The sequence below is a fragment of the Cibotium barometz genome, chromosome 29 (genome assembly GCF_041138505.1).
Source record: "Cibotium barometz isolate CiBa-2024 chromosome 29, ASM4113850v1, whole genome shotgun sequence".
Lineage (NCBI taxonomy): Eukaryota > Viridiplantae > Streptophyta > Polypodiopsida > Cyatheales > Cibotiaceae > Cibotium > Cibotium barometz.
This window is the reverse complement of record NC_141074.1, coordinates 52,648,955-52,793,133: the sequence shown is the minus strand read 5'-3', so window position 1 is coordinate 52,793,133 and position 144,179 is coordinate 52,648,955. Positions and strand designations below refer to the sequence as shown.

At 43.9% G+C, this 144,179-nt stretch overlaps 1 protein-coding gene across 1 annotated transcript; it reads right to left on the bottom strand.

The window, feature by feature from the left end:
- Positions 1 to 40,471: 40,471 nt before the first annotated feature.
- LOC147622352 (CBS domain-containing protein CBSX2, chloroplastic-like) lies at positions 40,472 to 102,313 on the bottom strand. Its single transcript, XM_086823456.1, has 8 exons — positions 101,938 to 102,313; positions 71,241 to 71,328; positions 71,018 to 71,082; positions 50,345 to 50,393; positions 41,763 to 41,815; positions 41,485 to 41,600; positions 41,326 to 41,383; positions 40,472 to 40,815 (listed from the first exon to the last, which is right to left on the bottom strand). The coding sequence occupies exons 1-8, from the start codon at positions 102,217 to 102,219 to the stop codon at positions 40,732 to 40,734; spliced, it is 795 nt and encodes a 264-aa protein (XP_086679582.1). The 5' UTR covers positions 102,220 to 102,313; the 3' UTR covers positions 40,472 to 40,731.
- Between the last annotated feature and the right edge of the window lie 41,866 nt (positions 102,314 to 144,179).

Sequence of the window (144,179 nt, the reverse complement as noted above, 5' to 3'; positions counted from 1 at the left end):
TGGCTTGAAGCTTGGAGACAGTGGGACCTCGAGGGTTTGCTAATTGGAGATTGCTTGGGCTGTTCACGAGACTTGGAGATCGGGTAGAAGGCGGCCATCACCGTTGGACAGCCACCTTCTATATTATTTGTAACCTCCTCTTCTTCTTTTTTTCCACCCACCCTCCCTTCAAAAGACCTTGTGAACCCTTGAGATAGCAGACTTGCTTGAGATGGCTGAGAAGCACGTGAAGATCCCTACACTCCCCACGTTCTTGGTGAACCGACAGTTGGATGGGAACAACTAGAGCATATGGAAGGTAATGATGGAGTCCGTTTTGGAGTCTTATGACTTGATTGATTTCATTGTAGGTGGTGTGCCACGGCCAGAGTTGGAAAACAGGGAGTTACTCTCTATACAGAAGGAACGGGAGGCTCAGGCACAGTTATGGAATCGTGTCAATGCCTGCGTCCGTTCTTTCATCTTCCTAAATTGCACACTACAGGTGATCAACCATATAAAGCATCTGACGTTGGCTAGAGGGATTTAGTAGCATTTGGCTTCTCTGTATAACTGGATCTCCTTGGAAGTTCAAATGCGGGTGATGAATCTTGCACAGTTGTCGATGATGCGGGAGCACATCAACAAGTTGCAGGCTCTTCAACAGGAGGTTCTTCGGGCAGGGAAAGAGATATCTTCAGAGAACATGGCCATTACGTTGTTGTCCCATTTGCCCTCTCAGTACTTAGTATTTTACTCCTCTTTGATCACTAAAATACTCCTCTAGGCAGGCTCAACATCATCACCCTCAGTAGTAACCGCCGTGAAGACTCCAGCTTTTGTGCACTTGGAGATTATGGACACCGGCGTTTCATCTTCTTCGAGCAGGGAGGCGGTTGGATTCACCGCTAGGGACACTCGGGATTGGATTCTTGATCGTGGTGCTTCTAGGCACATACTCCGTTCCGAGAGTTATTACAGGATCTTCAGAGGCACTTGATTGGTGACGAGTCCACTATCCCTATTCATAGTGAGGGTTGGTTAGAGATCGTTCCCGATGGCAGAGGGGTTGCTACCCGACTTGTCCTGGTGACTTGTCCTGGTGACCTGGTCGACTATGCATTTTTGCTGGTCGTGAACAACTTATGCTGGTCGTGAGCATATATGCTGCTGTTGGCCTGTTTTGGACTAGCTGACTAGCAACCTGGGGCCATATACATTGTACATTGCGAGATTTTTTGGTGTGTATATAGTAGAGTTACACAGCTTCTCTCTCTCTCTCTCTCTCTCTCTCTCTCTCATTTGCGTTTTTCTCTCTACAGAAGTTGTCTTCATTTCCACTGTACATTCTGACAGTCTAATGGAGCAGCATTGTAGTTCAAACCCAGAAGACCCAAAACTAGCCATACAAAGATGATTCTTGGTGGCAAGTCGAGAGGGCAGATGACATCGACTTCAATGAGAAGCCTCGAGAGGTGCAGGTGGAGCAGTTGGAGGTGCAACAAGTGGAGATGGAGGCGGAGGTGCAAGCGGAGGTCCGCGATGTTCTCTATTAATTTCTGAATACTCTCAGCCTAAAAGACAGAAACATCCAATGCAGTGTACGTTGTCAGCAATGGGCACTGTAAAAAAACTTAAAATTGCATGTGCCAACCATGAAGAACATTTGCTTAATAGGCACTATCTACGTAAGCTATTTATCCAGCTAAGAAAAAATTGAATACAAATTTACTCACAATTTCTTGTTGATTTCTACACACTCCGTCATTTGGAAGGTTGAAAATCATATACAGCATGATCTTGGCATTTAGGGCAACCCTCCATCCACAAGTGTGGCCTTCAAGTTGTAGCGCAACTTTGGTCCTAATACATCGAATGTCGCTAAAGTCGTCTTGGGTAATCGTTTCCCAGGCACTTGTAATTTTAAGTACACCCTTGCAATAGAGGTCCTTTAGAATACCTATGGGCAACCAAATGGATGAAAAAATTAACCATGCAACAAAATCACTTACTGTCTAACACAGCCATGGGTACCCACATTTGCATCTTCCAAGTAGCATTTTCTATCTTGAAGATAAAAAAGAACTAGGCTCCAATGGGCAGTCATTGAATTTGTGACGAAATGGTGAAAAGAGTATGAATTCAGCACTTACTCTTCATTGTATAGGAAAATAACGACTCGCGTATGCTCAAAATCTAGATACCGAAACTATATTAGTATGTCAAGATACGAAGAGTTGTCGGCATGAAGGTGGCCCGAAATTAGAGGTCTAGCACCCACATGCACTCTTCCGTCAAAAGTGGAAGGTCACTAACAAACAGAACTGCGCAAACAGATAGGCTAACTAGCATTAAGTTGGTAAATTGTGTAAACATAATATAATACTTACTTTAAAACAGATCAAAGGACAGCGTCATTCATTTCTGAGAATATTTATTTCGTCCGCGTGAAATGGAACCAAGCCCTGTTTTCTCTGATCATCAACCTGACCATGAAGCCGGGCCCTAGATACTCCAACGCCTCTTTGTTTCCTCGCGTTATCTCTTTACAAACCTCCATCTTCAGCTCCTGTTGTCGTGCCCCCTTTGCTGCCTCTGCCTGTGCTTGCTGCTATCTCCTCAGATCCTCCTTCTCTCTGTCGTGAGCTGATCTCTCGCCCTTTATCCGATCACTCAACCTTGTGTGCCGATCGTGAGTAAACTCTTCTACTTTTACCTCATCCCTCCTCCTTTGTGAGAGGAGGAATCTCCAGAATTTGCCTCGTCCTTTTATCGAGCATGGCCACAAGCGGCAAGAGTTGGTCGTATCTAAAGCGAACCTGGGGGAGAGAGTCCATATCTCTGGTAATCACAGTGACTCTACGAGCATGAGCAGCGAAGATGTAGCTGACCTTGATTAAAGAACTCGATAAGGAAGTCTTCCGCCGCCTCTTGCAAGCAAGCAAGGGCGGATTCCTGCCGGCGCTCCAAGGCCACCAGACTCACATATCTATCTAACAAGCCTCTCAAAAAGCACTTTGCAATCGCCATCTGCATGCACTTTTGTACTTTGCGCAACTCCTTGAGCACGCAACTGTGCTGCTCAACCCATCTTCTTCTCAACAACCTTTGCAGTTTTGAAGGCTTTGAACACTACTTTGCCGCTCGCTCTGGATTCAAATTCCGGTCAGTTCTTCTTACAGTCTTCTTTGTGGACACAGATAGCCCAAAAGTAAACATGGAAAGCAAACATGAGATTAGCCCGTGTGGGGTTTCACCACTATGCGAGAGAGGCTCCTCCAAGCGGTATGCGGAGTACCTCTTGTATTGTTGTGTGGTGAAACAAACATAACAACTTGAGCACAATGTGAAAAAGGCCCCCCCAAAGGGCATGCAAAGTCCCTCTCATGTTGTGGAGAAACAAACGGACCGGCTTGACAAGTTTCACCACAATGCGAGGGGCACCACTCAAGGGGGGTGCGGAGTCCCTTTCATGTTATGGTGAAACAAACAAACTGGCTGCGAGGGGTGTCTCTCAAGAGGGGGTGCAAAGTCCCTCTCGTGTTGTGGTGAAACAAACAGACTGGCTTGAAAAGTTTCACCATACCACAAGATTGGTCTGTGTGAGGCTTTGCGGAACGTTTTGGCGAAATAGTCGGTGAAATTGAATATAACAAAACTTAACAACACAAGTAATGGAGCACCATACAGTTGTACTTATATGTACTCGACGGCTTGAAAGGTTGCTTGAGGATAATGAACCGCTACTTATCGGTGGAGAGCGAGAGTGAAAACAGGGAGTGATAATGAAAGAGAGCGATAGTGAAAGAGAGCGATAATGAAAGAGAGTGAGAGGAAGAGTATTGCCTTTTCGAGATGGTGCACATGGAGGTATTGATGGTGTAGACACGGCTAGTGGTTACTCTCTCGACGCGTCCCTCTTGCTCTCTCGACATAGTTTTGCCATTGCATCACTCGTTCTTGTTTCAACGCGTTCCACGGTCTCTTGCCAGTTTTGGTATGCCGTTCTCAATTTGCAAAAATGTGTTATTCCTTTCACATTGTGGTGAGTTGATCTTACGAATAGTCTCTCTTGGCCGCATTGTTTTCGTGATGTGGTGAGTTGATTTCACTTGCATTGGATCGGTTCATGTTGAGATTAGCAATGCCAAATTGTTGGGGGTGAGGTGAGTTGGAGAGATTGTGAACACCCAATTTTACATTGTTGAGAGGTGAGGTGAGTTGGAGAGTTGCCAAATTGTTGGGGGTGAGTTGGTCAAAATTGGTTGGAGAGATTGTGAACACCCAATTTTACATTGAGGAGGGGTGTTGAAATATGCAATGTAAAATTGCAATGGGTTTTGATGTATGACTTTATGTTTATGTGGGAACACACCTTATGGGTAAGATGAGATATTATGTAGGATGTGATTTATGAGTCACACAAGAAGCCGTGGGATAGTAATTGCCACATGGCATGATGATGTGTAAAGAAGATTGGATCAATGTCTATCTATATTAGAAGCCTTTCATTGTATGGTTGGATATATGCAATACAGACTGTGTGTTGAGTGTGCTGCTTTGTCTCTCTCTCTCTCTCTCATGGCTTTCTTGGTGTGGGTCAACCCACCAAGAATATATGTAATAGAGACTCTGTGTTGAGTGTGCTACTCTCTCTCTCTCTCTCTCTCTCTCTCTCTCTCTCTCATGGCTTTCTTGGTGTGGTTCAATCCACCATAGTTTATGCTTAATCTATGTTGCACAACACCATGATCAATCCCATATTAGGATTTTCAACATGGTGTCAGAGCTAGGATGGGCTCTTGATCATGGCGCATATATACGTATAGTTTTCTTGTTTATTGGTTTATTTGATTGAGCATTATTTTCATTTTATCAAAAAATTTAAGCACACTCATCATTATGATTGCATTATGAGAGAGATTATGTTCTTGGTGAATTATTTGGGTCATTTAAGAGAGTACGAAGCTGCCAATGAAAATTGCAAGGAGAGATTTGCAACATGGAGTGCTACAACGGAGGTCGGAGTAGAAATTTCAGTAAGCATGGAGCCTTGTTGCATCATTAATGGAGCTACTAAGAGGAATTATCATAGAGAGTAACTTACAAAATTTACCTCAATGTTTTTGGTGTCGAGCACAAGAGAGTGCTTAGTGAAAAGATGCAGGGGAGAAGAGAGCTTAAGCTCTTGCACAACCCTAGAAGAGAACACATAAGGTGAGAGGCTGAAATTTCTTCTTCTTCTTCACACACAAAAAAAGAGGTCTACAAAGAAGATAAAGTGACTAACACACATAATAGAGTATATATAAGCGGTCCATAATGTGAACACACTAAGAGGAGTGGGTAGGTGTGGACTAGTCGGTGTAGTCCAGCTGTAGAATCTCTGGCGAAAATATATCGGTGCCAGCTACCAAACCCGCCAGTGATGTAAATGTCAAATGGTCATGCAGGCGTCTCGTGAGTGTCAGCTCACGTTGAGCTTGACATCTCAACACTCCCCCTCAAGCTCAAGTGCAGCTCATGAACTCCAAGCATATCTCAAAATTTGCGGAGCTTCTTAGCTCCCAAGTCCTTAGTGAAGATGTCAGTGCGAGCGACGTCTTGATCCTGTGTGCTGACGTAGGCCAAGTCGATGTCACCTGCTGCCAAGACTCTCTCCCTAATAAAGTGGTAATGTACCGCAATGTGTTTCGTCCACGCATGGAAAACTGGGTTCTTGGCCAACTGTATAGTGCTAAGATTGTCACAATATATGACAACCTTTCTCTCCACATACAACCCCAAATTACCAAGTAGCTTGCGTAGCCAAGCTACTTCACACACTGCCACCATAACTTCTCTTTGTACTCTGCCTCTATACTCGACAAGGCAACTGTGGGTTGCTTCTTGCTACTCCATGTCATAGCAGCACTCCCCAATAAAAATATAAATCCACTGGTAGATCTCCTATCTGAGATGCTACTTGCCCAATTTATATTTGTGTACCCATATAGCTCCAATGCTACACCTAATTTGTCCACAACTAATGTAGATCACATATTTCAATACCCTCTCTTGATCTACATACATACCTCACAGGTGTGTAGACCAAGACTCACACAAAGTGAAAAACACAAAAGTAAATTTTCCCACTGGCTATCACACTGATACAATTGTCCCAATGACAATAATGAAGATAAAATAGTACAGCTTTAGAACAAGGTGTCTGCATAGTTTGCTTCATGCTTTGTAGGTTCTTCTTTCTTGCCTTTAGCTTCATTCGCCTCATCTCTCTTCTTCTTGTAGCAGTCCTTGATGACATGGTTCTTCTTTTTGCACTAAAAACAAGATCTCACAGTCTTGAATTTTTTCTTTTGACCATCCATCAACAAAGCCAACTCGCTTGAGTGCTGAGGGTTTGTTGTATCACTGGTAGGAGAAGTAGTTGAAGTAGAGGCTTTCCTTCCTTCCAATCTTGTCTCCTTGAGAATGAATGAAGACAATATAGTGACAAGAGTTAGATTAGGTTGATTTGCAATGACACTAACACATTGCTCATATGCTGCAGGCACACTTGCAAAAGAAATATAAAAACATCCTCTTCTTCTTGAACTACCACACGAGCTCCAGAAAGCTGGTCTATCAGACACCTTATGTCATTAATGTGAGAAGCCACTGTGGTCTTCTCCTCTTTCTCCAACCTATATAATTTCTTTCTTAAGAAAAGATGAGATGCAGCGTTTACTTGACCAAAAATTTCTCTTAACCTTAGCCAAGAATCATTAGAGGTAAGGGGAGGAATTGACTTGATGTATTTGGTTATTGCTCTCCCATTTTGTAACCATATCAAGATTCCTTGCATTAGGTTTCCTCTCAGTTCCATTCACAATTCCCCAAATCTCTTTATCTGTCAAAGCCATTTGCATCTTGATGGCCCAAGTGTGATACTTAGATCCATCAAACCTATCTCCTCTTTTAAAATACCCATTTCCATTGCTCCCCATTGTTATAAAATGAGAAAACTACCCTCTCTGAACCCTTTATAGATGAGGGTTTGTATAAAATAAGATAAGGCTACTACTACTCTTCTTGCTTCACAAAGAAGACTCCCTCACACCATACAAATCCAAATTTTTACTTAAAAAACCCGTGAATCCACAAGACCTAGCTGCACTATAATAAGATGGAACTTTCTTCCCCTTAGTGACAAGGCTCTTTGACATTTTTAAGTGCTTGCTCCTAGATCTCTCTTTTGGTTTTACCACACTCGTAGATTCACATGAGGAAGCCATCTTTCCTCTCCATGAAAAGATGGGTCAAAAAAGAGTGAAGGTCCTTTTTACAAAGAAGACCTTTTTACAATGATTTTTGTTCTTCTTCCTCCTCTTTTTTTTTTCTTTGTTTGTTATTTTCTAGTCGTTCCACTCACAAAGAGTGTGAAATCATGTGCATAAAGGAAATAGACTTTACACCACACAAAGGTAGTTCCACAAAGGAATATTGACGAGGGACAATTAAGGTTTTATCAAAAAACCAAAAATAGAAGGAACAATAATAGCCTAGAGTCGACGAGCTGGCTGATTCCCTTGCAGGCATCGTTGATGTGTTGTCGCCTTGATGAAACACCCAAGATAGTAAGCAACCCACTACTACTACTTTAATACAATCACACTAGTCACCGTTTATAGCCACTACTTTTTTTTTTAATGTGAGATTTTTATTAGTACCAAGCAATGTCCTTACTTACGGATGAGAGCTGGAAGTTCACGAGACCTTACCCCAAACACACGCACGCTTCACCAATTGCTCTACGCATTGGTGGTGAGTACCTAATTTTTGTGACTTGGGTTTCACTTTGGAGTGGACATGGCGAGGGACCTATGCCACGGCCCTTGCAATCTCAGGTGTGTGAAACCAGCCTAAGCATCAAGGGCAGGGCGTGACTTGTGCTTGGTATTGCGCAGAGATATGGCCGTCGAATGCATAGAAGCAGCACCAAGCACAAGTCACAGCCATGCACAAACTCTTGTTGAAGCTGCACGTCAAGTGCTATTATTGCACATAGACTTGGCCGTCAAAATGCACAGAAGCTGAGTGGAAACTTAGCCATCAAATGCACAGACGCTGAGCGGAAACTGGCCGTCAATATGCAGGTTCAGCTGAGGGCTCACAGCGCTTGGTAGTAACTACGGCATCCCACTGTTACCTCCATCTTCTTCTCTGGCCGATTATTGTAGAGAGCTTGGTGAAGTGCCCTCTTTCAAAGAGCTCAGTCATCAAAGGTTTGTTTCTGCACTTTGTAGAGAAAAATGTGAATCTCTCTCTCTCTCTCTCTCTCTCTCTCTCTCACACACACACACACACACACACACACACACACACAAGTGAATGCCTTCCAAGGGGTGGCTCAAAATGCTAATGTAGAAGATGTTTCACAAATGGTAATCTCTTTCTCTCTAACACTAGAGTGAATCTCCCTCTTTTCTCAATTGAATGAAATCCTCTCTCTCACTCTCTCTCATGACTATCACCAGTAGTAGGAGGAAATGAGGATTGGCATTACATACATTAGCTAACCAATATGAAAGAAAACAACACTCACAATGGTATTAACCAAATAAACTTTCTTTGTAAGATTCTTCTCCAGTCTCTCAGGATGTCCAGTATCTTTCCCTGTAATCAAATCTTTCTTCAAAAATATAAAAAAATCTTGTTTTTACCTGTTTTGGCTTAGAGAGAGGAAATATTTCAGAGAAAGGTTATTCAGATTTTGGATATTTTTTGGATGAAAAAATATCTCGTTGTATAAGTTCCCCCGAAACAGAAGTTCAAAAAGATTTTCAGAAGGTGCATTAGAAATCAAGTATAATCTGTTCAAGAGGCCTTATCTTAGGGGTCAAGATTTTTTTGAAATTTTAAATTAAGATTCCTATGGATCAATAAGATTCATCCAAATGTAGGGAGGAGATAAATAGAAGAATAAAAAGAAAATCTCTCAAAAAATGAGTAAATACTCACATAAGATGAAGAGTTGACTAAGGACAAGGTTATTAGTTAAAAAGAGAGATATTTAGAAGAAATGATGCATTTTTGATCCCTCAGTATTGGAGAATTTTTCTCATGAAGGAGGTGTCGAATTCATATGTGTGGGAGAGTTTAAATAATGAGATATTTTTATCTCTCTCTCTCTCTCTCTCTCTCTCTCAATCTTGTTGATTTGTCAATGATTAAGAGGTTAGTTTTATGAACAAATAAGAATTAGTATCACTTCCCCAATGATGAGAAAATAAAGGGAAGAGTTCTGAGAGAAGCCCATGATAGCTTGATAGCTAGACATCAAGGTTTATAAAAACCTATATGTCTGTGAAGAAAAGCTTCTTTTGGCCAGGACTCAAAAAGGATGTACTTGATCATGTGCGAAAATGCTTGATGTGCCAAAGAGTCAAGGCAGAGAGAGTCAAGATGCCAGGGAAACTGCAGCCTCTAGACATTCCACAGATGAAGTGGGAATGCATCAGTATGGACTTTGTCACTGGATTACCTTCAGTGCAATCAAGTTACAACTCCATTTTTGTGGTAGTTGACACGCTGCCCATTTGATTCCAGTGAAAGAAACATACTCTGCAGTGGATGTTTTGCTAGAGTTTTCTTTAAGGAGAGGATAGTAAGTGACAGAGATCCCAAATTCACATCGAAATTATGGGCTGCGTTCTTTGAAGCAGTAGGAACTTTCTTGGATCTCAGCACAGCCTATCACCTTGAAACCGATGGCTAGACGGAAAGGGTGAATCAAGTAATTGAAGATATCCTTTAGTCATGTTGTAGCAGGGAACCCAAGAAGTGGTTAAGTCATCTGCATTTGGTCGAATTCGCTTACAATGCTTCTTATCATCGGAGCATTGGGATGAGTCCTTTCAAAGCTTTGTATAGATAAGATTGCCTTACACCATTGACTTGGTATGATCCATTGATCAGAGTCAAAATGTCCAGACAAATGCTTGATGACATGGACCAGCAGATGCAATCAATCCATAAAGATATAAAGGCAGCCCAAGACAGACAAAAGCATTATGCAAATAAAAAGAGATCTGAGAGAGAGTTCGAAGAATCAAATATGGTCTTCATTCGAGTATGACCAAAAAGAAGTTCCTTATCCTTAGGGAAGTACAAGAAGCTCTCTCTCAGATACTGTGGGCCGTATGCTGTCATAAATCTAGCCTACAAACTTCTTCTGCCTCCCCATCTCAAGGTACATGATGTATTCCATGTCAGTTTGCTTAAGAAGTATGTACCTAGCTCGAGTTACATGCTTGATGATGATGAACAATTGATCTCTTCGAGACTGAAGACCAGATGGTACTCCAACCTAAGGAAATCTATGACGTTCGGGAGAAGATTCTCAAGAGAGTAGAGTCCTTAGAGAATTCTTAGTGAAGTGGAAGTTCTTCCCTCTAGAAGACGCCACTTGGGAGAAAGAAGAAGAGTTGGCGAAGGATTACCCCCACTTTGTAAGATGAACTACTTCAATCCCTTGTAATCATTCTATGTTTCTGAAAACAAGAAAATATTATTTTTTTCTTATTTGGCCTAGTGAGATAAAAATTTCTAGAGAGGTCTAACCCCAACATGTGCCACTCAAATGGAGATTAGTTATAAGGCTATTCTCACACAAATAAACTTGCCAAAATCCCACAAACAATGACAAGCTCACCTCACAAATAACAAATAACTTCACAAAGAAGATTTACAACACATCCCACTACTTCACCCATGACTCCTACACATGAAATGAAGGCCTAGGAAAGAAGCTCTGATACCATGTTAAAAGAGTGGTTAGCAAGCATGATAAGATAAGATAATCACAAATATGAGACTCCTTGATTACAAGAGACAACACAAATTTTAACAAGGAGTATTCCCAATCTATTCACAAGAGAGCAAGCATAGAAGGCTTGTCTCTAGAATAGATAACTAGTCACACAAGAGAATGAAGCTCGCAGATAAGCTTACATAACAAGAGACAATGACGAGAGTATTTTTGCCACAAATGCTCACTTCTCTATTTCTCTCCAAAGGAATACACCACAAAGGCTACAACAAAGAAGTGTGATCCCACATAGGGTGTGGGGGTATTTATACATCAAGTCAAAGTGGGGCACCTAGAACAAGTGCGCATGCCACTTGCCTCCACAAGATCATCCTTCTCCACATATCCAAAAGGTGCCTAAGATAGCTAAGATCACCTTGGACCACTATGATTAATCATAGCATAGTTCCATAGCTTACAAAGTATTAAAAACACCCACCTAAGATAATGTGCCTACAACTAATGTAGATCACATCTTTCAATAGCAGCTTCACATCGAGGATTTAACCCTCATTAGGGTTGGTTAAGTGCAACTCTCCGACCTTGACCCTTGCATGTTGTCTCTCTTCTCTTCTCTCTACCTCTTGTGTGAAGAAAGATAGTATGTTAGGTTTAACAGATAGCTGCTATAGTAGGCAAGGATAGGAATAGTAGGCACAACCGGGGAGGGGAGATTGTTAGCCCTCTTATTGGTGAAGCAAAAGTGCAATCATCTCGAGTCATATCGGACCTGCCCTATAAATTTTTCACAAACACTCTGAAAAGTGTCGATAGTGATATTTTTTAGTCGTGTAATGTTTTTATGCATGTTTTATGTTGACATAATTGGTTGAATATAAAATGGTTGCATAATAAAATGTTTTATGTTGATGTAATTGATTAACATAAAATGGCTACCTAGCAAGTCTATTGTATCGATGGTAAATCGTGTATCTATCAGGCAGATTTTTAGAGATTGCAAGATTGATGTGAGTGTAGATGTTACTACTACTTTTGTTTGGTTCTATTTGGCCTACAGAATAAAATATTTGGTGGTGTAGGTGAAAGTTTCTGTAAAGTAACAATGTCTGGTATTCTATAACAAATGTGAACATTATGAATTTCCAAGCATGAAAGTTTAGGATGAAAAACTTCCTCATGGGAAATTGATATTGGGATTTTATTACAAGTGATAAGGAGTTCGGGCTTCCATAAAAAATCACACTCCTCTACAATAGGTACAAGCCTTTACCTTTAAGGCATGGCATGAGAGGGCTAGCAAGGTTATGTATTGTCTCTTTATTAATGTGTACGATTGGTCATATACAGGATGCAACAACACCTAAAGATTCATGGGATACCTTGGTTAAGTTGTATAGCACAAGTGCTAAGGCTAGAAAGATGTAGTGAAAGCAAGAGCTACATAATGTATAAAGGAATAACTGATGTATTAATAAAGTTCTTGCAAATGCCTTCGCCTCTATTAGAGAAGAACCAATTGATGATGAAGATTTGGCGTCAAACACTTTGGATAGGCATTGCCTAGAGAGGACTAGAATCTATTGTGAAACCAGTTTTTATGAGGAATCCATGGAGTACTATGCTTTAAAAACTGAGGAGAAAATTGACAAGAGGATTGCATCCTCCCCCACAAAATACAATATTTTTTTGGACTATGTGCCATAGGACTATTCTGATTACAACCTAAAACCAAACAAGAAGCTCAATTAGCTGACTATGGTGATGACTATGGTCAAACTATGAGCATTGGATTAATGTATGTTATAGGTGGGATAGAATTTTACCTTTACCAACAATGATTATACAAGGACAAACTCAAGCAAGTGCCTTGGAACCAATGCTCTTAGGATTGGAGAAGCATTCTTTCCTACTATATAGAGGAAATGGAAGTAGAGGAAGAAATTAGAGAGACATTATTAATCGCAATGCTCAATCGTAAAAGAAAGGCTAAATGGTGAAATAATAAGAGACTACGAACCATAGATTCCATTGGTTTCCAGTTTAAGTTTCAAGAAGATGCTATTGGTTTTTGAGTTTAAGTCTTGATGAGAAGACACTACTGCACAAGCCCAAGATCTTTCTTAAGCCTTTGATGAGGGTATGCCACCTTTAGAGCCACTTTTAGAAGGCTTAAAATCTACTCAACCTGACATTGTGGCCCCTAATCATGACAAGATGAAAGGAACCTATTGACAAGTAATTGTACACAAACAGAGGACATTAACAATTTGTTGTCCGAACCTTCAGTTCCTCACACACATTGATACAATTATGTCATAAAATCATCAGAGAACATTCAACAACATTTAAGAACCAAAGCATTCCACTCCTATGATGCCTAATTTGGGGCCTATACCTCTATACATGCGTGACATAGGAAGAAGGGTCAGAGGACAAAGAAGGGCAGTATTAACCCTAATGAGACGTGGTTGAAGAGACCAAATATAGGAGGTCTTTGAAGACCAATCCCGCAACTTGCCACAGCTAACCCCAATTGACTTATTGAGAATGGTTGGTGAGATAGGAAGGGAGTGGCTAGGGAATTGGAAACATCCCACGTACCAAGATAATTATAGATGAAGCCACATCACATTGGTAAATTGATGCAAAGATATATGGGTGCCAATCTAATACATAGAGGTCTTTGAGTCAACATGAGGACCTATAGATGAGTTAACAAAAATTCATTCTTTTTCCCTAACAATAGATGGAAAGACTCACCAATAAGGAGACCATTACCCTGAGTGTTTGAAATGCTAATTCATCTCACGATCCCACTAGGTAAACTTGATATCCTATTTTGTGAGTTCATACAAAGGAGTGGCTATTTTTGTAAAGTTTTGAATGAACCTCCTATAAAATCTCACATAACCCACAAAGGACCTAACCTCGGTGATACTTTTTGGGGAACTCATTTTCTCTATGATTTGAATCTTACTCTTCATGTAAGAATACCTTCCTGAGATACGATATGACCAAGTAATTCCCCCTTGTACACACAAAATACACATTTAAAAGGATTTAGGGATGTCCTATTTTCTTGACATCAAAGAAATATCTTCCTTAGATACCTCACATGCTTCCCTATCTTTGAGTATGCAGTGAAGCCATCCATAAAGATTTGAATGAATTTATGCAAGAAGTTTGAGAAACATTCCATCATACACCATTGGAAAGTGACTGGGGGATTGCATATGCAAAATGGCATCACATGGTACATATATGCCCCCATTTGGTGATGAATGTGGTTTTTCTCGGTCTTCTAGGGCTATGGACAATTGATTGTATCCACTATATCCATCCATGAAACTGTACATTTCATGCCCAACTACCTTGGCTAGCATAGAGTGGCAACAGTCAGTGGTAATGGAAATGGATCTTTAACCGTTTGGGCATTCAGTGTCAACACATACCTTGAGTTTTCCATTTTCTTAGGCACTACGACTACAGGAAATATCCATTCACTATACTTCTAAAAGGAACCTTGATTTGGGGATATTATCTATCTCTTCCTTCACCCTCTTAGCATAGTTGGGATTCATTCGGTAGCATTGCATTATCACCAGTCTAGCATCTACTTTTAAAGGAATCCGGTGTTAACATACCCCGAGGTGTACACCCTTGAGGTCTATGTGTTCCCAAGCAAAGATATCTTTGAAATTGTGAAACAAAGCTATCATCTCCTTCTCAAAATCTTCTAGCAAGTTGTTCACGATCATCTTTTGTGGCTCTTTCTCAGAACCCAAACTTAGTTCCCGAGTTTCTTTGTCACTTGGTACTACCCATCAGTCATTTTATTGACGTCTCTTTCCACTTTAAGTGACTCCTGAAATATCTCAAGGTATATTTTATATTGTTCTTCCTCCTGCTTTATGGTTGTTGCTACCTTGCATAAATCAATTTCTCCCACAACATAAATTTCTATTGTCCCATGGTAAATTTTTATTACCACAACACAAGGTAAATATAAATTTCTCCCATAAGGTAAATTTCTATTTCCATCATCTTTTCTTCAATGTCTTCCCCTAGCGCTTCTCTTCCTTTAACTCGGACCTTGGTGTCCTGACTTCTCTCTTTGTAATTCAGTAGAAGTGGTAATTAAGCCTCCTTATTGTTGTATTGTTAGCTAATTTTTATCCCAATCATGCATCACTTTTGCTATTTTGAGCCATGGCCTTCCTAGTAGCATCGGGTAAGAGGTACCCACATCTAACACTATGAAGGTTATGTTTAACTCCATGCTTACTAGTATTTCTTCTAGCATACCCAGGGGTTCTACCATTCTAAGATCAGCCATTCTGATTTTGAATGGTGCTTTCTTCATTTTCTTTAGTTTTAGAAACATATGAGGTTATGGTGAACTCCATGCATACTAGTACTTCTTCTAGCATACCCAGGGGTTCTACCATTCTAAGATCAGCTATTCTGATTTTGAATGGTGCTTTCTTCATTTTCTTTAGTTTCAACAACCTATGAGTTTGTCCATTGATGATGTCTACTCTAGCTTCTCTATCTATTATGGCTCCCACCATGTCTTTTCCTCTTCATCTCACTTTAATTGTGGTGGTTGCATCATCTTGTTTTAGTGTGTATTGTTGTCCCACTTAAAAAAAATTAGGATCACTTAGTAGTTCCCATTCTTTCATTATTGATACCTTTTCATTTCATAATTTCTTGCTTACCTTTCCTGGTTTGGTTTCCTTTGCCCTTAAAAGCCCCTTGTTCTCACAAAGTAGTCTAGGTAACTTGGAGCCATTTTGATTAGCTCCTTAGAGTAATGGGTGAGCTTAAGCTTTTTGAACTAGTCCCATACTTCCTCATTTCTACTTGGCCCTCCTCCATCCTAATTTTGTGTTAGTGGTTCCACCTCCATTTCTTGTGTCTCTGTTCCCCTCGTGTCCATTTCTTCTCCTTTTTCCTTATCTGAAGAACTTTCTTTTTCTGATGGACTTTCACACTACTTCGTTGCATAATCTGATTGTTTTCATTGCTCTAAGCTTTGGGTGTCATTTCTTAGCTTGTGTTCTTGGTATGCTTGCTTGAGGATTGTGTGGGTGAGTGATGGTGTGTAGTTGACTTGTGTGTTTAATGTGACAGCAAGGTATTGGACCACTCGGGGTGCTTAGTTTAAGTGTTTCTCTCTCCTTACTTGTGATCCTCCATCTCCATATTTTTGTTAAGGTAATTCAAGAGCTGGTGTTTGCTTCCCAATTCTTGATTTCTTTTGGTTTCTCTCGATGTGAGTTTTTAACTTCCCCATTTCCCTTCCTTATACTTTCCTCTTGGAACTCCTTTGGTTCCTCCCTCTTTCCTTTACTATGGTTTTTCTTATTTGTCTTTTATATTTGTTGCTTCTCAAATCCTTTAAGTTGGTTGTCAGGCTTTGCTCGATTCTTGTTTGTTGAGATGTTAAGCTCAACATGAGCTGACACTCATGAGGCGCCTGCATGACCGTTCGACATTTATATCACTGGCGGGTTTGGTAGCTGGCACCGACATATCTTCGCAAGAGATTTTATAGCTGGACTACACCGACTACTCCACATCTACTCACTCTCTTAGCGTGTTCACATTATGGACCGCTTGTATATACTCTATTATGTGTGTTAGTCACTTTATCTTCTTTGTAGACCTCTTTTGTTGTGTGAAGAAGAAGAAGAATTTTCAGCCTCTCACCTTTTATGCTCTCTTCTAAGGCTTGTGTGAGTGTGTGTGTGTGCTTGGAAGAGCTCAAGCTCTCTTCTCCCTGCATATTTTCATAGTATTAGAGCCTGGTTCATGCTAAGGGCTGAGTGGCACAGGAAGCGGTACGAGGGTAAGAGCTTCATCTACTCTTCCCCCTTTGTGCTGGCTACTACACCCTTGTTGGGAGCTCTTCGGGAGGCACCAGCAAACGAACTCCGATAGAGGAGCTTTCTTTGCGGGAGGAAAGCTATAGGGCAACTATACTATCCTATTGGACAAAGTATTTTGGGCCGAAAACACGTTTTAGGCACGTCTGGACCTCCGTTTTTCACTTCGCATGCGTTCACAAGCACTATACGGGTAAGTTTTGATTCTCTACGTAGAACTCTATTTTTGGAACTGCAGGAAGGGCAATTGGTTGTGCAAACACTGTGTGTGCTACAAAAAGGTCTCAAAGTTACCATTGGGTGTATGTATGCAAAGTAAAGTCACTGGTTGTGACAGTTTGGGGGTGCAGTATAGTACCACTGCAAAGAATACAACAGTTTATGCAGGTCAAGCAAGAGTGCTCTTACTAGTAAATTTATGCTGTAGAAAAGATGTCAAATGATGGAATAAACCAGATTGTTGCAGAGAAGCTTGACAAGAATAACTTCCATGCTTGGAGGTTTAGATTGACCAATTTCTTGATGGGAAAAGGTTACTGGGACTACATTGAAGGTGAACATGAGGAGGCACCGGAGATACCGGAGATTAATCCAACTACCTGCAAATATGAAGGAGTTTACGGATTGGAATCAAGGAGCAAGGAAAGTCACGTATTGGCTTTCTATCAGTATACAAGACACTATGATTGGGCATATACAGGATGCCAAGTCACCTAAGGAGTCATGGGACACCTTGGTGAAGCTGTATGAAACCAACACGAAGGCACGAAAGATTTAGTTGAAGAATGAGCTTCATACTGTGGAGAAGAAGAATACGTCTATGAATGATTATGCTTTGAAGATCAAGGGCATTGTGGAATCCCTTGCATCGATTGGTGTTTCTGTTGATGATGATGATAAGGTGGAAGTGTGTCTTCATGGTCTCGGGCCACAATACAAGGCATTCAAGACGTCTATCTGGACTCGGGAGAACATTCTCAGCTTCACAGATTTGGTGTCAATGATGATCATTGAAGAGACGAACTTGGGTAAAGATCAACAATCTTCACAAAACAGAAACAATTCAGACAACAAGCCTTCTACACAAGTGCAGGTAGAGGATGAGGTAGAGGTTGTGGACGTGGCCAAGGTGGTGGCCAAACAAGTAATCAAAATTATGATCAATAGCAACAATAGTCCTAGGATTCACAACATGCAGGTGGAAGAGGCCAGTTTAGAGACAGGGGGAGTCAACGAGGTCGTGGTAATTGGCAAAGGTAGCATAATGATACATGAGGCTATTTTTACTGTGGTAAACCTGGGCATGTGTGCAGGTAGATTGCTATAAGAAGCAGAGTGACATGTCAAATGAAAAAGTGCAGCAAAACAACTATGCATCCTCTAGCAGAAATAATGAGGATAATCAGAGGTTGTTTGTTAGGCAACATGTGGTTAATGCTGTGTCTGGAAATGATGTAACAGCATGTAAAGATGATGTATGGTATGTTGATTCAGGTGCTTTGAACCACATGACAAGTCATGGTGGGTGGTTCAAGGAAATGAAGAGTCTTGAAAGACTAGGTTTGTTTTGTCGAAACAGGAGATGACACTATTCATCCAATTGTCCATGTTGGAGATGTGTCATTGTCTATGCAGGATGGTAAAGTGAAGTACCTTGCAAATTTTCTTCATGTTCCGAACATTACAAAGAATCTAGTTTCTGTTGGCCATATGATTGAGCACAGTTTGCAGGTTTGGTTTAACCGTAATGGCTACTATGTAGAAGACTTCAAAGATAAGTGTAGGTTGGTTGCAAAAGACAACAGAGTGGGCAGAATGTTTACATTGAATGTGAATATGCCTGAAGTGAGTGCTGCAATGTTTGCAAATGATTCAGGAGTTGTTGCAAATACAAACATTTGGCATAAGAGAATTGGACATGTAAATGTGCAAAGAATGAAGTCTATATGCAGACTAAGCGAATTGTGATGACAGGGCTGCCTACGTTTAAAGTTGAAGGTATGAAGAAAGTTTGTGAAGCATGTCAATTTGGAAAGCAAACAAAACATGTATTTTCACATGACAAAAATGTGAACAGGAATGTGCTAGATGTTGTGCATTCAGATGTATAAGGTCCTGCGAAGACTATGTCTATGGGTGGCTGCAGGTAATATGTAACATTCATTAATGACCACACGAGGAAAGTGTGGGTGTACTTCATGAAGGAGAAGAGTGAAGTGTTCACTCAATTTCAAAATTTCAGAGTTATGGCTAAAAAACAGACATGAAAGCATGTGAAGTGCCTAAGGTCAGATGGAGGGGGAGAATACTTCTCCAATGAGTTCTCTGAATTCTTGCGAAAGAATGGTATTCAGAGACAATTTACATGTAGATACACTCCACAGTAAAATGGAGTTGTTGAGTGGAAAAACAGGCACATTGCAGAGATAGCACGAGCATTGATGGCTGAGAAGAATATGCCACATAGCTATTGGGCTGAGGCTATGTCTACAGTAGTTTATATCATGAACAAGACTCCTACTGCAGCCATACATGATGTAATGCCAGAGGAGAAGTTTACTGTGGCAAGAAACCTAATTTGTCTCACTTGAAAATTTTTGGATGTATTGCATATGTGCATGTGCCAGATAAGTTACGTACCAAGCTGGATCCAAAAGCAGAAAAATGTGTGTTTATTGGGTATTCCCTTGAGCAAAAGGGATATAAGTGTTATAATCCTGCTACACGTGAATTAAGGGTAAGCAGGGATGTTGTATTTGATGAGATGAGTAGCTGGTATGCTACTGAAAAAGATGTTGTTGGGGGGGCTGATGTAAGTGGAAATGTGGTTGCACAAAATGCAAGTCAGTAATCATAGTCTTTAAGTGGACCAGGAGAGTCCTCTTCTACTGGTTCTGTTGATAGACCATGGAGTGGCAGGCTGCGTCATAATACAAGTCCTGAAAATGTAGTTGGTACATCACATAAAGGCAAAGAGAAAGTGGTTGAGCCCCTTGGTATGCCTGACATTTCTACAGGGTATTCTCTTATTGATGGAGATTCTAGTGGCTCGGAGATGAGCGTTGATGATGAGGAGCTTGGGATTCCATAGCAAATGAGAACATCTGGTGTAAAGAAGGCTAGGGAAGCCATGAATGCAAAGTTACGAAGGTTTGGAAGAGTCAAAAATCATCTACAGAGGTTGACTTATGATGGTGATGTGGCACATCATTATGCGTATATGGCAAAAGTTGTGCAGGTTGTAGAACCCACATGCTTTGATGAGGCTATTGGAAATGTGTGTTGGGAGAAAGCTATGGATGAGGAGATGGATGCATTGTATGGAAATGAGACTTGGGATTTGGTGCCATTGCCTGAAGGCAAGAAATCTATTGGCTGCTGTAAGTGGGTGTATAAAGTGAAACATAATAGTGATGGTAGCATAAGCATGTACAAGGCTAGATTGGTAGCCAAAGGATATGCGCAGACACATGGGATTGATTATGAGGAGACATTTGCCCCAGTTGCAAAGATGGCAACCGTGAGAGTTGTGATTGCGGTGACTACAACTAAAGGCTGGCTTTTACATTAAATGGATGTCAAAAATGCGCTCTTGCATGGTGACTTAGAAGAAGAGGTGTATATGGATCAACCATCAGGTTTAAGGATACGGGTCACCTAGAGTATGTGTGTAAGCTTAGTAAGGCCTTGTATGGGCTGAAGCAAGCTCCATGAGCATAGCATGACAAGATTGTTGAGTATCTTGTCACTATTGATTTTCATATGGCAGATGCAGATCACTCTTTATATGTGCACAAGAGTGATAGGGGTATTGGGATCATCACCATTTATGTAGATGATCTTATTGTTGGGGGTGACAACTTTGGAAGAGATTGACCATGTAAAATTCTTCTCAAAAGAAAGTTTGAGATGAAGGATTTGGGAGATCTGCACTACTTTTTGGGAATTGAAGTCATTCGCACACCTTAGGGTATTTGGCTGTCACAAAGACAGTATGCATTGGACATGTTGTCCAAGTATGGGATGACTGATTGTAAGCCAATCTCGCTGCCATTAGATCAAAATGGCAAGCTTAGTGCGGATGCAGGTTATGTGTTGGAGGATCCCTCTATGTACAGGAAGATTGTGGGGAGTCTGATCTATGTCACGATCAATAGGCCAGATTTGAGCTACATTGTTGGCTTAGAGAGCTAGTTTATGCAGGTTCCACGCAAACCACATCTTGACAGTGTGTGACGCACACCTCGATAATTGAGGGCCACTGTTGATTATGCATTGTTTTATGCAGCACGTGTACCATTGGAGCTATATGGGTAAATGTTCAATTGTGTTCTATAAGTTATGTTTTCCTGTTGGTTATGTGCATTACTATTCGTCTAGTAAATAATAAAGTTAATAGTAAAATATATTTTACTATTGATTAATAATAATAATATGTGCATTACTATTGGTGTTAAGTTACACGTGTTAATAATCATGAAATTTTGTGTGAGTTTTCTTGTAGGCATTGATTGTGCTCAATGGAGATAGTGATGTATCTAAGTGTTTCTAGTTTTTTGATGTTTTAGGAAGCAAGAAGCTCTAAGAAGAGAAGTATACACTTCCAGCTAGATGAAGAGTATGCCCCATTGTACAAGAGAATTGAGGTTTCAATGATGAATCCATCGGTGATGCAATTACACAGAATAGCAGGGAAAAAATATATAGATCTTTGGGTTGATGGGTCTATATATCCACCTGATCCTATTACACAATAATCTCCCCAATTCTTGGGACTAACATCATTTGTCAAGTATGTTTGTTAGGGTAATGCAGGGTTACAAGGTTATACTTGGAGATTTGCAAAAGCCCATGTTTTTGCACAACAGATCATGAAACTTAATAGATCATTATTGGCAAAACAAGAAGAGAACAATATTTTACAAGATGCTATGCATGACATGGTAATGCAAAATGCCAGTTTGATTAACTAGGTTAATGATTTACAGACTAGCAATAAGAAGATGAAGACAATGCTAGAGAAGATTGTCACTTATGGGCCCACAACGACACGGGAGGTACGTGAACGCCAAAGGTCATATAAACCTATGCACATGTTGGCAAAGACAGGTGGACAATATAGGCGAAGGATCTATGCACAACGTGATAACATGCAAAAGATGTTTAGCAATCTAGAAAATGAAGTAAATCAAGGAATTGAAAAGGTGCTCACTAAAGATATGGTGAAGTCCACGCTTCAATGCCCAAAGTTTAAGTCAGTTGGTGATGAAGTTATCATACAATGCTTACAAGAGGTAAGTGATTCCTTCACATCAAATGATATGCAGGGAATATGTGATAAGGTAGGAATAAGTTCTCAGTCTTATGGCATGATATACAAACATTTAGATACAAGGTTTAAAAAAGTGTTCCAAAATAAAAGGGTATTGCCTCTTCCTAAACCATTTCATGTGGTGCAAGCACGACAATCATTAAACAGTAAGGTGGAACGATTAATTGGTGAGCCAATGCACTTATGTCACAAACATGTATGCAAGTATGGGTCAAAGGAAGTGCCGTTTGTCTTGCACACAAATAATAATTTTGTATTAGATGTATGCAAGTTACAATCTCTAATGGTAAAATTTTACAGTATATCTGTTGCAAAATGTGGAGGCAAGCTAAAATTTGTTTTGAAGCTTGCTGAAAGTGAGGTTATCAAAGGTCAGAAGTTAGAACATGTTAGTCTAACTCTCATGAATAGAGCACTGGACCTAACATCTTGCCTGGTCATCCTGATTACTTTAGTGTACAGTTGAGAATGAAATTTGGTTGCTTGCTGCATTTTAAGTACCAAAGGAAGATCATGAGATTTTGAAGATTTTCTTTAACTTGACAAAGATACCTAATACAGTGTAATGTCAAAATCATGGTGAAAGTTTGCACGTGGAAGGTTATGGTGAGTATCAAGTGGAATGGCACCTTGCTAGAGATCTCAAAACTTTGAAGTGTATGTTTGGTGTGTCAAATGCAGCAAATGCAGAGTTTCCTTGCATATATTGTATGCGTTCTAGAAAGAAAGATAAGAATGGGAAGAAATAGGTAGAGAAGGGTGTCCTACACATGATCAATTTGTTTCCTGTGAGGGCCAAATGGTACGAGTAGATCCTAAGTGGGATCTTATTCTTGACATCCCCTTAACAAGAGTACACTATTGCACTTTGCATGCACTAGTGAGAGGATCATAGACAAATTGGTTTATGAATATGTGTGTTTTGCTTATAAAATGCAGCCAGCTTCTGATGCCCAAGAAACATGTAAAAGGGTGGAAGAAGTATTATCTAGGATGGGTTTACATCAAGGCTAGGTAGAAATAAAGAAGGATGAAAAAAAGTCTGGAGCAAGTGGCCATGTACCATGCAAGCCTTGCTTTGGCAGCTCAAAAGCAAGGAAATTCCTCTCTGCACCACGAAATGAAAATGGAGAACTACTAGTACAACAACCAGAGAAATATGAAGCATGGAAAAAGTCACGTATGGCTGTTTTTGATCGAAGCAATGGAGGAAAGACTAGAGTAGCAAAAGAAAATGCGTGGATTGCTCTTGACAAATTGGCAGTGCTTTTGCAGAAGATGACATTTGGACCAGATGATTCCAAGGAGTTTAAGGAGGTGATTGGTATATTCTATGCATCAGTTTTGTTGAAGCCTGGACTTCAAGTAGTATAACACATTACATGGTAAGTGTGACATTACAATAAGTGTGACATTACAATTAATTTATATGGTTTTAGAGACTAACTATGATTACGTTGTTTATTGATGTAGCATATATTGCATGCTCATGGTCCTTACTTTGCAAATGAAGGAAGTTTAGCGATATGGTCTACACAGGGCATGGAGCGATCTCATTGGCAAGCACAATGTGCTTTCCAAAAGACAACTGATCATGGAGGTGGAATCTATGATGTCAATCCAATGAAACAATTACTTCTATGGTGATATAGAAAGATAGTAATAAGGTTAGAGGAGAAGAAACCTATGTCCAATGGATCACAGGCAATACACAGAGTCACATGTGAGGCTAGAAAGGCACGATTTGAGAATTCATCAGGTAAAGAGAAACATGCTGAATGGTTGAGAACTCAAGAAAGAGAGAAAAGCAAGTGGAAAACCCGAAAGTTAAGTGTTTCGAATGAGCAAATGCAAGTGTTTCGAATGAGCAAATGCAAGTTAAAACTCTGTAATTTTTTGTTGATGCAAGTATTACTCTACTAAACCAAAATGGCTTTCACATAGAGCTTGTAAACCAATGTGATATATCACCCATAATCTCACTAACTATAACCATAATATTAAATGATTTTATATGTGAGAGTATATGCATACTTGTGTGTGAACAGTTGTGTTATTTTTAATATTGAATAAAGTATTACTTATAAGTGCTTTATAAGTGGTGAGACATTTACATTTTATAGTCTCCTAGCTTTCAAGGCATGGCACGCACCAAGCAAAGTGCTAAGAGGAACCCTACTAAGACTCGCCCAACAGAGCCCTAGGTCAATATACCAACAGAGACTGATAGTGAGCACACTCAATCTGACAATCCAAGAGGCACTACTACAGGTACAACACATCCCACATCTGCCACATCACAAGAAGCATAGATGGAGACCAGGCACTGCTGCTCTTTAAGAAATAAGGAAGTATAAAAAAAGTACAAACTTAATCATACCAAGGGCGCCATTTGCAAGACTGGTGAGAGAGATATTGCAAGATCTTCAGCGAGATCTCCAGCGAATGTCTCGTAATAGGTTCTATGCAAGACTTAGTTCTACAGTCAACATGTGTAGCGATCAACCCAAGCATTGCTAGCTCGTCAAGAAGCAGCTGAGGCATATTCGGTGGACATCATGCATGATGGTCAGTTGGCAGCTATTCATGCGAAGTGCATCACTCTTATGGACAAGGATTTGAGACTTGTACGAAGGATTCGTAATAATGGCGATGCCTTCAGTTTGAATATGGATAATATGATTTGAGTAAATCATATAATGCGTTGTAAACCTATGTTTCAATGTACTTGTAATCTATGAGAAGTGTTTTTAATACAAGTACAATTTGATGTTTCTTTCTCAATATCTTGGGTGTTATTATCTTTCTCAATATCTTGGGTGTTATTATCTTTTTCTCTCGTATAGTTTTTCAAGTTTATCGAAAGCATTATTTTTTTGTTCAGAGGCCTCATATGGATTTAGGATTTTTCACACAACATGTATGCATGAAAGACTATAAGTGTATAAAATTTCAATGAATTTGAAAATTTTAAAAATTATCTTTACTAAAAAATATATAATAAAAATTACTCTAAAAATTAGATTACTGTAAACGTGGAACAAAGTTCTAGAAACCCTAGGGAATCAGTGAGATGCTGCATCAGAGGGGATCTTATAAATAAGAAAATTATTAAATATAATAAAAACTACTAAATATAATAAAAATTACTAAAAGAATTTAAGAGTTATTTATTTTCATTCTATAAATATATAAATATAAGTTATATTTTTTAGTTTTTGAAGTTATAAATATAAGTTTAGAGTCTTTTGTTTTCATTCTATTCTTGTTTTATCTTCTTTAAAAACATGGCTCGCACGAAGAAGCAGATTGCCAAAGGGTTGATCCCGTGAAGGTCAGGCCCCCACCACCGCCCACACAACATCGCAAACGTCGGTGGAGACCCGGCATCGTCGCTCTTCAGGAAATCAGAAAGTATCAGAAGACCGTAGACCTTCTGATCCCCAGGAGGCCTTTTCATCGCCTCGTTAGGGAGATTATGGATGATTTGAATGCAAGCCGGCTATCTCGATGGCATCGTCGGGTCAACAATATTGAGGCTCCCACACGATGGATAGCAGTAGCTTTGGAAGCTCTTCAAGAGGCTGCTAAAGCTTTTTTGGTGGACATATATGGTGACACAATGTACGCAACAGTCCTCCATGCTGCCAAGAGAGTCACCATCATCACCACTGACAAAGATATGCTGCTAGTTCTACGCATGCGGAAGTGGAGGGAAGATTATGGCGATGATAAGCCACAGTTTAGGGTTAGGATAATCTCATGTATATTTCACAATGTAATCTCATGTGATCATGATGTAAATGCTTTACTTAATGAAAATATATTTTTTAATCCTTGCCAAGTGTCTACTTGTATTGTGATTTCAATTTTAAATTAATGATTAAATATTATTTGTTGATTTTAATTTTAAATTAATGATTAAATATTATTTGTTGATCGCATGAATACAATAAAACTTTAAAAATATATTTTTATTAATATAGAAACTATTACATCATGACATAGAAGCAAGTACAAAAACCCTAAACTCTGCGCCTCTTAGAACTAGGCTCAGCAGAGTCAGTAGGAGGTTTAAGCGAAGGAATTACAACAAAATTTCCTTCGAGCTCGAGCTGGATAGCATGAAGATCAATCTTCCCAGTGGAAAGACCTATGCCAACTAGTGAATAAATCTTCCCTCCATGCTGAGCTTCGAACAAGTATAGGAGCTTGCAGTGCTTCACAAGCACCACCTTCTCTAAACTTGATTTCATAGGCATGGACTTGAATGCAGCACCCTTTGTTAAAGCCTTGATCTTCATGAGAGAGACTTGTCCATCAGGGGAGCATACTTTATGAAAGACAATAATGTCTTGGAAGATTTTGCCAATGTACTCCTTTAAAGCTACATCCTGGACTCTTCCTCCGCCCACCCCTTGTTCCACTAGCTCTAGATGCAAACTCATCGACATATACAATTTCCTGAAGAAAATATTTGCATGCAAAAATAAAATATCAAAAATTATTCCCAAATACAATTGCATGAAAAAAAATATTTTCAAATGAGATGAAATTGTCTGTGTGGGGCCCCAGGGGCCTGAAGACCCCACACATGTAATCTGGGATGCATCAGGGCCCCCCAGGCATGCCAGCCAAAGGCTGGCGAGGATGGCCCTGAATCTGGCCCTCTAGGCATGCCAGCCGAAGGCTGGTGACGAGGATGGCCCTGAATCTGCAGATTCATGGCCATCCTCGCCAGCCTTCGGCTGGCATGCCTGGGGGCCTTGATGCATCCCAGATTACATGTGTGGGGTCCCCAGGCCCCTAAGGCCCCACATCGAAATTTTCAAGAAGATTTAAAAAAAATTTTACGTACCTTCTCAACCTCATCATTTTGTTTCCCGTCCGGTGCATCTAGGCCTGCCCCCCCAGGGATCGCTTTATCACCATGTACAGGTCCGAGAGGTCAATGCGTGGTCGAGGTCCAAAGAGCTCCTCCTATAGCCTCTCAAATTTTGCATCTGAGATATCATACTCAGGAACAACTTCTGCAGCACTTCTTTGGATGTGGATGATTATAGAGACATCATCCATGCTCATGCCATCATATCGGCCAATCTCAGTTACTTGTGGAGGGACATCCATAGTGTCAAAGTCAATGAGGTCTTCATCAACATCCCGCAATAGAGCTCTTCCTCCCTCAAATCCAAGACCTCAAGGACATCCTACATGAGCTAGTACTCAACACCATCTATAGTGATGGCACTCAATGATGCAAGTTTTGCATTCTTAGAAGGATGGGCTGCCTCTTGGTGGATAGTCGACAAGTCCCAAGCTACGTGCCTCCTCCAGGACTGTCTCCTCTGGCTCCTTCTCGTCATAGGTGAGAAGAGGCACCACTGGCTCCTCATCATTCTCCTCTTCAAAATCAGAGCATAATATATAAATAGCAAAGGCAATATCCCGCTCGATGAGATCGATCGGGTTTGCCTCCTCAAAAGTGAGGGGCACAAAGGTAGATCGGAAAGGGGGGGGACATGTGCAAGTGCTCTTTGCACAACCTTTCTATGGTTGTCCTCACCACTCTTCATGGAGAAGAGGAACTCTAGGGGTATCCCCACTGAGCAGTGGAGTCAGGGATTAAAAATGTGATATCATCACATCTCGCACAAAAAAATGCAAGCACTGAGCTATCGGGCTCTAGAGTCCTAAATATATTCTCTAGCTCAACACTATAACAAAACCTAAGGTAAATTTGGTCCCACATCTGACCGTGTAACGGGTTTCACGCATCCACTGTGTGTGCAAACGCATCATGATGAGAAGCCATGGTGAAGGCGTAAATGGAGCAACAAGCAAGGTGGATAGAAATTAAGAGATAGATAATGCAATAGAAGTGAATGAAAATAACCCCTACTTATACTTATAAATATAAATTTATATATTATTTCATTAAAACTTTAATAAAGTAATATATATTTTATTAAAATTTTAATGGAGTAATATTTATTTCATTAAAACTCCAAGAGCTCCAACGCATCCTGCATGAGGAGGTACTCCACCCCTTCAATGGTGATGGCACTCAATGAAGCTAGTGGTGGGTCATGACTTTGGGTTTCATGAGGCTGGATGGATGCAATTTGTACTTATGTTTATTATTGTACTTAAAATATCTATAAACTTATATTTATTTTAATACCTTATGTTTATACTTTAGTAGATAAAGGACACTTCAATAAAATATAATAAATAATAAGACATACTTCTATTTCTTGTTACATATTATTATTATTCTTATTATTATTATCATATTATTTAGAAAGTTACTCATATTATTATTTGTACTTAAATATATACTTAAAGTTATATTTATTTTTATACTTATATCCATAGACTTAAAATTACTGACACTTCATGAAAATATAAGAAATCATAAATCATATCTATATTTCTAGGATAATTAATTATATTATTGTTTACACTTAAATATATATTTATACTTATATTTACAATTATACTTACTTATATTTATCTTTATTTTCTTACATATTAATGGGTTTGAAACACAGTAGACTTAAAAAAAACCACTACAATTTATGAAAATGAAATAAAATTAAATTTACAACACTTTTAGAGAAACAGTTTTTAATATTCACTTGGAAGAATAATAATTACATGGACTCTAGAATTTCAAGGATGTGTGGAGCAACACACTGCTTACATGTTTTGCAATGTTCACTTCGACTCCCAACCTTCCTACCATCCAACTTGAAATAAAAATTACAAGGGGGATCATTGGACATGAGTTGGATTTCCTACCTCAAAAAACTAAAGGGGGCCACTGACTTTCTACATTAACGCTAAAAGGGTCATGACCCTCCCAAAGAATATTCACATCAATGAGTACTGAATGCATGCCATCTCGCATGTCTTGGTCCAAGCTGAGCCACTCCCCTCGTAGAAGTCGCCACCTCCTATACTTGAAGCGAATGCACAAAGTTTATCTTGCAATAAAGTACGTGTCACATAAAAAACAAACAATCAACATAAAAAAATAAAAACATAAAAACAACAATCAACAATCAACAACAAACATAAAAACAACAACAACAACAACAACAATCAATGATCGGTTGTCTTGCAATGAAGTACTTATGAATAAAAACTATAAACAATCAACAGCACTGTATTCTTACCTAAAAGTAACATCAGACACAGTGATTCTACACTCAATGATATCATCATAGTGAGTTCTCTTGAGATGCCATGACTCACCTAGTAACTGAGTCATCCAATCCTCAGATGGGCACTTGCATTAATACGTAATCTTAGTTTTCTTTACTACTTCATAGGATCCAAACAAATGTGCAAACAAACCAAATGGGTACAAACCAACTTAGTAACTGAGTCATCCAATCCTCAGATGGGCACTTGCATTGATACGTGATCTTAGTTTTCTTTACTACTTCATAGGATCCAAACAAATGTGCAAACAAACCAAATGGGTACAAACCAACTTAGATGTACATCTCTAGAGCCTGTGGAGTATGAACATCAATTTTTATCTTTACCCTACATGCTTCTGACATGTCTAAGCTAGGATTATACCATTCCTGGGCTAGATAACGGTGGTAGTGGAATGTACTCCAAACTCTGTCTCTCCACAACATATATGGAATCATAAAAGTAAACATTCTAAGATGCCAATTCGCTTGCACTCTTGTTGTCATAGATCAAGGCACCTATCTCTGCATGTAAAACATTTAGTTTTCCACTTAAGCACTCTACATTTTGCCATTCATGCAGAGTTGATGGATATAAAGCTGCAAGCAACAAACATGCTTGGACTCAAAGCACAAGAACACAGAGCACAGAGATATAAACTTACTATTAGGCTTATGTCTCACACTGAACTTGGCATGATGCACTCGAATCTCTTTGTGCATATAAACATGCTGAATGAAAGCCTCTGTTATTGTACCATTGGTGCGTCTCCTGAACTCTATGATTCTACCTTTCCATTGTTTGTTGGGGTCTGTTACATCTTTGAGCTTGACCTTAAAACTCCAATGAGTACTTGGTCTCATTAAAATCCAATTTAACTTACTGTATATTGATCAGGGATCTAATTACCTTCATCATCTCTCCTATTAAACACCTCCACGGTGTGAATATTACTGATATTCCTCCTCCTTGAAGACATCTACAATAAAAAATAAAGCACCAAATTAACAAAGTTAGACTGCATGATTAATAAATATCTATGTTAAGATTGTAAGCAAAAAATAAACATTATAACAACAAGAAATAAACAGCAACCTATTGCTTTGATTCACACAACCTTGTTGCTTACAACCTATGAAAATGAACATAAACACATCAAGACAAAACATTAAAAAAAACCTAAACCTATGATCATTACTCACAAGTATTTTATGCCACTTAAATTCAAGATAGTTATTTGTGGTGTAGAGTAGATTATAAGCAACAAATAAAGATTAAAATAACACGAAATAAACAACTTCTTACTGCTTTGATTTTCACAATCTTGTTGCTCACAACCTTGCTCCTATGAAAATAAACAACAACACATCAAGACAAAACATAAACAAATCTATCTTACATCAAGACAAAACATAGACAAACCCTAAACATATGATCATTACTCAATCATAAGAATTTGATGCCACTTCAGATCAAGATAGCTATTTGTGGCGCAAAGAAGAGAAAGTTCATGTGAGAAAACATACATAACTCATAGAGGTTTTGTCCAAATGAGATGAAATTTTATGAGGAGAGAGCTATGGTGGAGAACAACATACCTGTAAAGTTTCGTGAAGAAAGAACTAGAGTTGCACAAGATATGGCAAAATTAAATTCCACTAAAAAAAGGGGGAAATGAAAAGGTAGTGAAATGCAAAAGAAGGGAAAGTAAAAAGTTAAACATAAAAAAAGGAAAAAAATGAAATTTAGTTTTCAAACTTCCATGTGCTGACCACAAGGTGCATCTGACATGAAAGATATGGAATCTGACATGAAATGTGACATTTCTCTATTTTTTTTAAGATATGGGCTCTATTATTTTATTGTCTTAAGAGATTTGGGCAAAGATATGACAAGAAGATCCATGTTACATGGATCTAGAATCTCAGCTCTCTCATTGGTCAGACCAATCTTTTTTATTCACTCCTTAAGAGGGAAAATGGAGAGTCCATATTTTTCCTAATGTTTTGGGGATCCTTGTTTTCTCTCTCTATTTTGGCTTCTGGCTCTTAGATCCCTTGAATTACCAAGTGTACTCCTGGCCCTTTGTCACTTATTTATGCTTATTTCTAAATAATCCCTAGCAAAATGTACTTCCCTTCCCTTCCCTAGCAAAATGTAATCCCTAGCAAAATGTACTTCCCTTCCCCATAGGCCTAATAATTCATTTGAGCTATGATGCCTCATTTGCCACCTCTTCATGCCCCTCTATTTGTTGTGATGCTTTTCTTGTGTGACAAATATGTTGCCTTTCTATCTTCATCCTAGATTTAGCTCTGATAGACCTTTGCTAGATGGCCTAGCTTATCATTAATATAGCTACACCTGATGCAATCTTATGTTGAGTGTCCCAACCTTTTGCACTTAGTGCTTCATACCTCCCTTCTGTGGTGAGGCAAACTCATTCTTTATGCGTTAGCTCATTCAATTTTTTGGTGATTTCTTCCAACCTTTTTTCCAGTTTGGCCTCTCGACTTTTCTTCTTCTTCTTCTTCTTGATCTCAGTGCATGTTTGATTCTCTGATTCCTCGCTTTTGAGGTATCATACTTCTTTCCCTTCTATTTCTTCTTAGTTTTCTTCTCTTATTTTGATTGTATCATACTTCTTTTCCTTCTATTTCTTCTTATTTTTCTTATCTTCTTCTGAGCTACTTTGTAATTCTTATGTTTCATAACTCTTGTGCTTGATTCTTATGACCTGCACTACTTTCTACTTTTAGTTTCATTTCCAAGAGTTATTATCTTCTTCTAAGCTATTTTATGATTTTTATGTTTCATAACTCTTGTGGTTATGACCTACATTGCTTTCTACTTTTAGTGCCCTTTCCAAGAGTTCTTCCAATCCCCTACTCGGGTGAAAACATTCTACCTCCTCTAGTTTCTTGCTCTTTAACCTATTCAAGAACCATGATCTTAAGTTTTGCTTGATAGGAGGATCGGTTAATTGTCTAGATAGCTCTTTGATCTTCTCCATGAATACCCTCATTGACAAAACTCCTTGTCTGATCTTCCCCAACTTATAGAGCAAGTCTCCCATCACTACGAGTCTCTCTATACCTTTTCAAGAAAGATTGCCTCTGTAGGTTGGAATCCTTTTAAGAGGATACTATTAATACCTTTTCTAGTAATGTCTGAGTGGGAGGATAATAATCCTCCCACTCATTTTGATCTATTCCTTATATCCTTGTCCCTAGAGTTCATGTTAGTATATGGATTTCCACGGTCCTTCTTCTTGATCCCTTTATACATTAACAATTCCTTTTTCACCTTTGTTGCTGTAGGTTTGGCCCATTCCCTTCCCTCGATAAGACTTTGAGAGCTTTGTCTACTGGATATCTTCTTGTCTTCCTCCATTGATTACTTGATCTCTTTTTTGTCTGCAAGTATTTCTACACTAGTATCATTGTCTTTTTCTTCCTCCATGGCTCATTGTGTTGAGCTTTTCTTTGAGCTTGTTCTTCTCTCTATTTGGCTTGTTCGATTTTCTCAATTCTATTGAAACCTTGTTATACAAACACTGATTCTCACCTCTTCTTTAGAGGAGTTAATACCTTTCTCATATGTGACTATATTCCCCCTAATACTCCTATCGTTCCTATGGATTCAGCCTTAATCTATAATGCAATTTCTAAAGGTACCTAATGCCTCCTATTCTCCTTGATTATCTGTACTAAAACACCCTTAAGCTCTCCTAGTTATGGCATGAATTTGTTGTAATACTGGATGATTCCCAACATAATTCTAACATAGTGAATGGATAAGTTTAAACCTTACCCTTCCATTATAATGAGTTTTCTTATCTTTCTTGCATCTTCTTGTTATTGTATTGACAAGCTGTCTTCCCCCCACTAGTAGGATCGCCAAAATGTAGGCAATCTTTCTTTGGTAAAGCTTTTGCTCTGAACTTAGCTAGCACCCGCGCTCGGCACTTGGTTACTACTCGTTGTTGTGTTCACCTAAGGATTAGCTTTTGCTCTGGACTTAGCTAGCACCCATGCTCGGCACTTGGTTACTACTCGTGTTGTGTTCGCCTGAGGTTAGCTTGGTAGCTAGTAATCTACTCCTCTCTTTAGCTTGAGAGAGGATCAGGTTCGGATCAATAATAAACCCAATGACTTTTTAGCAATACCAATAGCTACTTATTAGGAGATAATTGATAAAATAAAGTTTAAAACAATCCATTTTGAGACTTGCTTAGGATACTAGAGAGAACCAAGACCAATAAACTGACATTCCTTGCTTAGTTTTCTTTGAGGATTTTAAAAAGTATCTTCCATTGTGGAGTGATGTGGAAAAGGGATTCTATCCAAACACAAATAATGAATTGGAAGATCTTGAAACCCTTTAGAATGAAAGAATCTCACACTTGTGAAAAAATGTAAGTACGAAAAAGAAGGAAGATGATGCAAGGGAAAAGTGATGAATCAACAAATTATTGACCAAGAAAGGGAAAGATTACAGAGAGTGAAAAGAAGAGAAATATTGAGCTTAGCCCAAGAAAGAGAAGAGGGAGTTGAATACCCTAGTTATTTCCTAACATCCCACCAAGAACACCCATAGGAGCTATTCCCATCCATGGAAATGATTGTCCTATGAATGTTGTCTCGCTACCAATATTCAAAGTCTTTGTAGCAGGAATATCCAAGAATGATAGGACCCCTAAGCACTAGTAAGCCATATTCCCCACCACCCTAAAAGACACGGCATTTCAATGGTATGAGAGATAGAATGATAGAAGATTTCATAATTGGGATGATTTAAAGCAGGAGTTTTTGACACACTTCCGAAGAGAAGGGTTCATGTGGATAAGTTCATGAACCTGGTATAGCTAGAAGGAGAAAGGGTAGAATCTTATATCTCAAGAATGGAATCAATCTTAAAGAGATGGTAAAGCCATAACCTTGATGAGGGAATCCAAAAGGGAGTGTTCTTAAGAGGATTGTACTTGTGATCAGGAAGTTTGTAGAATTAGAAAGGCCTCGCACCCTAGACAAGAGGCAATATGGGTAGCCACTTGGCTATATGATGAAGTTGAGATAAGAATCTCCCAATCAAGAGGAAGAGGGATGTTACCCACCTCTACCAATGCAACAATAACTTATGGGGACCACAATCCTAGATCTAACATCATTTCATAGTTGAAAGCCATCTTGGTCCCACCAACCTTAGCCTCATGTAGTAACTTCATAGTCACAATGGAATCAGCCTTCTTGGAATCACAACAAATTCTTGCAACCCAAAAAAATAAAATGCCAAGGAACCCTCCTTCATCTTAGCCTGAATATGCAATGATAATAGAGAACCCCCACATTTCAATCCCCAATATCCCACAGGGAAACATTAAGGCTTATTACCTAGCAGCAACTTCCTTATCCAACATGAAGAAGGAGCTAATCAGTGTAATGATGGAGCAAATGAATTAAGTAAGTGTCAATAATGCCGCTTCCTTGAACCCGACAAGATCAATTGGAGACACCCTAAGGGCCAACACATGGTGCGACAAATGTCACCAAGTAGGACACTTAGCCACATAATATACTAGGAAACCAACTACTCAAGGAGCCTTTTGTTCTTAGTTTGCTACTTAAGAAAGAACCACACTAAAGAAATTTATTCTTTGAAGTATATGCATGAAAGAAGAAAAATGAGAAAGATCAAAGATTCAATTTGCTTGAATAAAAAATGACAACACATGATATTGATTCCAAACCTCAATACTTTAGCCCCAATTTTGGACCTAAAGGTTCCCATCCCAAAGTTATAGAGGAAGAGTCCAAAATGCAAATCAAAGGAGTCAAGTGGAATGCTTTAGGTGTGGGGGAAAGGACCATATTTCTCTAAAATGTTAAGTGGAATGATTTAGGTGTTGGGAGAAGTGCCATATTTCTCCAAAATGTCCATATTTCTCTTAATTTTTAAGTGGAATGCTTCAGGTTTGAGAGAAGTGCCATATTTCTCCAAAATGTCCAAATCCCATAAAGCAACAAGGGTATAAGCCCTTATGTGAAAGATGCAAAGGGGAAGGTCATACTGCCAAAGATCACCCCAACCCTTCATCAACTTCCATCAAGGAACCAAAGGAACAAAAGACTTCACCAAAGACAAGGACCAACTTGGTGGAGTTGGTGGTAGTAGTAGGTAGCTACCCGGACTAGCAACAAACACTTCTAATCCTAAGGTGGAATCTTCCCCAAAGAAAGTGAAGTTCTCCCCAAACATCCCCAAGGGAAAAGAGAAGGAAGTTAGGACCTCCAAAGCACCATTAATGATGGGAGAAGTAGCGGCTCAAGAAAAGGTACCCTCAAACCCCAAGCCAAAGAAGGCTCACAACCAAGCTAATGTCCAAGATCCTACACAAGAAGAACCTCTTCAATCATCTCTTCCTTCCAAACAAAATCATGCCTTTGTTCCACCCTTGAAAAATCCTAAAGACATCAAAGTAGGAGTGGCTCCCTTTCCAATAAGGTTGGAGAAACCTATAGAGTCGGTCAAAGATTATGATCTTGTCAAAGACATGGATACTTTCCAACCGAACATCACCTATATAGGCAACTCCTAGTATTATCTCCACCTTGCAGAAAAAGGTTCAAAGCTAATCTCTTCAAATGAAGAGGCTTGAGACCAAAAACTCCAGAGAACCGCTCAAAGTTGGACAAGGAGAGGCTTGAGACCAACAACTCCAAAGAACCCCTCTAAGGTGGACAAGGAAGTTCAAATGAAGAGGCTTGAGACCAACAACTCCAAAGAACCCCTCTAAGGTGGACAAGGAATTTCATGAAGTTGATGTCTTCATTGACCCAAGGATGCAACATTCCACATGCCCTAGTATATGGATGTTCAACACAATGATGAACGAGACAATGCCCTAGTAGATGGATGGTCAGCAATGAACATAATGACATATGAGACAATGGGATATTTGGGTTTGGAAGGCCTGCAGTCAACCAATTGGCTTATTTGAATGATCAACCAAAGCAAATTAAAACCCCTAGTATCCTACTCAATGCAAAAACCACCATGGTAGGAAAGGATTATTGGCTCACATATTTGGTGGTTCATCCAATAGCATATAGTACTTCCTATCCTCTCCTTTTGGCTATTCGAAGTAAGATAAAGGAAAGACTAGTATAAAGGAACTCTTACCATTGGGAAATTAGTAGAAAGAGTGGTCTAAAAACTCTATAAAGGATATGGAGGAAAAGGTTCCACAGCCTTGGAGATTCAACAGATGCTAACCAAGATGTTACCCCCCTAGTGACACCTCTAATTAAGATCAAAGACTGAAGTCGATGCTACCCAAAGTCCATTCACAAGTGAGAGATAGTCTCTTATTAGATTCAAAGATTGAAATTTAACTCCACCTTTTTAGGGGAGTACCTTGTCCCCATAGGAAACAATGAAACCTTTGAAGTAGCATCCGACCAAGACATCAAGGAGTGGATGAATTCCAAAGCTTCTTATAGTGACCGATGATCTCACTTCATTAACCAAGTCATTGAAGAACTTTTTGAAATGTATAAAACCTATCATAGAAACTCCACTCCTTATTACCCTCGAGCAAACGAACAAGTCAAGGTCACCAAAATAGGATCTTATTCTCTTTCCTTACCAAAACGATGGCAGCCCCCATAGGCAGGATTGGGATGCTAGGTTGGTGGAAGCATTATGGGCTTGCAAGTTGAGGAAGCAAGTCATGCTATCTGCAGCTTCTTACTAGTAATGGGCCTTTGGGCCATAACCCTATTGTACATAGAGATCCCCCTAAAACTACCTTCCAACATGCAACAAATATTCTTTGAAGACTTGGGAAACTATATGTTCCTTTTTTACCTTCCTAGGTAAGATTCATTAGTTCTTCCTATAAGATTTTGCATCCAGGTCTCTTACCCTTAGAAACTGCTTCACGAACAATTACTCCCTTACCTTGATAGTTACAATTGTGAGCTCCTCCTTTTTAAATAAAAAAGAAAAAGAAAAAGAAAAAGAAAAACCCTTGTGGAGGAAAAGGAGACAACCAACTTAGGTAGATGCTTCTAAAGCTATCACTGCTAGTAGCAACAGTGATAGCTGTGATGAAATGGAGGATATTGAGAAGGATCGGATCCATGCAGCATAGCTGTGGAACAACTGAGGTAAAATTGACAATCTTCAGTGAAGTATCCCAATAACTTTTCAAGGTAAGTAGTTTTCGTTGCTTATTGTTTCCAAAAGCACACATTCATTCATTTTTGCCAGGTGCATGTGTAAGTTGGTATTAAATAAGAAAAGGGAAAACCTATTGTGGAGTTGGCTAGTAGAAAGATGCTTTTCACCTGCCGAGAAACATATAACATTCAATTCTCACTAGATGCGAATGAAACATAGCATGCATTCCTTTGGGAATCTATGATGGTACCCTTGGCATGGCCAACAAAGTTGATACCGACGATTGTCACAGGGTAGAATTTCTTTTCTGGACCTACATGGAAACAAGGGCTCAATTTCTTTTCTGGACCTACATGGGAATAAGGTACATGGATTGGAGATCTCATCCGAAACTGCAAAATTGGTCAAAGTATCAAAGATGGTGAAGGGACTTAGAAAGAATCAAGTAATCTACATGGTGAAACTCAACTCTATAGATTAGGAGCCTAAGGCAAGCAAACCTGAATGGCTAAGTGAGTATGTTGATGTATTCCTTCAGGAACTCACTAAGATTCTACTAGTCATAGAGGTTGACCATGAGATAGAACTCATTCTTGGAGCTCAACCAACATCCAAAAGAGTCTACAATATTTAAAAAAACATTTGTTGGATAACTATGTCTTAGTCTTCTTTGATGATATACTAGTGTCTATTCAAAAAAATGCAGCTGATTATGAAAAGCCTTCTCCCAAGAAGTACTTGAGATCCTAAGGAAACATAGACTCTTTGCTACAAGGAGTAAATGTACTTTCTTTACCGATAAAATTGAGTACTTGGGTTTCATTATGACTAAGGATAGGATTTCAACTCACACAGGTAAAGTCAAGAAAGTTGTGGAATGGCCAGAGCCAAAGAATATGAAGGAAGTCAGAGCATTTTTTGGATTGATGGGATGGTAAAGCGTTTTTATCAAAGAATATGCAAAAATAGTTTCTCCATTGAGAACATTGCTAAAGAAAGATACACCATCTCAATGGAGTGCAAAATGTTAAAGTGCCTTGGTTTCTAACCCCATAGCTAGAATTTGGCAAACCTTTGGAATTGAATTTGGCCACACATGACCTGGAACTGCTTCACACTTGTAATTGATCACATGCACTTAAAATGTGGAGACACTATTTATTAGGCCAAAGATTCACACTTGTAACTGATCATCGTAAAAGTCTCAAGTGAATCTTTACTCACCTTGATTTAAATGTGTCAGTGCAAATGGATGAAACTCTACAATAGTTTGAGATTAAATACATGCCTAGCAAAGAAATTGTTTAGATGCTTTGAGCAGAAATGCCTCCCTTTTTTGTAGTATCTACGGTTACAAATCCTATGTTTGATGAAGTCAAGAGACAGAACTCTCAGGATGCATTCTTCTTGTCTATTATTGCACTAGTCCAACAACCAAGCAAGACTGAAGAAGAACTGAGGAAGGTTCAGGATTACAAACTTGAGGATGGATGTATGTCTCTAGTAGTGCCTTCAAGTTTGGGAGTAAAGTTTTTAAAATATTTTGATAGTCAAAAAATACTTTTACTTCCTTTACGATTGGATCATAGTTGTGCTCTCCAAACCGTGCAAGAAGTCACCCATTACATGGCTTAAGGGTAAAGAGCGGACCTTAGATAGCAAGTATGCTTCTTGAGGAGTTCACCGATTGGTTCCCCCAATAGGATTGCCAAATGTGGATGCTCATGTTTTACCCAGGGTATAGCCAGTGCTCACATAACCCAGTTTGTACCAGTCTCTATAGTGTAATTTTCCCAACTGAAATTTAGAAATCCCTGTTGGAATTCGACGTTGCCAAGTAAAAGGGAATCAATGGGTCCAAGATCCCCATGTAGGTTCTAGAGTATGTCCTCTATAGCACCACAACTCGCTTGCTACAATTTCTATGGACTAGTATGATTACTTAGGTGCTCATTTACTCAAACATAAAGCGTTACCTTGACTAAATATTGGAAAGAGGAAAAGCATATGTAAAAGAGTACAAATGCATATGTTTAAAATAGGTACTCGATGAATTACCTCTAGTACTAACTATAACGGTTTGACTCGATGTACTCAAGGTACCCTATAATATCAAGCCATGCCTTTTTTTTTTGTTTTAGCAAAGGGTGCTAACTGTGACTTCCATGTTTTCCAAAATCTAGAGCCTTATACCCTAGAGACAATGTTTTGGAAATCTAAGTTGACCTTTGAATGTGCCTAGATCTATGGAGGCACGGGAGGGAGTATCAACTTTGAAGCACCCCATCAAGAAAATCATCGTTTGTGGTCCACTGCTCATCCTCATCATCACGATAACAACTCTACATCAAAAGTAGCAACCACCCCTAGCCTACTATCGGCTCACTATCTTGCTCGAGCAAATCTTTTGTGCATTCCTTCTTCAAACCACCATAGGCAAACGGTAGTCTCTACCCTCAATGGACACCTCTCTCGACTCCTAATTTGTCATACCAAAACAATATTTCTTGAGGGGCCAAGTCGTCGCTACATAATACAATCTCGAAATATAGGATGCTCATTTACTTCTCTCTATCCAAGAAACCGCAATCGTACCAAAAAATGTTTTATTTTGATGCCTAGTGTCCGTCAATTCCATTGTGGAGCACAATGCGAAGGTGTCCCTCAGGATTTTGCCGCCATGATTCTGGTCTCTTGCACGTTATACACCAGCTGCCAGCACATTACATATAGAAAATTAATCCAAGACAGTCATCAAGTTTTGGGCATCTTCTACCGACCGGTCACATCATCCATCATGTGATTTAATCTGTTTTTCTCTGCTATTATTAGTGGTCCTGAGTCGCATCATCCATCATGGGATTTATCCTGTTTTTAACTGCTATTCACAACATCCACGTGTAATTTAACCTGTTTTTCTCTGCTATGATTTTGATTTGAGAATTTACAGCTTGCTTACGAAGACAAATAGAAATTCTATGAAGAGACTACCGAGATCGGCAGGAAATTTGCATGTGCACGAGGACAATCCTCTGCAACAATCATGTGCATCTTGCAAGAAAACATTCATAATGAGAAACCCAAGCAGGCTGCTTGTGTGGGAATATATAATTATTCAACAATTGCAATACATACACTGTAGTAGTAGTGGCCTTATCCACCTTACATTCTGTGGAGGGCTTTTAAAAATCAATAACAATTGGCAGCAAAAATATGAAAAGACCTTGCTGCTAGGACCACAACGCGGAACACATGTCTAGCTGCAAACTAAAGTTCGGTACTTGAATGTTCCTTCTATGCAGCAATGCCTTGTGATAGCGGGTACAATGTTATGAACCCTCTGATTTCATTTCTGAGTCCTGCTTCATACTAAGGGCTGCCCTAATCACATTTCCCCTTGTCAATAGTCCAATCTGCAAACAAATAAATGTTTGTTAGCATTGCAGAAAGGTTCCAAGGCTGGTTACAGAAAGAACTCTCGCCCGTCATCCCTGCATATGAGCAGTTATTGCCAGCAACTTGCACACATAAATCTACATGGTGGGTATGCAAACAATCACAGCCCTTCTGTAGGGGGCCCCCAACGCTCCTGCACAGCTGCTCTCCCCTGACTGGAGGATGCATGCCTACCCATTTCATGCCCCCCAACACTCCTGCACAACTGCTCTCTCCTGACAGGACGAAGCATGCCTACCCATTTCATGCCCATCGTTTTCCTGCTCACGCACATGAGGTAATGCCCCTGTCAGCACACTTGGACAGGCGAACGACTTCTAGTGTAGACTCTCGCCCATCATAACCAAGGCCCGGATTCACATTCAAAGGAGAGTGCGATGTGTGCAGGCACTTTGTATGTAAACAGCTGTAAGTAAAACAAAAAGAGCTTTGATTTCGAAAGAATGTAACAAAGAGAGATTGCTTACCAGTCTTCCAGCATCATCAACCACCGGCAGCCTTCGATATTTGGTCTCCAAAAGTAACCTGCAAATATCAAGAACTCAAAACAAGCTTTTATGAAGTGATCACAGGCACCATAATGCATCTATGAGGGCGAGTGAGGGCAAGGATGAAGCAATGCAAACCTTGCTGCATCTTCTAGATTTGTCATCTCCCGAACAACCAACGGTGAGGGGGTCATGACTTCTCCCACAGTTCTCCCTTGTGTTTTACTGATAAGCTTCTGGATCTCTTTGAAGGCCTGTAACAGACACCCTCAATCATAAGGTCCTGCATGTTATACCACATTAACTCCAAACGGTAACACTAAATGCCAATCTCCAAAAACCATAAAATGTTTCTTCCTTGGGGCAAAAGTAGAAAGCATAACAGAACAAGAAAAGTTAAGAAAACCTATACATACCTTCCATGTGCTGCCCGGTTCGGGAAAAAGGGAGGAGTCTGATGTTCTCTTGCCTACAAAGGGTCAATGCACACAAACTGTAAGCCTCTCTCTCTCTCTCTCTCTCTCTCTCTCTCTCTCTCTCTCTCATCATCATCATCATCCTCATCAGTATCACCGTCATTACCAGCACCAAGATGGTACTCCCAGGTGGTTCAATGGTTTGACACACATGGCCTCCAGATGGACCGCCTCCCTCCTTTCCAGTATAGCCAGGACTCCCCAATGCCCATACCTAGATCTCTCACGGCAAGCGATCAACCATATAATTCAGTTGGACTTGCTAGGGCTTCACATACATCGGGAATTGGTGTCCCCGCCACAGCCTTGCAGGAAGCTCCAGTTCTATGGAGACCACTTCTGAGAGTTTCAGAGGACGGATTCATTGAGAGCCCAGAATACATACAGACACACATGTCACATGCCATGCGGATAGCAATTGCTGAGCTCAGGCTATCCTCTCACTGCCTTAAGAGTGGAGACGTCTATATATAGTTCAGATTTCAGTCTTTGTGGACAGTTTTGGATACAGAGGCTCACAATTTGGCCTAGACACTAGTGCCCATATTGCTATATGCTGACGACATTGTCTTGATCTCAGATTCAGCCGAGGTTTTGCAGAAACACTTGGACGCATTGGACAGATTTTTCAGGGAGAAAGACCTTACAGTCAATTTGGGCAAAACTAAGGTTACGGTCTTCATCACATCTTAAGTGGTCACATCAAAATTATTTTTCTTATATAGAGAGCCCCTCGTGGAGATTGTGTAGAAGAACATATTCCTTGGAGTCATTTTTATGGGCCCAAGTTTTGCATGATCACAGCTTCCACTAACCAACTAGCGAAGGGGCGTGCCTCTCTAGCCCCCCTCTCCTGGTACAGCCTTCTGGGCGACATACCTAGGGAAGGATAAGTGGAGGAACATAGAGAGGCTACAGGTGATGATAATGTTACACGTGACTAGCAGTAAGCCCCATCAGTACCACATGACATTATACATGCAAAGTTTGGGGTAGCCCCACTCGTTAATGATGCCCACTTTTAGACCGTCACTTACATTCAGCATGTACACACTCTTGACAGAGACCGCCTTCTGCATCTAGCTCTAGAGTCCTCTATGCAGTTACATAAGAAGAGGGAGAGGGCGCCCGCCAGATGGGCTGGATCGGCCCCCCTCCTCGTTGACACGGCCACCACGTAGTTCAGTGGTTTCATGCACATGGCATACAGATGGACCATCTCCCCCCACTTCAGGACAGCTTGGATTCCCCCTACCTCAACCTCTCACGGCAAGAGATCAACTCGATCATCCAGTTAGATCTACACGGACTACACATACAGCAGAGACATGGGTGTCCCCATGAGAGATTGGTAAGAAGTGTAAGTTCTACAAAGACCTCCCTGAGAAGGGGTTCTTTGAGATCCCGAGATACATACAAATAAATGTCACATGCTATGTGTATCGCAATTGGCCAGCTCTGGGCCTTACGGTAGAGACTGGCCAAGCCGAGGATATCTCACAAGAGAGGTTATGCAAAGTATGTACCATGGGAGAGGTAGAGGATGAGGCTATATGTTTAGCTGCTATGAGATAATATAGGGGAGATTCCACTGCCTTTTCCACGAGGGGTTCGGCCCACTCAAATACAATAAGCGGATCAGAGATGCCTAGGCATGTACTTGTGGAGCTCAGACGACACAGGGATGTACTGAGACAGCACGCTGAGAGACAAGCCCGGCCTTGACGGGACACCTCTCAAAGAGCCATCACAGATTTCTTCGCGGTACAGGCATCCACATGAGAGCCCACCACTCATACGAGTGCCTCTACACCGACATCACAGCCCACCGCCCGTACCTACGCTTGGGCATCATGCCCCAGTGGAGTTCTTAGTGAGCGAGCCCGATCTATTTTGCAAGCAAGACACCCTTGATCCAAAGCACCGCGACCCTCCACCTGACAAACAGATCCACGAGATTCTCCACCGATACGACACACTCTAATCACGAAGGCCTGATGTCACCATTTGGTCCCTTCACCAGTCTTGATCACTATTTCACACACTGAGCAGAACCTTATAATGCTCATAAGTCAATGTGTTCACATATCTTTAATGAAGGGTTGGACATATTATTATTTTGGGCATGGATAGATGTACAAGAGGAGGCGCCTAGCATAAACTTGGGCAACAAGCTGGGAAAAAGCATAAACGATATTTTGGGCAAGTTCAGCCACTTTTAACTTTTAGCAAAAAGGAAAAGCACAAGCCAAAAGTAGGGCTGGTCGGCTTTATTAAAAGTAGGGAGAGGCTTCTCTTTTGAGGAGGCGCATGCATCTGCTGGCCGACTGCAGCTTTCTCCCTCTGTCATCTCTCAGCATTGGACGTACAGTGGACCTTCTGGTGGTACTTCTTGCACTTGCCGTACAGCAGCAGCCGACTTGTTCACTGTTTCTCTCCTTCCATGATTGGCTGCACAGCAGACAGACGTTTTCATCTCTCTTCTGTGTCCCCAGCAGCTGTCTTCTAGTGTTTCTTTGCTGTGCACTGGTCGTACAGTACACTATGGCTGATCGTTTTCCTTCTCTTTTGAGGAGGCATGATTGGCTGCACAGCAGACAGACGTTTTCATCTCTCTTCTGTGTCCCGGCCGTACACAGCAGCTGTCTTCTAGTGTTTCTTTGCTGTGCACTGGTCGTACAGTACCCTATGACTGATCGTTTTCCTTGTCCTCTCTCAGTTGATCGTTTTAGACACCCGTACAGCAGCCATACAGCCTCCACATGTGTGGGTTTCAGCCGGGATTCTTCTCTCTGATATTACTGGCCATGTAACAGGCGGTGTTTGGGGCTGATTCAAGGATGATCTTGGGACTGTTTTGGACAGATTTTGGTGCTATTTGTATCATGGCTCTAGACAGAGATCTGGGCAAGAGTCATGCTGACGCTTTGTGGAAAATCTGGTGCTGTATGCACCCGCACCTTGGTTTCCTGTATCTGAATAAAGAAGCTTCTACGGGGGGCCGGCCGTTCCGGCTCAGTGCGGTGTTTTTTTATATATTGTTTATGGGTCTTCCGCTGTGTTTCAAATCTCTGTTTGGTATTTGAAGTGTCTGTCTATCGCTCCGGGTCCCCGATTTTGATTACCGTGGTATCAAAGCATACGCTTTCTCGGAAGCAAAAGCTTTCTTCCAACAATGAGAAGAGAAAAGATCAGAAGTGGGGATTACACTGACAGACAGTTTTGCTATTGAGCTTATGGAAGCAGTCATGCATCAAGAGCATGAGCACTAGACAGCTTGGTATAAGGATTTATGGATTCACAGATTTTATCCTCAAAGTATGGAGTTGGATTTATGTGCCCGTGTTCATCACTTTTTCCATATGGATGATTGTGGATTACAAATCAAGCTTACAAGCAAGCTATATGGAGCTCTCTCTCAAGATATCTTATGAGTATGCTAACGAGAGATTTCTTTTGGCTTCTTGACAAACCTGGCAAAGAAAAGCTAAGTGTACTTTCAGTTTCGCAAAGTTGACGCTTTTTCGCAATTTATTGCAAGTGTTTTTTGGACACTTAACCCTTATATGCCTGTACAAGGAGAATTCTGTGTTGTTTGTTTGCCTTGAATTGTTTCAGGTAAACATTATGGTTGAAAAGCCTGGTTTATAAGGTTTTTCATATAGATATGTTCAACGACTTTGGATTAAGTTTTTGGCATATCTTTGCTCGAGGATTTATACATATATGATGGTTTGGTGCATCTATATGGTTATTATTGGCTCGACGATTCTTGGGCTTTATATACACTTCTATGGCTCCCTTTAATGGAGTATGTTTTTGACTCCCTTTTATTCGGGATGCAGTGGATTTCTGGATATCTTATGGATCAAGGATTTTTCTATGGATTTCTATTGGCGGCCAAAATGCCTGTAAAACTATATGCAGCAGAAATGTTTATGGAGCACCAAGATATTTATGCATGTGACTCATTCTCATCTTATGTTCTACACTTGAGCCCACCTCTCCTTCGAGGTCTATGATCAGAATACCACCACGGAGTGCACGTGGTAGAGTGAACTTGAGCCCACCTCTCCTCCAAGGTGTGTGGCCAGAGTACCAACACGAAGTGTATGTGGTGGAGTGAACTTGAGCCCACCTCTCCTCCAAAGTGTATGCTCTGAGTACCGACAGGAAGTGCATGTGGTAGAGAGGACATGACGCCTTGTTGGCAGGGGACTTATGTCTACACCAAGGGTCATGTGATCTAACATCTCGTTGGTAGAAGACTGTGTCTATGCCAACCGTGGATAGATGCACTCATGAAAGAGTCGGTGACTCTGCTGAGTAAGAATCTGAACTCATGGAAGAGTTGGTGACTCTATCCAGTGAGAGGAGTTGGTGTAACTATTTGGTCCTCCTAGCTCTATTTCACATGATGAAATCCATGCCCGGACACCAGACAGGTGAAAGAAGGCATGGAGACAGGGTCCATAAGGTTTGATTACGAAAAAGCACCATTCTTGGTTAAAAAGCAAGAAAAAGCAAAAAGTCAAACAGGGCTGACCGCGAGCCAAGGACACCAATGGAAAGAGGAGACTGAGCCGGACCAAAAAGCTAAAAGGCGTTTTCTCAAAAAGCAACTGTTAGGCCAAAAAGCAAGAGAAAAGCAAAGCACCAAAAGTTAAGTAATATTTTATTAATAAAAGTAAAAAGAGCAAAAGCAAAGGCAAAAAGAGAAAAGCAAAGCATAAAAAGGCAAAGCAAAAGCATGAAGGCTTTTTGGCAAAAAGCAAGGTCTCTTACAAGTATAAAAAGGATTGGACTTCTCTTGTAGTAGGATGAACAAGATCATTGAAGAACGAAGGAGATCGTGGAGTGTATGTGTGGGCATCATTATGATCATGGAGAGCTTCTTCTTTCCCATCAACACCTTCTCCAACTTGCTTTTCAGATTTACGGTTAGCCCTAGACTTGTATGGGCATATGCATGGGCGATACGAACGCATGTACGGAGCTGTACGGACACAAATTTCAAAAATCCTAAAAATTTCAAAAACCCTAAAACTGCTCCAAAAACCCTAAAAATTGCTTTTTGGATGTTTTGATCGCCCAAAAACATTTAAAACAGGTTTTATATCAGTTTTCTTGCGAGAAAGAGCTTTTCCATGGTTTTCTTCATGGACAAGGCTATAGGAGTTGTGGAGATTACTCATGGGATGAGCGAGTGTTTCTTGGACTTGGACATAAGAGCTTGGACATGGAGAACTTGGGCATAGAGCTTGGACATGGAACATGAAGCTTGGACATAAACATGGAACTTGGACATAGAGGTTGGACATGAAGCTTGGACATGAACATGGAACTTGGTTATGGAACTTGGACTTGGATTTGGATCTGAACTTGGATTTGGACTTGGATCTAGACTTAGACTTGGATTTGGATCTGAAACTTGGACTTGTACTTGGACTTGGACTTGGACTTGGACTTGGACTTCGACTTGGATTTGGATTTGGATTTGGATTCATTGGATTTGGATTTGGATATTTGGATTTGGTACTAGCCCGGTGAGAGATACTTGTGGGGCATCCCCGTGGTGTGCACAGCATCAGAGATCTCGTGCCTTGACATCGGCATCGACATCAACTTGGATATCCTACATCGACATACCTGTTTGTTTTGTATTCATTGATTGTATTGATCCTGGCCAGCGTGCCAGTGGATTGTTCCTGAATAAATTCCTGAAAGAGGGTGGTGCCTGTTCCCCACTCAATGTGGTGTATTGTGCAAGATCCCCATTCCCTTTTCTCTCTCCCCCCTCTCTCTCTATATCTTTATCTCTTGGACACGTGGTTGAGTTTGTCACTACACGCCCCGCTGGGCTTACAGTTGGTGACTCCATTTAGTGAGAGGACTTGGTGACTCTGATTTCTCACTATCTGTATCTCATGGGATCATGGAAGTGTTGGTGACTCTATCCAGTGAGTATTTCATGAACTCATGGAAGGGTTGGTGACCCTAGTGAGTGACTTCAGGTTGGTGACCCTGTGAACTCATGCAAGAGTTGGTGACTCTACTGAGTTAGTATCTGGACTCATGGAAGGGTTGGTAACCCTGGTAAGTATCGAAACTCATGGAAGAGTTGATGACCCTAGTGAGTTAAGTCTCGAGGAAATGGGAAACCCTAGCAAGCATCTATGGTTTCATGACAAGGTCGTTGCCCTGGTGAACCATATGGACATGTGAAACATGTTTGGCTTGGGCATGCATATGGATTATAGGAGTGGTGCTCTTATGCAGTCCAATGGCATGGCAAGATGTTTCATCGCTATGTATTCTGCTTATTTTCTTTTGCAAGTACTTTAAGCTACTTATGGATTTATGAATATTTTGGGACACATTTGCCTCTTGTGCTTGTGTCTAGTTATTATCAAAGTTGTTGACTCAAGATATGGATAAAGTTTCTTTCTTGATACAGTTGAATCTTGTGCCCGTATCTAGCTTCAGATCGTGGATCTGGATTTATGGCTTTAATGCCGAAATTATGAAATACTACTGATTGGCAATGAATCTGCTATACTTGAAGAATATTTCACTAGTATCAGCATATTATTATTTTGGGCATGGATAGGTGGACAAAAGGAGGCACGTAGCATAAACTTAGGCAACAAGCTGGGAAATAGCATAAAGTGGATATTTTGGGTAAGTTCAGCCACTTTTGGCAAAAAGGAAAAGCACAAGCCAAAAGTAGGGCTGGTGCTGTTTGTATCATGGCTCTAGACAGAGATATGGGCAAGAGTCTTGCTGACGCTTCGTGGAAAATCCGGTGCTGTATGCAGTCGCACCTTGGTTTCTTGTAAAAGGCTTCTATCTGAATAAAGAAGTTCCTATGGGGGACCGGCCATTCCGGCTCAGTGCAGTGTTTTTTTTTTATATTGTTTACGGTTCTTCCGTTGTGTTTCAAAGCTTTGTTTGGTATTTGAAGTGTCTGTTTATCGCTCCGGGACCCCGATTACACCTGACATTCCCTCCGCCATCAGATCAGTTCTAGCCAAGGCAAGTATAGTCATTAGCTGATCACAGCATATCTCATCACTCTACATAGGATCATCCGTGGCTCATAGACCCTTGGGGTCTTTCGTAGACGTTAATATTACTTTATCTTGCTCTTGGTGAGACTTTTGTAACACATCGAACTTTTGTAACACATGTTGGTCTCATAAACCTATTGGGTCTTTTTTTTGTAGGCCGTGTGTGTGTGTGTGTGTGTGTGTGTGTGTGTGGAGGGAGGGAGGGAGGGTTTTTCTCAAGAGGAGAAAGAAAGTGTTCTCAGGAAGCAAAGACTAGAAGAGGATATTGGCCACCATATCATGAGTCAGCCTAGTTTAAGTGGAAAGCAATCAAAATTAGCACTAACATTGCCTTCCTCACCCATGACTGATAATATGAAGGCAGCCATGTAAGAGAAAGTGGAGAAGTACTAGAAAGCCAAGAACATGGTGATAAGAGGTCTGTCAGAGATTGAGAGGGAAACTCTCTCCAGCCTCACAAATGCAGTACAAAGCTTCATAATACAGTCAATCCTCTATGCTCACTCCTATGTCCAGCATTGTTGTATATAAGACATGCCAGGAAGAGAACATAAAATGCTTCATATACACCAATCTAAAGAACACAATTGCTCATCTTAATCAAAACATGTTGCATCACTATCAGCACGGGAGACCTAAGATATTCATAAACCATAAATATAAATTTATATTCATGGAGGTAGCAAAGACTTAGACATAGTGGGACACTGCATTCCACACTGAAACTAATTAATATGATACATACCAACTAGATGAATCAAACTATTCATAAATCATGCAACTAATATTGAACGTTCTAGTGACCACCATGATGTAATAGGAGTGGGGGAACTTAATGCCGTAAGAAATATGGAGAGGGGCTGGCAGCATAGATGACTTTGATCCGTTGTATACATATGATTGTGACGTCTCAGAAGTTGATTGGAGTAGGATAACGACTGACAGTGATGTTGATACTACATCACTATAAGGGGCATGCAACCATGGTTACAAAGACAAGCACCCATGTAGACAGCCTCAGGAGAGAGTTGTGGACTGTGCCCTCAATCATGCAAGTTGATTCTCATCCATTAACACAAGAGGATTATTAGAGAAAATATGGGTTGTCCTATCTTTAATCGTGCCACTGATAGCTTTGCAAAACAAGGTTTTTCCATGCAATTGTGGTTCGATCAAGAAGGCAAGGTGTGGAAACACATGCCAACAAGGGTTAAAAGGCAGAAGGATCGTAGACTCTATCATTCCATGGCCTGCAAGAAGCTGCAGAATCACGGACCAGAGAATCGAATCAAGCCCAATTAAAGATGCATGGGAGATTTATAACCAGAGCCTCCTGCCTTCTCCTCACCAGCACAAAAGATCACAATGACATGTAGTTCAAGAATTTGACCATAAGGTACGTTTTCAAAATGACAGCAACTTTTGTGCAAATTCTGAACTAGATATTAATACCTGAAATAGCATCCAGTGCCAGCAAATCAAAGTCTGAAACTACTCCAATCTGCAACAGTTGGTCACCATGTAAGATAATAGTTGCAAAAAATGCTTTAAATAACGTAAGTGCATACTAGTGCTTAGATCAGTCCGCAAAGCATCGTTTTCCTTACATCCTGATCAGGAGGTCTGGTCTAGCATAGGAAACAACAAGCAAGAGATAGCAGCTTTAAGAAGGTTCAAGGACAAGCTGCCCTGCTCCAAGGGGGAGCAAGTGATCTAGCACAGGCAAGGCACATTATGACTCACAAGTGGCTAGAGTTAATCGTGGCTTTTAGAGACTTTCGTAGAAAATTCACTTTTCTTAACTACGAGATTTTAAAAAATATATACTCAAGGGAAATACTATCAACACATGATAGTAGTTGAAAAAAGAATAAAAATATTTTCCATGGTCATCATCAAGTCACTTTTTGCTGAAAATTTCTTTTTCTCCAATGCATTGAATAATTTTTTGGGGGGGTGGGGGGATGTAAAAAGAACATTGACATGTTCCTTCTAACAACTAAACGCGAACTTTTTTCCATACCTCTCAAAAGCAAAACTATTCCAGTATTTTTATGCAAGTGATTCCATGGACTTTTGAGTTTATTTACCATTCTATTTTTCTTAAATTTGTAATTCAGCCTAAGAACCATTTTTTGGTTGAAGCAACGGCTCAATTACAAGACTAGAGTTAAAGATGAGCACATTTGAGACCAAGAGCTAGGGAAATCATGTGGCTAGATGTCACGTGCATCCCGCACTTGGATGCCACGTAGACATATCTGTACAGAAGGTGCAGGACTTGGGATGGAAAACTGGTCCCATGTGAGCCCAGTCCGGGACGAGTCAGCCAAGGTTCCATTCCAGTCGTCCGAGGTCTGGTGTGCATTGTCCTGCACATGAGACAGTGCCAGTCCGCGCTGTGAGTCTCCCTCTGGAATGATGTCAGTGATTCTGTGTATCTGGTATGATATTGGATGCCAGACCATTGTGTAGACAGTTAGGGTTTGCATATAGGAAAGGGGCCAGCCCATAGGTTACCCCAAGGACAGATATGGGCATGGGGGAGGTATAGAACCACCCCCATAGGGGCCAGGAAGGCCTTGGCTGTACCCACCAGCCAGGGGATGGCCATGGAAGGGCTGTAGGACAGCCCTAGGGCTCTTGGACAGGCAGCCAACAGGGTACACAGCCCTAGAGGGCTGTAGGCCAGGTGTGGGGCAGCCCACACAGGCAGCCCAGCAGCCAGAACTGAGGCGTCTGATGGCCAGCAGTTGATTTAAGTGATGCGCAGAATTTATAGCATTTAATGTTGTTTATTCTGGTCGTGGAGCATTTTTCAGTCAGCTGACTGGTATTAAACCAGCCGACTAGCATCCCTGAAGGGTATAAATACCCATTGCATGGTTCAGTCCATTCATCTCATAATTCACCAAGTGCTGAAGCTGATCAAAGGGCCAAGACAGCCAGGGACAAGCTAACGCAGAAGGGGTGAAGGATTGAAGGTCAAGGGCAGAGATCTATCTCAGCCAAGAAGGTTCAGGTTCAGTCTTTTATTTCAGTTTTGCATCATTCTAATAAAAGCAAATACATCATTCATGGTGGGGACCCAATACTATGCCCTCTTCTCCCTCTCTCTCTCTATTTTTTTTTTTTCCGAGAAAAGATCCTTTCATTAGTTATATAAAAACGCCCGTAGGGCTACAAAAGATCTCTCCTGCTCCTAAGAGAGATAGAGCAGCGAATACATCATGGCAGCCCGGGAGACTCTCCCTAGGTGCTGCAAAATACAAGCATCAGTACAAAGAACTGAGCGGCTAAATCATACAATAGGGGGGGGGAAGAGCCAAACAGGTGGCCTGTAGTGCCAGCGGGGGGATCCCGTGTGTAAGGTGTAGAAAGGGCCACAGCGCCAAGTGGTGTGAAAGGCCTGGCGCCGTAAGATCGCCTCATCCGAGTCTCCCCGGATGCGGTCGTGCTGTCCTCGCAGGGTGTGGATCAACTCCTGCCAAATCCCCCGTACAGTCTCTGCTGGTGGCTCCAATCTCCCCTCAAAGGCCGTAAAGCACCGGGCCCTCCAGGTGAACCAGATGGTGAGGCTGCTGAGGAGCTCCCATCGTAAATCCCTCTCCTGTGTCCAACTGGCGGACGAGAAATCCGGTGCCGGAACCAGGCGAGGCTGGCCCCTAATAAATCTGATGGCCTGACTGCCCTGCTCCATCTCATAGCCCATAGCAGGCCCTGACGAAGTCGACCAAGCAGCGGCACCCCACGTAAACATACCCTCTGGAGAGAGGGGGGCCAGAATACGCAGCATCCGCAGCCAAATCTGCTGTGCCTGAGGGCAGTCCCAAAGGCAATGTCTCTGTGTCTCCATAGGGTGGCCGCATCGGATGCAGGCCGCCGGAAGACCGCTGTAAACAAGCCAAGTGCCAACTGCTGAGCCCCTGTGGGCGACCAGTCCCACTGAAAAGCCGAGACTCTGCGGGCCTGTTGACTAGCCCAGAGCCGAGCCCAGAAATCCTCCAGGAACTCCTGTGAGAGTCCCTGTAGTCGCCAATGCCCCGCTGCCGCCGCTGGAGAAACCGTCCTCCTCGCCGTCAAAATATGCCGCCCCAACCGAACAGTATACTGGAAAAAGGTGATCTCTGTGGCCTCAAGGGATGCATAAGGATCATGCCACTCGTACTCCCCGGGGTCCCACTGTAGCCGGGCCAAGGGGCGCGCTGCATATGCCCATATGCGCCAATACAAGAGCACATCAGCAGGGTCGGGGTCAATATGCCACTTCCGAGAAGCGGCAGCCACTACCCGAATCCTCTGAAAGGTGCACTCTGCAACCAAAGGCGACTCCACCTCCACTCTCTGGAGTCTGCCCTCATCCTGAATCTCATAGTAGAGGCATCTGCCATCCTCAGTGCAAGCTCTGACAGCAATCAGGATCTCCAACTGTGTAAAGGCTCCCATCCACCGTGGGGCCACTGGCTCGAGAGGCGTGAACCACTCCTCTGTGAGTGCCTCCTGAATATCATCCCTCATAGTCAACCCCCCTCTGAAGTGACTCAGCCTCTCCACCTGGATCTCCTCTGGTAGACTGCAGAAAGCCTGCCAGTCTCCAAAACTACGAGCTGGGCCTGCCGCTAAAGGTCCCCAGGCTAGACGAGGCCGAGAACCCAGCATATGACCCTGCTCCGTGCGAACCGCTGGGCTCCAGATGAGCGGCTGTCTGGCCCGCTCCTCAACACAAGAAGGAGGCCGCTGAGAGAGCCCCGGTCTCAGCAGCTCCCAAGCTCTCAGGATGCTCAAAGCAAATCTGTCCTCCCATCCTCTACTGAGGCCTGTCCTCCTCATCTCTATGAAGATCCAGCGAATCTCTGGTGCCCAAGTACCCCCTGCTGGGGGCGCCTGAGCCTGTAGTCGCTGCAAGAGGAGCTCTTTCCAAGGCTCAGCGCGCCTGGAAGCAACCCCCGAACAATAAGCTTCCCCAATAAGGCTCTACTCTGATCAACTGGATCTATAATACCCAAACCGCCCTGAGCCAGCGGAAGTGTAATAACTGCCCATCCAACCTTTGCCCGAGCTGGCTGACCGTCCCTCCCGGACCACAGAAAGTTCCTGATCAGCCTCTGTACCTGGCTGATGCAAGAGCTCGAGAAAATCCAGCAAGACGTAACGTACCACATGGTCGCTAATAGCACCTGATTTGCCACCACCACCCTCCCAGCCAAGGATAGTCGAGCTGTACTCCAATACAATAGCTTCTTCCGAATGCTCAGAAGAAGCGGGGCAATCTGCTGCTCAGGTGACAAATCAAGGCCAATCTGGCATCCCAAATACCGCACTGCTGTGCCTGGAGGAATCCATCTAAAACCGGGGTCCGGGCTCCATGCCGGAGTGGGAGCACTACTGATCCAAAAGGCCACTGTCTTGCGCCAATTGATCAGTGCTCCCGAAGCTGCACTAAAAACCTGGAGCGACTCCTCAGCCCGAATAAGATTGGCCTCATGGCCATGCAAAAATAAGCCCGTGTCGTCTGCAAACTCAGCATCAAGCAGGTCCTCCCCCCGGACTGGGAGCTGCAGTCCTCTCAAACCAACCTCTTCTGCCGTCAAATACATACTCATAGCCTCCGCAAAGAAGAGAAAAAGGAAAGGGGCGAGAGGACACCCCTGACGGACTGATCTGGTCAGCTCAAAACTCGGCCCCCGTCCTCCTGCAATCAGCACCTGGCTGCGAGCTGTGGAATACAGAGCTGCCACCCCTCTGATCCATCCTGGCTCAAAGCCCAGGCGAAGCATAGTGCCCTCTAAGAAACCCCAATCAACTCTATCGTATGCCTTCTCAAAATCGAGAAGCATCACGACCAAGTCCTCGCCAAGAAATCTAGCTCGGGCCGTCGCCTCCCAGAAAGTAAAGATGTTGTCAAGGATACTGCGCTCCTTGACAAATCCTGTCTGAGTAGCATGAATCAACTCCCCCAGGAAGGGCTGGATCCTCAAACTCAAGGCCTTTGCTAAGACCTTGTAGACAGTATTGAGGATCGTAATAGGCCTCCAATGCCGAATATCATCTGATACTCCCTCCCCCTTGGGGATAAGATAGATCAAGCCCTCTGAAAAGCTCTGCGGCATCACCCCAGTGTCCAAAACATGCTGAAAGCCCCTGCGGAGGCCTGGCCCCAAAAGGTCCCAATAGCGCATAAAAAAGGCCGGCGTCAGTCCGTCCTCCCCTGGGCAACTATGTCGCGGCAGGACCCTCAAGGCCTCGGCAAGCTCAATCTCTGGCAGAGGCGCACCTAAAACTGTACGCATATGGTCTGTGACCCTCCTCTGCACATGGGCCCACTCAGTCTGTCTGCAAACATCTCGATCCTCAGTGGCTGGCTGCGCTAAAAGCAGGTCACTATAAAATGCAGTAGCAATGGCTCTGATCTCCCCGAGCTCAGTAGCTACCGATCCATCCGGTCTACCAAGCTGGCGGACTCCTGCTCGCGCATGACGGGGTCCAGTGATCTCAAAAAACTCTCCAGTCACTCTATCACCAAGCTGCGTCCACTGAGAGGCCTGACGACGATAGTAACACTCATGTCTCTGCTCCTCTACCTCTCTAACCTCCTGGCGTGCCTGGCTCAGCTGGGACGCCACCCACTCACATGCAGGCTGCTGCTCCTGAAGGCGCTGTAGCGAAGCAAGGCTGCGTCTCAGCCATTGCTCCCGCTCGCGAATCTCTCCCAGTCGTGTCAAAGCTGCAGCGTGTAGAAAAGAGCTAAGATCGATGAGTCCCTGGGCACACTGGCCCGCTGCATCCTGGTCAGAGCACTGACTATCATGCCAGATCCTCTCAATGTCCTCAGCGAGACTGGGATCTGTAATTACCCTCTCTGGGATCCTCAACTGCAAGCTGGGCTCCCGTGTCCCCTCCTCCAATGTCAATATAATTGGCGCATGATCTGAAAATGAGGTGCCAGCGAGATTGCCGACGGAGCCCCCTCGCTCCCCTAACCAGTCGCCCACATAAAAGCGATCAATCCGTGATAGATTAGTCCCTCCCTGCCGGCGATCCGACCGAGAGAAACTAAGACTGTCCTGAGACCGGGAGAAAGCCCCATGCTGCCATGCATCAGTGATCCTCAGTGACATGCAAAACCGGTCCCAAGCTGCAAGCTCCGTGCCGTGCACTGTAACATGACTGCCTCCCACCCTATCTACCGGGTCCTCAAGCATGTTGAAGTCTCCCCCGACACACCAATGTGCAGCCTCTGGCAATGCATCTGTAACCTGAGTCCAGAACTCTGCTCTGGCACTAGCATGATTGGGCGCATAGATGTTGAGCACACCCAATAGCTCATCATGCATCCTCAGAATGACATACTGTGCTCTACCAGGCACAATGATCCCTCGATCCACAATGGCCTGCCGCCATACATCTGCAATAACCATGCATACTCCTCCCTGTCCACCCAAAGGACCAAACCCTGCAGACCAAAAAGTGTCCCATCTACCAGGCATCACCGAACCATATCTCCGGATCCTGCTCTCACCCAAGTGGTGCTCCTGCATCATCAAAATGTCAATGCTGCCACCAACCAGGCATCTCTGAAGCTCCTGCCTCAAGCAGCCTCGATAGCGTATAAAGTGTGCTCCGCCAAGGCCCTGTACATTCCATGAGATGATCCTCATGGATGCCCTGCTGAGGTGGATGCTGTCTCAGCCGTACGGCGGGCCTTCGCAAGCGGCTTGGATGGAGAGTAGTCCCCATCCGAACGGCTACGAATCTGCCCACCCGGTGTACTGCAAGAATCCCGGATCAGGCGCCAGTGGCTGTGGCCCATGGCGACTGCCTCCCGCTCTGACAGAGCAACCTCGTGTATACACACATATCCAGGGTCGCGTGCTAAGTCTGCCACTATGCGCACGACCAAATGACGAATCCCTGAGGTATCCACACTCCCGGGATCCAAGAAAAAATGAGCCAACTCCCAAAGTCGGCCTATCACATCTGTCACCTCCAGATCGCTCATGTGATGCGAAAACTCAACTGCCTGAGTCTTCAAAGTGCTGAGAGCGAGCTCTAGAGTCCACTCCCGGTCACAAGGTCCACAAAGAGGGAACGAGAAGGCCACCGCTGAGTCTAGTGCCTCCTCCCCGCGGGCCGGAGGTATCACTACATGAACGCGAATGGGTGCTGGCTCATGGGGGCCCTCCGCTCCAAACAGCCGTGTGAAGGTATAATCAAAAGCCTCCGAGCGCTGTCTAATGCCAAGGCGACTCAGCCGACTGCGGATAGATGAAATCCGTGAGGCCCTAATCGGCATAGGTCTCCTCTGTGATGCTCGAGCGAGGTCAGTGCTCAACGCTCTCCGGACTGCAGGTGAGCGCCAGGGAACTGCCAGGGCCTCCCGGGAAGGTGAGGCGGGCGGAGGGGAGGAGGGGGAGGCGAGGGAGGTGGAGAGGGAGCCGCTGCCGAAGCCGGAGCGGGGGCGGGAGAAGGCGATGGTGGAAGCGAGGCGGAGGGAGGGGACGGGGGTGGGGGGTGGGGGGGTGGAGGAGGGGGAGCTGGCATCTCCTGGTCCTCAGTCGCTGCAGGGGTCTCCTCCTGTAGGGGAGCAAAGCTGTTCCTCACGGGAACCCAGTGAGGCTGAGACTGTGGCTGCTGCTGCAGCCGTCTCTGGGCGTGCTGCTGTGGTTGTCTCCCTCGACGGCGCCCCTGTCCAGGCTGCCACTCCGAGGTCTCTTGTGGCCTGAGCAGGTTTCCCGGAGGCAGCCTGCCGAGCCGAATCTGTGGGCGGGCCATCAGTAGCCTGCTGCTGTGTGTGCAGGTCGAGGGCTCCTGCGAGGGCAGGCCTTGGCCAGATGACCGACCTGCCTGCAAATGAAGCACTGGTTCGGGAGCCCCGAGAACTCCACTCTCTAATCTATCCACCCCCCCCCTATCCTAGGTAGCTGAATGACCTTAGGAAGGGAGGAGATGTCAGACACCAACACTCTGACCGAAGGTAGCCCCACTGCTCTGGCCACCACTGAAGCTGCTGAGGGGCCCGTCTCTAGTACCGAGCCCACCAATGCTCCGAGCCTGGAGAGGAGCGGAAGATACTCCCGGCGGAGACCAGGGAAACAAACTGTAACATGGAAGAGGCGCTCTCCCTGCTCCGCCCCTGCTGGGTCAAATCCATGCTGCCAAGGTCTGAAGAAAGCCCGAGCACCCCTGATGTCAAGGGGACTCATGGCAAGGACCTTGGCAACGCTCTGGGCGGCCTCGAACTCGATCTGATAATGTCCCCGGCCCAGAAGCTGTACATCCAGGATCTTGCCCACATCTGCAAGAAGGCGGGCCTGAAGAAGATCCCTGATCTCCCCTCTGCTAGGGCGAGTGCCGACTATACGACAGATGGTGGAATGAGCCTGGAGGCGTTCCACCTCTGCGGTGAGGCTCGCTTCCTCTTCCGGCGAAAGAGAAAGCCTGATGGGGGTGACCTCGGGGGCGGGCGAGGGAGCTGCGGATGAGTCCCTCTGAGGAGGGGCGGGAGGAGCCTCCATTAGAGTCTGAAGCTGCGGCGAAGGCGAGGCGAAGGCGGGAACCTGCTGGAACCGAACTGCACACAGAGAGGCGGGATACGGAGCGAAAAAGAGAAACAAAACCCCAAGGGGGGGCGGAAGCTAGAAGGAGAAGGCGAATGAGAAAAAAGAAAAAAAAAACCCCAAAAAAGGGGAAGGCGGGGGCTGCGCGCAAGAGGGAAGGGGAGGAAGCGAGCAAGCGGAAGGGGGAGGATGAGGCGCAGCAGAGTGGAGGGGGGGCGCGAAGACAAGGGGGAGGCGCGAGGAGAGGAAGCGAGGCGGAACAGAAAAAAAGGGGGGGGAGGGGGCGCAACAACGGAAGCAGGCGGGGGGGGGGGGGGGGGGGGGGGGGGGGGGGGCTAAAAAACCCCGGCGGCGGGCAATGAAGGCGGAGGGGGGGGAGGAGCGATGGGCAGGCGGGAGGGCGAGCAGGTAGGTGGGGGCGACAGGCGCGATGCAGAACCACGAGCAGGGGCGGCGGGAGCTTCAGCGAGCGCGTTTCCACGGCAAAGATCCCTCAATCTCTAGAATTGTCTCTCTCTCTATTTTTCTGCACATCTATATTCAGTTTTGTGTGTTAATTTCGTTGCGACAAGTGTGCTATTTTTCTGAGCATTGAAGTTACCGATCTCCCCCGAAGCTTCCGCATGTTACAGTGGACTTCAAGTGTAAAGATTCAGCAAGAAACCAGAAATTTTTCCTCGCTCGTGTGGTTGGTTTTCAGACTCTGGTGGACTACCCCTTTCGGAGTGACTCCTGTCCCTCGAAGGACGGTTGGTTTTCAGCCTCCGGAAGTCTCTCGCACACATAGTAGATGGTCAGATTGCGCTCCGGAAAGGAAGTGCGTTTTCCTGCTATGGCGAGCTTCGACGACAAGAGAGACCAAGAACCTTGCGACCAAAGTGCACCAAGCAGCCCAGCTAGGGCATCAGGCATGAGTGTTACAGAGATGTTCCAACACATGAGGCGAGCAATCGCAGACCAGACTACCAAGTTGGAAGAGCAGAAGGCACAGATCTTGGCTCTCGAAGAGCGCACCCGTTCTCAAGCGCTGCGTTTTCCCTCTCCTAACATATCCCACATTCCAGATCCTCTACACAAGGACCCTCTCGCAGGGTCACGACCGCAGCCGAGTTCAATGCTTGAGTTGCAGATGCGTGCATTGGAGATCCGACAATGCGAAGACGAAGCCATGCGACGCGTGGAACATGAGCGTTACCTTGCGGCTTTGGACACAAGATTGACACCAGCAGCTTCCTCGAATTATTTTCCCGAGAAAACGAATTTCAGTAAGTATAATGGTAAACTCGACCCCACAACTCTTTATTCATGGTTGCATCAGTTTGAAGCTTACTTTGCCGCACTTAGAAAGAATGATACTGACAGAGTGATCTTAGCCAGTTGGTACTTGGAAGGTGAGGCCATTTCTTAGTGGACCCAGTGGGCTCATGCCCACACCAGATTAGGTATGGTAGCTTATGTGTGGGAGGAGTTTGTCCGCGACCTTAAGCAACGGTTTCTACCGCCCCACTACCTTGAACGACTCGAAGACGAGCTCAGGGGAGCGCGTCAGAACGCGCAACCAATCCTTCAATTTGCCAATAGAATTTTGACTTTATGTTTGCAATTAGGCTTATCTGATACGAACAAGAAGGGCAATTTTTGTACGGCCTTGGCACGCAAATCTAGTGGGAGGTGTGTGTGTTTAGGCCAATCACCTTCGAAGACGCACTCTCGCTTGCGCAGAGTGCTGAAATGAAGCACATTGGTGGCAAGCCCAAGACTTCCCAGGCGGCTACTCCCAAGGCCACCGCCTCAAGGGGAAAAGGCCAAAACAAGACGGGGTCTTCCCCAGGACAGAGCACGGGAGCCTCTGGCTCCAAGAACTCGAACAATGCGTCCAAGCTTACTCCAAACCAGAAAGAGGAGGCAGGCAAGACAGGTGAAAAGTTGAGTGTTGAGGAGATTGCTCAGTACAAGAAGGAGGGTAGGTGTTTCTTTTGTCATACAAAAGGACACTTCTTGGGAGTGTCCTAAGAAGACTACCGCTCCAAAGACCGCCACCTTAGCCTCCACAGCTTCCGTGGTGAGCCCAGCTCCCACATAGACCCCAGTGGCTGACCCTAGTTCTTCAAATCCCAATGCTTCAATTGGAGCAATCATTAGCCAAGAGCTCGAAGATAAGCTGAAGGATGCCCATGACCAGGAGTATGAGCGCAACGAATTGCTCAAGACCTTTGGCTACATAGGTGGCCAGAGAGTCATTGTCTTGTTTGACAGCGGCAACATGGAGGACGTGGTCACGGAACAGGCCACTCGGCGTGCCTGTTTTGTCCTAACTTCGGTGGACAAACAAGTTGAGGGTTTTAGCACACGCATGACAACGAGCGTCAAGTATGAAGCTCTAGGTGCTAAATTGGTTATTTAGGGCATAGAGTTTGTGCGTGATTTTATGGTTGCCCCTCTTGTAGGAGCAGACATAATTTTGGGCATTCAGTGGTTTCACAAGTTCCTTCCTGATGTCAAGTGGGACAAGCACACTTTCTAGATTAATTGGAATGTGTCAAACGCCCTAGTGACCATTAAGTGTGAGCCAGGAATTCCAAACTTTCCGCTCATAAGCCACTTACAGGCTAAGCGAGCCCACATTGTGCAATGATATACATCCAGACTGCCCAAACGGTGGCCAGTGCTTCCGAGAAGTATGTGGCTCTCCATGAAAAGTTCCAAAAGATTTTTCTTCGGGACAACCCCCTCCCCAGCTCCCCCCGTCCAGACCGGAGGACCACAAGATTGATCTCCTCCCAGGGTTGGAACCCCCGAGCAAGTTTCCATATCGCCTTTCCAAGGCAATGGAATCGGAGTTGGACCGCCAACTCCAAGAATTGTTGCAGTTGGCTTCATCCGCCCCAGCGTGTCGCTATTTGCAGCACCGATCCTGTTTGTCAAGAAAAAAGATGGGTCTTCTCGTTTGTGTGTCGATTATCGTGCACTCAATAAGCTGACTATCAAGAGTAGATTTCCGATGCCTCGAATAGATTATATTCTCGAGAGGCTGAATGGGACTAAAGTGTTCTCGAAACTCGATTTGAAGAGTGGGTACCACCAGGTGAGGATTATGGAGGGGGACATCCCCAAGACAGCCTTCCGTACGGAACGGGCCCACTATGAATTTGTGGTCATGCCTTTTGGCTTGACGGATGCCCCAGCTACATTCAACCGCATGATGATGCGTGTATTCCGGGAATTAATTCAAAAGTGTGTGTTCATATTTCTGGATGACAAACTGGTATTTTCAACTACGGTTGAGCAGCATGACATTGATGTGCAGAAAGTCCTGAAGTTGCTGGAAAGCAACGAGATCTACGTCAATGAGAAGAAGTCGGAATTTTATTTGTTCGACGTGCATTACCTTTGTAACATGCGGAAGCTTCGGAGAAGATCGGTAACTTCAATGCTCAGAAACCAGCACTCTTTTCGCGACGGAATTAATGCACAAACTGAATGAATATGTGCAGAAAATAGAGAGAGAGAGAGAGAGAGAGAGAGAGAGAGAGAGAGGACACAGTATTGGGTCCCAAATACCCTCTGTAGGGCCCCCACCACGGATGGTGTATTTGCTTTATTAGAATGATGTAAATCTGAAAGAAAATACAGAAATCCTTGACCTTTCGTGGCTGGGAATTCCCTGCCCTTGACCTACAGTCCTTCACCCCTTTGCTTAGCACCTTCTTGGCTTGTCTAGCCTCTTTGCTCTTGGTGAGAAATGAGATGAACAATTGGGATTATACTACTCCATCTAGAGCAGTCAGCCAGTTCTAACCCAAGCGGCCAGCATAAAATATTCCCACGACTGAATTTCCAGCATTTAATGGTGAAATAAATCACGTAAAATGCTGCGTTTTTTTCCCTGACTGGCTGGGCATCATGCGCCTGATTCTGGATGGCTGGACAAGGCTTTTGCAAACATCTTGAGGGCTGGGAAGCCTGTATGGGCTGCCCCATACGTGCCCTACAGCCACACAAAGGCTGCATCTCCTGTAATTTGCCTTTAGCTTGCCCCTGACCCTTTTGCTTAACTTGACTGAAGCTGCAGAGCCGCCAAATAATCTGTCAATAACGCCGGATAGTCGTCGAAAAACTCTTTGTCAAGCCATACCGCTTCGTGGGTTCCTCCGTCTTGAAACTTTGTGAGGAACTGTCTTTGTCTTTGGCCTGAGCCATGCTTGAAGCGGTGCAAAAGGATCTGTTCTGGAACCATAACTTTAGCTTCATCAATAATATTTGGTTCTACCTCGTCTTTAACTTTTGAAGGGATCGGACCTGCATATGGCTTTAACCAACTGACGTGGAACACACTTAGAGCGATTGCCACAAAGCTCGTGAAACGGAAAGACGCATCCAATTCAAGACTCTCTGCAGATTTGGCCTCTACTTCATCCATCAACTCGATCTCTTTAAACCTGAGCACACGAACCAAGAATACCACAGTCAAATCATATAGATGACAACACCATCATTGAAGAGGCAAACAAGGTACTTCATGAACCTGTTATAACTGTCTGTTGTGTCTGGTAAGATGATTGTCCAAACAATACAGATAATTGTAGAGATTAACACTGATACTATGGCACCATCCATTGTTGGACCAAGTTGCTGGAGCGAGTCTGAAATCGAAAGTTCATGATAGACAACCTGTATCATTTGGAAATGTCAGCCTACCAAGGAAAACCATTCCCAACGTCAGTGACTAGTTTTCTAGACCAGGATCCCATGATTGAAGAACTTGTACCTTAGCATGAACAATCCATGCTATGATGGCACAGACATGACCTCCTAGTGCTCCTGCTATGGCAGCACCTTTTGGCACCGTGCATAGTCCAACTCGGAGGTAGCTTCAACTTCATCGAAACCTCGTTAATCTTTCTCTGGATGGGAAAAGGTCCGAAGCTCCTGAAAGACAACTTTGGGCATCGTTTGCCCATTTGTTTTAACCTTTGTTGCATAATCCGAAGATAAATCCAATCCCCTTCCGAAAACTTCTTATCCCTTCGGTCTTTATTGGCCTGTCTAGTGTAGGCCTCCTGCGCTTTAGCCAACCTGTCCTTTATTGACTTCAAAATCTCCTGGTAAGACTCTGTCAGTCTGTTCGCCTTAGGTACTGAAGACGAGGTCCTGGTCAATAGTGACTAGAATGGTCTTCCAAATGCTGCCTCATATGGAGTCTTGCCAATAGCTGAAGAAAAAGAATCATTCAAAACAGCTTGAACCAAAGGCAAATATGATTCCCACTTACCTTGCTGATCGTGGACATAACACTTCAGCACATCAAAGGCCAACTGGTGGACTACCCCTTTCGGAGTGACTCCTGTCCCTCGAAGGACGGTTGGTTTTCAGCCTCCGGACGTCTCCCACATAGATAGTGGATGGTCAGATTGCGTTCTGGAAAGGAAGTGCATTTTCTTGCTATGGGAGCTTCGATGATGACAGAGACCAAGAACCATGGGACCAGAGTGCACCAGGCAGCCCAGCTAGGGCACTAGGCTTGAGTGTTACAGACATGTTCCAGCAGATGATGCGAGCAATCACAGAACAGACAACCAAGTTGGACGAGCAGAAGGCGCAGATCTTGGCTCTGGAAGGGCGTACCCGTTCTCCAACGTCGCGTTTTCCATCTCCTCCTCCCTCTCCTTCCGTATCCCAGATTCCAGATCCTCGACACAGGGACCCTTTTGCGGGGTCACAACCAAAGCCGAGCTCTTTACTCGAGTTGCAAATGCGTGCATTGGAGATCCGACAACGAGAAGACGAAGCCATGCGACGCGTGGAACACGAGCATTACCTCAAAGCTTTGGACACTAGATTGACACCGGCGGCGCACATCCCTTCAGAAGTCAAAGATGAAGCGGAACCAGATATTGTTGATGAAGCAGAAGTTATGGTTCCAGAACACATCCTTCTGCACCGTTTCAAGCATGGCTTAGGCCGAAGACTACGATAGTTCCTTATGAAGTTTCAAAACCGAGGGACCCACGAAGGGGTATGGCTTGACAAAGAGTTTTTCGAAGACTATCCGGCGTTATTGACGGACTATTTGGAGGCTATACAGCTTCCATCAAGTTAAGCAGAAGGGGGTGTCACGTGCATCCCACACTGGGATGCCACGTAGACATATTTGTACAGAAGGTGCAAGACCTGGGATGGTGAACTGGTCCCATGTGAGCCCAGGCCGGGATGAGTCAGCCAAGAATCCATCTCCGTTGTCCGAGGTCAGGTGTGCATTGTCCTGCACAGGAGTCTAAGGTCAGGTGTGCACTATCCTGCACATGAATCAGTGCCAGTCCGTGCTGCTGTGAGTCTCTCTCTGGAATGATGTCAGTGATTCTGTGTATCTGGTATGGTACAGGCGCCTCATGGCCAGCAGTTGATTTAAGTAATGCACAGAATTTACAGCATTTAATGCTGTTTATTCTGGTCGTGGAGCATTTTTCAGTCAGCCGACTGGTATTAAACCAACCGACTAGCATCCCTGAAGGGTATAAATACCCATTGCATGGTTCAGTCCATTCATCTCATAATTCACCAAGTGCTGAAGCTGATCAAAGGGCCAGGACAGCCAAGGACAAGCTAACGCAGAAGGGGTGAAGGATTGAAGGTCAAGGGCAGAGACCTATCTCAGCCAAGAAGGTTCAAGTTCAGTCTTTTATTTCAGTTTTGCATCATTTTAATAAAAGCAAATACACCATTCGTGGCGGGGGGCCTATAGAGGGTATTCGGGACCCAATACTGTGTCCTCTTCTCCCTCTCTCTCTCTCTCTCTATTTTTTTGCACATTTATATTCAGTTTTGTGCATAAATTTCGTCGCGACAAGTGTGCTGTTTTTTTTAGCATTGAAGTTACCAATCTCTATGCCGAAGCTTCCGCATATTACACTAGACCCCTAAGGTCTAGCCGCCATTACGATAGCATCCCGATGATGGCAGCATGACAATGTTTTCCTTCAGCCAACGGACCTCCCTAGATGGCTAGTCAGCCTCAAATGCCATGCTCATGAACTCTCACCACTCTTGAGTGATAACATGTCTTGCATGTGCCAGACCACTGGCACCTTGGGTCACTTGCCTTCTAGGAAATTGCCACAACTAACTACTTATGCAAGTTGCTTCCGAAATTTGGAGCCTTCAAATGTATGTAGCCTTTGGCCTTCCAAATGGTAAGCTGAGACCCTATACAGACTGACTATTGACCTAACCAACTAGGGATCAGATGAATAATGACTAAACCTGGCCTAGCTATTTATAGGTTCATAAAATTCCTCTACACTACCAACTGAATTCCCCTTAATGATGGTTTATCACCTAGCCAACCACGCTTTTGACCATGTAAAGCATAGAAACATGGGACGGGGAACGGGAACGGGGACGGGGACGGGGAACGGGACGGGAACGGGGCAAAAGGCCGTCCCGGGGACGGTGGAAAAAACGGCAATCTGAAAACGATTGTTTTTTTGCAATTTTTTTTAACACACTTGATTTACACTTAGAAACCAAGACATTAAGCACAAAATTGCACCAAAAAGAGGAGAAATGCATAGTCGTATTAGCAAAAAACTATAATGGGGCGCCGATGGCGTGATAAACAAAAGTGAGTGTACAATGATCAATCTAAACAAAAATGCCAAATGGCATAATGAAAGGCCCAAGGAGGGTGTACACTCAAGGCAAAATGACTAAGTGCCAAGATACAAGACTCAAGAGACTAGGCAAGAGGCTGAAAAGGGTGAAGATCAATCGTGACCTCCTCGGTGAAGACCTCCATAGGCTGGTCCTCAAGTGGGAGGGGAGGGGGAGGTGGGGGGGACAATGCCTCGGGCACAACCTCAAGCTCCTCTAAAATCTCGGCCCTCTGCTGATCAGAGAGATGTGGGTCCTGCTGTGCCTGCTCCCATTCGGTGAAAGGATCTGCCTTCTTTGTCAAGCCCTTGCAAAGCATTCGCAAGTTGGCACTGACAAACACCAAATCATTTGCACGCTGTACACCAAGGCGGTTCCTCTTCTTAGAGGCAATGTGGCTATAAACTGACCAGAGTTGCTCTAGGCAACTGCTACTGCAAGCCTGTGAGAGTACGCGCACAGCAAATTCCTGCAACTTTGGAGTTTCCGCACCATAATCCTCCCACCAAAGTGCAGACCCTACCTTGAAGCGGTCCGCCTGTGCATCTGCCAAACCAAAAGCCCCCCGCTTCTCTCTATAAATCTGCAATTGGTCCTTGATTGTGCGGCGATCCTCCTCACTAGTGTAAAGGCGATCCAAGGTTTGTCGAAGGCCTTTGCTCACCTCTTTGTCCTTGTGTTGCCCTTTGCCTTGAAACTCAGGATCAACAATGTAGGCAGCAGCATGGAGGGGAGAGTGGTAGGCTTGCCACCTTTTCAAACATAGGGATTTGACCTGTTTATAGTGAGGCTTGACTTTGAACATTGCTTTTAGCTTCTCTGTCATGCGATCCATTGCCTCGTACACTTTGCCAATGCATGGTTGAGTGGAATCCACCACCCTAAGGAGATCAATAATCGGTTGCACCATCTCCACAAGCGCCTTGGCCTCCTCCCACCATGCCGCATCATCCGCCCTTTCCCTGCAAAATTTGCCGACCGTCGTGGAAGCCTCTGAAGTGCGTGCAAACTCATCACTGAGGAAGAGTCCCCTCAATGCCCCGCTACATGTACACAAGCGGCCTAGCATGAGAAAGTTGAATGCAAACCTCGTCTCGGAATACTTAAGAAGAGAGAGGCTTGACTTCTTGGAAAACTCGTGCTGCACCCTGTGATGGTTGAGGACAAAGGTCACTATTTTGTTGGCACCCTCAATGACAGGTGCAACCCAATCCAAGGCCCCTATGTCTTTGATAAGGTTGTTGAGGCAATGGGCCATGCAAAAGCACACGGTGATGCGAGGATAAGTTGCTTGGAGAATTGTCCCCGCCGCCCTATTTGCCGGTTCTCCATCCGCACATATGGCAATGACATTCTCCGCCCCCACCGTCTCTAGTGTTGTTGCCCACTCCGCAGCAAGTATCTCGGCACTCTTCCCCGTCCCGGAAGCATCATGGGAGTCGACAAAGTATGTCTCCCCTCGTGAGTAGGCAACAACTCCATGGATGGAGCGCTTTCTAGTGTCACTCCACCCATCAACGACGAGGGTAACACCATTTTCAGCCCATTGCTCTTTCATGTGGTTGGCCGCCACCTCCACGCTTGCCTTCTCCTTGTCAAGGAGAGAGGTGCGGATGGTCTCCGAAGAGGGGGGAACATAAGAGGGTCCATACTCCGCTATCAATTTGCACATGGCCCGAAAGTATGGAGATCTATCCAAAACACCATATGCAAAACACAAACAAAATTCAGATTTTTACCATCATTTAGTCTTTTAAGTTTTAGTCTTTTAAAGTTTAAAGTTTAGAGCATGATATTTGAATTTTGAATAGTACATGAGCATAGTGCCAAGGACTTACCGTGCCGCCCGAAATGCTATGTGGTCATGAAAGAAGAATCGTGCCACCGCCATGTCCACCTCCTCTTTCAATTGAGGGTTCCAATTCTCATCAAGAGTACTTTGGCATCCCCGGGAAGCGGATGCCTCTCTTGATGAACGAGGTACATGCGGCGTTGATGTCCTCACAAAGGATGTGGGATCGACGGCCACTTGAGGATTGCGTTTTGCCAACTCGGCCGCCTCATAAACCACAAGCTTTTCAAGGAGCTCCTTCTTCTTCTCGGCCGAAACCTCCTTGCAAAATTGCACTTCGTTGCCGGGCTCATGCAAGAAGTGAGCACGCACTTTGTGGGCACCGCCGGTTCGCTTGTAGCCGCAAAGCTTACATACCCATGGTCTTGAACCACCCCCTTGACCGTATTGTGAGCACTCTACCTCATCCCACCAACTCCATCGATGTACGGCGGGCCTCCTTCTTCGTGATGGAGTGGGTGTTGAAGTGGTGGAGGACCCGGGTTGAGGAGAGGAAGGGGTTTGAGAAGAGGATGCCATAGTGATAGAGACTAGAGTAGAGCTTGAGATGGATGGTAGAGCTTGAGAAAGAGTCAAGATGGAGAATTGGGATGGAGATGTTGGAGAAGGAGAGCTTGGACAATGGAGAGGGTGAGCTTGGAGAGGGAGAGCTTGGATGTTGGAGAAGGAGAGCTTGAAGAGGGTGAGCTTGGAGAGAGAGAGCTTGGATGTTGGAGAAGGAGAGCTTGGAGAAGGAGAGCTTGAGCCTTGAGCCTTGGGTCTTGGAGAGGGAGAGCTTGGAGAGGAGATGGCTTGAGGAGAGCATGGAGGTCTCTTATATAGAAGATGGGGAGCCATGTGGGAGAGCTTCAGCCTTGAGGAGGAGTTGCGCATCACCAAACGGCTAGGAGAGACAGCCGTTGAAGCCCCGCCCAACGGTCAAAAACTGCGCCAACGGTCAGTTTGACCGTCCCCGTACAGACAGGGAACGCCGTTCCCGGAACGTTCCCGGGACGCGTTCCCGGCGTCCCCGTTCCGCTGTCTGGCTGCCGTCCCCGTCCCTCCGTCCCGCGGACGTCCCGCCCCCGTCCCAGGCGTTCCCCGTCCCTAGGGTCCGTTCCCCCCGTCCCATGTCACTATGATGTAAAGCTTCTTCTTGGCCTGTCAAAGCCTGCCAGTGCCTAGAACTACCCTCAAATTGCTACCAAATCAGGGATTAACCATGAGATTAGCCATGTCCACGTGTATGCACGTATATCCCCTCTTGCTAAACTTGATGATGAAATCCCATACTTTGACCTTTGATTGGATGACTGTCACCATTCTTTGTCTGCACACCGACTCCAAAGCATAGTTGTCAGATACAATACCGTACAGGAAAATATGGTAAGAGAGAAATTTTTTTCTTATCGTACGATGAAATACAGTGTTTTAAAAAAATACTTATAAACTTAGGTATTTCCAATTCCAAATATGGAGTATTTTAAAAAGGAGGGAAGCATCATAGTACAGAGGAAGCTCAAACAGCCATAGATAAGCAAAAAAAAGACCATTACCTCCCTTTAAAAATAAAAAAAATTAAAAAATTAAAAAAAAACCTGAAAAAACCCGTACGGTATTCCATACAATAAGCCGTCGTACGCCGTACAGAAACAACCCTGCTCCAAAGCTTGTCGTCTTTCCTCCCTATCAACCTTGACTGAAAACCCTGCCATTCCTCAAATTCCACTCTATGTCTGATGTTGAAAATTGTGCATCTGTTCCACTCTGTCCCTTTGCCTGCAATCCCTCTCCCTTCACAAAGCGATGGTCTTCTTTCCTAGGATGATCCTTTCTTTGCTCCAACCTTGGAACTTTCCAAGAGCCTCTAGTATGCCCCTTTGAGCATACAACTCCCAGGGCTGCTTTCCTACGATTTTGCCTGCTGTCAACCAGCCCCATGATTGCTACCCTCGCTGTGTTTCTTACTATGGACATGTGCACCTTCCCGGGATTTCTAGTGCTTAGCTTGGCTGAGCCAAGCTTGGAACTATTCCCAAAAGCCTCTAGTATGCCCCTTTGAGCATACAACTCCCAGGGCTGCTTTCCTACGATTTTGCCTGCTGTCAACCAGCCCCATGATTGCTACCCTTGCTGTGTTTCTTACTATGGACATGTGCACCTTCCCGGGATTTCTAGTGCTTAGCTTGGCTGAGCCAGATGCTCTCATACCAATGAAACATGCAGAAGCCTTGTCTTGCTTGATCTGGCCCTAAGCCTACTAGTTAGGAACACTAATGCAAACTGTGCATTCGGTATATTGATATGATACAAAAAGATGTCTTTTGACTGTACAACTTCTAGGCCCTTGGCCTTCCAAAATGGTAGACCCTATATGGACTGACGATTGATCTGCCCCAACTAAGGATCAGGTGAATAATAAACCTGGCCTGGCTATTTATAGGGTCATAAAATGCCCCTTCACACAGCCAATTGCTGTCAGCCAGCAGAGGACAAGTACAATTTGCATGATGCCGACTTCCCTGAATGATGGTTTATGACCTGGCCGACCAGCCCTTTGACCATGTGAAGCTTCTTCTTTGCCTGTCAGAGCCTCCTAGTGCCCTAGAACCACCCCAAAATTGCTACCAAATCAGGGATTAGCCATGAGATTAGCCATGTCCACGTGTGTGCATGTGACATTGTATCACTTGCCTTTAAGGAAATTGCCACAACTAACTACTTACGCGAGTTGCTTCTGGATTTCGGAGCCCTCAAATGTATTTCAGTTTGAATGCCATTTTAAGACCATGAGTCTAGGAGGGTGCTGTGTATCCACAACGAGCAGCCACGGGATCAGGAAGCTGGAGGACAATTTGACCAGGCCAAAGGATGTCTCACTTGTATACATAGGATTGGCAACAATACGCGCACTGCACAGTCACCTAGTGCTAGGGAATCACACCCCACTCCTCCCCCCTTCTCCCTCTCAGATCTTTTTTTGCTTTTGAAAGGAGCAGCCTCAGCCGCAGAATACAATAATGTATTCAGAAAGTTAAGCCTAATACAATCAAACTTGTGAAGCAATTAGAGATTTCATCACCTCACCAGTTTCCCAGCCTCGTCGACAACAGGCAAGCCTGTGATTCGGTTTTGCACCAACAACTGGAGAGCTGTTGTAGAAAGCATGGGAAAGTGAGTACACCTTGTACATGAAGTAACAATACCAGGGTTTAACATTTCCTTGGCCATTGATTCTCAAAATTACACAATCAAAAGAATCCCTGGCCAGTGGCACGTAATTAACCAATTAACAAATAACTAAGATTACCCTCATCCACAGTTGTTGTTGTCTTGACAACAAAAAGCTCATCCTTTCTTGTCATGAAGTCGCCTACTGTGTAAAAATCTTGCTTTGCCTGCAAAATAACAATGAAATCCAGCATAGATATTGAAGATAATGCAAAGATCCAGTAGCTTGTTACTTGAGACATACATGAGAGTCACACTCTAAAAACACATACTATGCACTTCATACTGGAGCAAGCACTAGCAAGTGTAGAAAACTAGCAGGGATTACATAATGGAAACACTGTATTAATCATATTATTTGAATACAGTATGAAGCACCTCTGTGGCCCTCAACCTATGCTAGAGAGGCTTGCCTTTATGCCTCCTTAACCCTTGACCCATGCTAAGGACACTACTGGCTTACACCACTTGGTTTCACGTGCGTGACAATCTCATTGCTTACATGTGCATGCATGATGATAGAGCAAGACACTTATTACACGACTAATACTTGACTAATTACGCATTATTCCTAACATCCTTAATCATTACACAATATGACAAGACCATAATATCATTGGTTGCCAACTCTTATATATACCTTCATAAGGTCAGAAAAATCTGAACTTACGAATTGAGAGATTTGAGAAAGAAATAATAGTGAAGAAGGACAAAGACAAAAACAAAGCATTTGAAAGATCAAAAAATAAATAAACTAACAAACCTAGCTACTAAGGAGAGAAAATCAAAAGATAATATCAAACGAAGACTTTTAATTAAGACATTAACAAAAACAAAAAAACAAAAACAAAGAAACAAAAGCAAACAAACAAACAAAACCAAAACAAAACAAAACAAAACAAAAAACAAAAAACAAGAAACAAGAAAACAAAACAATTACATGAAGCCATGGCAACCTAATCACAAGATCACAACAAAAGGCAAGAACATGGGCTGGGACTTTACCCTCTCCCGGGGGCCTTGGACAAAGAATTCACCCTCCCTAAGGGCGTTCATGCAGATCACATATCATCCCACTTGAAGTGCTGTCTCATACTTGGCCTCTCAAAAAAAGTACATGTCCACATGTAGGATGTTGGCAAAAACAAGAGCAATGGAGAGCTTCAAGGCAATGGAAGTGCAACACAGTCTACACATAGAAGAACAGTAGTTGGCGGTGGAAGAGCTCTCACGTAACTGGTTGTGAGAGAACAGTAGTTGGCGGTGGAAGAGCTCTCACGTAACTGGTTGTGAGAGAATGATCATTAACCAAAAGGTTTAACACCTAAAACAAACGCCCAAAAGGGGTCCAAGTAATGTGTGTCATGTGTCCCTATAAATATGGCTAAAAGTGCATATAAGGTTTAAAAACCATCAAACTAAGGCCTGGTGTGCCTAGCACTAATAAAGCCTAACTCCCACATACACGTCCACTACAAAATGTATCTCTCTCCTACAAATCCTCCCTATATTGGAAATGTATAGTACAGAGTAGATCAATCCCCAAATGGAATCAAACCCACAGCTTTGCAGCAAACTTCGAACTTCTCTCGAGGAAGAGCCTTGGTGGAGAGATCTACAATCACCATTTGGCCACCCAATTGGTCCACTCGTGCTTTCTCATCATGTATGTACATTGGACTGACATCCATGGCAGTTGTATATGCCAGGGATTGATGCCACTCATGTGATACTATGAAATTGGCTTTCTGTTGGGACTTGTGCCTGTGTACATGCCCGAAAATGCTTGGTGGATTGGTGTTCCATTGGGTCTGGTGCCTCGTGTACTTGCCTAGAGCACGTCTATTTTGGTATAGTCTCATGAACGGGGATTGTCCATACCAATGCTGCATTGCATCGCATCTTTATGTGCTTGCTTGCAATTGAAATTGCAAGTTGTTTTCGTGCTTGCTTGACCAATGTGTAGTTTTAGGTAAGGGAACGCCCACCCATGAACTGTGTGTGTGAAACTATCTGCTGACATGGTTATGTGGCATGTGCCAGGTGGTAAGTATTGGTCATAAACCTAGCCTTAGAAATTAGCACTAATTTATAAGTGAGTGCGTACACACTTCATTAAGTTTTGGGCGACCAAAACACACTTATAAATTATGACCAACCCTGTGTTCACACACTCTGATATTCCGAGGTAAACACAACCCAATGCCCACCGCCCAGACCTTATCCCTTTGTATAAAGGGAGCAACCAGCCATGTGTCCGTTCTAGCTTGCACCACAAAGCACCTACCTGACACCTAGAGTGGACAACTCACCATCTCACTCTTCCCTCTCTCTCTCTAGAAGTAGACGTCTCATGAATCTTCCCTCTCTCTCTAGAAGTAGACGCCTCCTTCATGAGGCCTCTTTGAAGTCTGGTTGTATTTTCTGCACTTTCTCCTTTCCAACTCCATATCCAAGCTTGCTAGGGTGTTTTCCAAGCTTCCAAGAGTGTTTCCAGGTGCTGTACACTCTCCCACACGCTCCCAATGACTGAAATTCAGCAAAACAGCTCTTATTTTTGCTGTAATTTCTGGTCTTTTTTATGAAAACCCTAATTTCAACCTTCCTTTCTTGAGTTAAACCATAGGGGAAGCTTTCCCAGGGTTCCCTTCATCCTCTTGAAGACTTCTGTCATGAAGGATTGCGACAAATCGAAGATTTCAACACTCCAATCACTTCCATCACGAAGACTTCGCTGTCATCGACTCTACTTGCAATTAGTAAGCTTTTATGCTTAAATATCGAAGCAAGTGGCAGGAGGGAGGAACCGGACTCCAAGATCACATACCCTGTGTAGTGTTCTCTTGTCCTATATACTCTCTTGCATATTGTTACTACCATGTGTTGGTGGAACAATAGAGAGCACATGACATGGGCACTTGAGAGGGTAGCGTGAGTTGCAAGTCTACATCGATAACCACATTGTTTGAAATAATGTATTCATATGCATTGGTATGGAAATCTGGTCAGAAATACCCATGGCACTATGTACTTGATTCTCCCAAGATCAATATACTTTATTTGAGGGAGGAGCCGGCCATTCCGGCTCATTGTGCGTCTCTTGTCAATTCAACAAATTACTTCTTGTATTGAGCATGTTGTCCATTAAATCTTGGTGTATTTAAGTGTATTGATTAGCATTGTGTTCAACCAAGTTACATCAACCACATTGTCTTGTGATGGACAATAGATGAGGCTAATGTCACCTACATGAAGCCTCTCCCGCACATAGTGATAATACACTTCTATGTGCTTGGTTTGTGCCTCAAAAATTGGATTTTTCGTAACAACCATAGCACTCTGAATATTTGTAAGAAGGGGAGTAGCACCCTGCTAATGGCATGCATACACGTCATCAAGTAACCTTCTCAGCCACCTCCATAATCTCCTCCTGAGTTGTGCATTGGGAACCATCCTCTTTAAAAAGTAGAGGGAGGGCATCTTTAGCCTGTTTTTTCCTAAAGGTTTGGCACGTTTCCTTAGTGAGTCTATCCACCTTGCCAGCCCACCATTCTCTCAAAAAGAGTTTGAGATGGCTGCAACAGATTTCTTCCTCTTCTCTATTTTTAAACTTTAAAGCTTCGTTTTGAAGGCCAACGTTACCCTTGTTGATTTCTTCCTCCACTTCCATGAGCCTTCGGTATTTCTTTGTCCTTCTTCTTTCTTGTGATGGACAATAGGTGAGGCTAACGTCACCTGCATGAAGCCTCTCCCGCACATAGTGATAATGCACTTCTATGTGCTTGGTCTGTGCGTGAAAAACTGGACTTTTCGTAACAACCATAGCCCTCTGAATATCTGTAAGAAGGAGAGTAGCACCCTGCTGATGGCATGCATACAGGTCATCAAGTAACCTTCTCAGCCATATGCACTCAACCGTGGCTGTGAAGACTGCTCTGCAATAAACTTCACATGTAGAAGTAGCCTCAATAAGTTGCTTTTTGCTAAGCCAAGATATGGAAGAATTTCCTAGCAAGAGACAAAATCCATTGGTGTGGACTATCTTTTTTTTTTTTCCCGAGAAAAGATCCTTTCATTAGTTATATAAAAACGCCCGTAGGGCTACAAAAGATCTCTCTTGCTCATAAGAGAGACAGAGCAGTGAATACAGCATGGCAGCCCGGGAGACTCTCCCTAGGTGCTGCAAAATACAAGCATCAGTACAAAGAACTGAGCGGCTAAATCATACAATAGGGGGGGGGAAGAGCCAAACAGGTGGCCTGTAGTGCCAACGGGGGGATCCCGTGTGTAAGGTGTAGAAAGGGCCACAGCGCCAAGTGGTGTGAAAGGCCTGGCGCCGTAAGATCGCCTCATCCGAGTCTCCCCGGATGCGGTCGTACTGTCCTCGCAGGGTGTGGATCAACTCCTGCCAAATCCCCCGTACAGTCTCTGCTGGTGGCTCCAATCTCCCCTCAAAGGCCGTAAAGCACCGGGCCCTCCAGGTGAACCAGATGGTGAGGCTGCTGAGGAGCTCCCATCGTAAATCCCTCTCCTGTGTCCAGCTGGCGGACGAGAAATCCGGTGCCGGAACCAGGCGAGGCTGGCCCCTAATAAATCTGATGGCCTGACTGCCCTGCTCCATCTCATAGCCCATAGCAGGCCCTGACGAAGTCGACCAAGCAGCGGCACCCCACGTAAACATACCCTCTGGAGAGAGGGGGGCCAGAATACGCAGCATCCGCAGCCAAATCTGCTGTGCCTGAGGGCAATCCCAAAGGCAATGTCTCTATGTCTCCATAGGGTGGCCGCATCGGACGCAGGCCGCCGGAAGACCGCTGTAAACAAGCCAAGTGCCAACTGCTGAGCCCCTGTGGGCGACCAGCTGAAAAGTCAAGACTCTGCGGGCCTGTCGACTAGCCCAGAGCCGAGCCCAAAAATCCTCCAGGAACTCCTGTGAGAGTCCCTGTAGTCGCCAATGCCCCGCTGCCGCCGCTGGAGAAACCGTCCTCCTCGCCGTCAAAATATGCCGCCCCAACCGAACAGTATACTGGAAAAAGGTGATCTCTGTGGCCTCAAGGGATGCATAAGGATCATGCCACTCGTACTCCCCGGGGTCCCACTGTAGCCGGGCCAAGGGGCGCGCTGCATATGCCCATATGCGCCAATCCAGGAGCACATCAGCAGGGTCGGGGTCAATATGCCACTTCCGAGAAGCGGCGGCCACTACCCGAATCCTCTGAAAGGTGCACTCTGCAACCAAAGGCGACTCCACCTCCACTCTCTGGAGTCTGCCCTCATCCTGAATCTCATAGTAGAGGCATCTGCCATCCTCAGTGCAAGCTCTGACAGCAATCAGGATCTCCAACTGTGTAAAGGCTCCCATCCACCGTGGGGCCACTGGCTCGAGAGGCGTGAACCACTCCTCTGTGAGTGCCTCCTGAATATCATCCCTCATAGTCAACCCCCCTCTGAAGTGACTCAGCCTCTCCACCTGGATCTCCTCTGGTAGACTGCAGAAAGCCTGCCAGTCTCCAAAACTACGAGCTGGGCCTGCCGCTAAAGGTCCCCAGGCTAGACGAGGCCGAGAACCCAGCATATGACCCTGCTCCGTGCGAACCGCTGGGCTCCAGATGAGCGGCTGTCTGGCCCGCTCCTCAACACAAGAAGGAGGTCGCTGAGAGAGCCCCGGTCTCAGCAGCTCCCAAGCTCTCAGGATACTCAAAGCAAATCTGTCCTCCCATCCTCTACTGAGGCCTGTCCTCCTCATCTCTATGAAGATCCAGCGAATCTCTGGTGCCCAAGTACCCCCTGCTGGGGGCGCCCGAGCCTGCAGCCGCTGCAAGAGGAGCTCTTTCCAAGGCTCAGCGCCTGGAAGCAACCCCCGAACAATAAGCTTCCCCAATAAGGCTCTACTCTGATCGACTGGATCTATAATGCCCAAACCTCCCTGAGCCAGCAGAAGTGTAATAACTGCCCATGCAACCTTTGCCCGAGCTGCCTGACCGTCCCGCCCAGACCACAGAAAGTTCCTGATCAGCCTCTGTACCTGGCTGATGCAAGAGCTCGAGAAAATCCAGCAAGACGTAATGTACCACATGGTCGCTAACAGCACCTGATTTGCCACCACCACCCTCCCAGCGAAGGATAGTCGAGCTGTACTCCAATACAATAGCTTCTTCCGAATGCTCAGAAGAAGCGGGGCAATCTACTGCTCAGGTGACAAAACTAGGCCAATCTGGCATCCCAAATACCGCACTCCTGTGCCTGGAGGAATCCATCTAAAACCAGGGTCCGGGCTCCATGCCGGAGTGGGAGCACTACTGATCCAAAAGGCCACTGTCTTGCGCCAATTGATCAATGCTCCCGAAGCTGCACTAAAAACCTGGAGCGACTGCTTAGCCCGAATAAGATTGGCCTCTTGGCCATGCAAAAATAAGCCCGTGTCGTCTGCAAACTCAGCATCAAGCAGGTCCTCCCCCCGGACTGGGAGCTGAAGTCCTCTCAAACCAACCTCCTCTGCCGTCAAATACATACTCATAGCCTCCGCAAAGAAGAGAAAAAGGAAAGGGGCGAGACGGCACCCCTGACGGACTGATCTGGTCAGCTCAAAACTCGGCCCCCGTCCTCCTGCAATCAGCACCTGGCTGCGAGCTGTGGAATACAGAGCTGCCACCCCTCTGATCCATCTTGGCTCAAAGCCCAGGCGAAGCATAGTGCCCTCTAAGAAACCCCAATCAACTCTATCGTATGCCTTCTCAAAATCGAGAAGCATCACGACCAAGTCCTCGCCAAGAAATCTAGCTCGGGCCGTTCCCTCCCAGAAAGTAAAGATGTTGTCAAGGATACTGCGCTCCTTGACAAATCCTGTCTGAGTAGCATGAATCAACTCCCCCAGGAAGGGCTGGATCCTCAAACTCAAGGCCTTTGCTAAGACCTTGTAGACAGTATTGAGGATCGTAATAGGCCTCCAATGCCGAATATCATCTGATACTCCCTCCCCCTTGGGGATAAGATAGATCAAGCCCTCTGAAAAGCTCTGCGGCATCACCCCAGTGTCCAAAACATGCTGAAAGCCCCTGCGGAGGCCTGGCCCCAAAAGGTCCCAATAGCGCATAAAAAAGGCCGGCGTCAGTCCGTCCTCCCCTGGGCAACTATGTCGCGGCAGGACCCTCAAGGCCTCGGCAAGCTCAATCTCTGGCAGAGGCGCACCTAAAACTGTACGCATATGGTCTGTGACCCTCCTCTGCACATGGGCCCACTCAGTCTGTCTGCAAACATCTCGATCCTCAGTGGCTGGCTGCGCTAAAAGCAGGTCACTATAAAATGCAGTAGCAATGGCTCTGATCTCCCCGAGCTCAGTAGCTACCGATCCATCCGGTCTACCAAGCTGGCGGACTCCTGCTCGCGCATGACGGGGTCCAGTGATCTCAAAAAACTCTCCAGTCACTCTATCACCAAGCTGCGTCCACTGAGAGGCCTGACGACGATAGTAACACTCATGTCTCTGCTCCTCTACCTCTCTAACCTCCTGGCGTGCCTGGCTCAGCTGGGACGCCACCCACTCACATGCAGGCTGCTGCTCCTGAAGGCGCTGTAGCGAAGCAAGGCTGCGTCTCAGCCATTGCTCCCGCTCGCGAATCTCTCCCAGTCGTGTCAAAGCTGCAGCGTGTAGAAAAGAGCTAAGATCGATGAGTCCCTGGGCACACTGGCCCGCTGCATCCTGGTCAGAGCACTGACTATCATGCCAGATCCTCTCAATGTCCTCAGCGAGACTGGGATCTGTAATTACCCTCTCTGGGATCCTCAACTGCAAGCTGGGCTCCCGTGTCCCCTCCTCCAATGTCAATATAATTGGCGCATGATCTGAAAATGAGGTGCCAGCGAGATTGCCGACGGAGCCCCCTCGCTCCCCTAACCAGTCGCCCACATAAAAGCGATCAATCCGTGATAGATTAGTCCCTCCCTGCCGGCGATCCGACCGAGAGAAACTAAGACTGTCCTGAGACCGGGAGAAAGCCCCATGCTGCCATGCATCGGTGATCCTCAGTGACATGCAAAACCGGTCCCAAGCTGCAAGCTCCGTGCCGTGCACTGTAACATGACTGCCTCCCACCCTATCTGCCGGGTCCTCAAGCATGTTGAAGTCTCCCCCGACACACCAATGTGCGGCCTCTGGCAATGCATCTGTAACCTTGAGTCCAGAACTCTGCTCTGGCACTAGCATGATTGGGCGCATAGATGTTGAGCACACCCAATAGCTCATCATGCATCCTCAGAATGACATACTATGCTCTACCAGGCACAATGATCCCTCGATCCACAATGGCCTGCCGCCATGCATCTGCAATAACCATGCATACTCCTCCCTGTCCACCCAAAGGACCAAACCCTGCAGACCAAAAAGTGTCCCATCTACCAGGCATCACCGAACCATATCTCCGGATCCTGCTCTCACCCAAGTGGTGCTCCTGCATCATCAAAATGTCAATGCTGCCACCAACCAGGCATCTCTGAAGCTCCTGCCTCAAGCAGCCTCGATAGCGTATAAAGTGTGCTCCGCCAAGGCCCTGTACATTCCATGAGATGATCCTCATGGATGCCCTGCTGAGGTGGATGCTGTCTCAGCCGTACGGCGGGCCTTCGCAAGCGGCTTGGATGGAGAGTAGTCCCCATCCGAACGGCTACGAATCTGCCCACCCGGTGTACTGCAAGAATCCCGGATCAGGCGCCAGTGGCTGTGGCCCATGGCGACTGCCTCCCGCTCTGACAGAGCAACCTCGTGTATACACACATATCCAGGGTCGCGTGCTAAGTCTGCCACTATGCGCACGACCAAATGCCGAATCCCTGAGGTATCGACACTCCCGGGATCCAAGAAAAAATGAGCCAACTCCCAAAGTCGGCCTATCACATCTGTCACCTCCAGATCGCTCATGTGATGAGAAAACTCAACTGCCTGAGTCTTCAAAGTGCTGAGAGCGAGCTCTAGAGTCCACTCCCGATCGCAAGGGCCACATAGAGGGAACGAGAAGGCCACCGCTGAGTCTAGTGCCTCCTCCCCGCGGGCCGGAGGTATCACTACATGAACTCGGATGGGTGCTGGCTCATGGGGGCCCTCTGCTCCAAAAAGCCGTGTGAAGGTATAATCAAAAGCCTCCGAGCGTTGTCTAATGCCAAGGCGACTCAGCCGACTGCGGATGGGTGAAATCAATGAAGCCCTAATCGGCATAGGTCTCCTTTGTGATGCTCGAGCGAGGTCAGTGCTCAGCGCTCTCCGGACTGCAGGTGAATGCCAGGGAACTGCCAGGGCCTCCCGGGAAGGTGAGGCGGGCGGAGGGGGAGGAGGGGGAGGCGAGGGAGGTGGAGAGAGAGACGCTGCCGAAACCGGAGCGGAGACGGGAGGAGGCGATGGTGGAAGCGAGGCGGTGGGAGGGGACGAGGGTGGGGGGGGTGAAGGTGGGGGTGCTGGCATCTCCTGGTCCTCAGTCGTCGCCGCGGGGATCTCCTCCTGGAGGGGAGAAAAGCTGTTCCTCACGGGGACCCAGTGAGGCTAAGACTGTGGGGCTGCTGTGCTGCAGCCGTCTCTGGGCGTGCTCTGTGGCTGTCTCCCTCGGCGGCGCCCCTGTCCAGGCTACCACTCCGAGGTCTCTGTGGCCTGAGCAGGTGTCCCGGAGGCAGCCTGCCGAGCCGAATCTGTGGGCGGGCCATCAATAGCCTGCTGCTGTGGTGAGGGTCGGGGTCTCCTGCGAGGATAGGCCCTGGCCAGATGACCGACCTGCCTGCAAATGAAGCACTGGTTCGGGAGCCCCGAGAACTCCACTCTCTGATCTATCCACCCCCCCCCTATCCTAGGTAGCTGAATGACCTTAGGAAGGGAGGAGATGTCAGACACCAACACTCTGACCGAAGGTAGCCCCGCTGCTCTGGCCACCACTGAAGCTGCTGAGGGGCCCGTCTCTAGTACCGAGCCCACCAATGCTCCGAGCCTGGAGAGGAGCGGAAGATACTCCCGGCGGAGACCAGGGAAACAAACTGTAACATGGAAGAGGCGCTCTCCCTGCTCCGCCGCTGCTGGGTCAAATCCATGCTGCCAAGGTCTGAAGAAAGCCCGAGCACCCCTGATGTCAAGGGGACTCATGGCAAGGACCTTGGCAACGCTCTGGGCGGCCTCGAACTCGATCTGATAATGTCCCCGGCCCAGGAGTTGTACATCCAGGATCTTGCCCACATCTGCAAGAAGGCGGGCCTGAAGAAGATCCCTGATCTCCCCTCTGCTGGGGCGAGTGCTGACTATACGGCAGATGGTGGAATGAGCCTGGAGGCGTTCCACCTCTGCGGTGAGGCTCGCTTCCTCTTCCGGCGAAAGAGAAAGCCTGATGGGGGTGACCTCAGGGGCGGGCGAGGGGGCTGCGCATGAGTCCCTCTGAGGCGGGGCGGAAGGAGCCTCCATCAGAGTCTGAAGCTGCGGCGAAGGCGAGGCGAAGGCGGGATCCTGCTGGAACCGAGTTGCACACAGAGAGGCGGGATACGGAGCAAAAAAGGAAAACAAAACCCCAAGGGGGGGGCGGAAGCAAGAAAAAGGAAGGAGGGGGGGGGGTGGGAGTAGGCGAAGGAGAAAAAAGGAAAAAACCCAAAAAAGGGGGGAAGGCGGGAGCTGCGCGCAAGAGGGATGGGAGGAAGCGAGCTGGCGGAGGGGGGGTGTAACACGCGGAAGCTCTGGGTAGTCTTCTTTCAGCCCTAAACACTCTTGGAAACCTTCTGATGCAAAAACGCACCATCTGATGCAAAAACGCAGGTAGAGAGAGAGTAGAGAGAGAGAGTGAGAAGTGCTGGAATTTCAGTATATACTATGGTACAAAAAGGTACATGTCTTTGCAGCCCTTGGCTGCCCTCTTGAAAAGGTGATAACACACCAAAATACTGCCCTAGACTAGGACCCTACTGACTCAAACCCCTAGTGGGTTGAATGACTCAAACAAAGAGCAAGTGTGCCTTTATATAGGCCTTGGAGCATGTGGGAAACTGGCCGACTGCTGGTCGGCCAGTTACTAATTCATAAAATCAATTAAATGCAGCCGACTGGGTCTTCTGGATGCGCCTGCTGCCAGCACCTTCTGTCCTGCAGCCGACAGCCCTTTGGTACTGCTGATGTCATCCTCCATGCAGCCGACAGCCCTTCTGATCCATGCTCTGCTCCAAGTCCTGCTCCATGTCCATCTTCTATTGGTTCATAGTCTTTATCTGCTTGCCCCTTCTGGATTTAGTCTTGAGAAAGTCCATGGCATTGCTGATGCACATGACATCCCCCTCTGCTAAACTTGATGACGGGAATCCAACCTGCTCTTGGATGACTGTCATCATCCCATTCCTGTCCCGAAGTCCCTCTGTCATCTTCCATCCCCGGCAAACCTTTTTCTCTGGAAATCCGGTCTGTTCTCCAAACCACTCTGTCTCTGATGAAGATCTATGCATCTGGTCTTCCTCTAGTCCACAATCCATTCCTGCCCTGGCTCTGAAACACCGTCTTGGTCTTCGTTCCTGGAACTGAGTCTGGCACTCTCACATCACCCTTGGAGGATCAACCTCCCTTGGGACCGTTCCCTTAGAACCTATCTGGCTCACGGAACTGCCATCCCCATCTGGCACTGTGGAACACCACCAACAAACCTCCTGGGAGTTCTTCCCGATCTGTGTTCCCGCCTTGGGCTTCGAATCCGTGTACTTTCCTGTACCTTGGACCTGTACACCATCATCTGGGACTGAATCAGTGTTTAGCTTTGCTGAGCCTGATGCTCTGATACCAATGTAACACGCGGAAGCTCTGGGTAGTCTTCTTTCAGCTCTAAACACTCTTGGAAACCTTCTGATGCAAAAACGCACCATCTGATGCAAAAACGCATGTAGAGAGAGAGTAGAGAGAGAGAGTGAGAAGTGCTGGAATTTCAGTATATACTATGGTACAAAAAGGTACATGTCTTTGCAGCCCTTGGCTGCCCTCTTGAAAAGGTGATAACACACCAAAATACTGCCCTAGACTAGGACCCTACTGACTCAAACCCCTAGTGGGTTGAATGACTCAAACAAAGAGCAAGTGTGCCTTTATATAGGCCTTGGAGCATGTGGGAAACTGGCCGACTGCTGGTCGGCCAGTTACTAATTCATAAAATCAATTAAATGCAGCCGACTGGGTCTTCTGTGGATGCGCCTGCTGCCAGCACCTTCTGTCCTGCAGCCGACAGCCCTTTGGTACTGCTGATGTCATCCTCCATGCAGCCGACAGCCCTTCTGATCCATGCTCTGCTCCAAGTCCTGCTCCATGTCCATCTTCTATTGGTTCATAGTCTTTATCTGCTTGCCCCTTCTGGATTTAGTCTTGAGAAAGTCCATGGCATTGCTGATGCACATGACAGGGGGGAAGAGGCGCTGCAGAGGGGAGGGGGGCGCGAAGACAAGGGGGGGGAGGCGCGAGGAGAGGAAGGCGAGCAGAGCAAGGCGGCGGCAGCAGGCGGAAAAAAAAGGGGGGGGGGGGGGGGGGGGGGGGGGGGGGGGGCTAAAAGACAGGCGGCGGGCAATGCAGGGAAGGCGGGGGGGGGGAGGAGCGAGGGGAAGACGGGGGGGCGAGCAGGCAGGGGGGGCGACAGGCGCTGTGCAGCAACGCGAGCAGGGAGAGGGGAGGCGGGAGCTTCAGCGAGCCGTTAACTCTCTTCTGCCTGGTGTGGACTATTTAGTATGTAAGTCTCCAGCCTAGTCTGAATCATTGTAAGCATAAAGCTGAAAATCAACCCCCCTCACATAAAACATCCCATAAGACTAAGTGCCTTGGAGATATCTAAACACTCGCTTCACAGCTCGCCGATGCTTTGTCCCCAAGCTGTGCATACACTTACTTAACAAGGATAAGTATACGAGACATCCAACAACATACTGTAGGTAGTAGTTACTAGTATCAAAAGGCTCACTGCCTATCTAAATCAGAGTAGAGATAGGTACGCAATATCTTCCATGCCAAACCTCTTCAAAAGCCCTCTACTTAGATTGAGACATAACAATGCCACCATTTGTGTCACCAAAGTATCAAAATACAGGTTGTTGACATGCAAAAACGCAACGCAACACCCCCCCCCCCCCAAAAAAAAAAAAAAAAAAGTGGCGAAGCTGACGTGGCATTGCCACATGGAAGGACAGCAACGCAAGGCAACCTTACAAGCTTGGAATAATGCAACCAGCTTTTGGAAAGCAAAAGATTAAAAGCTTTTTAAATACTAAAAAGATTCTTTTTTTGGGTATAAGTGAGTTTTAAAGCGCTTTTCTCAAGTGCTTTTGGGCAAGAACTATAAATTCAGCTATTCTCTCATTGTTGAAACATGTTAAAAGACAAGAGACCTCTATAGCTCTAAGAATTCGTACTCAAGACTCCCAGGGGTTTTATCTAATATAACTTGGAGAGGGGGGGGGAGGGGTCGGCCCAAGGCTATTCCAATCCCTAGCGAAGTGTTTTCTTTCTCTACTCTCTCTTGTTTGTTTATTTTCACGTATTACGCATGAATTTGTTGTTTCTTGAAGATAAGCTAAGTACTCGTGCCACAGCCCTTACGAAGGTCTGTTTACAGATACGTGTAAAGCCGCTATAAGTCAACCTCGTCTCAAGGCGCATCCTGGCCGATTGGTCTTGAACAATGATGATGCGGGGTATCTATCCCCATCTCTCTCACATGGGGGGATGGTGCGAAAGCAAAAGATTAAAAGCTTTTTAAATACTAAAAAGATGTTTTTTGGGCTATAAGTGAGTTTTAAAACGCTTTCCTCAAGTGGCACGATAGCAACACAAAGCAACCTTACAAGCTTGGAATGATGCGACTAGCTTTTGGAAAGCAAAAGATTAAAAGCTTTTTAAATACTAAAAAGATGCTTTTTGGGCTATGAGTGAATTTTAAAGTGCTTTTCTCAAGTGCTTCTAGGCAAGAACCATAAATTCAGTTATTCTCTCATTGTTGAGACATGAATTTTAAAGCGCTTTTCTCAAGTGCTTCTGGGCAAGAACCATAAATTCAGTTATTCTCTCATTGTTGAGACATGTAAAAAGACAAGAGAGCTCTCTAACTCTAAGAACTTGTACTCAAGACTCCTCCAAGGGGTTTTATCTAATATAACTCGGCAAGGGGGGGAGGGGGGGGGGGTCGGCCCAAGGCTATTCCAACCCCTAGCGTAGCATCTTCTCTCTTTATTCTCTCTCTTCTGTTTATTTTCAGATTTTCTCAAGGTTTTACAGGCGAATTTGTTGTTTTCTTGAAGATAAGCTAAGTACCCGTGCCACAGTCCTTACAAAGGCCTATTACAATCTGTCTGCATAAACTGAACACACAAGTAAAAGTGTAATTGGCCAAGATCTGACACTTCAAAAGCCCTATGTAATTCAGCTTTGAAATCTGAAATTACATAGCGTATGATGATCACTATGTCTGCACCATTAATGTGCACATATAGAGTACTTTCAGTTGGACTATTATGAAACCCATGGCTGGTCAAATATGCATGTATCTTTGCATACCATGATACTTTGTGTTCATGACATACAACCACAAAGCCAAGAGGTTGATGCACATACGCTAATCACCATTTGTTACATGCGGAAGCTCTGAGATGCTTCTTTCAACCCTAAACACCATCTAGAACATGCTGATGCAAAAACGCAAACAAAAGGGAAAGTAGAGAGAGAGAGAGAGCTGGAAATTCAGTATTTCATATGGTACAAAAAGGTACATCTGTCTTGCAGCCCTTGGCTGCCTTCCATGAAAATGTAGAACACCTAAACAAACCCTAGTTCTATGACCCAACTCAAAAGGAGTTGAATGCTGAAAACGATGAGCACTTTGGCTATCTATAGCCTTGTGGTGGCCAAGTGGACTAGCCAACTGCTGGTCGGCCAGCTCCTGGACATAATTAATCATATGCTGCGGCCGGCTGGTCCCTCTTCTTCTGCGTACTCGTCAACAGCATCCATGTCCTCCACTAGTCAAAACCCCCTTGCCAAAGCAGCAAACAATGCTCCAAATCTGTGGTTCTAATCATTCTTTAATCCTTCTTTATCTGGCTGCACTCTAGGATTAGTCTTGAGATTAGCATGTACATGTGTGAGTACATGACATCCCCCTCTGCTAAACTTGATGACGGGATTCCAATCTACTTCTTGGATGACTGTCATCATCCCATTCCATCCTCCGAGTCCCTCTGTCATCCTTCCTGCTCTGGCAACCTTTTCACTGAATACTCAACCCGGTCTCCAAATTCACTCTAACTCTAAAGAAGATCTGTGCATCTGTTCCATCCAGTCCCCAATCCGTTCCTGCCCTGTCTCTGAACACCGTCTTGGTTTTCATTCTTGAGAAACGAGTCTGGTACTCTCACTCCACCCCTTGGAGGATCATCCTGTCAGAATACACAGCAGAGATGATGACCAAATCTGGGAACACGAGCAAAAACGCAGTGCAAAAAATCACAGCACAAGAGAGAGAGAGAGAGAGAGAGGCGTGTAACTCTGCTCTATATACACAAGAAGATCCCGAGTATGATACAAAAATGACAAGGGGGCTGGGGGCCATTTTATACGGCCCCCCATCAGCAGTCGGCCTACTGTAGGGCAGTCGACAGGACACAAAACACCCCCACGACTGAAAATCCACAGTCGGCCAGCAGTAGAGGGAGTCGGCCAGCATCAGGGAAGTCCACGACTCATGAAATGCAGTCGGCCACTTCCAGAGTCTCCACAGATGCAGTCGGCCAGGTTCAAGGTCCTCCTGCCACTACTAGACTGCCTCCCATGCCTCGGAAAAATAGGGAAAAATACGGAGTGGAGACGGTGTCCCAACACCTGAAAGGCACTCTTGTTCTTTCCCACACGAGCACACCCCTACACGTACACCCCAGCCCAAAGGACCATTTATATGGTATGGCTCATATGGTTTTTTATATGTAGCCGCGTTAGTGTGGTTGGTTTTTTATATGTAGCCGCGTTAGTGTGGTTGGTAGTCATTTAGAGGCTATATCAAGCGGGTACAGTTTTGGCCTACATCAGCACTTCAAACATGCATATGGATGTTTTCACCAAAAAAAAATTCGATGCCGGTCTAGACGACCTCGAGCACGTGTTGTGGGCCCGCCATGGTCCCCACCCGTTAAGCGCCTGACCTATGCGCACACCTCTGATCTCTAAGTCACGAGAGGTAGTGAATGAGAAAACACCTCACAACCCACAACAAAGGCCCTGGTGTATAAAAATAGACAGGAGATGACTTCTAACACCCCCTCTCAACTCCTGGCTGTGAAACCAACCACAAGGAGCTGGGGTGCCGCCTGAGTAAATCCCGAGATAGCGACTTCGTGAAGAGGTCCATCGTACTGTCCTCCGTCGAACAGAATTCTAGCAAGATGTCATCAGCAACGATCTGTTCACGAACAAAGTGCCTCTGGATGACCATGGGTTCCTCCAGTGGAAGCCCAAACCTGCAATGCAACCTCTGCATTCTCACCACCTCACAAGCAGCATCACAAGCAGCTCGGTACTCTGCCTCTGTCATAGTAACCAGAAACGGCGTTTCCGCCTTCTGGAAACGATCCGGCCGTTTCTGGAACGGCAGACTGGCGGAAACGCCGTTTCCGTACTTTTTTTTTTGGCAGGTTAAACGGGGGGGCCGTGTGCGATTTCTTCATTTCGCTCCTCCTTTCCTGCGATTCTGCGAACGCTGCGCCTGTCACCCATTGCCACACAAGGGCCCAAGGCTCAAGGGCAAGGCCCTAAGGCTCAAGCCTTTGCCCCCACAAGGCCCCAAGGCCTGTACTCTGCAGCAGCCTGCTCTCCAGTCTCACAGGTGGCTGTCGGGCAGCCCATTCTTCAAGGCTTCAAGGCTCAAGCCACAAGCCTCCAAGGGCAAGGGTTCTCAAGGGCAAGTGCTTTCAAGTCTCACTATGCCTACAGATCCCTATTGGCGGTATGCAACAAAAGGGGATGGATATGTCGGAGGTGGGGGTTCCTGCAAGTGGAAATGTAATTTTTGTGGATATGAAAAAACAGGTTCAGTGACCCGGGTAAAAGACCATTTGGGGCATGTCCCGAGCAGAGATGTCGCTTTATGTCAAAATGTGCCGCCCGATGTATTGGCATCACTTGAGGGTTGGAGAAAGCAACGCCTTGGTTTGGTAGGCCATGCAATTTGAAGATTTACTTGAGGAACACTCTGGCCACATCCACTGCAGTGTAGGTTCCTTTTACTGGAATCAGATGGGTAACTTTGGTTAGTCTGTCAACTACCACGAAGATGGAGTTGTAACCTGATTGCACTGAAGATAGTCCAGTAATAAAATCCATATTGATACATTCCCACTTCATCTGGGAGATGTCTAATGGATGTAACCTCCTACGCATTTTTACTCTCTCCATTTTGACTTTCTGACATATCAGGAATTGACGTACATGATTAAGTACATCCTTTTTTAGTCCAGGCCAAAATAATCTTTTCTTTACAAGGGAATTAAGGGTCAACTTCTAAATGAAGGCCATGATAGCCTTATAACAGGACATCCAGGTTTCATCAAGACCTACATGTCCATCATTGGGAATAGTGCCCTTGGTTAAGCCTTGTTCACACATAGCGCTACCATAAGTGAGCATATGCCTACAAATCCCCCCTGTAGTGGAAGTGTGAACCTGTACAAGGTAGTAGATCACTCTCTGTATAAGAGTAAGCCCAAAGCTTTGCGGAAAGCTTCAAACTTTTCTCGAGGTAAAGCCTTTGTGAATAGATCTGCAACATTATCCTGTGTAGGACAATAAGATAAATTGATCTCCCCTGCATGTAGCCTCTCTCTGACATAGTGATAATGAATCTCTATGTGCTTGGTACGTGCATGAAATACTGGATTTCGTGCCACGGCCATAGCACTCTGGCTATCAGTGAGAATGGTGGTGGGTGTCTGCTGACACTCACGAAGATCAGCCAATAGTCTCCTCAACCATACACAATCTACTGTAGCTGTAAAGACTGCCCTGTACTCAGCCTCACAAGTAGATGTAGCAACAGTGGGTTGCTTTTTACTCAACCAAGATATGCATGAACTGCCAAGAAAAAAACAATTCCCACTGGTGGATTGCCTGGTATCATAATCACCAGCCCAATCTAAATCACTGTATGCATAAAGCTGCAAGCTGCCCCCCCTGGGATAGAACAAACCAAGATCCAGGGTACCCCAGGGTACCCTTAAGATAACGAAAGATGCGTTTGACTGCTTGCCAATGCTTTGTGCCTGGGCTGTGCATGAATTTGCTCAACAAAGACACCCCAAAAGATATGTCTAGCCTCGTGTTACACAAGTAAATGAGGCATCCCACTGCCTGGCTGTAAATGCCGGCCTCAAAAGGCTCTCCAATATCATGCATAGTAAGCCGTACACCTGGTTCTACCGGAGTAGAAATGGGCTTACATTCATCCATGTGAAACCTTTTTAGCAAACTTTTTATGTACTTAGTTTGCTGCATAACAATGCCATCATCTGTATGCATAAACTGTATGCCGAGATAGTAGTGTAAAGGCCCCAAATCTGACATATCAAATTCAGCTTTCAAATCAGCTTTGAAATCTGAAATTTGTGCTTTGCTTGTACCTGTAATGAGCATGTCATCTACATACAAGATGACTATGAGAATATCGGCATCGGTTTTCTTCACATACAATGTGCTTTCAGCTGGACTATTCTCATAACCTTGGCTGGTTAGATGAGCATGTATCTTATCATACCAAGCTCTTGGAGCTTGCTTTAACCCATACAATGCTTTGTGCAACCTGCATACTTTATGTTCCTCACCAGGAACTACAAAACCAATGGGCTGATTTACATATACTTCCTCTTGTAAATCCTCATTTAAGAATGCAGTTTTGATGTCCAATTGATGCACTTTCCATCCTTTATGGACAGCCAATGCAATCACTAATCTTATTGTGGTCATTCTCGAAGTAGGAGCAAAAGTCTCTTCATAATCTATTCCCTTTTTTTGGGAGTAGCCTTTAGCCACAAGTCTTGATTTGTACCTGTCAATAGTACCATCAGACTTTCTTTTGACTTTGTACACCCAATTACATGCTTGCCTTTAGGCAATTCCACAAGATCCCATGTATTGTTCTTCATGATAGAAGAAATTTCAGCTTTCATAGCTTGCAACCAATGCTCATTCTCATGTGCTTCTTCATAAGAAGAAGGCTCTATTAAATCAAAGAGACCACCCATTGCGAATGCAGACTCCCCACGATGTACATTCAAAGCATGGCTGGAACTAGCCCTTGTTCTACCTGTGTGAGTGGAGCTGCAAGTTTGCTTTCTTGCAAAGTTTTCAGCAACCATCTTGGCACTGACTTGGCTGTGTCTATGGCTGTTTGCTCTTCCCTGACAAGATCTTCCACTTCTTCCACAGAAGGGGGCTGAATGGCTGGCTGTTCCACATGTTCTACATGTGGATTTTCTTGTGTAGGGGCTGGCTGATCTGAATCCCCCCTAATTGCAATGGGTAAAAGTCCATCAAACATGTCCTGTATGCCTGTATCATTGCTTTTATACAAGCTGTACATGGGCTGTTCTGAATTTTCAGCAAATACCACATCTCTACTGACAAAAATCCTTCGTGTAGTTGGATTATAAAGACGGTATCCTTTGCTCTCATAAAAATGCATTTAATTGCTTTGTCATCTTGCTTTGTTCGGAGTTGTTCTGGCACATGTGCATATGCCAAACACCCAAATGTACGCATATACTCCACTGTTGGCTTTCGGCTATACCAAGCCTCAAATGGTGTTATGGTTTTCAAAGCTTTTGTTGGACACCTGTTCAACACATGAGCTGCACACATTATAGCTTCCATCCAAAATTTGTGAGGCAACTTTTGTGCTTTCACCATGCATCTTGCCATTTCCATGAGAGATCTATTTTTCCTTTCAGCTACACCATTCTGCTGCGGTGTATAAGGCACAGTACATTGGTGTTTGATGCCCTTTTGAAGCATATAATCATTGAATGCATTTGACATGTATTCTCCACCTCTATTTGAGCGGAGTGTTTGGACTTTACATCCACACATATTTTCAGCCATTGCTACAAAGTGTCGAAAGCATGTAAACACATTTGCTTTCGCTTTCAAAGGGTAAGCCCAAGCAAACCTGGAGTAGTCATCAATGAATGTGACAAAGTAAAGATGCCCCCCTATGGATGGTGTCCGCATCAGACCACATACATCACTATGTATGAGCTGTAATTTACTTTCAGCTCTAACAATCCATCTTTGGGGAATGGTTTTCGTTGCATCTTTCCCAAAATACACCCCTCACATACATGTCTTGGTGGAGACTCAAGAGGCGGCATATTATCAACCATATGATGCTTCTGCAAAAGCATCAAACTCTGAAAATTTACATGCCCAAAACGAGCATGCCATAGCTCTGCATCATGCATAGCAGGAGTGTGGGCAGCCACTGTATTTGCATCATAAGTGCGCTTGTCATAGCTGTCCAGCTTAATACCATGATGCATTCTGTTTGTCAAATGCAATGCAAGACATATCAGTGTCTGAAGCACTTGGTGTGTCACTAGTGCATGTGACTAAAAAAGTGTACTCTTCCTGGATTACATTAGCTGATTGCTGTGCTTTGTCATCAGAAGAGTCTGCTACTGCATTGCCTGCTTCTTTCCTTTTCTCTTTTGCAATCCGCTTTCTACATTCACTGATGTAGTGTCCAGGCTTATGGCAGTAGTGACATTTGCCCTTCTTTTTGGGCTTGTTTGCATCCCCTTTGTCAGACTTTTCACCACTAGAAGAGGGCTGTCCATGACCAGCCTTGCTAGACTGTTGTCCCCCATGCCTAAAGCTCTTTGCTTTACCCTTATCCTTGGCTGTAAATGTCTTTTCTCCACCACGGTTGCTCGATAAGTTTGCTCTTGTTTGCTCTTCCTGCAAGAGTAAACCCACGAGCTCTTCAAAAGTGACGGGATCACCACCTCCTCTCATTGATAGGTTGAGAGAGGTGTGAAAGCCCAAATAGGAAGGCGGTAAAGAATGAAGAGTGTTGGTGACCATCTGTCTGTCTGGGATAACCTCATCAATGTTAAGCAATTGTTCCTGCAAATCTTTCACTTTGGTGAGATGATCTGCCATGGAGTCACCCTCATCCATAGAAAGAAGATCCAATTCCTCTTCAAGTAGGCAACTCTTGCCTCGTTGCGTACCTGATACATTGCTTCCAATGTGTCCCATGCAAGCTTCGATGTCTTGCATGAACAAATGTGCGGAATAATAGTCCTTTTCACTGAAAGGGCTATCAATGACATGGCGTGTGCATCTCTAGAGTCCCATCTCTTCCGCTCTTGTGTGGGAGCAGGATCTACATCAGGAGCTCTTTGAGCACCTCCCCTTTGAGGCGTGGCTGGCTATATGGTAAGTGGGCGTGTGTCATCACCACACACGATGACCCAAAGCCCTTTGGCTACCAGCAAATTACGGATCATGAAACTCCAGAGGGAGTAGTTAGATCCATCCAGCTTGTCCTCCTGGGTGAGCACACCAAATACATCTGTAGCATTCTGTGCCATGTCAACAAAATATATCTGCAAGCAAACCAAGCACCAATGTACACTGCTAGGCAACCAAATGTCCTGTGCAAATGTATGCCTGCAAACCAAAGCAAGTGTAAACCTGCACCAAATTGTCCAATTACACACAATGTGTATACATGCGCGACAAATCGCAGCTGTAATGCCCAATTACATGCTCCAATCAGAAAATCCCCAATTTTTATGCACTCCAATCGCTTCAATGTGCATCTAATTGGCCAATTTCCACAAAAGCCCCAAATTTCTGCAAATGTAAGAGGTTCAATTTGCCAATTTTGACCTCAATTTTGAAAACCCCCAAATTGCAGGCAAAGCAAAATGGCCAATTTTTTCAATTTGTCCTGAAATTGATAAATCCCCCAAATTGGACCTGCAATTTTTCCTTCAATCTGACTTGCACAAAAGTGCCTGCAAAATCTGCATATGACCTGCACTGGAATGGCTGCAGAATTTGTATTTGTATTTGACCAAAAATTTGTACAGTGAAATACCTTCAGGCAAGAGCAGCAGGCTTGGAGCAGACAATCGAATAGAGTTGACGGTGGGAGCCGGTGGAGCTGTGCAGAGCTGCAAGTGTCGAGGAGGGCAGAGCTGCAGACGGTTGCATGCACAGCAAGGCGGAGGCGTGCAGAGGACGGATGCGGGCTCTGGGCGGTGGCGGACGAGCAGAGGCGGACAGCTGGTATGGGCCTGACCACCCCAAGTTCTTGGGACCGTTCAGTGGCGAGACCCCGTCCTACCTCACGGGCGAGTATCCGGGTGACTACGGGTGGGACACAGCAGGCCTCTCTGCAGACCCAGAGACCTTCGCACGCAACCAAGAGCTGGAGGTGATCGTTGCTGGTGTCGGGCGAGCCAGGCGGGCGCTGGTGTCGGACCAGCCAGAGGCGAGCACCCGGAAGCTGCAGGCAAGTCGGAACCTGGGGACGAGGCGCAGCGGGAGCGAACGGACGGCCAGAACGGAACTTCGAAGGTGGGTGCAGCAGAGCAGAGAGGCGACACCAAATGTGGTCGGTCAGAACGGCGAGCGAGCGAGCCGACGTTGGGCAACGACGGCTATGACGGAGCAGGGGCACGGCTGGACGTAGGTCGGGCGACGACGGAACTGAGCGCCGTCGGACGTTGGAGTAGCGCCACCGGCTACAGAGGCGGACCCGCCCGCGAGGCTGGGCGGAGGTGGTGGACTCGTGGTGGACTCGCGCCGCCCGTCTTTGGCGGCCGAACGGTGGAGCAACGACGGAACCCGATGGACGAACGGCGACGGAAAAACAGAACGTATATAGAAGTACAAAATATTATATGTTAGAGTGTCCTTTCACACTTGATGTCCAAGGGAAAAAACCACATGGGAAAAAGTGCCCTTGGTTAAGCCCTGTTCACACATAGCACTACCATAAGTGAGCATATGCCTACAATGCGGGCCGTTAGCCGCATTGGCTGTGAGTGGGAGGGTCCCTCGGCTGAGACAATCCGCACACGAGAATTAAAGAAGGAGAAACTCAACGTAGAAGGCCAGCTTGAGTTTTTGAAAGAAACATGGAAGAAATATGGCTGCACTATCGTATGTGATGGATGGTCAGATGTACACAAGAGGAATGTGTATAATGTGCTTATCTCCTCTTGCAAAGGCACCATGTTTTACAAGGCCATTGATGCATCGGCTGTGCGGGTCTCACCATTACAGGTCTCTTTATTTGGACACACATCAAGAAGGTGATTGAGGAGATTGGCCCACAAAATGTTGTGCAGGTTATTACGGACAATGGAAGCAATTGTGTCTCCATGGGGAGTATGTTGGAGGATGCATTCCCAACAATTGTGTATATTATTGATTGAGGATTTGGGGAGAATTTTTTGGGTCAGCGAAATCTTTGCCACCGCGAGGAGCATTGTCAAATTTGTGACACAGATACCAAAGGTTTTGAGCATGTACAGGGCTAATAGTACCTCGGAGCTTCTCAAGCCATCCACTACGAGGTTTGCATACATGTTCGTAGTGCTTGAGCGGCTTCTTCGTGTGCGGCCAAATCTGATTCGCACTATTAGTTGTGATGCATGGATCCAGTCGGGTAAGAGTATGACCCCAAAGTTTGTGGATTTTAGACGCAAGATCCTCAATGAAGCATGGTGGGAAGAGGCAGAGGCATTAGTGAAGACCTTAAATCTCATCTACACGGTCTTGCGCATTACGGACATGGAGGGGAGGACACTAGGCCTCATTTATGAGTACATGGATAGGATCGGGGAGGCACTAGACAACAATGCCTACCTATCTGTAGAGAGGTACGTACTTCTTCGCTCATGACTCATGGCTCATGAGCCTTTGCCAAATTGCCTTTTTGTCTTGGCTCTTTTCTAAGTTCTAACTTTAAAGTCTTTCTTTGGTTTTGTTTGTTACTTGTAAAATCGCGAAGATCAAGCAGATTTGGCAAAACCGTTGGGTTTGGTTTCATAGACCAATCCATGCCGTGGCTCATGTGTTGCATCGTCTATGGCGTAGCGAGGATCAGCTTGTGTGAGGAGCTAAACGATGGCTTCCAAACCTATGTGGAGAAATGGTGTGGTGGCAATTTGGAGATGTTGCGACGCTTAGAGGATGATCTCCTTGCTTTCCGCAACAACACTGGCTACTTCACAAGACCTACTGCAAAACTTCGAGAAACACAGCTTCAGCCGGTCTCATGGTGGGAGAAATATGGACATGGTGTGCCTACGTTGGTGAGTAAGAAGCCCCTCCGCTTAAGCTTTCTTATTTGTATAATGTACTAATCCTAAATCTGCTCTTTGAACAGAGACGTCTTGCCATTCGAGTCCTCTCACAAGATTGCAACTTTGGATCTTGTGAGAGGAATTGGAGCACATGGGCGCTCTACCATACGAAGAGGAGGAAGTTGGAACAAGTTGACTACAGCCCAACTTGAGCGTCTTGTTTTCTGCAATTGTAACTTGAAGCTTCTTGAGCGGGCAGCTATGGGTCCTAAGCCAATGCAAGTGAATGTCGACAAGATTGACATTGAGAAGGTGCGGGATATTCCCACAATTCTACAAGAGGACCGAGATCTTTACACTCTACTTTACGAGGAGGCCACAACACCAGTTCACGACACACGTGGTGGTTGTCGTAGGAGAGGGAGGCCGGCTGCAGCTAGTACTAGTGCTGCTACTAGAGAGGAGGCTACTGGAGAGGACTCATCTTCTTGCAGTGAGGACACACGCGAGAGCCATGAGGACTCTCAGGAGGATTCAGACTCCTCGGGTGCTTTAGATGAGGCTCAACAGTGATCACTGATTCACTGATGTTCCATGTTTTTTGTTTAGTTTTTCTTATCCTTAGGGATTATGGACAGCCGGCATGTCGGTTATTTTGTAGTTTTTGAACCATTTAATTTTGAAAATTGACAGTGCCACAGTGGGCACCTCTGACTCCCAAGTTTGATGATCATTGGTGCTGATATGTATGATGTATTATGATCACAATTTGCAGCTCGCTATGTATGCTTCAGCCTTCAGTTTTTTATGGTTCACATGAATTTGCCGCGACATCATACATGTCCATTATCTACATTCTGTTAAGTGTTATGATTCTAATGTCCACTTGAGTCTTTGATGTGTCTTGTTTGAGGTCTCTATGCATGTTTTTTGCATCTCTTGACATAAGTTTATTTAATAGGATGTCTCTATGCATGTTTTTTACATGTCTAAAATAAATTCAAAAGAAACTCCGTTTCTTGCCGTTTCCGACCTCGCGGAAACTCGGAAACACCGTTTCCAACCCGGTCTGAACCGACCGTTTCTGCCGGTCCAGGTTACTATGGCCTCTATCCTCGACAAGGCAAAAGATGACTGTCCCTTACTGCTCCAAAAAACTGCTCCTGGGCTTGAAGTAGATCTCCTCGTGTCCGGATCTCCTCCCCAAACTGAGTCACTCCAACCGTGGAGTTGGACTCCATCCAACAATCCCCCTCCTGTGTACAAGAGTCCATGATCCTTCGCATGCCGCAGAAACCACAGGAAATGCAATCCTGCCTCCCAAAGAGTCAACCGCAACCATGAGCTCAACTGCCTCATCAGGAAGCTCCCGTCCAATCTGGTGTCCATCAACCAGATCAATGAACCATTCTGCTTCTGAGTCAAAGAGGATCACACTGCTCACAAGGATCAACACCTGTTACGGTGCAAAAACAAGTCCTGGAAACCTGTTGAAGACCACGCAAGGCCTTCTGAAACCTGTCAACCACCCCCTCTGAATCCGGAACCACAAAGCATGGAGAAACCACCTCCTTCTGCAAGTAATCAACTGCCACCTGCTTGGCTTTCCGAAAGGTCCCCGTGGAAAGAACATCCTCATCTACAAGAGGTTCTTTGTCCCGAATACTGCGAGACATCAGAGCATAAGTTACCTGTTCAGTTTCCTCTGACTGACGAACACAAGAACTACCAACATCAGTACTGGAGAGTTCCTGCCAACTGCTGCCATCTACTGGCAAGCTATCCACCATCTGGTCCCGAAAAGCCTGCACCTGCAGCGTGTCCACATTTAAGTGGCCATTACCAGACTGCCACTCATCACAAACCTGAGGACCTGGGAGAGAGAGTGCTGAAAGCTTGTAAACTCCATTCTCCACTCCGCCTTCCCAAACCACTTGGCCTATTGCTTTGTCCCGGAGAGCAACAAAATGCTCATCAAACTCCGCCCGTACGCCAGTCTTGCAAACCTGATGCACTGACAACAGATGAAAACCAAGTGACGGAATATACAACACTTGGGAGGAATGCTTCCCCCCTCTGCCATCGAGAACTATCTCCATCTTGCCCTCACTGTAAACTGGGATAGTGGATGTATCCCCAGTAAGAATGTGACCAGAAAGCCTGCAGAGATCCTGTAAACCGGAACGGGAAGGAGTCATGTGCCTGGAAGCACCACTATCTAGAATCCACTCCCGAGTATCCGTTGCGGAGAGTCCTCCAATCTCCTCCCTGCCTGAAGAAAATGACACACCGGTGTCCACCACCTCCAGGTGCACAAAAGCCGGAGTCTTTATGATTGCTGTTGAGGAATCTTCACCCTTCTCGGTCTTCCGCTTGGGACACTGCCTCCAATAGTGGCCTTTCTCGCCACAATCATTACAGGTCCTCTCTGCCTTTAGTTTCTCGCGGTCAGTAACGGACTTCTTCTCAGAAGACTTCTCCGACGAAGCCTTCCCTTTGCCCGTGTTACGGCCTTTTGGTCAGTTAAGGCCTCCGAACCTCCACCCTCAGGAGGGTTCGTGAATCGTTCCTCCTGGTCCAGGACCATGGGCACAAGCTCCTCCCACGTGATGGTGCTGAGCCTGCCACTAGTAATCAAAGACGAGTAAAATGATGAGTACTCAGAGGGCAAGTGTGACAGCAACGTTATGGCCATGTCCTCTGACGATATCTCCTTCCCAGCCTGAAGAACTTCCTGTTGAAGAGCCTGCAGCTTGTTAATATGCTCCCGCATCGTCGACGACTTTGCAGGGCTCATAACCCGCATCTGTACTTCCAAGGAAATCCTTTTCATGGGCGATACCTTGTTGTAAAGAGAGGCCAAATGCTGCCATATACCTCTGGCCAGCGTCATATGCTTTACATGATTGATTACCTGCGGTGTGCAGTTGAGAAAGATAAACGAACGGACCCTGGCGTTGACACGATCCCACATCTGTGTCTGAGCCTCCCGGCCCTTTCGGATCGACGGTAACTCCCCTTCCTCTACTTCCGGCCGTGGAACCCCAACAACGACGAAATCAGCGAGGTCGTAAGACTCCAGAACAGATTCCATCATAACCTTCCATATGCCGTAGTTGTTCCCGTCCAACTGTCGGTCCACCGGGAACGTGGGGAGTGTTGGGATCTTCACATGCCTCTCGCCCATCTCAAACAGATCTGCCATTGCGGGGATGTACTCTGAAAAGGGTGGGTGGGTGGGAACAAAGAAGAACTAACACTTGCAAGTGGCTGTCCAGCAAATCAGCCCGCCGTCCTCTTGCTTCTCCTTCCCGAACAGTCCCAAACAGTCCACCAATCAGCAACACAACAGTCCCCCTCTTGCTCACACAAATCCCAAGAACTATCTAGAGCCTAAGCTCTGATACCATGTCAGAATACGCAGCAGAGATGATGACCAGATCTGGGAACACGAGCAAAAATGCAGTGCAAAAAATCACAGCACAAGAGAGAGAGAGAGAGAGAGATAGAGGCGTGTAACTCTGCTCTATATACACAAGAAGATCCCGAGTATGATACAAAAATGACAAGGGGGCTGGGGGCCATTTTATACGGCCCCCCATCAGCAGTCGGCCTACTGTAGGGCAGTCGACAGGACACAAAACACCCCCACGACTGAAAATCCACAGTCGGCCAGCAGTAGAGGGGGTCAGCCAGCATCAGGGAAGTCCATGACTCATGAAATGCAGTCGGCCACTTCCAGAGTCTCCGCAGATGCAGTCGGCCAAGTTCAAGGTCCTCCTGCCACTACTAGACTGCCTCCCATGCCTCAGAAAAATAGGAAAAAAATGGGAAAAAATACGGAGAGTGGGGAAAAATGAGAAAACACCTCATAAGGGCGGGCACACCCACAACAAAGGCCCTGGTGTATAAAAATAGACAGGAGATGACTTCTAACACATCCTCCCTTGGAACCATTGCCCGAAAGCCTTTCCTGGCTCACAAGACTGCCATCCCCTTTGGGTTTTGTGGAACACCACCAACCAACCTCCTGGGAGTTCTTCCCGGTCTTGTGTTCCTTGCCTTGGGCCTCTTACCTGTGCACTTTCCTGTACCTTGTACACCTTTATATGGGACTAAATCAGTGTTTAGCCTTGCTGAGCCTGATGATCTGATACCAATGTTACATGCGGAAGCTCTAAGATGCTTCTTTCAACCCTAAACACCATCTAGAACATGCTGATGCAAAAACGCAAACAGAAGGGAAAGTAGAGAGAGAGAGAGAGAGAGATAGCTGGAAATTCAGTATTGCATATGATACAAAAAGGTACATCTGTCTTGCTGCCTTCAAGGGCTGCCTTCCATGAAAAGGTAAAACACCTAAACAAACCCTAGTTCTATGACCCAACTCAAAAGGAGTTGAATGCTGAAAACGATGAGCACTTTGGCTATCTATAGCCTTGTGGTGGCCAAGTGGACTAGCCAACTGCTGGTCGGCCAGCTCCTAGACATAATTAATCATATGCTGCAGCCGACTGGTCCCTCTTCTTCTGCGTACTCGTCGTTCGACAGCATCCATGTCCTCCACTAGTCAAAACCCCCTTGCCAAAGCAGCAAACAATGCTCCAAATCTGTGGTTCTACTCATTCTTTAATCCTTCTTTATCTGGCTGCACTCTAGGATTAGTCCTGAGATTAGCATGTACATGTGTGTGCACATGACACCATTCAAGAATGCCATCTTGATATCCAATTGATGCATACTCCATCCATGGTGTGCTGCCAATGCAGTGACTGTTCTGATAGTAGTCATCTTGGACTGGGGAAAAAAGTCTCTTCATAGTCTATCCCATAGCCCTTTGGCTACCAACACATTCTGAATCATAAAACTCCATAACGAGTAGTTGGTTCCATCCAACTTGTCCTCCTGGGTGAGCACCCCACATACATCCTCTGTGAGAGAAAGCTCCATAGTCACAAGGTTGCCAGCCTGCTCCGATACCAAATGTTGACAAAATAAAAGAAATGGAGAGCTTGAAAATAAGAGAAATGGAGAGCTTGAAAGCAATGGAAGTGCAACTCAGTTGACACACAGAAGTTGCCCGTGGAAGAGCTCTCATGTAACTGGTTGTGAGAGAATGATCATTAACCAAAAGGTTTTAACAACTAAAACAAAGGCCCAAAAGTGGTCCAAGTAATGTGCGCCATGTGTCCCTATAAATATGGCTAAAAGTGGCTATAAGGTTTAAAAACCATCAAACTAAGGCCTAGTGTGCCTATCACTAATAAATCCTAACTCCTACATACATGTCCAGTACAAAATGTATATATCTCCTACATAGGAAACAAGCTCTGATATCAAATGAGAAATGCAAAAAGAGAATCTAGCACAACGAACACAATTACCACACTCACTTGGATAACATGACAAAAACAATCTATTACTCACAATAAATTGAATACATGAGTAGCACCATCTTTTTCAGGGTTTATGTTATGTCCCAAGGCTAACCAGGGTTAAGACCTTCAGGTTAGGTTAACCATAGCTGAACTTTTTCCCGAGCCATCCTTCATCACAAGGGTTTGCGATTCATGGCTCCTAGAGTCGAACTAATTGTCGAAAGGCAGCTCAAGAACATGCACTTGCGATTTACTCTAAGAAGATTCTTGCACACTTTGATACGACCTGATTTGATAATGGCAGAGGTAGGGTATCGGCCATATTCCCACCATACATACCAGTCCCTCAACTAAACCGCCCCAATTCAATGCCAAAGCGGTACCAAAAGTTTTGCCAGCATCATCCATGTTTTTAGACCAAAAAGCTATGACGTGGTAACATCCAATTGGCGGGCAAGCAAGGCATTGTTTCCTCGTTTGATGGTGTAAGCTGGTATTGAATGGACCCCCATTCAAAGTTACCTCCCCTGCATTCATTTAACTGGGAAATACAAGCATTAAACTCTCGCTTGTTGGCAAAAATGGGTAACATTTCAGCACAAGCTATTCCCCACCATCAAGGCTAGAGAGCGTAAACTAGGTTCCTAGCCAAATGGAGATTGCCCATCTCGGATGTGAACTTTGAAGGTACATAGTCAAATGAAGACTTCCCAACTCTTATGGTCGTCATATGGCGCAGTGAACACCTCTTTCCGCACCCCCCCCCTCCCCAAAGTAGCTGACATGTGAACTGCTGCGGCGCCTGCAGACCATGACAGCCAAAAATGCAGGCAGTTGGACACGTTTCCTGGAAAAGGTCTCCTGGCTGCCGCTAGTTGGCCTTTACCACCAGATGCCCTTACCAGAAACCGGCATCCCAACGGCCATTACTCCTTCAACTCCAACATTGGGCTCTAATGAAAAATTATGCCTCGTACCAAACAATAGCATAAAAATGAGCTTTCTGGGGGTGAGTATTATACCATTGAGAGTCACAAAAATTGGACAAAAGGGTGTTTTCCTTACCGGAATGGCGTTCTCCATCAAAGCAGCCTGAGGCCATTTCCAGGAACTACACGTGGACCTCCGTGATTGGTGGATGAGCCTATGCGATTGATGACGGGGCAATCTGGTGATCAGGCTTGCGCACGTGGTAGTGCGTGAGAGGCTGTCCATGGCGGAGCAGAAGGGGGGGCGGCAGCAGGAGGGCGAGAGAGCGGGCTCGCCGCAGCCGCAAAAAGAAACCGCCACCGCAGCAGCCGAAGAGCTCGATGAAGATGAGGGCACGCAGCACAAGCTCAGATCCATGGCGAGGCCGCAGGAGAGAGGAAGAAGTCCTCGTGAAGGAGGCTTTGATCTTTACTTCACGGGTTTAGAGACGTGTTTGCTGATAGACCATTGTAAATTAAATCATCAAACTCAGGTATTCAATTTGTCTAGATTTGATTTGATGATCAAAGATATAATAAATAATTGCATTTTAATATAAATGTAATTTGATTAGATTTAATGGTCAAGTATATAATTGCATTTTAGTATAAATGTACTTTAATTTCTATAATGTTAGAAATTGGTTCAAGTATATTTTAAGTTGAATTGAAGAAATTATAAAACATTGAGCAAAATTGTTGCTCAAGGGGAGAGAGAGAGATTAGATAACCTTGTGCTACTAAGGCTAAAGATGGACTATGCAACCCGAGAGAGAGAGAGAGAGAGAGAAGATTGCCTTGCGCTAAAGCCGAAAACGGCCTATGAGACCAATCAAATAACAGAGTGTTTGTATATAAAATATATCAAGAACCAACGGCAAAATTGTAGGAATGGTAGAGTGAGTTCGAGAGTTCCTCTCTAATGAAGGCACTAAGGGCAATAATCTTCCCTTTCAGGAGAGGAAGGTATCCGTGTGTGTGTGTGTGTGTGTGTGTGTGTGTGTGTGTGTGTGTGTGTGAGAGAGAGAGAGAGAGAGAGAGAGAGAGAGAGAGAGTGAAGAATTAACAACATGCATTGCCTTTCTTTTCTTTAATCACATGCTTTGAATGTTACAACCTTTACAATCAAAACTCTAAGCTATTTGCTTTAAAATGCCCTCTAGAAAACAAAGCTTATCCATTTGCCTAACAATCTGGTTTGTTGTGTGAACGTGCACAAATCTCTTCTTCATAGAGGTGAAAAAACATGGTGTGTAGAAGCATGAGAATATAACTATGAGATTAAAAGGCATTGAAAATAAATCAAAGAATGATAAAATGAAGAAGCTAAAAAAATACAACAATAAACTCAAGTGCTTGCATTAATTTTCTACGTAAAATAATTACATAGTTATACCCTTATCTACATAAAAGAATTACATAGTGTAGATTCACTAAGCTATACTTATTTTGGATCTAAGCTATATTTAAACTGATAGTACCATTGGAAGATTATGCGCTACAAAACCTTTTCTATGGTTAACATCTTGTCAAGACCTTTATGACACTTGGAGAAGAATTCTATTTCTCAAACACAAGAATTAGAGTAAACCATAGATTTGAAACAAATTAGTAGCATGAAACTTACGTAAACAAATTTATACCTAAATATATGAACATGAAAAGAGAGAGATCATTCTTGACACAAGATTGGGTTCAATCTCCCCTGGATGAGTGTGGCCTATCGTACCACTATCCATATTTATATGTACTAAAGCTTGCTTTTCAAAAAGATAACTCACAAAAATAAAGCATAAGAGCTTTTTGAGTTTTTGAGCGTACAAGTTCTTCCAAAAAATATAGTAAGCTAAAAATATAAAGTCTTGGGCCTACCAAAAGTACAAATACTAATTGGTATGTACAAAGGTTTGAGGCCTTAGCCTTCCAAAAATAAGTGCCAAAATATGTAACCATAATAGAGGTATTCCACCCGACTAACAAATAGTCTGCCACTCAATCATCGCCTACATCAAAATAACACACAAAGCCAATTAAACACATTAATCGTGACTATATCATACCAGTGCACACAACTAATTAAACACATTAATCATAGAAAATGATATGAATAAAAGTCGCATCCCACACATAAAATATCATCAATAAACATATGTCACACATATGGAATAAAATAATAATATCACCCACATTTCTATGTGTAAGTAATGGTTGCATAGGCATCCCCACTTGACCATAAAGGTTATGACTAACATTCCCTTTAGGTAATCAAGGAGGCAACTCAGTCATAAAACAATCAAAAAATTGTGAAATTAATGGCTCACGCAAGGTGTCCTTGGAAATTGGTTTAGGAGTAAGCTCATTAACCATGACTAGATAACTGTTTTCCTTTTTTCTCGTGGCTCACTTCACTTGGGTATGGCTAAGGAGTGCACAACCACTAAATTTTTTGTAATCCTTTTAGACATAGATTCTCACCATTGAATATGAAGGATAAGTCATGAGAATCATAATCAATGTGAGGATTGTGTCCGTGTCTCCATGGGGGTGCATTTTTATGGCGAGCAATTTTCAGCGAGCGCTTTTTGGTTTTAAAGGCAGCGGTCTCTCTCTCTACTCTCTCTCTCTCTCTCTCTCTCTCTCTCTCTCTCTCTCAATCTACTACAATCTCATAGCAAATTTTTTTTAAAGACACCATAGAAATATGAAACTTCCATTATATTCCAAAGAAAATTACAAGAGTTTTGCATATTATGACAACCACCTAGCTATCATCTTTGACTACTCTGACTACCCCAAATTCGCAATGAAGGTGGAAACTTCTCCTCGAAGAAGAGCCTCTTTTGCCTCTTCAATAATGCCAAAGGCTTTCCACATCCCAATGGGACTGTTGCCACTTTCACCTCTAACATGTTCTTGTCTGCAAGGTCTACCACCTTCTCTGTTCTAAGCTTCTTGTAGAGCTTGTGCACTTATGACGTGGTTTTCTATGCCTCCCAAAGGGCATCCGATTTTGGTTCTCTTTTCTTTAAGGTGTATAAAAGATGCAAGAGCTTTAGTTAAGATGCTTGCAAATGGCGTATTATTAGAGGCATTGGTGGATGAAGCCATGAAAATAGAGTGTATGCCCAACCGATGCCAATATAAAGAAATAAGGGGTGGGTGGGGTGGGATGTATCCCTCACATAATAGTCGTCGATGACAAACTCTACTCTATTTATAGGTTACATAAATATCATATAAAAATAACTTTTGAAAGCATATAAAATATCTAATGTCTATGAGGATGACTTACGGCACACAAAGACAACACAATCTCCATCTCACTTAAACTCTCTCTCTCTCTCTCTCTCTCTCTCTCTCTCTCTCTCTCTCTCTCTTTCTATCTCTCTCTCTTGTTAACTCAATTAACTACTATGTCATAGCAACTTCAACTACAATGTAAGTGTACAAAAGTGTTTAAAAAATGGTCAAAATCAACAATTTTTTTGGCATTACAAGAGATGGATTACATCAAAGAGGGCGTCTCGCGGGTAGCTCTACCAAATGGTACAGGTGGGAATAGCAGCCTCGCTAGTTCAGGACGTTGTGCCCATGATGAGGGCATCATATGAGGAAGCATGAGGGATATATGAGGCATTACATGTCGAAATTGAAAAGATGCAGGGGGGAAGAGAGCTTGAGCTCTTGCAAGCACACACACACTCACAAAACCCTAAAAGAGAACACACAAGGTGAGAGGCTGAAAATCTTCTTCTTCTTCACACAACACTCAACACACCATATACAAAGATAAGAGTACACACTATATGAAGAGGTACTCAACCAAATTCATACTAGGGTTCTCTATAGTGTGAACCCAACTAAATGAGCTGGTGCTATAACTATGCCAGTCTCTAGAATGGCTGTCACACAGCCTGTCATCCCACTGGCCGCATATCACCCATGATCTCACCAACCATGCCAGTGGTGTAAGTGTGGGGCCTATCCCCCAGGCGGGTCATCATCAGTGTCCACCGCCTCACTAGATGAGCTCGATATCTCAACACTCCCCCTCGAGCTCAACTCCATCTCATGTACACCAAGGGAAACCCTGAATTTGCAGAGCTTCTCTGTACCCAATGCTTTGGTGAAGATGTCAGCGACCTGATCCTGTGTGCTAACATAAACAAGGTCAACGTCTCCTACCAAAACCTTCTCTCTAACAAAATGGTAGTGGACCTCTATATGCTTCGTGCGAGCATGAAAAACTAGGTTCCTGGCCAACTGTATACTGCTAATGTTATCACAGAAAATGACAACTTGTCTATCCACTGATAGATCCAAATCTGCAAGTAGCTTTCTCAACCAAGCTACCTCGCATGCTGCCATAGCAGCACCTCTGTACTCGCGGCCTCTGTGTACTGGATAGAGCAATCGTAGGCTTCTTCTTGCTGCTCCAAGTCACAGCAGCACTCCCCAAAGAAAACATGAAGCCACTAGTAGATCTTCTATGTGAGATACTACCAGCCCAATCAGCATTTGTGTACCCATGTACACATATCTCTGTCCCAGTTTCATAAAATAGTCCACAATGCAAAGTAGACCTCACATACCTCAGTATGCGTCTCAATGCATCCAAATGCGGCTTCCGAGGAACCTGCATAAACTGACTCACCAAGCCAACAGCATAGCTCAAATCTGGCCTGGTGATCGTCATGTAGATCAAGCTTCCTACTATGCGCCTATACATAGTAGGATCCTCCCAAATCTCTCCTGAATTTGCACTCAACTTGCCATTCTGATCCAATGACCCTGAGATAGGCTTACAGCCTGTCATTCCATACTTGGATAACATGTCCAAGCCATACTGTCTCTGCACAGTAATCCAATACCATGTGGTGACCTAATCACCTCAATGCCCAAGAAATATCTGAACTCCCCCAGATCCTTCACCCAGATCCTTCATCTCTCAAACTTCTATCTAAGCAAGATCTTTACATCAAAGATCTCTGCATCATGGTCCCCCGTAATGATCAGGCACAAGCACAACCCCTCTATCACTATGTCTCACATACAGCAAGAAATCTACATTGGCTACATGAAAGCCAATAGTGATAAGATATTCACAAATCTTGTCAGGCCATGCTATTGGTGCTTGTTTTAAGCCATACAAGGCTTTCTTCAACCTGCAAACATGCTCCGGGTGACTCACATCCTCATAACTAGGTGGCTGCAACATATACACCTCTTCCTGAAAATCCCCATGCAAGAATGCATTTTTTACATCCATCTGATGTAAAGACCATTGCTTTGATGCAGCCACTGCAATCACAACTCTCACTGTTGCCATCTTGGCAACTGGGATGAAAGTTTCCTCATAATCAATGCCATATGTCTGCGTATATCCTTTGGCTACCAATCTAGCCTTGTACCTGCTTATGCTTCCATCACTGTTATGTTTTACTTTGTACACCCACTTGCATCCAATGGCTTTCTTGCCTTTAGGCAATTGCACTAAAACGCAAGTCTCATTTCCATATAGTGCATCCATCTCCTCATCCATAGCTTTCTCCCAACACACATTTCCAATAGCCTCATCAATGCATGTGGGCTCAACAACCTGTACAACTTTTGCCATGTATGCATAGTAATGTGCCACATAACCATCATAGGTAAACCTCTGCACATGATTCTTCATTCTCCCAGATCTTCGCAGCTTTGCATTCATGGCTTCACAGCTTTGCATTCATGGCTTCCATAGCCTTCTTTACACCAGGTGTTCTCATAGCTGGTATCCCAAGATCCTCATCAAGGCTCATCTCTGAGCCACTAGACTCTCCATCAACATGAGAATGCCCTGTAGAAATGTCAGGCATACTAAGGGGCTCAATCACTTTCTCTTTGCCTTTATGTGATGTACTAATCACATTTGTAGGATTGGTATGATGACGCAACCTGCCACTCCATGGTCTATCAACTGAACCACTAGATGAGGACTCTCCTGGTCCACTCAAAGACTGTGATTGTTGACTTGCATTCTGTGCAACCACATTTCCACTCACATCAGCCCCAACAGCTTCTTTTTCAGCAACATACCAGCTGCTGCTGATCTCATCAAAAACAACATCCCTGCTTACTCTCAACTCACGTGTAGCAGGGTTAGAACAGCTATATCCCTTTTGCTCAAGGGAATACCCAACAAACACACATTTTTCAGCTTTTGGATCCAGCTTAGTTTTCAGCTCATCTGGCACATGCACATATGCAATGCATCTAAAGACTTTCAGATGAGACAAATCAAGTTTTCTGCCAGTAAACCTCTCCTCTGGAGTTACATCATGTATGGCTATAGTTGGAGTCATATTCATGATGTAAATTGCTATAGAAACAGTCTCAACCCAATAGCTATGCGGCATATTCTTCTCTCCCATCAATGCTCGCGCAATCTCAGTAATGTGCTCGTTTTTTCGCTCAGCAACTCCATTTTGCTGTGGAGTGTATCTGCATGTAAACTGTCTCCGAATACCATTCTTCTTTAAAAATTCAGAGAACTCATTGGAGAAGTACTCTCCCCCTCCATCTGACCTTAGGCACTTTACATATTTCCCTGTTTGCTTTTCAACCATAACTCTGAAATTCTAAAAATGAGTGAACACCTCACCCTTCCCCTTCATGAAGTATACCCACACTTTCCTTGTGTGGTCATCAATAAATGTCACATAATACCTGCAGCCTCCCATAGACATGGTCTTCATAGGACCCCATACATCTGAATGCACAACATCTAGTGCATTTCTGCTCATATTTCTGTCACGTGGAAATACATGCTTTGTTTGCTTTCCAAATTGGCATGCTTCACATATTTTCTGCATACCTTCAACTTTAAACTTTGGCAGCCCTGTCACAATTCCTTTAGTCTGCATAGACTTCATTCTCTGCACATTCACATGTCCAATTCTTTTATGCCAAATGTCTATGTCTGCAACAATTCCTGAACCATTTGTAAACATTGCAGCACTCACTTCAGGCATGTTTACATTCAATGTAAACATTCTGCCCACTCTGTGTCCTTTTGCAACCAACCTGCACTTGTCTTTAAAAGTCTTCACATAACAACCATCAGGGTTAAACCGAACCTGTAAACCCTACTCAATCATCTGGCCAACTGAAACTAGACTCTTTGTTATGTTCGGAATATGAAGTACATCTGCAAGGTACTTCACTTTGCCATCCTGCATAGACAATGGCACATCTCCAACATGGGCAATTGGATGAGCAGTGTCATCCCCTGTTTCCACAAAACCTAGTCTTTCAAGGTTTTTCATCTCCTTGAACCACTCCCCATGACTTGTCATGTGGTTCGAAGCACCTGAATCAATGTACCATACATCATCTTTATGTGTTGCTTCAACATTTTCAGACATGGCATGAACGACATGCTACATAACAAACAACCTTTCATTATCCTCATTGTTTCTACTCAAGGATGCATAGTTGTTTTGTTGCAATTTCCCATTTTGCATGTTAGCTTGCTTCTTATAACAATCTGCCTGCACATGTCCAGGTTTACCACAATAAAAGCATCCACGTTTATCATTATACTGCCTTTGCCGATTTCCACGATCTCTTTGACTCCCCCCCTGCCTCTGAATTGGCCTCTTCCACCTACGTGTTGTTGTTGTTGTGAATTATGGGACTGTTGTTGTTGCTGCTCTACTGGCCATAATTCTGATTACCTGTTTGGCCACCTCCTTGGCCGCGTCCACGGCCTCCTCTACCTCGTCCTCTTCCTGAACTTGTGTAGAAGGCCTGTTGCTCTGAACTGTTTTTGTTTTGTGAAGACTATTGGTCTTCACCCAAGCTCTTCTCTTCTATAATCAGCATAGACACCAAATCTGTGAAATTGGAAATGTTTTCCCGAGTCTGAATAGACGTCTTGAACGCCTTGTATTGTGGCCTGAGACCACGTAGATAGACTTCCACCTTATCATCATCATCTACTGAAACGCTAATAGATGCAAGGGATTCCACAATACCCTTGATCTTCAATGCATAGTCATTCACAGACATACTCTTTTTCTCCACAGTGTATGAAGTTCATTCCTCAACTGTATCTTTCGTGCCTTACTATTCGTTTCATAGAGTTTTACCAAGGTGTCCCACGCCTCCTTGGGGGACTTGGCATCCTGTATGTGCCCAATCATGGTGTCCTGTATACTGATAGAGAGCCAATACATAACTTTTCTGGCTCCTTGGTTCCAATCCTTGAAGTCTTTCACATTTGCAGCAGCAATCGGATTGATCTTCGGTATCTCCGGTGCCTCTTCATGCTCCCCTTCTATGTAGTCCAGTAACCCTTTCCCATCATGAAATTTGTCAATCTAAACCTCCAAGCATGGAAGTTATTTTTATTAAGCTTCTCAGTGACAATCTGGTTTATGCCATCATTTGACATCTTGCCAGACACACAAATTTACCAGAAACAGCACTCTGGTTTTGTGCTGCACAAACTGCTGTATTTTCTGCAGTCAGCAGCGATACTGTACTACACTCAAATGTCACAAAACCAGTGATCTCAATGTGCATACATACAACCAATGGTAACTGTTGACCTCCTTACAGCACACACAATGTCTGCACAACCAATCTGTCTTCCTGCAGTTCTTAAAACAAAGTTTACCCGTAGTAGCAGTGCTCGAAATCGCCTGCTTTTTGAAAAACGGAGGTCCTAACGCGCCTGAAACGCATTTTCGGCACCAAAATTTTGTCCGATAGAACTGGATAGTTGCCTTATAACTTTACTCCCACGAAGAAAGCTCCTCAATCAGAGATCGTTTCTCGGTGCCTCCCGTAGAGCTCCCGACGACGTCGCCAACATAAATAGGGAAGAGTAGTTGAAGCTCTTACCCTCGTACCACTTCCTGTGCTTCTCTTGCTTACAGCTCAGCCCTTAGCATGAACCAGGCTCTGATACCATGAAAAGATGTAGGGGGGAAGAGAGCTTGAGCTCTTGCAAGCACACACACACTCACAAAACCCTAAAAGAGAACACACAAGGTGAGAGGCTGAAAATCTTCTTCTTCTTCACACAACACTCAACACACCATATACAAAGATAAGAGTACACACTATATGAAGAGGTACTCAACCAAATACATACTAGGGTTCTCTATAGTGTGAACCCAACTAAATGAGCTGGCGCTATAACTATGCCAGTCTCGAGAATGGCTATCACACAGCCTGCCATCCCACTGGCCGCATATCACCCATGATCTCACCAATTATGCCAGTGGTGCAAGTGTGGGGCCTATCCCCTAGGCGGGTCATCAGTGTCCACCGCCTCACTAGATGAACTCGATATCTCAATAGAAATGGAGCCATGAGGAAGCAATCCACCTTGTTGGGCTCATGGGTAATTGGATGGGTGGAGGAAAGTGGTGGTGAATCATGTGGAAACAAGGTCCCCACGTCCCTCTATTGCTCTTGTCGAGCATAATTAGTGATGTCTCCCTTGAAATAATGTTGCCTTAAATCATTGGGATGGTGTAAAAGAGGTCATATACAAGAAACAAAGCACACCTCATCCCACTCCATGATGCTGACGCAATGCCAATGTAGTTCCTTACATGCTCTAGCAACAAGGGTCCCAGTTCCCGCAAACCAAAAGAGAACAGCATCCCCTCCTTGATCGGTGAACATCTCGAGTAACCACCTACCATACACGCTTCTTTCATTTACAAGGCCATTGAATGTACGACAATACAAAAGATAGTGAATATGGAATGATTACACTACTTAAAACGAATGGCAATGAAATGAATGCCATATACAAAGCTCTGGTCTTAAATTGTAAAAGCCTCACTATGCTTAGAACGTATCAAATAGGACTCCCATCTGATCCAACATGTATGGGTGGGTTCCCTCTTGTGGTTTAGGTTCTATGAAGACATCATCATCCACCTCAAAACTTGGGTGATTAGCAGCTACCTCGCCGCCCCGCCTATCACACTTTGGGTGACTAGACATGGTGTGATGGGGGTGCATAAAGATGGCGATGAATAAAACAGAGACCTACGTGCACACACATGTAACTATGTTAGGGAATTCATGGTGGTTCACTTAAAATCTAAGATGACTACAATCCACTCTTTCACTCACCTCTTCTCATCCATCTTAAATGTGACGTTAATTGAAGTGACGTGGGAAACACCTAGATCAGGGGCTAGGTGTGTGAATGGGGTGTTTATTAAAGAATCTAGAAACACCCATTTAAGGGGTAGTCGTGTAAAAGGTAGGGCGTTGATTCCTTGTTGCTACTCCTGCACGTTCTCTATCTCCCTCTCTTGCTCTCCTCTGAGGCTAGCCATAGCGCTCACGCTTTCAAGCTTGCCATACTCTAGCTTCTTAATGCTTCTTGCATGAGATACATAAACGCATCAGCAAAGTCCTACATAATGTTAAATTATAACTTTCTGTCTCTCACACTACAATCCCCAAGTGCTATGTCCATAAAGTATACACCATAGTCCCGTCAGCATGTAGAAACTATAGTGCAAGTACAAAGGTTGACTCCAAAAGCACCTCCCTAAACACATTCCATCGGGGGCTAAATTATGTAAGTCCAAGTAGCTCTAAACACCACATGTACTGATACATCCAATTGTTATGTGTTTATCCAACAGTCACCATTAAATTTATGTTGAAAGAGCCTCCATTTAGCAAGTTTATTAATATCTTATGAATATTTTATGAGCCATCCTGTGTCTTTATCAATCTTGAAATCCTGTTATAGACATAGAAGGAGGACCTGAATAGAACCAGATCAAATAGGTGAAAGGGGGGTGTACTTCCCCTCAGTAAGAGTAGACCAAGTAAGCTGAAGATAGCAAAGTATTCATTGCTATGTAATTGCAAACCTACATACAATTTCTAAGGAGCAGCACCCCTAGAACTAAACCTTGTAGGTTTCAATAAGATGTTACTATTTGAAACATACTCTCTCCAAACTCAATAAGACTGTTGCAAACCTACATACAATTTCTAAGGAGCAGCACCCCTAGAGCTAAACCTTGTAGGTTTCAATAAGATGTTACTATTTGAAGCATACTCTCAAAACTCAATAAGACTGTAATAATCTCAATAAGACTGTAAAAACACTTGTGAGTGAAGATTTGAAGTATGTTGAGTCGGGTATGAGTCAAATAGCATCAGTTGAGAGCCATCAGTTGAGAGCCATCAGTGTCCGGATAGGGTCAGGTGAGTGTCACAATTTGTCAGGTGAGGGTGTGGAAGAATAGAGTCAGCCTTTTTAGGTTGAGAGCAAGCTATTTTGGGTCTAGTTTGATAGCTAGAAGTCACTCAAATAATTTTTGGGCTAAATGATATTTAACAGAGTTAACTCAAAGATAGCTTATGTCAGTTTAGGGGTTATAAGACTGAATCTTTGTGAGATTTAAGGTTTTGGAAGGTTTTTAAGCCTTAGAGGATACATAAGTGGAAAGATTTGATTCAAATCAATCAGCTGAACCAGATAGGACTCAAGCAGTTATCATATAGCTTAAGGTCAGCTAAAGTGAGGTAAGAGACTGTAGTGTTCAATCTTTGTAGGATCTGAAATATTTGACGATATGTGAGTGTCAAAGGACACAGAAGTAAGGAGATATGAATCAATTGAGTTAACTGAATCAGTTTAGTTAGACCTAAGTTAAATAAGAGTCAATAGAGGACAACTAACGTATTTGGTAGGGTCCTAGGGCCAGAGATTTGAGGATTGAAGATTACTGGTTCTGGAGGAAAATCTGAGGGTCTTGAGGAGAAGAATCTGACAGAGGTCAGCACAGCAGTTAGCTAAATCAGATTACAGTCAGGTAGTGGAGTCAGTTGGGGTTAGTTTAGGTCAGCAGGTTGTCTCAGAGAAGGTCAGCTGAGGAGATAGGGTTGAAGATTAGGGTTGTTCAGAGTCATATGTGACCTAAGAAGACATTTTAGAGGATAAGTTAATTCAAGTTGAGGAGGGTAAGGTGTCGGACTGTATCAGCAGGAGATTTAGAGGATAGTTGTAAAACTATTGTGTGCCTTGGGCTGGGCAACTCATAACCATCTGTAGCGTATCTTTAGCATGAGAAGATGTAGTCTAAACAGAGTGATGATCATGGCCAGAATGAACCCATGTTCATAACCATGTGTATCCATAGTTTAAAACAACACTCTTTCATAACCATGTGTATTCATAGTACAAAGCAATGCTCTTTCATTTTTCTCAAATACTTACCATATAGAACAATTAAATCAAAGCTTTGATCCAACAATATTCAGAGCTAAAACACATAATAATGCCCATGAATATAGCTCCATAGATTAGTTTAATTACTTGCAGAAATCCCAGCTAATTCAAGTATGAAAAAATAGTGTTTTTCTTAAGTACTTGTGTACCTGGGTAGAAGGAGCCCTTATAGAGGCAAGGGTGAGAGACATCGTGTAATGCTTAATAAGAAGGTAAACATGCTAAGTGAGTTAAAGAACCTACCTCCATTCTAATATATGGGTCATGACTGAGGCAGAGCGAAGGAGTCTTCCATTCTCATCATAGCAGCAGGTGGTGCCGCAAGAATATTACTCCACTATCCCTTCTAAGATTATGATGAACAATCGTGTACAGAGGTGCACCAGAGTCGCCAGAAACCCATAGGTAGGGTTATGATAAACATTCGTGTACAGAGGCACGACAGATTTGCAATAACCCATAGGTCCAATGTGAAAGAGTTGCAGAAGTAAAGAACCCTAGTAAAGTTGGTTATCATGCAATTTGTGCCATTACACGTGTAAGTGTGTGTGTGCACCCCAACCTAGGCACCAAACTCAAAATGAGGCAGTAGGCCCCATGAGAGTGGGCCTACTACCTCATGAAATTGATGAGTAAACATGGATTAAATTTAAGTCTTGCCACACGCGCCTATATGCTAGTTGCTTGCATATAAGTGACATGTTGTTGGGTGCTTTGTCCAACCCAACAATCATAAATTTATCCATAATCTTGCATAGTTCTATTAAGGTGTTATGTGTCATCCAAGTGGATTCCTTATCCAGCCAGTTGCATGGAGTGCCCTTTAATCTTTCCATAAATAAATGGAAGAATTTGGGCTATGTCTTGATGGACATTATACTCCAATTGGAATCTTTTGGTAATGCCAGCCAAGCAATCAATTAGTGCTACAATGGCCATATTTGGGTTAAATCTCCAATTAACATAGTCAAGAGTCAAGTATGAGAAAGGTAACAAAGTAGTTATGACTTCCTTCAACGAGTCAGCTAAAAGCATAAGGATTGTGAGCCATAACCCCGGCTAGAGGGTAGTACTCCCAACCTTATCATTTGTCTCAGCAACCAAATGCATAAAGACAATGAGGGGGTAGTTACCGACGACTGGCACAAAAGGGGATCAAGACTGGTAGGCCAATTTTCCCTAAGGCAAACCCTATGTATAGGTGTGTGTTTCTATTTTAAACATATACAATATCCACAGATGAATAGATAAAACTATTCATGAAGCCGTACCATCTTGATTTAAAAGAAATGTTATACATGAAACAAGTTCAACTATGAGTCATGTAGAATTTAGGATCAATGATGACAAGTTGCATCTAGTGGAAATAAAATTAAAATACCAAGGGAAGATTGTTTGAAATTGATCACAAGAGAAGAGAAGGTAGGTCCAAACAAACAAAATATTTTGTTAGCCTGAATGCATATTAAAGGTGTTAGTGGACCTATCCACATGTTATAGATGTCACCCTATCTTCGCGAGTTAAAAACAAAAAAGCCTAACCAAGCTAAATTATGTAAGCCCAAGTAGCACTGAACACCGCATGTACTGATACATCCAGTTGTTATGTGTTTATCCAACAGTCACCGTTAAATTTATGTTGAAAGAATCTCCATTTAAAAAGTTCATTAATATCTTACAGATCTTATGAATTTTTTATGAGCCATCCTGTGTCTCTATCAATCTTGAAATCCTACTATACAAACGTAGAAGGAGGACCTGAATAGAACCACATCAAATAGGTGAAAGGGGAGTGTACTTCCCCTCAGTACGAGTAGACCAAGTGAGCTAAAGATAGCAAAGTATTCATTGCTATGTAACTGCAAACCTGCATACAATTTCTAAGGAGCTGTACCCCTAGAGCTAAACCTTGTAGGTTTCAATGAGATGTTACTATTTGAAACAGACTCTCAAAACTTAATAAGGCTATAATAATCTCAGTAAGATTGTAAAAACACTTGTGAGTGAAGATCTAAAGTATGTTGAGTCAGGTATGAGTCAGATAGCATTAGCTAAGAGTCATCAATGTCCGGATAGTGTCAGGTGAGTGTCACAACCCATTGTGTCAGGGTGTGGAAGAATAGAGTTATTCTTTTTAGGTTGAGAGGAAGCTATTTTATGTCTAGTTTGACAGTCATAAGTCAGTCTAACAATTTGTGGGTTGAAGGATATCTAATAGAGTCAGCTAGAAGATAGTAGCTGATGTTGGTTTAGGGGTCATAAGGCTAAATCTTTGTGAGACTTAAGGTTTTGGAAGGTTTTTAAGCCTAAGAGGATACATAAGTGGAAATATATGAGTCAGATCAATCAGCTGAACCACATAGGACTTAGGTAATCATCATAGCTGAAGGGCAGCTAAAGTGAGGTAAGAGACTATAGTGTTCAATCTTTGTAGGATCTGAAGTGTTTGAAGGTCTGTGAGAGTGTCAAAGGACACAGAGGTAAGGAGATCTGAAGTGTTTAAAGTTCTGTGAGTGTCAAAGGACATAGAGGTAAGGAGATCTGAATCAATTGAGTCAATTGAATCAGTTTAGTCACACCTGAGCTAAATAAGAGTTAGTAGAGGACAATTGACATATCCAGTAGGGTCCTAGAGCTAGAGATTTGAGGATTGAAGATTGCTGGTTTTGGAGAAAAATTTGAGGATTGAAGATTGCTGGTTTTGGAGGAAAATTTGAGGGTCTAGAGAGAACAAGAATTTGATAAAGGTCAGCTTTAGTTAGCTGAATCGGATTACTGTAAGGTAGTGGTCAGCCTGAAAGTCAGCTAGGGTCAGTTTAGGTCAGCAGGTTGTCAAAGAAGGTTAGCTAAGGAGGTAGGGTTGAAGATCACAGTTTTTCAGAGTTATATTTGACCTAAGAAGACATTTTAGAGGATCGGCTAATTCAAGTTGAGGAGGGCAAGGTGTTGGACTGTATCAGCAGGGATTCAGAGGATAGTTGTAAATCTAATGTGTGCCTTGGGTTGGGCAACTCATAACCATTTGTAGCGTATCTTTAGTATGAGTAGATGTAGTTTAAATAGAGTGATGATCATGGCTAGAATGAACCCATGTTCATAACCATGTGTATTCATAGTTCAAAGCAACACTCTTTCATTTTTATCAAATACTTACCATGCAGAGAACAATTAAAACAAAGCTTTGATCCAACTGTATTTAGAGTTAAAACACATAATGATGCCCATGGACATAGTTCCATAGATTAGTTTGATTACTTACAAAATCCCAGCTTATTCAGGTATGAAAAAATAGTGTTTTTCTTAAGTACTTGTGTACCTGGGTAGAAGGACTCCTTGTAGAGGGAAGGGTGAGAGATATCGTGTAATGCTCAATAAGAAGCCAGAAAGGCTAAGTGAGTCAAACAATCTACCTCCATTCTAATATATGGGTCATGACTGAGGCAGAGCGGAGGAGTCTTTCATCCTCATCATAGCAGTAGGTGCCGCAAGAATGTTACTGCCCACCACCATCCCTTGTAAGATTATGATGAACAATCGTGTACAGAGGTGCAGTAGAGTCACAGCAACCCATAGGCAGCAGGTGCCACAAAAACGTAATTGCCCACCATCATCCCTTATAGGGTTATGATGAACATTCATGTGTACAAAGGCGCGATAGATTTGCAAACAACCCATAGGTCCAATGTGAAAAAGTTGAAGTAAAGAACACTAGTAAAGTAGGCTATCATGTAATTTGTGCCATTACACGTGTCATATGAGCATAAATGGAGTAAGTGTGTGTGTGTGTGTGTGTGTGTGTGTGTGTGTAAATATATATGTGTGTATAATATATATATATATATTTATTGGATAAATATTATGAGAAAAAGATAAATTATATTAAAAATAATTTTCTCATAATATTAATTTTAAAATTAGTATTATGAGAATAAAATAAATTATCTTAAAACGATCAATAAATATGGCAACATTATTTAAAGGTGTTAATATAATCACCCTTCATTTAGTGTGTGTACTCTTTGTACCTGTTGTTGTGACATTATTTTTAGTTGTTGTGTAGTTTTTACTCTTGTTTACAATGAGCTCAATAATCTCCTTCCCATCTTCTAAGAAGAATCTATGTTTCACCAATGGTCGAGTTATTGTGGTTACAAGAACAAGTAGCCCCCATGTCATTCTCTAGATTGCAAGCAATAGTAAATAGTGGGTCCCAAGAGTTGCGAGTCCCAGTAGAGCCTTCCTCTAATCATAAGGGGGAGGAGTTCTATATACTTGAAGACTATCTTTCAAGAAATTACTCTGCAATAGTTGATGCTTTGTAAACCTTAAGTCCACAACTAATAGCCATCTTAGATAGCCCGCCCAAAGGACTTCCAACTCGGGAGTGCATGCTATATTTTGTGCACATGTGAGTGTAGTTATTTATGGTTATAACCATAGTTGCAAAACTTATGGTTATTTTTGTAAAAGACAAGATCAATTTTGTAAGGAAAGCTAATTATGGCTCCTTGGGATATTTTGGAAGAAATCTCAAAATTACCCGGGTGTGGAAATGCTCATGTCAAGGCGAGAGAGAGAGAGAGAGAGAGAGAGAGAGAGAGAGAGAGAGAGAGAGATTGCATCTAATACTTTGTCTTCTGTTAATTTCTACATGCTTTCATGTTTTTTTAATGGTTTTGCCATGGTTGATTTATTTGCACATGTCATTTAATTCTAATACTTTGTCTTGTGTTAATTTTTTCATGCTTTCATGTTTTTAAAATGGTTTTGCCATGGTTGATTTATTTGCACATGTCATTTAATTCTAATACTTTGTCTTGTGTTAATTTTTTCATGCTTTCATGTTTTTAAAATGGTTTTGCCATGGTTGATTTATTTTCACATGTCATTCATTTCTAGTTTGAAAGGTAAGTGACTGGTGAGAGATTTCTCCTTGCACCAAGATCATGTCAGTAGCATCAACCAATGTATTAATTAAGGAGAAAATCTAAAGCTTACAAATGAGAAGCCAACGTAAAGGAAGGCTTGCGAAGGACTCTTAGACAAGGAAGGCTTACAAAGGACTCTTAGACAAAGAAGGAAGCAAAAGCAACAAGGACCTTTGGGAAAACTAGGTGCTTTGAAACCATTATACAAAGGCTTGTGTAGTGGAAAAGTGAGGGAAAAGCTTGAAGAAAATGAGGAAACGTCACATATAATATTGCCTATCATTCATCTTTACGGATTTTTCTATGGGTCATCTTTTAAGATATGATTATACATGGTGTTTAGCAATGTCTTGGTGGTCCCACATATGTAAAAACATGACTACCTTGTGTGTAGAGATCAAACTTCAATCCCCTAAGAATGAGGCACCATATTTGTGAGCTTTCTCCTAAGTAGCTTATGCTTTTCTTAATCATAATTTGATGATTAAGTTGCTTTATTATCACTTGTATATATAAGGCTTAAAAAATAGCCTTTCTACTTTTGTTGGTGTCTAGTCAAGACCTGGCACTCGCGTGGTTTTAGACCACACCTAGTTGGCTCTTGAAGAGCAGTGAACCTATACCCAATGCGACAAGACAATGCACATCATTGAGCTACTAGTCTGCTCATGCCTAGGGGAGTTAGTCATGACTGCGCATAGGTTAGTACCTAAAACCTTCACGATTCCGAATAGGAGTTAACATCCAGACATGCATGCAATTAACATGGAATAATGGACACGGAATATACAGAGCTATGCAGTGCATAATAGAGACAAGACAGAGACAAGACAGAGACTAACCCACAAAACATCCTTGAATATTAACTTAATCTCTTAAGTGTACAATACACTAGCCATGACTTAGCTCATGAACTCCTAAGCTCAACTATCCATTCATCTATATGTCTATCTCTCTATCTGAGAATAATCTCCTTCACTACTCTCATCAATCCGGGTACTACCCATTTGCAACAAGAAGCCATTACCAAAGTTGTTACAACAAAGAAAGCTTAACACATAATAGTTTGTCAAACGGGAAGAAGTTTGGGTGGTGCCATACATGCTAGTTAGCTACCAACACTTGGTGATCACGGTGGATGTTGTGTCAGTAGGGTGAAGCCCACTATTCCTACTGTTGCTCTAAAAACTTTTTTGGGTCCGGACTGTTCTGGACTCTGGACCATGTTGTCCAGTCTTTTATAGTTTGTTCCACCCTCCTTCTTTTGGTTCAGCCTATGTAGTAGTGCCCCCCCTGAAACAAACTTTATTGTCCGATCTTGGCTATATCCGGGCTCATAAGCTCTTTTCTTGTTGCTCACCTAGGCATGCTTGAGCCTTGTTCTTTCATAGCTCGTTTGAACTTCATGTCAATGGGCTCATAAGATCTTTTCCTACTACTCACCTAGGCATGCTTGAGCCCTATTCTTTCATCAGCTCATTTGAACTTCACGTCAATGGGCCATGCCTCTGGATACTCTGCTTTAGCTCTTTTCATTGCATCCACTGCCATGCCGCCTACAAAGGCATGAGGCTCTATCTGTTTTGGATAGATAGCATCGTCTTCAAAAATGATATGTTCCAATTCTCTTAGCTCTCTTCTGTTGCCTTGGCTCCCCTTCCACCCTAGGGTGGCCCTCTGTGATCTTGAAATCCCCTTTTCTTTGTCTGCTAGTTGACTAGGGGCAGTGAGCAACGTTTCTCTTTGAATGAGCCATTGCCTCCTCAATCCCGCTGCTTCTCCGCACGGCTTTGGATCCAGGGGAAGGGCTTCGGCCTTGTCTTGCCACTGTTGTTGGGGAAGGGCCTTAGCCTTGCCTTGCCAATTTAGGCACTTCCAAGTGGTTCATGAATTTGGCTATGTCTGATTCGGTTCTCTTCGCTCTCTTCTGCTACCTTAGCTCCACTTCCACCCATAAGGTGGTCTTATAAATTGTTCTAGTGTTGAAATCCCCTTTTCTTTGTATACTAGTTGACTCCATTGGTGAGGGGAACTGGCAGCATTGCTCTTTGAATGAGCCATTGCCTCACTCGGATTCGTGAGTCATAACATCCCATTGCTTCCCCGAACGGCTCTGGATCCGAGGAAAAGGCTTCAGCCTTGTCCTCCTACCACACTACTGGGAAAGGGCCTTGACCTTGTCTTCTGCCACTTTAGGCACTTCCAACTGGTTTATAAATTTGGCTATGTCATCCCAGTTGGAAGGCCTCATGGACTTGCCTGTTGTACATCGTGCACCAACTGGTGCATGCATTTGAGAGCCGCCTCTTTCAGGTGCTCAAGATTTTTTGGCCTAGTTCCTCTTTGCATCGTGCACCAACTGGTGCATGCATTTGAGAGCCGCCTCTTTCAGGTGCTCAAGATTTTTTGGCCTAGTTCCTCTTTGCAGCTTGACATCTTCCTGTGCCTTCTTCTCCCTTTTGGCCCAACTTTGGAACTCTTGAACCATCTTGTCTTTGGACTGCAATTCCTCACTGTGGTGGCATCCATTTTCTGGGCTTTTTTCCTCATGTTAGCATTTGCTATTGTTAATACCACATTTAGCTCATTGTTGTTAATGCCATTTTTAGCTCATTGTTGATACTCATCTTTCCTCCTTTGTGTCTAGTCACCCTTGTGGGTGTGGCTGCCCTCTATCTCTTTCTTCAAAGGATTTGATAGACTGGCCGTCTTGCTTTTGCTGTGCTTTGTATTCTTCGATGAGCACTTCTAGTTCCTCTATCTGGACACGTAGAGATGCTTTATCATTTGATTTCTCCTTAAACTTCTTTGTGGCTACCCAGGCATGCTCCTTTAGTTCATTTGTCGGGATGAGGTCTAGTGCAGAGTTGGTCCACAGTACGATCTCCTTTCCTGTTCTGTCTATTTCAGCTGGTTTAAGTTTCTTTCCCTCTCCTTTTAGGATAGCAAATTTCTTTTTCCACTCCACTTCCTCATGCATATTTTCATTCTCCTTATGAAGCTCTTTAGTCTTGCTTTGGCGCCACCTCTATTTTTGCTGCCCGCTTCTTTTTCAAATCCACTTGAGGCTAATGCCTTGAGCACCTTTGCTGGTTAGCCTGAGGTTGGTGGAGCCGGATCCAGATGTACAGATCCTCCATTTGGGTTTCCATCTCTTGACTGGTGGGGAGTTATCTATTTGTAGGAAGGTGTGGGTGCTTCCATTACCGATGTTAGTTTTTCCAAATAACCCCCCCCACACCTCCTTAAGGTGTTCTACTGCATGACTCTTCCACTGCTCATATTTTTTGCATCTAGCTCATAAATTTTCGGATACTCCTCCGCATCTAGTACTGCTAGCCTTGCCTCTGCCTTCATCAATTCTATTTTATCCTTGTCTGGCCCTATTCTAGACATCCCTCATGATCTTCAGGTGCTCTCGCGGATTAGGACCACCTGTGCTGCTTCCACTCTTGCTTGCCTTTTTATGGCCTAGTTTAGTTCATCCTCCATTTGCAGGGCATCCTGGTTCTTCCTAGCCATGTTTTCCTTCATCTCATCCACGTCCTTATTCATTTCTTTGTTTGCCTATTGGAGCTCCTTAAGCTACCTTCGCATGTCATTTCTTTGTTTTCCTTAATCTGCCAGCCTCTTCCCTCCTTCTGCACAGTTCCTTGTGTAAAGGTTCCTGTTGGCTCATAAGGACTTGCAAGGCTATTGTGCTCTCAACACATGCGACATCATTCTCCTTGATGATGGATTGTAGCTTTGCAATCTCTTTGAGTCCATTTTTCATGCATCGTGTTGATCCGTGCACCCAGTCTAGCTCTATAGCTTTTTGGAAAGCTCAACTGGCTTGGCACCATCGAGGTGGTCACCAAGAACTCTAGCTGTGGAGGTTGCACTTCTAAGTGTAATGTCACAACAGTAGTGGTTGCCTCGTGCTACTGCTCTGGCTTTTGGGACCACGATGCAGATCTACCTAGCGCGGCTAGATCCTCCTTCATTTGCTACTTGCTTCCATTGGAATCCTCTTTGGAGGTTTTTCCCTTCTTGCTCTGACTTTCTTATGTTGGAAATGTGGTGCCTAGATGCACAAGATTTGTGTACCAAACAAGGGGGGGTGTGAAGAGAAGCAAAAGCATGTGAATCCACTCTTAGAGATAGTGGAGATGAGATATATTAATGTGTGTGGTGGATAAAGACGATGATGTGTCAATCTCTTGGACATTAGCTATGTACTCAAATGCCTTTATATTGAGCCTATTGGGCTACAGGTAATGAATCAAAAGCCATTAACTTCTTCAAGTCGTGCTTGAGCATTGTCACATCTCTCATCTGTCTCTCTCTCTCTCTCTCTCTCTCTCTCTCTCTCTCTCTCTCTCTCTCTCTCTCTCTCTCTCACGCCATGGAGTTTCACCCATAGCTCCCCTTCTTTTTCAAGCATACCTCCCTAATTCTCTTCTTGGTATCAGAGCCTACGTACTTATGGATGTGGAGGTTCTATGGCATCTTTATCTTCATAGCTTGTCCAGGTTGCTAATCGCACCAATTTGGGAGTTCTTCTCGTCAAGGGTTAGGAGCATTATGGCAGTGTTAACTAAAAGCACATTGCACTCTCCAAACCTCATGCTTGCTATGGAGGCCATACCCTCTAACTTGCTCCTCGCTCTTGCTCGACACTTCTGCAAGCTTAGTTCCTTGCTCACTGACCGCTCCCCTTGCTCTTGCCCGACCAAGCCTCTCCAAGCAAATCATCGTTGTGTGACGGCTCACAACAAGTACACGTTTCTTATCCTTCTATTTTTAGTCTAATGCTATTATAACTACAAAATCAAAAGGTTATTTTCCAGCTCATTTGCTAGAAAGATCAAAAGCCTAAGAGAGTGTTCCTGTGTTGCTGGTCATAGGTCACTAAACCCAAAGTTTTTGCATCAAAATTATAATGGATGTCACTACTTTAATGTGCCATATGTCTTGAATGCAAAACCAATCATTGTCATCCTATTTGTAAAGGGTAGACACTGCCAAGAGTACCACCGCATAGACATGGACACTGGTAAGACCCCCTATTCACCATGGCCCAAGATGAAATCATCAAGTTTAATGGGGTGAGATTTCACAGATGGCAGTCAAAGATCATGTATGCACTCATGAAGAAAAATGTATGGGGAATAATTCAAGGGAGAGATACTCAAGTAAGCATAGGAAGCACATGTAATGAGAAAAATGAGAGAGCCTTGGGACTCATAGCACTTGCATTAGATGATGAGACAATTCATCATATCAGTGGGATTGAGAAGGCCAAGGAGGCATGGGAAGAGCTAAACACATTGTTTGGTACACAAGAAAAGCACTCCAAAGTTTACTTGCTCATGCAATTGTATCAACTCAACCTTGATCTAACAAGCCACATCAACAAGTATAAAAGTATTAAACAACAACCTGCTACCATTGGTAAAGTACGTGATGATGATGAAGCTAAAGCTATTTTGCTTGCTAGTTGTGAAAGGAAAGAAGAGTATGCCAACATAGTTGAAATCTTGTCTAACAACTCTAACTTAACCTTAAATGATGCACAAGCTTCATTGCTTGAACATGAGCAAAAGATGAAAAGCAAGTATGAAAATGGAGCATCCTCATCAAGGGACTTGGCACTCTATGCTAGTAAAAGGGAATTTAAGCCTAGATGCAATCATTGTGGCATTTTGGGTCACACAATCAACACATGAAAGTTCAAGAACAAACCAAAGCTTGAATGCATCGTGTGGGAAGCTGGGACACATGGAGAGTAATTGATGGTCAAAGAATCAACCTCAACAAGCGAATGTGGGAGAAGCCTCCTATCCAGGGGAGGACACTGAAAGACTTTTTTGAAGCTATGGAATTTCACCTACCCTTGTACTATTTATATTGTTTCTACCTGCTCGATGATGTAGCCATGGTAAATTGTGTAAGGCCAAGATGCCTAGGTTATGTGTAAGGCCAAGATGCCTAGTTGTGTGTGAGGCCAAGATGCCTGGTTAGGACTAGATTCCTATGTGTTGTACCTCTCACCCAAGTGTCCAAGATGGCACCAAGGGGGGGGTGTTGGAAATGTGGTGCCTAGATGCACAAGATTTGTGTACCAAGGGGGGGTGTGAAGAGAAGCAAAAGCATGTGAATCCACTCTTAGATAGTGGAGATGAGATATTAATGTGTGTGGTGGATAAAGGCGATGATGTGTCAATCTCTTGGCCATTAGCTATGTACGAACTCCATGGGCACTACTACTTCCAGTCCATACACTATATTAACTGTCATAAATCCCGTTGCATTCTTATAAGCTTTTTTGAATGCTCGTAATGCAAAATGCAGTTTTGTGTCCTAGTCTCTCCTATTTTCATTTACCATCTTGACCAAAATTCCTTTCAAGATTCTGTTTGTGGATTTCGCTTGACCATTAGCCTGGGGGTAGTAGACTGTCGATTTCTTGTGCATAATCATGTGCTGCTCTGTTAGCTTCTTGATCACTTCATCAAGGAAGTGGCTCCCTTGGTTGTTGACTATCTTGATCGGGCATCCGAATGTTGTTGTGATAGTTTTATACAGAAACTTTGCCACCACTAACGATGCCTTACAATCTTTTAAAGCTTTAGTTTTTACCCACTCTATGCAGTAATCTTTAGTTTTTACCCACTCTATGAGTAATCTTTAGCTACCAGTATATACTTGTTCTCTATTCTCTGAGCTGCTGGCTTGAATGGGCCTACAAAGCCTAGACCCCATTTTTGGAATGGCTTGAGTGGCAGTATCGGGGTGTGAGGCATTCTATCTGAGTCATTTGGCTGCCCTAGCCTTTGTCACATGTCACACTCCTTTAAAAACTTGTGGGCATCTTTCAATGCTATCGGGGCCACTACAGTCTTGCTTGAAACACTTTTCGTCCACCATGACCTCTCCAAAAAAGGTTCCCTTCACTGGTCCCTTGATGTGCCTCTGCCAAGCACAGCTTGCTGTTCATGCTCAGCAATGCACCTTCTCAAAATCTGGTATGCCCATCTTGTACAGTTGTCTTGCTTGTAAGGTCTCTCCCAAGCCATGTATGTATATGTCTCTTTTAATATAGATTTCAAGAAAGAAAGAGAGTGCACTTAGAGAAGAGTGAGACAATAAGGCTAGAAACATTAGGAAAGTGTTAGAATAAAAATATTAGCTCCAAAAATCCTAAAAGAAATAAGAAGATAAGAATAGTTCTATTAAGAGATAAGTATCTCCAAAAATAAAAATTTGAATTTAGGTGATAGGAGGTCGTATTTAGAGTAATTTTATATCTTTAGAGTCCATGCATACTAAAAATGTGAAAAAACAACACGTTTCTAAAGATGGTGCGTTTGTGGCTATATAGAGACGTTTTTGCCTATTCTACTCATGCTAGCTTGTAGACTAGATGCCTTCCGGTTCTTTTGACTGGTTATATGACCATATTCTGAGTTTTTATCAGAGAGTTATGGCCGATACAATTTGCTAATTCTGTCAGGGTCTCTACACAGGGAAAACTGTAAGAAGGCAGCAAGTAGCCTCAAGGTAATTCTAGAGCTTGAGATGTATATATCCCTTCTGTTGAGATTCAAGCTCGATGTCAGTGTGAGCCAGCTATGCTATGTGCTGGCAGATTAGGTAGGAACATGTGTGAGACATAAATGACCGCGTGTCCAGCTGGTCATAGTGTGTGTGGACATTACATTAGGTTTACTTTGTAGTGTGGACATAACACTATGTTGTGTTCTCCTTTGTGTGTGTGAGAGAGATTGTGACTATGGCTTCTCTCCTTCTTTATGGTTGATGATTATGGATTAGGGTTTGCTTCTCTTGTGTGTGTTACATCCTGCTCCTGTTTTTTTATCATGGTATCAGAGCCAAGAGCTCATTAGCTGAGTTGTGAGAGTGAGTGAGAGAAGAGGGAAGAAGAAGAAAAAGCTGTGAAGGAAGCCATTGGAGCTTGGAGCAAAGGAGAAGCTGTGGAGCACACATCGGCATCAGATCTGAGAGCTAAGGACCATTGGTGAGTGTAGCAAGACCCCCTCTGCGGATTGCAGGTATCAAAGAGCAAGTTCAGTGAAGATTGAAGTGCATAGAGCAAGTGAAAAATTCTGGTTTTTTCTCTAAGCTTTCATGGAAAGCTTGAAGTGAATGTATACTCTTGGCAAATGTATACACAAAGGCACATGTATTTTGGCTTGGAAATGCATTAACAAAGTGGGGCACAAGCAACATACAGAATCTTGAAGCAGATTGATGCATACAGATTTGATTAAAATAAAGAGAAAGTGAATTTATGCAAAAAATTTCTGGTTTTTCACAAAAACAGAAAACATACCCCCCGTGGAGGATCAATTGCAGGAGCTAGAGGCAAAATTGAGCTAAACCCTTCATACCCAAGGTAGATTAGGTCATTGCTAAGAGGCCTATCTATTCAATTGTGATTTCCCCTCTCTCTACAGCCCTCTGGAGTAGGCGGTGCATGAAGATGCAGAATTCTGGACAGTTTTCAAAGATTTCATCCTAATTCACTCATTTGGACACCAAATTGAATGCTTTAAAGCTTGGAGAGTTTAGCAAAGACATTGCTAAGGACTTGTGATGCTTGGTTGCAGCTCATTTCATGGATTTGGAGCTCATTGAAGTGATTTATCAGAGGTGTGCAGGTTTACAGAAATTCTGTCCAGAAACAGAGCATTTTTAATCAAGGCATTAATCTTTGCCTATATCAAATTGGCCAAATTCCTCTGGTACAAGTAGAGTCCTATGAGTTGCTAAACTTTTGAATCAAAAAGTTTTGGATTTGGAGAAGATTTGAAGGAGATAGAGCAATTTTAGTGAGAGGTGGTACCTGACAGGTGCAGAAAAATTCAAACCAGAGGTTACAAAACTTGGTGGTTCTCATTCCCCTTGAAGAATTGGATCAAACCCTTCTAGGATATGTTGGAGCAATGTGTTGGGAAGCTAATGCAAGTTGAATCATTGCATTTGGACAAGATTTGAAGGATTTAGAGCATAATCTTGACTGGTTACTGGCGAGAATTTACTGGCGAAAAAAAAAACCAGAAAATTTTTTGTGAAGGAGTTTCATTTGATTTCAACTTTGATCGAGTGTACATTGTTGGTGAACCATTGTGGGATGTTAATGCACACAATTTGCAAGCATTTGATGTGATTTGAAGAGATTTGGAGCATTACAGGTACTTCGTACATTGTGATCGAAAGGGTACATCTACTCTATTTTTTTGCAACAATGGGAGATGGTCCGATACAGATTGTTGGAGAGAAGCTTGATCGCACTAACTTTCAAGTATGGAAGTTTCGAATGAAGAGTTTTTTGAAAGGCAAAGGGTTGTGGAGTCTTGTCTCGGAGGAAGACCCGGAGCCATACCTACCTCCTCAACCAAATAATGCTCAGTTACTGGCTCACAAGCAATGGGTAGAGCGGTCCTCGAAGGTGTTGCATTATTTTTCAATATGTGTAACAGATGCCTTGCTTATTCACATCCAAGATGCAGATACACCGAAAGAAGCATGGGGTATCTTGTGCAGAATGTATGAGACAGACACTGGTGCCAGGAAGATACAACTAAAGCAACAGATTCACAGTGTAACACGAAGGAATCGGAGTATACATGAGTATGTTCAGGAAATCAAGGGTTATGCTGATTCCTTGTCATCAATCCATGCCCCAATGGATGATGATGATTTGGTTGCACTCACGTTGCGTGGTTTAGGCAAAGAATACAAATCTTTTGACACTTCCATCTCAGTAAGGTTGGGAGGAATGCCAGACTTTAATGAGCTTGTGTCATTGCTCATTGTGGAAGAATTGAAGCTTGGCCTTGGTGGTATGAGTGTTACAGGTGGTGCATCCTCGTCAAGCAATGATGAACATGCAAGAAATCAAGCTTTTTACTCATCTAGAGGCTTTCGAGGCAGGGGGAGATTCGCATCACGTGGACGTGGTGGTAATGGTCGTGGATGGCAGGATAGGCCTCCACAGCAGAATTTTCAGCCTTCATATGGTGCTCGAGGTGGTCGTGGTTATGCACCTCAGCGAGGCAGAGGTAACCCCCGTGGACGAGGACGTTGGCAAGGCCAACAAAATTCTATGCAAGATGTGGAATGCCATTATTGTGGCAAATATGGTCATATGGCGAGAGATTGCTTTCGCAAACAGAATGATTTGAGAGGGGGAAGAGCACAACGTGGTGGTCATTATGGTGGAAACTATGCACAACATGGTGGCAACTATGCATCAAGTAGCAATGATGGAACTGCAAATCATTTGTTTGCCATGAAGCATGTTGTGGGTTCTATGACAACAAATGCTGAGAATGATGATACATGGTACATGGACTCAGGAGCATCAAACCATATGACATGTCATGGAGAATGGTTTGAGCACATGAAGCCAATGGATGTGAAGGGCTATGTGGAAACAGGTGATGATACCCAGCATGTCATTACACATGTTGGAAGTGTACCATTGGTCATGCATAATGGTCAGACAAAGTCTATGTCAGATGTGCTGTATGTGCCTTCGATCACTAAAAGCTTGGCCTCAGTTGGTCAAATGGTAGAACAGGGATTACAGGTTAGATTCAATGAGCATGGATGCTTCGTTGAAGACTTTAAACATGGATGTAGAGTGATTGCTAAAGGCAAGAAAGAAGGAAGACTGTTTAAGCTGGATGCTGGAATTCCTGAGCTAAAATCAGCCATGTTCTCAAAGAGCAGGAATGTGGTACAGGATATTGACATGTGGCACAAGAGGATTGGTCATGTCAATATACAGAGATTAAAGAACATGCAGACAAGGGGCATTGTCAGTGGATTGCCTCGATTCAAATATGATGGTCATATGCATGTTTGTGAAGCCTGTCAGTTTGGAAAGCAGGCAAGGTTGAGGTTTCCTAGAGAAGGAAACATGAGTAATAGACCACTTGAAATAGTGCACAGTGATGTATGGGGCCCAGCACAAAACCCATCTATCAAAGGCAGTTTATACTATGTTACATTCATTGATGACTTTAGCAGGATGACATGGATATACTTTCTCAGGGAGAAGAGTGAAGTATTGGAAAAATTCATGGATTTCAAAGCTTTTGCAGAAAAGCAGTATGGCTGTTGGATTAAATGTCTGAGGACAGATGGAGGTGGTGAATACACCTCAATGCTTGCTTTAGACCATACAATGCCTTTTTCAACCTGCATACGTGAGTGGGATATCTAGGGTGTACATACCCTTCTGGCTGTGCCATGTATACTTCCTCTTGTAAATCTCCATTCAGAAATGCATTCTTAACATCCATCTGATGCATTTCCCAGCCATTAGCTGCAGCCATAGCAATGACTGCTCTCACTGTGCCCATCTTAGCCACTGGGCTAAACGTCTCATCATAATCCAATCCATGGGTCTGTGCATAACCCTTTGCTACCAATCTTGCCTTATGTCTTTCAATAGAACCATCAGATTTGCACTTCACTTTGTAAACCCATTTACATCCAATAACATTCTTATCCTTTGGTAGTGCAACCAAGTCCCATGTATCATTATGGACCAATGCGTCCATCTCCACATCCATTGCTTTCTGCCATACATGCTCTCCAATAGCCTCTGTATAGCATGTAGGTTCCACATGCTTTACCATAGATGTCATGTATGCATAATGCATAGCAAAATCTCTATATGTCAATCTTTCCACTGGATATCTGACTCTCTGGGATCTCCGCAATGCATGCGGGTCACTCTGTACACCTGTAACACGAGCATGTGGTGGCACATATCTGTCCTGCCTAACACCAGGTGTGCGTACAACAGGTATCCCGAGCTCCTCATCCAAACTCTCAGAACTAGAGGACTCATAACCTGTGATCCCAATTCCTTCGACTTTCTTCTTGCCTTTATCCATAGCACTACTCCCAGTGCTCACACTCTCATGTCTCAGACGTCCTGACCATGGACGTACACTGCTACTACTCTCAGCTTCTGCTGGCCCAGACATAGTAGTAGAACTAGAACTTGCTTGTGATGGCAAGTTCACAGGCACATTCGCCTCAAGTGTGTCAATGACTCCCTCATCTTTGGCTTTATACCAACTAGCAAGCTCATCGAATACAACATCCCGTGAGATGACTACTTGTCTAGTTTGAGGGTTATAGCATTTGTAAGCTTTGCGATCCTGTGCATATCCAACAAAGACACATTTCTCTGCTTTAGGATCCAACTTCCGTCTTCTTTCATCAGGCACATGAACATAAGCTACACATCCAAAGACTTTAAGATGTCCAATGTCTGGCCTATAACCTGTGAGCCGCATCTCAGGCGTGCTTCCATGAATGGCTGCTGTAGGTGATTTGTTCAGGATATACACTGCAGTAGCACATGCTTCTGCCCAATAGTAATCTGGCATGCTCTTTTCATTGAGCATTGCCCTTGCCACTTCACATATGACACGATTCTTTCTCTCAGCCACACCATTCTGCTGAGGTGTATACCTGCATGTCAACTGTCTCCTTATCCCATGCTTCCTCAAGAAATGCTCAAAGTGGGAAATTTGACATGAAAGATCTTGGTGAGTTGAGATATTTCCTTGGCATTGAAGTGGTGAAAGATCATGCAGGTACTTGGTTAGTACAGCGCCAATATGCATTGGATATGTTGGCAAAGTATGGCATGACAGGGTGTAAGCCTATGAGTACACCATTGGAGCAAAATGTGAAGTTGCGGGCTGATTATGGCGAGGAATTGGACGATCCTTCCATGTACAGGAAGATGGTTGGTAGTCTCATATACATGACTATCACACGCCCAGATTTGAGTTATGCAGTGGGGCTAGTCAGCCAGTTTATGCAGAGCCCCGGGAAACCACATTTGGATGCAGTGAGACGCATCATGAGATATGTGAAAACCACAGCACATTATGGTTTATTCTATGAGAGTGGTAAAAGCTTGGACATACATGGCTACACAGATGCTGATTGGGCAGGTAGCGCATATGACAGGAGGTCTACTAGTGGATATGCTTTTACACTTGGCAGTGCTGTGGTGAGTTGGAGTAGCAAAAAGCAACCTACAGTTGCTTTATCCAGTACAGAGGCTGAGTACAGAGGTGCAGCCATTGCTACTTGTGAGGCTATATGGTTAAAGAGTCTCTTGGCAGATTTATGTGAGCCTCTTGATGGCAAAGTTGTCATACATTGTGACAACATGAGCAGTATGCAGTTGGCAAAGAATCCAGTATTTCATGCGAGGACCAAACACATAGAGGTCCATTATCACTTTGTCAGAGAAAAGGTGCTGGATGGTACAGTTGATCTTCACTATGTGAAGACTGATGAGCAGGTGGCTGATATCTTCACGAAGCCACTTAGCAGGGAGAAGTTTGAGTACTTCCGGACTATGTTGGGAGTACATGGGATGAGCTTGAGGGGGAGTGTTGAGAGTGTTGATATCCCAAGCTCATCTACATCTTCATCGGCAGTACATCATGAGCTTGAGAGGGGCTGTTGAGATTCAAGCTCGATGTCAGTGTGAGCCAGCTATGCTATGTGCTGGCAGATTAGGTAGGAACATGTGTGAGACATAAATGACCGCGTGTCCAGCTGGTCATAGTGTGTGTGGACATTACATTAGGTTTACTTTGTAGTGTGGACATAACACTATGTTGTGTTCTCCTTTGTGTGTGTGAGAGAGATTGTGACTATGGCTTCTCTCCTTCTTTATGGTTGATGATTATGGATTAGGGTTTGCTTCTCTTGTGTGTGTTACATCCTGCTCCTGTTTTTTTATCACCTTCATTCTTATCTAATATATTAGAAAAGAAGCTTAGATTGCTATGGTCTTTCGGGGGAAGAGACCAAAACTCCATAGCTTTTCTTTTAGAGAAAGAATAATATGCCGAAGCCCTGTAAGAGAAGGCTATTTTGCCATAGACCTTAGAAAGAGAGAAGAGTCACAGTACGAGTAAGAGGAGATAAAGCTTGGGGATGATTGGATGATCTCAATCGTAAGAGAAGGTATTAGAAGACTCTATTCTCATATGTCAAGTTCTAAAGCTCTTGTTAACGAGCAAAGGCAACGGTAAACGATAAATTTCTATAAGGTATATACATATTTTGTTTTTCAATTATATATCATTCTTAGGGGTTGAGGTATGGCCCCAGCTTCTCTATTAATTGTTAATAGTGATCTATTTGATTGATTTACTATTTAAAGTTTGTATTCTTTTAAACAACAGCATATGCCTTAATAAAGAATGTCTTATCGCAATCTCGAGTTGAAATACTAAAATCTTTGTGAAAAGGATTGTTTTCTTAAGAAGGTAACATGGATTCTAGTCCTATGGTTTAGTGAGTAAATGGATTGTTATCTTGGTTAAATTAAGGTACAGGTATAACTCTCCCTGCCTTGACGCTGCCCCGTTCTTATGCTTATATAGCCGGACGCCGGAGACGTTAGTAAGGCCCGGAGTTGGCCCATGGTATCCCTCATACCATTGGAGAATGAGGTTTGCCGATGTTGAGGCAAGTGATTGTGATGCTGTCTAGTTCTGAGAGCCCAGGCTAGTGCGGTGAATTAGCCCACCCTAGTGCGCAGACATCCCTCTGAGGGGCGGGAGGATCAAGCGATGGAGCCTGAGAGAGCGACAGGCCGGCTTCAGTCCTCGCCGACGATGAGGTGTATGGTTTCGTAGGGTTTTGCCTAGCATATAGAGGCTGGAAGGCCGAATTCTAGATCATCGGCCCGGCGGTATAAAGGAAAAGAATAAGAAAGCCGGTTTGGCTTGTATGAAATTGATTCATGTATAAACTTTTTTTGGCATTATTGTATTGTGTAAAAAGGCTGTTTTAACAAACCTTGTGAAAAGGGCCTTAATTAAGGAACATGTTTATTGATGTCAAACAGTGTAGTAGGATTAATTAGAAAATAAATTGACACGTGAGTAGGGTGGAAAGTGGGAGGATGGAATGCCCCGACGGCACCATCCTACGGACGGGTGGACCCGATTAGTCGGGTAGCTTTCCAACAGATTAAGTGAAAGCCCTACGCTAGATAATTAGGTTCTTGGGCAACTCTATTCTAGAAGACTAGGTCAGCGGATGTGCCTTGCATGGATGAGGAAAAAAGCGTTGCCTCTAGAAATCAATTCTAGTAGTTGCCCAATTTATGATAAATTACCCTATGGGTGATTTGACTTTTAGAAGATCACGCTTCCCCTCTGGGATAGGACTAGGTCTTACCTATGAATCGTATCCTTGAATCTCTACATGGTCAAGGTGTCGATAAATAGAAAATTTTCTCCAAGTTAAGACTTAGTGGACTATCTTAAGTGTTTCTCCTATTTTAGAAGGGGGAACCTTACATTGCTCTACCACCATGAATAACTTGCTATTCATGCTCAGCAATGCACCTTCTCAAAATCTGGTATACCCATCTGTACAGTTGTCCTGCTCTACCACCATGAATGACTTGCTTTGGAGAGTCAGCATTTTTCGCTGATCTCTGAATATGTACTTCGGAAAGACAAGTCAAAGAGGAACCGTAGCATCTTTGGTTTGCTTTTTGACATCTTCTGCTTGCATAATAGACCGATTAGAACCAGCCTTCATGTGACTTCTGCTTGCATAATAGACCGATTAGAACCAGCCTTCATGTGACTTCTGCATCAAAGAACTTTGAATGGCAAAGTCGGAAGTATCTATGAACACATGGAAAACAAGATCAAAATTTGGTGCTGATGACAATATCCGTTTAATATTTTGGAATGCCTCTTGACAGGCTCCTAAGTAGACATATTCTACATCCTTCATGGTTAGAGTGTATAGGGGTACTGCTATATTTGCTATAGAGACCTCATGAATCTGCTATGCCATTTGATCATTCCCTAGAATCTGGCTAGCTTCTTGGTATTCTTGGGTAGCTGTAGGTTTACTACGATCTTGGGTAGCTGTAGGTTTACTATGATCTCCACTTTTGTCAAATCTACTACCAGTCCTTCTGTAGACACTATGTGTCCTAATAGGGATCCGCTCTTGTGATAGGCAATGGCACATCCTCCGGAGCCATGGGCACTTGGTTGTACCCACTGAATCCATTGAGAAATAAGTATGCTTATCGAGAAATAAGTATGTCTCATGACCTGCTCTACAACATCCAATAGTGAATATATGAATGGTAGAGGAAATGGATCAGATATTATGGATGCATTCAGTTTTCTATAGTCTATATAGACTATGAGCTTTCCTAGCCATTATGCTCTGTTAATCAGATAGATGAATCCCACTCTCTAGAGCTTATCTATCTCCTCTTTGAGCATAGTTAGGATTCATCCTGTACCTACTCTTTCTGATAGGAATTGCATCATCCTTCAAATTGATCTTATGCTGATAAAATTAGGGATCAATTCCTTTCATGTCAAAGTAATTCCTTTCATTTCAAAGTAGTTCCATGAAAAAATAGCCTTGTAGGATCTGAGAGCTCCAAGACTTTTCCTCTGAATTCTTGACTCAGCTTTGCATTGACTCTGAGTGTTTTGGGCTCTTGATCATCTCCTAGATTTACCTCCTTAAGCTTATCTTCTTGAACCTTGATATTATGTCTCTTTAGTTGGTCTTCTTCTTACTTGAGAGAAACCATGGCCTTCTCCTAATTAGCCTATATCTTTGCTATCCTATCATGATGCAATGAACTATGATTGACCACTCAAAGCATGGAGTGGTAACATGGGTGTAGGAGCACCATCCAAGAGCAAGGAGAAGAGCAAGATTTCCATGAAAGCTTATTAGCTTGTAATTCTTGATTAGTATGAGTTAATTGTGATTAGCAGTTCACATTGGTGGCCTATATACTATGGCCCCTTTTTCACACATACTTATTAATGTCCACCCTACTTGGCCTTTGGCCCATAAGCCTATGTCCCTCACTTACACTTGGCCCCTTGGCCTAATACAACTTATGCTTGGCCCTTGGCCTCCTATGTACTATTTGTGTCCACACTCATGTGTCCACCACTTCATTACACCTGATTGTCTTCCTCATCTTCCTTTGTACTTTCTTCATTCATTAACACTTTAGGATGAGTGACCAGGATGTCTGGATCGTACCTTTGGACAATCCACTCTATGTCTACTTTGAAGAGTGATTGTAGGACTAGATTTTCTTTCAAAATGGCTGTGACACAGCTTGTCATCCATTGGCGGCATATCAACCATAATCTCACCAACCATGCCAATGGTATAAGTGCAGAAGCTATCACCTAGGTGGGTCATCAATGTCCGCCTAGGTGATAGCTTCTGCAAGTAGTAGCACTAGTTAAGCTCAATAATCTCAACACTCCCCCTCGAGATCAACCCCACACACTGTACTCCAAGTAAGCTCCTAGGCTTGTGGAGCTTCTCTATGCTCAATGCCTTCATGAGTGAAGATGTAAGCCACCCGATTCTCTCTATTAACATATACTAGATCTACATCACCTTTTAGAACCTTCTCCCTCACAAAGTGATAATGCACCTCAACATGCTTTGTTCTATCATGGTATACTAGGTTACTAGACAACTGTATGCTACTCATGTTGTCAAAATATATGACAACTTCTTTATCAACACGCTCACCCATATCACCAAGTAAGCTTCTGAAACCAAGCTACCTCTCACAAACTACCAAAGCAGCACCCCTATACTCAACAAGGCAACTAATGGCTTCTTCTTACTGCTCCAACTCATAGTAGCACTCCCAAATGAGAACATAAAACCATTGTGGTAGATCTCCTGTCTATAACACTAATAGCCTAATCAACATCTGTGTACCCATGTAGCTGTATCTTTATACCAGCCTCATAGAAAAGTTCATAAATCAATTGTGGACTTTATGTACCTGATAATCCATCTAGCCACATCCAAGTGTGGCTTCCTAGGGACCTGCATAAACTGACTCACAAGGCCAACAGCATGGCTTAAGTGTGGCCTAGTACTATGTGCATGTATGTAGTGGGATCCTCCAAAAGCTCACTTGTATCTATGGAAAGCTTTGTGTTCTACTCCAATGGCACTGAAATAGGCTTATAGCCTGTCATACCATACTTGGACAACATGTCTAAGCCATACTACCTTTGCAATAACAAAATGCCATGAGGTGATCTCACCACCTCTATGCCTAAGAAATACCGCAGCTCACCTAAATCCTTCATCTCAAGATTCTGCTTCAAAAGTCTTTTGACATCATGTATGTTAGCATCACTATCACTAGTGATAATCAAGTCATCCACATAGAAAAAACAGGCAGATTGTAGAAGTGGCACGTGCCTGACGGGGCTAAAAAGAATATGCCACATTATTTTTGGGTAGAAGCAGTAGCAATTGCTGTGTACATTATGAACAGGACACCCACTGTGCAGCTGTTCATGGTATGACGCCTGAACAGAAAATTATAGGCATAAGACTGGATGTGTCTCACTTGAAAGTGTTTGGGTGTATTGCATATGTGCATGTTCCTGATGAAGTGAGAACAAAGTTGGATCCAACGGTAGAGAAATGCATCTTTATTGGTTATGCTATGGAGCAGAAAGGTTATAGATGTTATAACCCTACCACTCGTGAGATGCGAGTAAGCAGAGATGATGTTTTTGACGAAATGAGTAGTTGGTATGCACCAATAGTGAAGGCAATAGAAGATGCAAATGTAAGAAGTGCTCATACTGCACCACATGTAGAGCAGCAATCACATGTGCTTAGTGGACCTGGAGAGTCCTCTAGCAGTGGATCCAATGTTAGCCCATGGTTAGCCCATGGTCAGGTAGGTTGAGGACAGATGTAGGTACACATGTATCATGCAAACATGTATCATGCAAAGGGAAGGAAAAGGTAGATCAACCCTTTGTGCTTGATCTATTAACAGGTCACTCATATGTGGATGGTGACTCTAGAGCGGCTCTGAGCAGAGCCTTGATGAGATAAGGAACTTGGCATTCCATCTATGGTTACTCCTGGTGTAAGGAGAACGAGGGTTGTTTTGAGGACACCTGGCAATGATCCAGGTGTACACAAGTCTACGAGTGTTAGGTACCTATTAACAGGTTGAGATATGATGGATATACAGTCCATCATTATGCTTACATGGTTAAAGTAATATAGGAATTGGAGCCCACTTGTTTTGAGCAGGCACTTGGAAATAAGAAATGGGAAGATGCCATGAATGAGGAGATGGGAGAATTGGATACAAATGCAACATGGGAGTTAGTGCCTTTGCCTCCTAATAAGGAAAAGAAGGCAATTGGTGTATAAAGTTAGCATAATGTTGATGGTTCACTAAGTCAAGATTGGTGGCCAAAGGCTATGTGCATACTGTGTAAGTTGGTGTATAAAGTTAGCATAATGTTGATGGTTCACTGAGCAGGTATAAGTCAAGATTGGTGGCCAAAGGCTATGTGCATACTTATTGCATTGACTATGAAGAGACATTTCGCCCGGTTGCAAGAATGGCAAAAACCGTGAGAGTTGTCATTGCTATGGCTACAAATGGTTGGTCTTTACATCAAATGGATGTAAAGAATGCCTTCTTGCATGGTGATTTGTAAGAAAAAGTTTACATGATGTAGCCACTAGGTTATGAGAGTGATGCAGACCTAGATTTGTGTGCAAGCCTTGTATGGCTTGAAGCAGGCACCCATAGCATGGTTAAACAAGATCAGGGAGTAAGTATCTTGTTACCATTGGATTTCAGATATCTAATGCAAAATTTTCACTTTATGTGAAAAAGACAGATAGAGGGATCATGCTATTAGTCATGTGTGTGGATGACTTGATTATCACTAGTGATAGAGGGATCATGCTATTAGTCATGTGTGTGGATGACTTGATTATCACTAGTGATAGTGATGTTGACATACATGATGTCAGGAGGCTTTTGAAGAAAAAGTTTGAGATGAAGGATTTGGGTGAGCTGCGATATTTTTTGGGCATAGGGGTGGTGAGATCACCTCATGGCATTTTGTTATTGCAAAGGTAATATGGCTTGGACATATTGTCCAAGTATGGTATGACAGGTTGTAAGCCTATTTTAGTGCCATTGGAGTAGAACACAGCTTTTTGCAAATACAGGTGAGCTTTTGGAGGACCCCACGATATACAAGCGCATAGTACATGACCATTACTAGGCTAGCAGATCTGAGCTATGCTATTGGACTTGTAAGTTAGTTTATGCAGACCGCTAGGAAGCCACACTTGGATGCGGCTAGATGGACTCTCAGGTACATAAAGTCCACAATTGATTATGGAATTTTCTATGAGGTTGGTATAGAGATACAACTGTATGGGTACACATATGCTGATTGGGCTGGTAGCAACGACTTTTTTTAATGCACTAAGTTGTTGCTTGGTCAATTTTAACATTAATTTGGCCCAATTTTTGCTAATGATGCACTAAAGATGGTGATTAGTGCTCAAAAATGGTGATTAGTAGTAGTAGACTTTGGAGGGAAAATTTGAGTAAGTGCAAGAGCCATTTGATGGGGCTTTCTTAATAGACTTGACGCACTTGATGAGAGGATCAATGGCCCACTAAAAAAATTGAGCTCAAATTCGCCAGAAAACAACACAATTTTGCATGTTTCGAGCGGTGTAGATCAACTTCTCCCGAGTCACGTAGTAGTGCACCATTATGCTTGAGATTCGAGCTATGTAGCCCTTGTAGTAGTGGCTAACTAGCCCTACAAGGGCTTGGCCTAATAGTGACTACACAAAAGAATGAGACATTTCTACAGTTGATAGAGATGTGTGAAAAACAGGCGATTCGTTGAGTAATTGAGCTACACACTTGGACATGTAGAATAGCAATGAGATTAAGAAGATATGCCTAAGAGGGATTTGTCAATAGTGGAGTGAGTGTGGAGATTCAAGCAAGAGAAATTTTGGCCACAAGTGAAAGGTATGGATAAAGTTAGGATTAGTGGATAATTAGGTGATTAATGAAGTAATTAGACTAGTGTGAGCTAAGGCTAAGCTAATAGAGAGGGGTTTCTTTGATACCATGTCAATAAACATGAACCCTCACCGTGTGCAGCTAGTTAACCCTAATTACCATGATTAAGAAACACTAATCTTATGGTGGATGCAACCTAATTATAACAATATAATGATGATGAAAAGATTATGCTACTAAGCTTAAGACTTAAGCACAATTAGGTTACAAGATTGAGAGAGCTTGCTTCATTTTTCATTGCTTGAAATGGTCCCCTTTTATATGAGAAGGTACACTCTTAGGCTTGTACATCAATGTGGGATAAGTCTGCAGTCTTCTCTCTAGCTTACATGTCACCTCAAATCTCAACAAAGCGACCATATCATCCAAGACAATTTTCAAAAGGGTTTCTATGCCAACAAGAATGGCAGAATTAGGAAGCTATGAGAAATTAAGAGGGAGAGAAAGAACAACAGGAGCTTCAAAACAAGAGGCAGGAAGACCAAGAAGAAGAAGAAGAACTAGTAGCTATGGGAAGGATGTCTCTTAAATACCCAAAGTTCAAGGGCAAGAGTGAGGAGGATCTAGACGCTCGCATCGTTGCCTACAAGACCACCTTCTTGGCCCACCCATTACCATAAAAGATTGAGTACTTTACAACAACTCGTTGGCAAGGCCACCACAACTAGTACGCTCAATATGGAATGGAGCACTTCCAAACATTTGAGGAATTGAAGAAGGCTTTCTTGAAAAGATTTCAAAGAGACAAGACCATCACGAAGGTACTATAAAAGCTACAAAGGCTAACTCAAAAGAAGAGGCCAACAAAGGATTATGCGAAAGAATTCAGAGCATTCCTAATGCGTCTGGACCAACCCAACAAACCTGCCCAAGCCACACTGAGTTAGTGGTTCATGAGAGGATTGGGGGAGAAGCTCTAGACGATAGTAGCCTCTTATGATTTGGAGACCCTCACCTTTGAACACAAGAGGTAGTAGGAGAAACTAGAGCCAAGGGGATCTTAAAGCAGAGAACCCAAGAAGAAAAAGGAAAAAAGAGAAAAGAAGGAAGAAGAAACTTTAGAGTCAAATTTTGGTGAGGACACCTTAGAATCAGATTCCAATCAGGAGTCGAATGTGCCAAAGAGCAAAATCCCTAAAAAAAGAAAGGCAAGAAGCATGCAGCGGGATGTTCAAGAAGAACTGAAGGCCACCCTAGCCAAACTTGCTAGAGGACACAAGATCCGAATTGAGACTGGATATCTAGTGTATGAAGTGTAATAACCAGGGTCATACGAAGGAAGAGTGTCAGATGAAAGACACGCAACAACCATGTGCTATCTGTGGTGTAGGTAAGAGCAACCACACCACTAACACATGTTTTTACAACACTCAGAATAGGAATCTGAAAGTGGTGGAGAGGCAACAATGTTAGCCACAATATGTCCCATCTGTCAATCTATCAATCAAGTCACCATCGGGCCTCCAAACAATAGACTTTATGAAAGAGGAGGAGGTGGAATATTTGTATAGAGAGATGTTAGGCTAATATACTACTACTGCAGTGCCCCATGGCATAGGCAAAATGACTGCCCCATACTACAACACCAGTAGTAGGAAGCACAAGAGGCAAGGCCATAAACAGAGGAAAATCCAACAGGAGTTGATGCAGCAGTGAATATGGTGAAGGTGGATCAAGGCAAGAATGCCAAGCCAGAACAAATGCAGAAGCCAAAACAGTGGGCAAGGCAGCAGGCAGAGGGTCCGAGAGCAAATCACCAGGCTTGTGCAAAGTGCACAAAGAATGGTGCAAAAAATGCAGGAAAGCCTGCTCCTGAATGAGCATGTTGACATGGATCCAAACAAAATAAGCCAGGTCAAGAAGAGGGAAGAAATTGCAATAGTCAAGAAGTTGCTAGGGCAATGATAAGATGACTAAAGAAAGGATGCAGAAGTGCCAACTAGAGCCCATTATAGCACAGAGCAGTAAAAGCATCCTGCAAAAGGAAATGGAAAGAAATTTGGAGCAAGTTTGGATATGAAAACTGACAAGGGAAGGTCAAGAAAAAGAAAGAGAAGAAAAGGGGGAAGAAGGAAAAGTGACTAGAAGCCAAAGTATGCCTAGTCACAAAGTAAGGAGCAGCAACCCTGTGGAGGAATATGACATGTGGAAGGATCTCAACAAGATGAAGCTAAACATAACATTGGATCAAATGTTGAATCTAGTGCCAAAACAAGCAAAAGCTACTCCAAGCCATAGTGCCAAGTGAAAGATTGGTGCAGATACCCATGCAAGAAATGGAGAATCTGGCTGCAAAATGCAAAAATGTGGAAACATTCCAGGACTGTGACAGCTATTCTAAAAGTGACCATTGTTGAGATATCAAGATCATCTAGTGCTACTATACGATAGACATTGATGACCCACCTACATGATAGCTTTCGCACTTATACCAATGGCATGGTCGGTGAGATTATGGTTGATATGTCGCCAATGGGGAATGACAGGCTGTGTGATAGCCACTTTGGAGTACTAGAGTTATGGCATAGTTATAATGGGAGATCATATAGTCGGGTTCAACCAACCATTGTATATTATTGTAGCAGAGTACTTTCCCTTTATGTATGTACTCTTATCTTTTAGTTATATGGTTGTAGACAAGAGAAGAAAATTCAACCATCCACCTCTCTCTTGCATCTTGCAGTCTCTTATGTGTGTGTGTTTGCTTGCAAGGAACTAAAGCTCTCCCTCTCCCCCACATTCTCTTTATGGTATTAGAGCTCCGGTTTGTGTGAGAGCTAAGGAGGCAATAAAGAGGCAAGAAAAAGCAAGGAAGGAAGCAGTACATGGGTAAGAGCATCATCATCTCTTCCCCTTCTTTTTTAGATACAATACCCCCTCAATACCTCTGGGAGCTACACATCTCTGATTGAGGAGTTATCTTCGCAATCTTGGAGGTGCCTATGTGGAATAAATTACTCTATATACTGAACCTTTGCGGTAGCTTAATTCGCATTTTGAATGCGTTTCAGTCTCCATTTGGTCGCCTGCAAGGTATTTTTGACAGTTTTGGGAAATTCTAGTAGAGAACTGTCTCTAGTCGAAATCTAGTTATTACAATGGAGCAATGCATTTTGGGAGTGCAAACAATGTTTACACAAGTATTGCTGATATTGGGTTATGTACATGTACTCTAGTCAGATCTAGTGACATACAAGTTGTGCTGAGCTTACGCTGCAAGTTATTGAAGATATTACCATGTTACAAGTTGCATACAAAAAATTTCTATTTGCAAGTTTTTGATTCTTGTAGGCTAATATGTCTGACGGACTCAATCAGATTGTTAGTGAGAAGCTAGACAAGAACAAATTCCATGCCTGGAAGTTCAGAATGACCAATTTCCTGATTGGGTAAAGGATTTTGGGACTATGTCGAAGGATACAATGAGGAGCCTCCAGAGTTGTCTGAAGAGAATTCCACTCCATTAGATATAAAGGCATTCTAGGATTGAAATTAGGGTGCAAGGAAGGTCATGTATTAGCTTTCTATCAATGTCACAAACAAAATGATGGGACACATATAGGATGCCAACACTTCAGCAGTTACATGGCAGAACCTGGTGTAGATGTTCCAAACCAATACAAAGGCAAGAAAACTATAGCTAAAACAAGAGCTGCATAGTGTGGAAAAGAAAAGCATGTCTATCAATGAGTATGCTTTAAAGATCAAGGGCATTGTTGAATCCAAAAGGTGGAAGATGATGATTTGGTGAGCGTCTATTTAAATGGGCTTGGCAAAGAGGACAAGACATTCAAGACCTCCATTGCAGTCAAAGAGAATGTTCCCAACTTTTGGGACTTGGTGTCTATGCGGATAATAGAATAAAAGTCTCTAGGTGATGACTCTTCTTCTCACAAAGCAAGAACATGTCACAACTAAAGAGAATGTGGGGGAGAGGGAGAGCTTCAAACCCTAGCAAGCAAACACACACACATAAGAGAGGGAGCACGACACAAGAGAGAGATGGATGGCTGAATTTTCTTTTATCGTCCTCTTCTCTACTCAACCAACATAACATAAAGATAAGAGTAAACACTATATGGGTTAATACTCAACTACTACAACATACAAGGGTCGGTCCATAATGTGAACCCGACTAAATGAGCTGGTGCTATAACTATGCCAGT

What these genes read in the sequence shown, in the direction of transcription:
- LOC147622352 (XM_086823456.1), bottom strand. Translation starts at nt 102,219, where the DNA reads ATGGATCTGAGCTTGTGCTGCGTGCCCTCATCTTCATCGAGCTCTTCG. An exon ending in GGCACTGGATGCTATTTCAG is followed by an intron (nt 41,816 to 50,344) that starts GTATTAATATCT and finishes GACCCTTTGTAG; the next exon opens with GCAAGAGAACATCAGACTCC. An exon ending in TTGATGATGCTGGAAGACTG is followed by an intron (nt 40,816 to 41,325) that starts GTAAGCAATCTC and finishes ATTTGTTTGCAG; the next exon opens with ATTGGACTATTGACAAGGGG.